Source organism: Coregonus lavaretus (genome assembly GCF_964263955.1).
Source record: "Coregonus lavaretus genome assembly, chromosome: 32".
Taxonomy (NCBI): domain Eukaryota; kingdom Metazoa; phylum Chordata; class Actinopteri; order Salmoniformes; family Salmonidae; genus Coregonus; species Coregonus lavaretus.
In genome coordinates this window covers 24,509,340-24,636,806 of record NC_140019.1, presented here as the reverse complement: position 1 = coordinate 24,636,806, position 127,467 = coordinate 24,509,340, and the positions used below count along the sequence as shown (strand labels likewise).

The following is a 127,467-nucleotide window of genomic DNA, read 5'->3' as shown; positions in this document are numbered from 1 at the left end:
AAAAGCTGAAATAAATAATTCTCTCTACTATTATTCTGACATTTTACATTCTTAAAATAAAGTGGTGATCCTTACTAGGATTAAATGTCAGGAATTGTGAAAAACTGAGTTTAAATGTATTTGGCTAAGGTGTATGTAAACTTCAGACTTCAACTGTATATCTGCTGCTCCAGGGGCTGACGGGTATTTCCATTACAGAGAGGAGAGGATGAAAAACAAGCGCTTAACGTGGAAACTCCCAACAAATTAAATGAATAACACCCAGCCAGCACAGGAAACTAGTCAGCAGGCAGCGCAACAAAGCATCCTCCTCCAAAGGAGAGAGAGTTGGAGGTCACAGCCCTGAGTAGGATGTCAAGGCCCTCATCTCTTCCACACACTCTTCTCACACCTCCCAGTATTCCCATTAAGTAGTGATGCCCGGTATTCTACAGTCCACCCAGCGCCACCATAAAATCATAGAAAAAAGGGTTCCCAAAGGCTTCTTCAATTGTCTCCATAGGAGAACCCTTTTTGTTTCCAGGTAGAACACTTTTTGGTTCCATGTAGAACTCTTTTGGGTTTCATGTAGAACCCTCTCGGGAAAGGGTTCTACCTGAAACCCAATAAGGTTCTACCTGGAACCAAAAGAGTTTTACCTGGAACCAAAAAGGGTTCTCCTATGGGGACAATTGAAGAAGCCTTTGGGAACCCTTTTAGGTTCTAGATAACACCTTTTTTTCTAAGAATGTAGTAGTCATTCCATAGACATAGAGGGAGTTCCCTAGAGGACTTAGTCATCGTATTAACACTCCTTGGGAGGTGTTCTGGATTTCAGTGGTGCGTACGCAGGATCACTTGTCATGTTAAAATAACTGAATCATAAAGTGGTTAGGGAAAGGGTGGAAATGTGGGATTCATAGGTTTTCTCAATAGGATCAGCAGTGATGTGTATCTACCCCTTATGAATTCCATCCATTATAGTAGGAATGTCCAAGAGTGTGACTCCTCTTGGTCTTGTTTGACCTCTAGAGATATGGAGGGAGTTTGTGTTTGGGAGGGTTGATAATAAAACACTGGAGTGCCATTCAGAAATGACTATGTGATGTCCTACACCATAAACAACTAGCTATCTGCTCTTATCCAAGACAATCAACTCTCACTGATAACACTGTGCCATTCCTCACTCTACTTGGTGCCATGGTGAACTTACATACCGAGTTTACTAGTTTTATTTATCAATATTTGGTTGCTATGACAACTGTGCTGAGTAGTGCTGATAGCTCAGTTGAAACATGGTGGGTTTGGCTACCATGCGGGTCACATCTATTGAACATACAGGTATGCATTCAAATCGCTTTGAATAAACCTGTCTACTAAAAGACAATATTTATTAATTAGTTTTGCAGGATATACTACTTATTTACTTTCATCCCTTCTTACTTTTAGACAGCTGAAGCAAGCACACAACTTTTCTTCAGGTAATGAACCTTTCCTAGTTAATATTTTTATTTCACCAGTAAAAGAAAAGGGGAAACAGCAGGTAAGACACAAAACATATGGAATAATGAAACCAGTATTAACACACACACATAGAGCAATGAAACCAGTATTAACACAAACATATGGAGCAATGAAACCAGTATTAACACAAACATATGGAGCAATTAAACCAGTATTAACACAAACATATGGAGCAATTAAACCAGTATTAACACAAACATATGGAGCAATGAAACCAGTATCAACACAAACATTGTGAAAATGAACTGTGAGATCTGAAGTGTTACTGGAAATGCAAAGCTGGCTGGAAATGTGTTACTTGCCATTGACCTCTCTCTTCCCTGTCCGCAGAGCAGAGGAAAAGGAAAGGTCTATCTCAGGAAGATAGATGAGCCATATCTCTATTACAGTTTTTACCAATTGTTTACACACTCAAACTGGCCCATGAGGCACAATGACCCAAACCTGTAACTCATTTAGTAGAACCATACATCAAATCTGCATTACTACAGCGCCGGAGAAGATGGCTGCCGTTTTACAGCCCTCTAACCATTTGTACTATTATGTGTGTTTTTCCGCGTTATTTGTAATTTATTTTGTACATAATGTTTCTGCCATCGTCTCTTATAACCAAAAAGAGCTTCTGGATATCAGGACAGCGATTACTCACCTCGTATTGGACGAAGATTTTTTCTTCAACGAGGCGGCCGCGAAGGATATCATACAGACACCCGACAAGGCCCAAATCCCCGTCATTCGCGTGAGGAAGAGACAGAGATATCGTGGACGTAGATCGGGGTGCCTTGTAAGGATCCGACGGCGAGCGAGTAAACTGCCTCTTCCATCAATCCTATTAGCCAATCTTCAATCATTGGATAACAAATTGGATGACCTAAGATTACGGTTATCCTACCAACGGGACATTAAAAACTGTAATATCTTATGTTTCACCGAGTCGTGGCTGAACGACGACATGGATAACATTCAGCTAGCGGGCTATACGCTACATCGGCAGGATAGAACGGCTGACTCCGGTAAGACAAGGGGTGGCGGTCTGTGTATATTTGTAAACAACAGCTGGTGCACAAAATCAAATACTAAGGAAGTCTCGAGGTTTTGCTCGCCTGAGGTAGAGTATCTTATGATAAGCTGTAGACCACACTACACCGTGGTGACTCCTTGCTGTCCCCAGTCCGCCTGGCCTTGCTGCTATTCCAGTTTCAACTGTTCTGCCTGCGGTTATGGAACCCCTACCTGTCCCAGACCTGCTGTTTTCAACTCTTAATGATCGGCTATGAAAAGCCAACTGAGATTTATTCCTGATTATTATTTGACCATGCTTGTCACTTATGAACATTTTTGAACATCTTGGCATGGTTCTGTTATAATCTCCACCCGGCACAGCCAGAAGAGGACTGGCCACCCCTCATAGCCTGGTTCCTCTCTAGGTTTCTTCCTAGGTTTTGGCCTTTCTAGGGAGTTTTTCCTAGCCACCGTGCTTCTACACCTGCATTACTAGCTGTTTGGGGTTTTAGGCTGGGTTTCTGTACAGCACTTCGAGATATTAGCTGATGTACGAAGGGCTATATAAAATAAAATTGATTGAAAAATTGATTTACCAAGAGAGTTTTCATCTATATTTTTCATAGCTGTCTATTTACCACCACAAACCAATGCTGGCATTAAGATTGCACTGAATGAGTTGTACAAGGCCATAAATCAACAGGAAAACGCTCATCCAGATGCAGCGCTCCTAGTGGCCGGGGACTTTAATGCAGGGGAACTTAAATCCGTTCTACCTCATTTCTACCAGCATGTTAAATGTGCAACCAGAGGAAAAAAAACTCTAGACCACCTTTACTCCACACACAGAGACGCATACAAAGCTCTCCCTCGCCCTCCATTTGGCAAATCTGACCATAACTCTATCCTCCCGATTCCTGCTTATAAGCAAAAACTAAAGCAGGAAGCACCAGTGACTCGGTTAATAAAAAAGTGGTCAGATGACGCAGATGCTAAGCTACAGGACTGTTTTGCTAGCACAGACTGGAACATGTTCCGGGATTCTTCAGACAGCATTGAGGAGTACACCACATCAGTCACTGGCTTCATCAATAAGTGCATTGATGATGTCGTCCCCACAGTGACCGTACGTACATACCCCAACCAGAAGCCATGGATTACAGGAAACATCCTCACTGAGCTAAAGGGTAGAGCTGCCGCTTTCAAGGAACGGGACTCTAACCTGGACGCTTATAAGAAATCCCGCTATGCCCTCCGACGAACCATCAAACAGGCAAAGAGTCAATACAGGACTAAGATTGAATCGTACTACACTGGCTCTGACGCTCATCGGATGTGGCAGGGCTTGAAAACTATTACAGACTACAAAGGGAAGCACAGCCGCGAGCTGCCCTGTGACACAAGCCTACCAGACGAGCTAAACCACTTCTATGCTCGCTTCGAGGCAAGCAACACTGAAGCATGCATGAGAGCACCAGCTGTTCCGGATGACTATGTGATCACGCTCTCCGTAGCCGATGTGAGTAAGACTTTTAAGCAGGTCAACATTCACAAGGCCGCAGGGCCAGACGGATTACCAGGACGTGTACTCCGAGCATGTGCTGACCAACTGGCAAGTGTCTTCACTAACATTTTCAACATGTCCCTGACTGAGTCTGTAATACCAACATGTTTCAAGCAGACCACCATAGTCCCTGTGCCCAAGGACTCTAAGATAACCTGCCTAAATGACTACCGACCTGTAGCACTGACGTCTGTAGCCATGAAGTGCTTTGAAAGGCTGGTCATGGCTCACATCAACAGCATTATCCCAGAAACCCTAGACCCACTCCAATTTGCATACCGCCCCAACAGATCCACAGATGATGCAATCTCTATTGCACTCCACACTGCCCTTTCCCACCTGGACAAGAGGAACACCTACGTGAGAATGCTATTCATTGACTACAGCTCAGCATTCAACACCATAGTGCCCTCTAAGCTCATCACTAAGCTAAGGATCCTGGGACTAAACACCTCCCTCTGCAACTGGATCCTGGACTTCCTGACGGGCCGCCCCCAGGTGGTAAGGGTAGGTAACAACACATCTGCCACACTGATCCTCAACACGGGGGCCCCTCAGGGGTGCGTGCTCAGTCCCCTCCTGTACTCTCTGTTCACCCATGACTGCATGGCCAGGCACGACTCCAACACCATCATTAAGTTTGCCGACGACACAACAGTGGTAGGCCTGATCACGGACAACGATGAGACAGCCTATAGGGAGGAGGTCAGGGACCTGGCCGTGTGGTGCCAGGACAACAACCTCTCCCTCAACGTGACCAAGACAAAGGAGATGATTGTGGACTACAGGAAAAAAAAGAGGACTGAGCACGCCCCCATTCTCATCGACGGGGCTGTAGTGGAACAGGTTGAGAGCTTCAAGTTCCTTGGTGTCCACATCACCAACGAACTATCATGGTCCAAACACACCAAGACAGTCGTGAAGAGGGCACGACAAAGCCTATTCCCCCTCAGGAGACTGAAAAGATTTGGCATGGGTCCTCAGATCCTCAAAAAATTCTACAGCTGCACCATCGAGAGCATCCTGACTGGTTGCATCACCGCCTGGTATGGCAACTGCTTGGCCTCCGACCGCAAGGCACTACAGAGGGTAGTGCGTACGGCCCAGTACATCACTGGGGCCAAGCTTCCTGCCATCCAGGACCTCTATACCAGGCGGTGTCAGAGGAAGGCCCTCAAAATTGTCAAAGACTCCAGCCACCTTAGTCATAGACTGTTCTCTCTGCTACTGCACGACAAGCGGTACCGGAGTGCCAAGTCTAGGTCCAAAAGACTTCTCAACAGCTTCTACCCCCAAGCCATAAGACTCCTGAACAGCTAATCATGGCTACCCGGACTATTTGCACTGCCCCCCCACCCCATCCTTTTTACGCTGCTGCTACTCTGTTAATTATTTATGCAGAGTCACTTTAACTCTACCCACATGTACATATTACTTCAACTACCTCAAATAGCCAGTGCCCCCGCACATTGACTCTGCACCGGTACCCCCTGTATATATAGCCTCCCTACTGTTATTTTATTTTACTTCTGCTCTTTTTTTCTCAACACTTTCTTTGTTGTTGTTTTATTTTTACTTTCTTTGTTAAAAATAAATGCACTGTTGGATAAGGGCTGTAAGTAAGCATTTCACTGTAGTGTCTGCACCTGTTGTTTTCGGCGCATGTGACCAATACAATTTGATTTGATTTGATTTGATACTGGCACATGTTTTGCTTTACACTCAGATTGCAATTCTATAACAAACATTTGGCAAAACACAACACACAATTCTCTACCTTTGGCACAACTAAAATCTCCTGTGTGCAAATGAAAAGCAACACTGTTCAACAAGATAAGCTCAATTACAAATTGATCACTTTCAAACTTCACATGTGCAAACACTAATTGCGTAAATTAATTGCGTAAATGCTCACTTTGCAATCAGACCTTTGGTATGGATAAAAAGGCCACAGGTGAGTACTCCTGTGTTTGGAGAACAATGGAAGCAAACTTGGCAGAGAGAGCTGGAGCTGGAGAAAGACCAAGACCAAGACCAAGACCAAGACCAAGAACAAGGAAAGTGATCTCTGATTAAATTCGGGCGACTGTGGTGGACCATGTGGTCAACCATGGTTTGACCTTGAGAGAGGCTGGGCAGAGAGTGCAGCCCAATCTGAGCCGCTTCACCGTAGCATCCATCATCCGGACGTTCCAAAATGAGAATAGGTATGTACTGCAGACATTGGACCTGTCTACTACTTTTACTACTTGACAGAAGTACAACAGAAAGCACAGTAAAGACTGTAGATTCCAATACATACTGTAAAGGGGAAACAAAGTAAATGTTTCATGTATTACTGTATGTATGAAATTGGGAGCTATACAACTTTGTAACATGTTTATCTGGTATACTGTATTACTGTAGAGTTTACTGTACTGTATGCTATTTTGTTTTTGTAGAACTGAAAGATGACCACCAAGTGGTGGTAGAACTGTTACAGGAGGGGGTTGCAGTTCCGGAGCGACCCACTAGGTGTCATCCTCCGACAACCTTAGGCACCTCGTCACTCACAGTCTGGACTAATCATTATCCTATTGGTGTCACCTGTGTCTACCTGTTCAGCTGTGTATTTATGCCCTCACTTCCCTGTGTTCCCTTGCTCTGTTTTCTCTGCTAGTTTCTCGATGCCAAACAGTACTAATCAGTGTCCGATCGTGAGACGTATGTACAGGTACTTGAGAAGTGTTGAAAAAGTGTTCTCCCTGTTTCATTGTTGTTTTCAGTCGTAGTTAGTATTTCGTATGTTTGCTGTCATCCTGTTTTTCAAGACAAATTTGCTCCTCCTTTATTTTATTGTGACAAGTCCGTTATGTGGTCCTCTGTAGCTTAATTGGTAGAGCATGGCGCTTGTAACGCCAGGGTAGTGGGTTCGATCCCCGGGACCACCCATACGTAAAAATGTATGCACACATGACTGTAAGTCGCTTTGGATAAAAGCGTCTGCTAAATGGCATATTATGATATATTTTGTATCCTGGTTTTGGGACCACCAGTAAAGATCCTTGTTTCACCATCTCTGCCTACTGTCTATCCTGCACCGCACCTGGATCACACCTCACACCAACCCTTACAAGAACGTGTCTATTTACAGACAAACAGGAGGCTGCCATTGTGCAAATGGTAGTTGAAAATAATGCCATAAGACTGTAGGAAATCCAACAAAATCCAACAACAGATTGAAAACCTTGCCATCTTCCATAACATCAGTGAGCTTATCAACCATAGCCCGCTTCCTTAAGAAACATCATCTCCGGATCTGAAGGATAAACAGTACGAATATGTGCAAGTACAGTGGGGGAAAAAAGTATTTAGTCAGCCACCAATTGTGCAAGTTATCCCACTTAAAAAGATGAGAGAGGCCTGTAATTTTCATCACAGGTACACGTCAACTATGACCGACAAAATGAGAAAAGAAAATCCAGAAAATCACATTGTAGGATTTTTAATGAATTTATTTGCAAATTATGGTGGAAAATAAGTATTTGGTCAATAACAAAAGTTTCTCAATACTTTTATATACCCTTTGTTGGCAATGACACAGGTCAAATGTTTTCTGTAAGTCTTCACAAGGTTTTCACACACTGTTGCTGGTATTTTGGCCCATTCCTCCATGCAGATCTCCTCTAGAGCAGTGATGTTTTGGGGCTGTCGCTGGGCAACACAGACTTTCAACTCCCTCCAAAGATTTTCTATGGGGTTGAGATCTGGAGACTGGCTAGGCCACTCCAGGACCTTGAAATGCTTCTTACGAAGCCACTCCTTCGTTGCCCGGGCGGTGTGTTTGGGATCATTGTCATGCTAAAAGACCCAGCCATGTTTCATCTTCAATGCCCTTGCTGATGGAAGGAGGTTTTCACTCAAAATCTCACAATACATGGCCCCATTCATTCTTTCCTTTGCATGGATCAGTCGTCCTGGTCCCTTTGCAGAAAAACAGCCCCAAAGCATGATGTTTCCACCCCCATGCTTCACAGTAGGTATGGTGTTCTTTGGATGCAACTCAGCATTCTTTCTCCTCCAAACACAACGAGTTGAGTTTTTACCAAAAAGTTATATTTTGGTTTCATCTGACCATTTGACATTCTCCCAATCCTCTTCTGGATCATCCAAATGCACTCTAGCAAACTTCAGACGGGCCTGGACATGTACTGGCTTAAGCAGGGGGACACGTCTGGCACTGCAGGATTTGAGTCCCTGGCGGCGTAGTGTGTTACTGATGGTAGGCTTTGTTACTTTGGTCCCAGCTCTCTGCAGGTCATTCACTAGGTCCCCCCATGTGGTTCTGGGATTTTTGCTCACCGTTCTTGTGATCATTTTGACCCCACGGGGTGAGATCTTGCGTTGAGCCCCAGATCGAGGGAGATTATCAGTGGTCTTGTAAGTCTTCCATTTCCTAATAATTGCTCCCACAGTTGATTTCTTCAAACCAAGCTGCTTACCTATTGCAGATTCAGTCTTCCCAGCCTGGTGCAGGTCTACAATTTTGTTTCTGGTGTCCTTTGACAGCTCTTTGGTCGTGGCCATAGTGGAGTTTGGAGTGTGACTGTTTGAGGTTGTGGACAGGTGTCTTTTATACTGATAACAAGTTCAAACAGGTGCCATTAATACAGGTAACTAGTGGAGGACAGAGGAGCCTCTTAAAGAAGAAGTTACAGGTCTGTGAGAGCCAGAAATCTTGCTTGTTTGTAGGTGACCAAATACTTATTTTCCACCATAATTTGTAAATAAATTCATAAAAAATCCTACAATGTGATTTTCTGGATTTTTTTTCTCAATTTGTCTGTCATAGTTGACGTGTACCTATGATGAAAATTACAGGCCTCTCTCATCTTTTTAAGTGGGAGAACTTGCACAATTGGTGGCTGACTAAATACTTTTTTCCCCCACTGTAAGTAATGTACTAGTATTACACTCTTGAAACATTAGTGACTCAATGATGTTGCCAGTGAACTTTACTATACAGCAATTACAGTATTTACTGTCATTTGAGAGAATCAAGGAGTTGGATGCAAGTCCCATCCCTCAGGAACTCACATTCATAGATGAGGCTGGATTAAATTTAGCGAAGACAAGGAGAGGAAGGAACATTATTGGTCAACACGCCGTCATTGAGGTACAGTACCTCAATGACGGCGGGGGGGGGGGGGCAATGACGGGGGGGGGGGCAGATACTGGTATGGCTCACTCAGCACTACATGCTCTGTAGAGAGAAAGCGTCCACAAGACACTGGCCGCATCCCAAATGGCACCCTGTTCACAATGTAGTGCACTACTTTTGACTAGGGCCAATAGGGCTTTAGCCAAAGTTATGCACTTTATAGGGAATCGGGTGCCATTTGGGACGCAGCCTGACGCAGCATTCCCTGATTTATCTCCTGGACATCTCTGGCCAACAAACAGCTGAGAGACAAGAGTCAGGGTCAGAGGCTTAAAGCACCCTGTCCTCCTCATTGACAATAATGTCATTAGAATTCTCGTTAAATTCTCCACATATCACTGAGAATGGCCCTCACGATGATCTGTTTCAACACACATATCACTGAGAATGGCCATCACGATGATCTGTTTCAACACACATATCACTGAGAATGGCCATCACGATGATCTGTTTCAACACCCATATCACTGAGAATGGCCATCACGATGATCTGTTTCAACACAAATATCACTGAGAATGGCCATCACGACGATCTGTTTCAACACACATATCACTGAGAATGGCCATCACGATGATCTGTTTCAACACCCATATCAAACAAAGGGAATCTAGAATGATAGTAATAGTCATTTTTTGTAGTTAAATAAGAATGACATTGACATCCATTTGAGATAATAGCAGTGATATATTTGTGTTGTCCAGGTTACATCGTCATCGACGAATGCAAGACACATCATCATGACAACAAACAGAGATGTTACGTGATGATTTGTTTGGACAAGATAGACAGCCAATCCACACGGGGGGTGACCACCACTGACCAGTGATGCCTCTGTCTGGAGCTTGCCATTGTCACTCTACCGCTACAGTATATTTGACCCTTACAGGGATCAACATCTGTGTACGGGTGTAAGCCATGAGCTGCCCTAAGAATAGCTTATTGTGAGGGAGAGCCTGGTACTGCCCTACTGGGGCTCTGTGCAGCTGCCTTCCACTGGGGAACACAAAGCAGACCCAGCCAGGAAGACTCATAGAGGGGTCAGGGAAAAGAAATAGAATGACTAGAAAGGATATTCTGTCAAGTCATTCTATTTCTATGGCCCAGGATATCATGACAACAGGATGAGGGCAGATCCAACCATAGAATAAGCATGACTAGAACGAATAATACCCATTTAAGTCAATGTTTTGTCCTTTCTAGGGCATTCTATTTCTATGAATCCAACTCTCTTATGAACTCTGTTATCCTATGTGTTTTTCTAGGTCTATGTATCATACTACAAAACTGCTCAGGAGAGATACTCCCAGTGTTTGGGACACAACCCTCTTGTAACCATGGCTGGGTAACCATGAGAACAATGACACAGGACACACATTGTGTAATGTGTCAAACTATTTGTTTGCTCTTGCAGATTAAGCCTCGATTAAGAAGCATGTTCAATCAAAGGAGATTCTCCATTTAAAGTGTTTTTTAGTCCAGGATAGGCTTAATCTGTTTCTGGGAAACCAGCCAAGAGGGTTTAGGAGAGGTCATGTAATTTCATTGTTAAAAGATGATGATTTAGGAACAGCAAACTCATTCTGTGTTAGGTCGGTTCTTCTATTTGTATGGCAAATGATTTATTACTAACTCTATTTAGTCTTGGTTCGTGTATCAAGCCCTATATGGCTTCTTGGCTGTGACGTCATCCTTTATTTCTGACATATGTTTCATAAACTCTGAACAGCTTGTCAAGTAATAAAAAGGTGATTAACACCACTCCTGGGAGATTGGATATGACATGGTGTTTGACTAGTGCCATATTGTACTGTTGGCATTTGTCTGAGATTGCCTCCCTGTTAAATGTAGAATCAATTACAGTACAGTATTTCTGAATAATAATGCTTTATAGGGCCTATTTGTTAGAACAATGTATATGTGCAATTGATGCTACATTTCTTAAGAGGTGGTGAATGGACATTTTGATCAACAGCAGGACACCAGGTTAATGCTTGAGGTCTAAGTTTCATCTCCATGCAAACCATCTGTTCCTTTTCAGTCCTGAAAAACCACACTGCTCATGCCTGTGATGGGGACACCCTGTCTATCAAGTGTCCCTCCAGAACCTCTGTATCCGTCCTGTCAGCGTTCTACGGACACCGTGTCCCAAGCAAGAACTTGTGTCCCCTTCAAACACAAACATGACCGAGGACAGCACTGAATGCGCTTTCTCTGTTGCTACCCAGGTAAAGTACAGCACTATACCATTATTTATGAAAGCAAAACAGGATCAGTTATCAGCAGTTGGCTCCACAAGTTGACAAGTCTTTGAAAATGTTGCTCTTCACCTAAATAATATGAATCACATACTGTCAGGAATAACTCCAACAGTGATTTAATAAATTGTGGGTTCGAACCTGGTTATCTGGTATGCCTCAAGACTGTGTTAGTCTGTTCTGGGAGCTAATGAAAGTCCTTAGGTCTCAGGCAAGGTTACTCCTGAGACCAAATGACTTGAATGTAAATGCTCATATTTTTCTCTCACTCAGATATTGTTGTCTTGTCCCTGCAGAAAGTAGAATGACATTTGTCTGTTTCTATTTAACTGTATAGAATACAATATTATTATCAAATTGTATTGAAATATATTATACAGTCACTTTGTCAGTGATGATACTGCTGTTTTAATCTTTCAGAGCACCACCATACTAGGTTGGTGTGTGAAAACTAGACACGGGCTGGTGTGTAAGAATGACACTGTCCTGGCTATCTACTCGGCTACATTTGGCCACCTGCTGCATGGGAGTCCCAACTGTCCTCAGGAATCTGCGCCACAGCCTGACATGGGTCTGAAACCATAGTCATTGGTCAGAAACAGGGAACTAGTGCCATCTAGTGGTCAAATACTAGGATTAAAATAATGTGCATTTATCAACACATAATGAAAAGTGTGTTACTAATATGTCGCTTACTACGAGTAACACACGAGTAGGCATGAAGTATATGGATATACCCTCGACCTATGCATGTTTTAAACCTTTACAACCTACTGTATATCAGAGTCAGACCAGGGTCAAATACCTATCTCAAATATTTTTGCTTGATTAAGCTTGGAGTTTGTACTTTTGGGACTACTCCATTGGCTCTTTTGTACCTGACTAAATCAAGCACAGCTCAAGCATTTGAACGTATTTAACATATTTGACCCACGTCTGATATGAGTATACATCTATCCTTCAGAGTGTCTGTCACCATCTTTCCTGAGGAAGGTGTCATGCAGGTGTCACGGCCGAGCCAACTGCTCAGTGCTGGCGGACACTCAAAGCTTTGGGGACCCATGTTTCCCTGGCACCAGGAAGCACCTAAGAGTGTCCTTCACATGCAGTGAGTGACCGGAGGTCTTTTGGGGTGCTGCTATAGGCCACCAAGTGCTAACAGTCAGTATTTGGATAATATGTGTGCAATGCTTGTTAGTGTGTGCGATGTTACCAGAGAGGTCTATTTTCTAGGTCACCTCAACATTGACTGCTTAGCAACTAGTTGCCCTCTCAAGAGGAAGCTTCTAACGGTGACTAATGCCTGTAATATGACCCAGGTTATCACTCAACCAACTAGAGTGCACACCTATAGTGTGCTTGTATTGATCATATCTTCACTAATGCTGCAGAGCTTTGCTCCAAAGCAATATCAGTTCCCATTAGCTGTAGTGATCATAACATTGTGGCCATAACATTGTGGCAATAACAAGGAAAGCCAAAGGTTGGGCCTAAAGTATTTTATAAGAGATCATACCAAACAAATTCTCAGGACTCTTTTGGTGAAGATGTAACAAATGTATGCTGGTCTGATGTGTATGAGGAAGTGAATCCAGATGCATCACTTGAAATATTTGTAAAATGATTCATGCCAATTGTTGACAAGCGTGCACCTGTTAAGAAATTAACTGTGAGAACTGTTAGAGCCCTCTGAGTTGACGATGAATTGAACAATTTTATGGTTCAATTAAATTATGCAAAAGAGGTGGCAAACAAGTCAGGCTGCTCAGCTGATTGGTTGACATAATGTACATTGAGAAATGTTGTGATTAAACTTAACAAAAATAAGAAAAAACGACCCTACCAAACCAAGATAAATTACATAAAGCACAATGGAAAAGGCTTTGGGGTACCTTAAATGATATCATGGGTAGAAAACCCAATTGATCTCCATCATTCATTGAAGTTGATGGGTAATTTATAACAAAACCTTTTGATATTGCCAATCATTTCAATGACTATTTCACTAGTAAAGTGGAAAAACTAAGAAGTGAAATGACAACTTTGAACAGTGAACCATCATATTTTTGTATAAAATATCTAATATTTAAGGAGTGCTGTTTTGAATTTCGTCAAGTTAGTGTAGGAGAGGTGGAAAAACTATTGTTATCCATCAATAATGATAAGCCACCAGGTATAGACAACATTGATGGGAAACTATTGAGAATGGTAGCAGACTGTATTGCCACTCCTATTTGCTATATCTTTAACCAAAGCCTAAAGGAGTGTGTGTGTCCACAGGTGTGGAAGGGCACTAAATTAAATCCACTGCCTAAAAATAGTAAAGATGATGCCGTAGCATCATCCAAGTGGGTGCTGCATTTTGATAGTAGTGAAGAGTAGCTAGCTAGCTAGTCCAGTGGCTAGTACGGAACTCTAACCTCATCTGACTGAGTCCTACTACAAAGCCACAGACGGCGTGGATGGCGAGACACCGTGATGACAACGTGCTGCCTGCTGCTCCCGGCTCTCCCTTTGACCACCTCCTCCCTCCGCTGACCTCACTCAAGCCATTAACTTTCTCAACCTTCAGTCTCTTGACCGTCGATCAACTCATGATGATTAATTATGTTTTTAAATTGCTCGTTTTTTTGTTGTTGTTGCTTTACAGCACTTTGAGATTTGTTTATGTAATGAATAGCACTAAATTAGTTCAATAAATTATTACAATTATTAAAGCACCCTTTGCTGTCTCTAACAGCCGCCCAATCAGTTTGCTGCTGTCACGCCCTGACTTATGGGACTCTTGTATGTTGAGTCAGGGTGTGGATATCTATGTTAGTATTTCTATGTTGCATTCTAGGTTGTGTATTTCTATGTTTGGCCGGGTGTGATTCCCAATCAGAGGCAGCTGTCGCTCGTTGTCTCTGATTGGGGATCATACTTAAGTAGCCTGTTGGCACTCATTAGTTGTGGGATCTTGTTCCGTGTATTGTATTGTATTGTATTGTATTGTATTGTATTGTATTGTATTGTATTGTATTGTATTGTATTGTATTGTATTGTATTGTATTGTATTGTATTGTATTGTATTGTATTGTATTGTATTGTATTGTATTGTATTGTATTGTATTGTGTTGTATTGTGTTGTATTGTATTGTATTGTATTTAGCCTGAGGATGGCACGTTACGTTGTTTTGTTTTGTTCGTGTGTTTATTTTGGATAATAAACATGTATGCATTTCACGCTGCGCCTTGGTCTGACCTGTCCTTCAACGAACGTGACAGCTGCCTGCTCTTCGTAAACTGATGGAGAGAATTGTGTTTGACCAAGTACAATGCTATTTTTCAGAGAACAAGTTAACTACTGACTTTTAGCATGCATATAGAGAAGGGCACTCAACTTGTACTGCACTGACTCAGATGACTGATGATTGGTTAAAATAAATGGATAGTAAGATTATAGTTGGAGCTGTATTGTTAGATTTTAGTGCAGCCTTTGATGTTATTGATCATAAATTGTTGTGTATAAAGGGTGTGACCATTGAGCAAGTTGAGGAAGCTAAACTCCTAGGTATAACATTGGATGATCAATTATCATGGTCAAGTCATATTGACAAAGTTGTTGTGAAGATGGGGAGGGGTATGTCTGTTATAAAAATATGTTCTGTGTTTTTAACATAAAGATCTACTAGTTGTTCAGGCTCTGATCTTGTCCCATCTTGATTACTGTCCAGTAATATGGTCAAGTGCAGCAAAGAAAGACCTAGCAAAGCTGCAGCTGGCTCAATATAGAGCAGCACGCCTTGCCCTTAACTGCACATACAGAACTAACATCAACAACATGCATGCCAGTCTTTCCTGGTTGAGGGTTGACCAGAGATGAATTGCTTCTCCTAGTTTTTATGAGAAATATTTCTGTAATGAAAATTCCAGATTGTCTGCATAATCTAAAACATTAAGCTCAGACACACATACATACCCCATGCCACCAGGGGTCTCTTCACAGTTGTCACGATCGTTTACGGACGAGAAGGACCAAGGCGCAGCGTGATAAGCGTACATGTTTATTAAAGTACTGAACACACGACAAAACAACAAACAAACGATACGTGAAGTCTTAAGGTTAACACAACAAACCTATACAGAACAAGATCCCACAACTAACTGGTGCCAACAGGCTGCCTAAGTATGGTCCCCAATCAGAGACAACGAGCTACAGCTGCCTCTGATTGGGAACCACCCTGGCCAACAGATCAAAACGATCTAGAAGCTAAACATAGAAAAACATAACATAGAAACTACACACCTGGCTCAACATTTAAGAGTCCCCAGAGCCAGGGCGTGACAGTACCCCCCCCCAAAGGTGCGGACTCCGACCGCACAACCTAAACATAACAGGGTAGGGGCCGGGTGGGCATTCCGCCTCGGAGGCGGATCCGGCTCCGGGCGTGACCACCACCTATCCTCCGCCTCCCTGTTGCGCCCCTGGTCTGGTCTGGACCTCGGCGCGCTGCTTCCCCTCTCCTTCCTCCCACGACGTACCAAGTCCTGTCTGGACCCTGGTGTGGGAGACCCCGAACCTGGAGAGGGGCTGACGTCTGGGTCTGGACTGGCACCGCTGACTGGAGCTGGACCCGACGACGGTGGATCGAACTGCACAGACTCCGGACTGGAGCCGCTGACCGGAGCTGGACTGGGCACCGGTGGAGCGGACTTCTCTGGCTCCGGAGTGGAGCGGCTGACCGGAGCTGGACTGGACCCCGGTGGAGAGGATTGCTCTGGCTCCGGAGTGGATCCGCTGACTGGAGTTGGACCGGACCCCGGTGGAGCGGATTGCTCTGGCTCCGGAGTGGAGCAGCTGCGATCCATTCCGGCCTGAATCTCCTCCCAAGTCCAGGATCCCTTCCCGTCCAGGATCTCCTCCCAGGTCCAGGCTGTCTGCTCCTGGACACGCTGCTTGGTCCTATTTTGGTGGGATCTTCTGTCACGATCGTTTACGGATTTAAGGTGCAGCGTGATAAGCGTACATGTTTATTAAAGTACTGAACACACGACAAAACAACAAACGATACGTGAAGTCTTAAGGTTAACACAACAAACCTATACGGAACAAGATCCCACAACTAACTGGTGCCAACAGGCTGCCTAAGTATGGTCCCCAATCAGAGACAACGAGCTACAGCTGCCTCTGATTGGGAACCACCCTGGCCAACATAGATCGAAACGATCTAGAAGCTAAACATAGAAAAACATAACATAGAAACTACACACCTGGCTCAACATTTAAGAGTCCCCAGAGCCAGGGCGTGACAACAGTCCCCAAGTCCAAAACGAATTCACGGCAAAGCACAGTATTACACAGAGCCATGATAGCATGGAACTCCCTTCCAGTGGGGATTTTTTGGGATGCATGCCAGCAAAGCCACTGCACAACACTAAACAATACATTAATTGCACTATAATGGTGACAAATGGTGCCCACAAACTGTTAGGGCCTACATAAAGCTGTCCCAACAACAGAGCTGTCTTTTCAGCACCATGGAGTGAATCCTTACCACTGCTACACCTGGCTATCAGCGGAGCCTTGTCTGGCAATGAAACAGTTAATTCAGCCTCATTTACTGCCTTTAAAAAAACAAAGCTGAAATGGCTGACTTGCTTAAACAAATGTGGTTTCTACTGACAATTGAGATGTACAAACTATGGCATAAGGGGACGACTAGCGGATAAGAGGCAATCTGTAATTTTGATTAAGACATTAATGAGCGAGCTAGGACGGACATAGTCAATATAACTATTTGTTCAGCACTTTTGAAATCTACAGCGACAGAATTCAGAACATGGGCTGTTCTTACAGTATTCTCCCTGTACACCAAGTCAGAACTGTAGGATAAATAAAGTGGGCATATAAGCAAACAATGAAAGCTCTTACAATATTCAATGATTACATTTCTCTAAAACAGGCTATAGGCTACATGTGCACCACCAAGTCTGAACAGTAGGCTAAGTTAGGAGGGGGAAAGGGACCAAATTATTAGGGTGAGGCACATGGGCTACTAACAGCTTATTACACAACATACACTTAGTATTACCTTCTTAGCTACAGTATACTTATCTCCCTGGCATATTACATAATTTATGCAGCTGCATACAATACATTTTTGGACTCACCTTGTTGTGCTGCGCTCAATTGAACAAGAAGGTGGCGCGGCGGTCCTTCGTGGACAAATTTTGTCATTGAACTTTGTCATCAAAGTCTGGCATTCTCTGGATATATGGCACTTTCAAGACAACTGGGAACTCCGAAGGTTGAATCATGACGTCAGTGATCTTCAGGTCGGAGCTCTAGAACGAGGCCCGATGTTCTGAGTTGGATGACCTATCAAAACGTATTTTCCCAGTCGGATCTCGTTTTTTTCAGAGTTCCCAGTTGTCTTGAACTCACTGAAGTCTGAGATTTCCCAGTTCCAAGTTCCCAGTTGTTTTGAACATGGCAGAAGTCATGCTGGATTTTCTGGCCCATCTTGTTAAATGTTTATCCTTTTAAGCTTGGAAAAGAGACCTTTAAACCCGGAATTGGACCACACACCCACTCCACTGAATAGCAGGGTAGTGATTGCTTTGCAATGCTTACAGTTAGGCACTGATTCCTTCCAAACCACTCATTGTTGAATTTGCGATTGTGTAATGTTTATGTCCAATGGCCAATGAGCGCCGATACTTTTTATCTATAATTTCTCTTCATAATTTATCTTTATATGACAATGATTGAAAATAATTTGCCAGTAGATTGTCTTATCTGTGGCCAATGACCTTGAGCCTTCATGGATGGGCACTTCTAATGTAACTTTATGGCAGCACCTAAGGGGCTTGAATTCTCAAGCTCTACCAGTAGATTTTGCGGTGACATAGTGTCTCCATGAGTGACAGAACACTGAGGCAATCACGCCGCAACTAGAGAACATTACCAGCCCCTACGCTCCATATTTTCCGCTGGCTGCATTTTGGAGCTGCCTTACTCAAGAAAGCAAAAAAGAGACCATGTTAGTATGAGGCTTTATTCATTCAATGATTTTCTTTTTACATTGTTTGCAAACTGATATGTGACACGTATTAATGCCAAAATAACATGCAAAACAGACAACAACAACAAAACAAACAGGTGGGTGTCACGGTTTCGGCCGAGGCTGCTCCTCCTCCTTGTTCGGGCAGGCTTCGGCGGTCGTCGTCTCCGGAGTACTAGCTGCCACCGTTCTTTGTTTTCTATGTTTGATTGGTTTGGTCTGTTTAGTACACCTGTTCATGTTTAGTGTTGATTATGTGTCCTATAAGTTCTCGTGGTTTCTGTCTTGTGTTGTGTGTAATTGTTTTCCTGTCGCTTGGTGCAGTGCTGTTTGCTAGACTCTCTTTGTTTTACCGTCGCACTATTGTTCGTGCGCAGTTAGGTTTGGGAGTACTTTACGCACTGTGGCGTATGTTTCGCCTCCGGGTTGTTTGACCCGTGTTATCATTTTTGATTTTCTAGTAAAGTCTGGATTAACTGAGCTCCTGTGTCCTGCTATTGATTCGCACCACATCCGCATCAGAGTTCGTGACAGTGGGGCTCAATGAATGACGGGTCGCCACTGCTCCCGTCCATCTCCAATTACTCAAGCAAACAGCAAAATTACCTTTTAAAAAAAAAGAACATCTCATGGAATGGCGGGGACTGTGAGGGACACACTTTAACACACAAACATACAGACACACTCTAACACACACATTATATTTTAGTTTTATTCTTTTTATTATTTTAGTTGTAGTGTTTGTATATCGTTGTATTTTAAATGTGTGTGACTGTCCTTGTCTATCAGTGTATCAGTGTTTTGATACTTGTCATGTTTTAGGTTTTGTGTGGACCCCAGGAAGAATGCTGCTTCAACATAAGCTAATGGGGATCCAAATAAACCAATGAACAGGGCCACTACCATGTGAGACACACAGCATGATGTCTATAACCCACAGTACAATCAATGAATCCATTAGCCATCCTTGAGCTGTGATGAGATTTTGAGTTCTGAAGAAAGAGTTGTTCATATCATCTTGCCTTCTGTTTTCGTGGTCTCACCAGATTCCCGAGACACTTTTTCAGTAGCAATTGATCAGAATTTATGCTCTTTTGCCTCACCAGTTAACCAATATCTCTTGGAAGATTTGGAACGGAGTGGATCAACATCAGACCCTTTCTTGATCTCAGACTTCACACATGGTAAGACAACTACAGATCAATAAATCCAAGTAAATGTAGCTTTAGCTCAACTATTAGCCGTGTTATTAGATCAGTGGACAATATGATTTGCAGCCGTTGGGCAGAAGGCACAGTAAGTCCCCTCTCATCTTCAGGACGCTGGTACACTGGCCCCGGCATCATCACGCCTCAAAACGTGCTTTATACCAACTCTCTGGAAATGGTTGACAAAATACTGGGTATGTCTATTGTTTGCTGTGTGCATGTAGGCTGGTTACTCATAAGCAGAGCTTTTTGTACTGTATATAGTATGCCTTGTCTTACTTTAATGATCAGCAGGCACCAATCGTTAGCCAGGTCCCAGATCTGTTTGTTCTGTATAGCTGTAGGAGTTGGCAAGACAGCACAAACAGATCTGGAACCAGGCCAACCAAATGTAACCCTCTTGATTGTATAGCTTTGTCTTCTCTCTATTCCACATTGAACAATATCATGCTAGTTCTTCTATCTATTCCTCATTGAACAAAATCATGCTAGTTCTTCTATCTTTTCCTCATTTAACAATATCATGCTAGTTCTTCTATCTATTCCTCATTTAACAATATCATGCTAGTTTCACCTTAGACTAGTGTATAATCCCTCCACCCACAGGTCTTCCAGAGAGAGTGGCCCTCTACTTTGTCTCAGGGATCTGCGCCGGTCTAGTCTTCCTGCTCTGTCTGTTCGGCCTGCGCTCCACCGTGGTGAGGGATGTCAACGACTTGGTGACAGAGTTGGGGGACAAGCTCAAGACCAGCCACAGTCGCCGCCGGGAAGTCATGGAGGACCAGTATGACGACGACACCTCTGATGCCTCCTCCTTCTGCCGCCTCACCCATTCCTACCGTGCGGCGGGGATCTTTAGTCCAGTGACATGATGGTGGAGATGGTGGAGAGGGAGGGGGAGGAGGAGATGCCCAAGTTCGGAGACATCTGGCCCCACAGGGACTTCAGCCCATACACCATCCATAAAATAATAGGGAATAGAATAGAATATACATAAGATAATAGTGAATAGAATAGAATAGAATATCCATAAAATACAGGCCCACAGGGAGTAGAGTAGAATAGGCTAACTAGAATAGCTCCAATCTAATTTGAATCCAATCTAATTTACATAAGATAAAGGCCTGCAGTGTCTGAATATCTACAGGGATTTATTGTATGGTATTCCATTCTAAAAGGCCTGCAATTCCTGAGAATCCACAGGGAAGCTGGTGGGAATAGACAGCAGCAACACATTAGTCTTGGACTGAAAATGAAGATTTAGTACCAATTATTTTCTTGTCATTTCATGTGATCTACCTTTCCTTAATATACGTAGTATACAGGGTTGGGGAGTAACTGATTACATGTAATTACATCTAATCTGATTACAAAAAAAAGAATCATATTACAGATACTTTTGAAAAACTAGATGATTACTTCTTGGATTACTTTTAAATTCAGAAAGATTTTTCTGTGATTTTTCTTCTCCATTATGAAACCTTTCTGTTTTCTCAATGACATTCAATTCAGCTTGGAAAAAAAGGAGCTAGTTTAAGTTTGTCCCACCTGAGCGAGTCTGACCACAAGTCAGAAACCACTATGATGACACACCAAATGCGTTTGATGGATCCTTTTTGTCTTCTAATTCTTCTTAAGGGGAAAGTAATTCAAAAGTAACTGAAAGTAATCACATTACATTACTGAGTTTGGGAAATCCAAAAGCTATGTTATTGATTACAATTTTGGATAGGTAACTAGTAACTGTAACGGATAACATTTAGAAAGTAACCTACCAAACCCTGGTAGTATATGATATGGTAACCTAACCTCATTATATTGAGATGAGTGGAGTGAGCCACACACACAATAACCTGACACCATGGTTTTAGTTGGTGAGTTCTTTCAATAAACATAACTTATTGCTTAGAAGTTTTGGGAAATCATACAACAATTTCAGTTGCACTGGGTCAATCAAATGTTTGTTTGATTTTGTACTATTAAATTACATCAACTGTGAAGAGGACTGGCCTCCCCTCAGAGCCTGGTTCCTCTCTAGGTGTCTTCCTAGGTTCCTGCCTTTCTAGGGAGTTTTTCCTAGCCACTGTGCTTCTATGTCTGCATTGCTTGCTGTTTGGGGTTTTAGGCTGGGTTTCTGTATAACCAAATCAAATCAAATTGTATTTGTCACATACACGTGTTTAGCAGATGTTATAGCGGGTGTAGCGGAATGCTTGTGCTTCTAGCTCCGACAGTGCAGAAATATCTAACAATTTCACAACATATACCCAATACACACAAAAAAGTAAGGAATGGGATTTAAGAATATATACATATATGGACAAGCAATGACAGAGCGGCATGGACTAAGATACAGAATAATATTATAGAACGAATGCAGTATATACAGTGGGGGAAAAAAGTATTTAGTCAGCCACCAATTGTGCAAGTTCTCCCACTTAAAAAGATGAGAGAGGCCTGTAATTTTCATCATAGGTACACGTCAACTATGACAGACAAATTGAGAATTTTTTTCTCCAGAAAATCACATTGTAGGATTTTTAATGAATTTATTTGCAAATTATGGTGGAAAATAAGGATTTGGTCACCTACAAACAAGCAAGATTTCTGGCTCTCACAGACAGAGGCTCCTCTGTTCTCCACTCGTTACCTGTATTAATGGCACCTGTTTGAACTTGTTATCAGTATAAAAGACACCTGTCCACAACCTCAAACAGTCACACTCCAAACTCCACTATGGCCAAGACCAAAGAGCTGTCAAAGGACACCAGAAACAAAATTGTAGACCTGCACCAGGCTGGGAAGACTGAATCTGCAATAGGTAAGCAGCTTGGTTTGAAGAAATCAACTGTGGGAGCAATTATTAAGAAATGGAAGACATACAAGACCACTGATAATCTCCCTTGATCTGGGGCTCCACGCAAGATCTCACCCCGTGGGGTCAAAATGTTCACAAGAACGGTGTGCAAAAATCCCAGAACCACACGGGGGGACCTAGTGAATGACCTGCAGAGAGCTGGGACCAAAGTAACAAAGCCTACCATCAGTAACACACTACGCCGCCAGGGACTCAAATCCTGCAGTGCCAGACGTGTCCCCCTGCTTAAGCCAGTACATGTCCAGGCCCGTCTGAAATTTGCTAGAGTGCATTTGGATGATCCAGAAGAGGATTGGGAGAATGTCATATGGTCAGATGAAACCAAAATATAACTTTTTGGTAAAAACTAAACTCGTCGTGTTTGGAGGACAAAGAATGCTGAGTTGCATCCAAAGAACACCATACCTACTGTGAAGCATGGGGGTGGAAACATCATGCTTTGGGGCTGTTTTTCTGCAAAGGGACCAGGACGACTGATCCGTGTAAAGGAAAGAATGAATGGGGCCATGTATCGTGAGATTTTGAGTGAAAACCTCCTTCCATCAGCAAGGGCATTGAAGATGAAATGTGGCTGGGTCTTTCAGCATGACAATGATCCCAAACACACCGCCCGGGCAACGAAGGAGTGGCTTCGTAAGAAGCATTTCAAGGTCCTGGAGTGGCCTAGCCAGTCTCCAGATCTCAACCCCATAGAAAATCTTTGGAGGGAGTTGAAAGTCCGTGTTGCCCATCGACAGCCCCAAAACATCACTGCTCTAGAGGAGATCTGCATGGAGGAATGGGCCAAAATACCAGCAACAGTGTGTGAAAACCTTGTGAAGACTTACAGAAAACGTTTGACCTGTGTCATTGCCAACAAAGGGTATGTAACAAAGTATTGAGAAACTTTTGTTATTGACCAAATACTTATTTTCCACCATAATTTGCAAATAAATTCATTAAAAATCCTACAATGTGATTTTCTGGAGAAAAAAAATCTCATTTTGTCTGTCATAGTTGTTGACGTGTAACTATGATGAAAATTACAGGCCTCTCTCATCTTTTTAAGTGGGAGAACTTGCACAATTGGTGGCTGACTAAATACTTTTTTCCCCCACTGTACATATGAGATGAGTAGTGCAAAATATGTAAACATTATTAAAGTGACTAGTGTTCTATTTCTTAAAGTGGCCAGTGATTTCAATAGGCAGCAGCAGCCTCTAATGTGCTATTGATGGCTATTTAACAGTCTGATGGCCTTGAGATAGAAGCTGTTTTTCATTCTCTCGGTCCCAGCTTTGATGCACCTGTACTGACCTCGCCTTCTGGATGATAGCGGGGTGAACAGGCAGTGGCTCGGGTGGTTGATGTCCTTGATGATCTTTTTGGCCTTCCTGTGACATCGGGTGCTGTATGTGTCTTGGAGGGCGGGTAGTTTGCCCCCGGTAATGCGTTCGGCAGACCACACCACCCTCTGGTTTTAGGTGATAAGCCATATTTCTTCAGCCTCCTGAGGTTGAAGAGGCTCTGTTGCGCCTTCTTCACCACACTGTCTGCGTGGGTGGACCATTTCAGTTTGTCGGTGATGTGTAGGCCAAGGAACTTAAAGCTTTCCACCTTCTCCACTGCGGTCCCGTCGATGTGGATAGGGGGGTGTACCCTCTGCTGTTTCCTGAAGTCCACGATCATCTCCTTTGTTTTGTTGACGTTGAGTGAGAGGTTATGTTCCTGGTACCACACTCCCATAGCCCTCACCTCCTCCCTGTAGGCGGTCTCGTCATTATTGGTAATCAAGCCTACTACTGTTGTGTTTTTCTGCAAACTTGATGATTGAGTTGGAGGCGTGCTTGGCCACGCAGTCATGGGTGAACAGGGAGTACAGGAGGGGGCTGAGCACGCACCCTTGTGGGGCCCCAGTGTTGAGGATCAGCGAAGTGGAGATGTTGTTTCCTACCTTCACCACCTGGGGGAGGCCCTTCAGGAAGTCCAGGACCCAGTTGCACAGGGCGGGGTTCAGACCCAGGGCCTCGAGCTTAATGATGAGCTTGGAGGGTACTATGGTGTTGAATGCTGAGCTATAGTCAATGAACAGCATTCTTACATAGGTATTCCTCTTGTCCAGATGGGATAGGGCAGTGTGCAGTGTGATGGCAATTGCATCGTCTGTGGATCTATTGGGGCGGTAAGCAAATTCAAGTGGGTCTAGGGTGACAGGTAAGGTAGAGGTGATATGATCCTTGACTAGTCTCTCAAAGCACTTCATGATGACAGAGGTGAGTGCTACAGGGCGATAGTCATTCATTTCAGTTACCTTTGCTTTCTTGGGTACAGGAACAATGGTGGCCCTCTTGAAGCATGTGGGAACAGCAGACTGGGAAAGGGAGAGATTGAATATGTCCATAAACACACCAGCCAGCTGGTCTGCGCATGCTCTGAGGATGCGGCTAGGGATTCCGTCTGGGCCGGCAGCCTTGAGGTTTTAATAGTCACAGTGGGCACAACATCACCTATACACTTCCTGATAAACTCAGTCACTGTTTCAGTGTATATGTCTAAACTATTTTCAGAAGCTACCCGGAACATATCCCAGTCTGCGTGATCAAAACAATCTTGAAGCGTGGATTCTGACTGGTCAGACCAGCGTTGAATAGTCCTTAGCACGGGTACTTCCTGTTTGAGTTGCTGCCTATAGGAAGGGAGAAGCAAAATGGAGTCGTGGTCAGATTTTCCGAAAGGAGTGCAGGGAAGGGCCTTATAACCATCCCGGAAGTTTGAATAGCAATGGTCGAGGATTTTAGCAGTGTGAGTACAACAGTCGATATGTTGATAGAACTTCGGCAGCCTAGTCCTCAAATTTGCTTTGTTAAAATCCCCGGCTACAATAAATGCAGCCTCAGGATATGTGGTTTCCAGTTTGCATAAGGTCCAGTGAAGTTCTTTGAGGGCCGTCGTGGTATCAGCTTGAGGGTGGATATACACGGCCATGACTATAACCAAAGAAAATTATCTTGGGAGATAATACGGTCGGCATTTGATTGTGAGATATTCTAGGTCGGGTGAACAGAAGGACTCGAGTTCCTGTATGTTACTACAATTACACCACGAGTCGTTAATCATGAATCACACACCTCCGCCCTTCTGCTTCCCGGAGAGATATTTATTCCTGTCTGCGCGATGAACTGAGAACCCATCTGGCTGGACCGATTCTGACAGAATATCCCAAGAGAGCCATGTTTCTGTGAAACATAATATGTTACAGGCCTTGATGTCTCTCTGTAAAGAAATCCTTGCCCGTAGTTTGTCGACTTTGTTAACTAAAGATTGAACATTAGCGAGTAGAATACTTGGAAGCGGTGGGTGGTGTGCACGCCTCCTAAGTCGGACCAGCAGGCCGCTCCGAGTGCCTCATCACCGCCGGTGATGTTTTGGGTCAGCCGCTGCAATCAGTTCAGTTGCCCTGGGGAGAGCAAACAAAGGATCTGCTTCGGGAAAGTCGTATTCCTGGTCGTAATGCTGGTGAGTTACTGCCGCTCTGATATCCAATAGTTTTTCCCGGCTGTATGTAATGATTTAAAACACTTTCTGAGCTAATAATGTAAAAAATAATACATAAAAAAACAAAATACTGCAAAGTTTCCTAAGAGCTAGTCGCGAGGCCGCCATCTTCGTCGGCACCAGGTTCAAGTTCTTTGTGACATCTGCTAATGTAAAAAGGGCTTTATAAATACATTTGATTTGATCTTCATGTAGCCTACACTAACCTGTCCATCAAGCATATAATCATAATTTGCATATCCCAACTCCCCCTGGAGAATGGGGTCACGGCCAGCCATTATCAACAGCCACCCTGAAGCAATTAGCATGAAGTGCCTTGCTCAAGGGCACATCAACAGATTTTTTTCACCTTCTCGGCTCTGGGATTCAAACTAGAAACCTTTTGATAACTTGCCCAACACTCTAACCGCTAGGCTACCTGCCGCATAGGTTCAACTGTGTCTCAACCACATTATTGATAATGTTAGTCCAGGTAAGATTAGAAGATGTAGTCCCTAATTAGGTACTGTATTAGCCTAATAAAAGTGAATAGGGGCTAAAGGGTTTTTGTGGGCTCATTCCTTATGGTATGATCAATTTGCAAACAATTCTATTCTATACCTTTTGTGGCGCAGTGGTCTAAGGCACTGCATCTCAGTGCTTGAGGCATCACTACAGACCCCCTGGTTCGATTCCAGGCTGTATCACAACCGGCTGGTTTGGCCGGTGTAGGCCGTCATTGTAAATAAGAATTTGTTATTAACTGACTTGCCTAGTTAAATAAAGGTAAAATAAAAATTGCACACATAGCCCAAAGGCCGGCAGATGGCGATATTGATCTGGTATTGATGGTTTCATTTGACCGTTGAAACGCATTGAATGCAGCCGGCAAACACTCTTATCCCCGTTGATGTAGCCTGTGTATGGGAATGAATATTTTTTTTCTTCCCATATGACCCCATCCTTACTGCTCTTAATATGCATGCGCAAATGATGCGCAGCGTAGAAGGTCCCATTACCGAAATCTGACGCTGGCTGTAACTACACGTCGCAAAAGACGGAGTTTTCGTAGCAGCTGGATGCTGTGACATTGAAGAGGAGGGAAGACAGCATTGAGGACAAGGTGCCACATGGAGGATTTACTAGCGATCTAATTACATTATTATCAAAGCTAGCTATGCTACCGGCATGTTTATGAACACAGCTAGCTAACTACCACGCCTATTTTGTGTGCGCGCGAACGTGAGTTGCGTCTGGATAACAAACTTCCAGGACCAGACTAACATTTTTCAAATGACAGCGATATCAACATAGCATGACTACTACTAGGCCCTAGCACGCCCCCTTAGGCAGCTGTCACCCGGAACTTTCCTTGTGTAAATCGTCTGGACGGACCGTGTATAGACCATTAGTTACCACCCTTAGCTAAATATATATTGGTGAGAATGGATTCCTCTTTGGGCTTCGGACGTGACGAGCAGTGCTTGGCAATATCCTTTTAAAAGTCTGCCATTTTTTTGTTTTTGCTTTTTTTTAACTAGGTAGCTAGCTGTTAGCATGCTAACATAGCTATAGGTTTTTAGTTCGCTAACTAGCCAGCTAAATTATTTTCCAACTGTTTAGGTTTGGTTGCATTTTATATTTTTAGTAATATTGTCTTGCAGGTCAAATATTTGTTTGTGTTTACTCTGAACATTTCAGCTGATTAGGGTTTTTCGTTTATCTCTGTCTGACACTGAAAGAATGATCCATGATTGTATTACTAGCAGAGTTGATTTAATACTAATGCGCTCCTGTTGTCTACCCAAGAAAGCCATTGGTCAACTGACCAAGACCATACGGAGAGCACACATTACACCGGTTTTAAGTCTCTGCGGTGGTTTTCTGTTAGTTTTAGAAGAGATTTTGAAAGTTTTAGAGTTTGTTTAGAAAATATTATTTTATTGGTATTTTAAATCACTTCACGATCGTGCACCCCAATACATGACAGACATGCTTTTAAGGAATGTACCCAGTAGGTCTCTCAGGTCCTCTGGCACCGGCCTTTTAACTATCCCAAAGCCTAGGACCAAGAGGCATGAAGCCTCTTAGCTTTGTTTTTCAATAGGTTGCTCTTAGTCTTTTAGTCATTCAGTTATTTTAGCTCATTTATATTTTGTAAATATAATTTTATTACATTTAAGTTTTATTTTTAAAAATATATATTTTTTTACCACGGATTAGTTTCTACAGTCCTTGTTATCTGCTTTTACAGTTTGAACTTCCATGGCTTATATATATATATTGTTTGTCTCATGGTCTTTTTATTGTTTTTATTCATTTTCCTGTTAAGTGCATTGCATTGCAGTCATGTTTCTTAAATGTGCTATATAAATAAAGTTTGATTTGTTAACCCAGCTAGCCTAGTTAGCTAGCTAGGAATATTCTGTCCATAGAATTAGAATACAAAATAGAATTTAACAGGATCTCTATGGCTCTGTCCAGCTGTGCATGCCATGGAATGGCAACAGCCTACGAACTCTTGCTTTTTGCTTCAGTTTCCAAAACAATGTAACCAAATAACCAGTTACTTGGCCCATACAGTCTATGGTCATGATTACTTACTGTTTGTAGGTTGTGCAACTGTACTAACTAGCTAAAACATGTTTTTATCTCAATAATACCACATAAGCCAATACACATATTCCATTGTTAATAACAAATAGCTCAATTTTAAGTATTTCACAACAGCTTTGAATAGACAACAGTCTGGAATAGCTAGTGTGGTTTAATATTTGTTGACCAAATCATAGCCAATATTCTGGTCACTAGGCCTATTTATAGTTTCGTCTTCAAGTTCTAGTCTGCCCTAGTCTGTGTCCCTGCCCTCTCATCATTGCTGCTGGTTCCTTAATAGTGATGTTCAAACTGTAAGAGGACAGGAGGTAAGGCTGTCAGGTCAGAAGGAGCCCAGGCTACTGTCACTGATTGAGTTCTCTGGAGAGTTTATGTAAGTACTAACATTAGAGAACTCAGTGTCTAAAAATTCATGTTAATTCATATCTGCCTTTCTCATGCATACTGGGTCATAATGATGAGTTGCACTCAAGTGGTCAGGTTTATTTCTGTCAAGCAGTGGTGTACAATTTGAGAGGAAACATTGCATTGCAAAACCTCTTCCTCTCTGACTGCTACTTCCAATACATTTTGCTTGTGTGGACCATCTCTACAAGACTATATGCAGAAAGACCATACCAATGGTTGTCATGGTGTTCTGTAGTCTACCTTGAATAACAATGTTCCACATTACGGTTTTAGCAGCATAATGTTTGAGGGTGAATGATGATTGACAGGTATGCCTCTAGAAAGACACAGTGCAGCACTACAGCATAAAGCAATAGACCAGTGCACTATGCCTGAATTGATCGGCAGTGCCCTGGCTGTGTCCTGATGGGAGTTCACTGTGAAATGCATGCAGGCCATTTATAAAAAATCTCAGAACGCCTAGTGATTTTCATGTCCAAATCTCATGTTGATGCAGTCAGCTGCCAAAGTGGCTTTTTCTGCAATCAGATGTTTTTATATGTTGTTTTAAATATGTTTTCATATCTGGGCGCGGACCCCCTGCAGGACCTCCCCACTTTGAGAAGCCCTGGTTACAGCGCCACTCTAGGCTTGATCAGACAGCCAGCACATGAGGAGATTCTCAGTCAGCAGCTCAAGCACATGGTTGCTTGTTTTATGTTTTTGTTTAGCGAGCGAGCGGTAAGACTCAGGACCATTACAGCTGGAGTGTGTGTGCAGTAGCGAGAGAGCGAGGTTAGTCCCAGTGCCAGCCATCACGCTGCCTATTATACCAGCGTCCCACCACCATGTCCTACACTAATGAGACTCACATGAGAGCGCACACAAACTCCGTGGTCGACTACCTAAATTCATTAAAACTGTGTACACACTGAGCCAAGGCACTTAACCCCCCACAGAAACAGTGTGGCAGCCCCCTGCTCCAACCTCTCCAACCTGTATATGTACAGTGCATTCGGAAAATATTCAGACCCCTTGACTTTTTCAGCATTTTGTTACGTTACAGCCTTATTCTAAAATTGATTAAATTGTTTTTTCCCCTTGTCAATCTACACACAATACCCCATAATGACAAAGCAAAAACTGCTTTTTATAAATTTGTGCAAATTTATAAAAAACGTAAATATCACATTTACATAAGTATTCAGACCCTTTACTCAGTACTTTGTTGAAGCACCTTTGGCAGAGATTACAGCCTCAAGTCTTCTTGGGTATGACGCTACAAGCTTGGCACACCTGTATTTGAGGAGTTTCTCCCATTATTCTCTGCAGATCCTCTCAAGCTCTGTCAGGTTGGATGGGGAGCGTCGCTGCACAGCTATTTTCAGGTCTCTCCAGAGATGTTCGATCGGGCTCTGGCTGGGCCACTCAAGGACATTGGCTGGGCCACTCAAGGACATTCAGAGACTCATCCCGAAGCCACTCCTGCGTTGTTTTGGCTGTGTGCTTAGGGTTGTTGTTCTGTTGGAAGGTGAACCTTTGCCCCAGTCTGAGGTACTGAGCGCTCTGGAGCAGGTTTTCATCAAGGAGCTCTCTGTACTTTGCTCCGTTCATCTTTCCCTTGATCCTGACTAGTCTATTAGTCCCTGCCGCTGAAAAACATCCCCACATTATGATGCTGCCACCACCATGCTTCACCGTAGGGATGGTGCCAGGTTTCCTCCAGACGTGACGCTTAGCATTCAGGCCAAAGAGTTCAATCTTGGTTTCATCAGACCAGAAAATCTTGTTTCTCATGGTCTGAGAGTCCTTTAGGTGCCTTGGCAAACTCCAAGCGGGCTGTCATGTGCCTTTTATTGAGGAGTGGCTTCCGTCTGGCCACTCTACCATAAGGGCCTGATTGGTGGAGTGCAGCAGAGATGGTTGTCCTTCTGGAAGATTCTCCCATCTCCACAGAGGAACTCTGGAGCTCTGTCAGAGTGACCATCAGGTTATTGGTCACCTCTATCCAAGGCCCTTCTCCCCCAATTGCTAATTTTGGCCGGGCGGCCAGCTCTAGGAAGAGTCTTGGTGGTTCCAAACTTCTTTCATTTTAAGAATGATGGAGGCCACTGTGTTCTTGGGGACCTTCAATCCTGTCTCGGAATTCTACGGACAATGCTTCGACCTCATGGCTTGATTTTTGCTCTGATATGCGCTGTCAGCTGTGGGACCTTATATAGACAGGTGTGTGCCTTTCCAAATCATGTCCAATCAATTGAATTTACCACAGGTGGACTCCAATCAAGTTGTAGAAACAGCTCAAGGATGATCAATGGAAACAGGATGCACCTGAGCTCAATTTCGAGTTTCATAGCAAAGGGTCTGAATACTTATGTAAATAAGGTATTTCTATATTTTTATATTTATATTTGAAAAGCCTGTTTTCGCTTTGTCATTATGGGATATTGTGTGTAGATTGATGAGATTTTTTTTTTAGAATAAGGCTGTAATGTAACAAAAGTCAAGGCGTCTGAATACTTTCCGAATGCACTGTATGTGTGTCTTTCGGAGGTTGCGATAAAGCGGAAGTCACATTTCGGTTGGCGAATAAAGTGAACTTAATCTAAGCCCTGCTCTAGTCTGAACAGTAGGCCTATGCTATGCTCTCATAGGCTTAGAGAGGTCCCAGGCCTTGTGTGTGGCTAGCCTAGTAGTCTACCAACTAGAAGGAAACGTGCTGTAACTGCTCATAATGTAGGGATTACCAGGAGAGGTGCCAGGAGGGGAGGATTTCAGGCATGGATACTTCCAATGGCAAATGGGTTTTCAATTATGTTAAACTGAAAATTATCGACAGGCATTTTGTTTATCGTTCATTATGGTAACGTTAAGTAGCCTATACTAGCCGATAAGTTTGAAATGAAATAAGTTATGGGTGATTGTTAATGGGACAATTGATGGCTACAACCATCAAACTAGTAGTAGTTTAAAGGATAATAAAACAAACAAACTGGTAGACATGAATGTTATGAACGTATTGTTCTATTTATCGTTATCGCATCAATTCAGGCAATTTATCGCAATATGGATTTCTGTTCATATCGCCCAGCTCTGTCACACATTGAATTGATAGTTTTTTGCTGGGATAATGGAGGGACAGAGGTTGCCATGGTATTAGTAGGCCTAGGTATACTTGTTGATGATAGATGACAAGGGACATTTTAGGGGTATTTTCTAAGAGAAGTTGGGTATACTATTTACAGAGCCATCTCCAGCTAGCCTATTTGGAACAGATTTTCCCAACCCGACACATTCAGACAAGCAGCAAGGGTTGCAGTACTCCACAGTAATCACATTTCCTGTTAAGAATTGAAAGGAAGTGTGGACATGTTCTGAAGCCCTGGCTGCTGCTGTGCAGTCATTGTTAGGGAGTGAAACATGACCTACATTAACCCTCATCACAGCTCAGACAGACGCTCCATTTGATTTGAATTAAAGCTCAGGCCTTGTAATCATTTCATATGAGGCTAAGCTCTCTTTTATTTGAATGTCTTGCATGGATTTCGGTTGGAATCGACTTCAGTTTGCTGATGCTTTGGCTGTTGCATTGTCATCATCAGGGAGAGAAACATGACCCTACATTAACCCACACATCACTGCTCTGAAGCTCTAATATAAAGATCTAATCATTTACATTCCATTGCACTTGCATTTGAATGCCTTGCATCATGAAACGGCAACTGTGTTTGGGCTAAGTTACATAAGTTCTGTTGACATTTCTTTTTTCCTCTTAAGTGTTTGGAGAAGTCTGTGAAATCGCTATGACAACACCTCTCTTGCTCTCTATACTGTATGAAGTTTTATGCAAATAAAACAAATTCAACTTCCTATCTGAAGACCAACCATTTAGGATGCTGTATCCAAAGATAATTTCCTCCTCTCCCTCCAGGTTAGGTGTTTTGGCTAACCCTGAAACTGTTATGTCCTGTCCGGTACCTCAGTTGTCAATACCCATCAACAGTCATTTTCAGATTGTGCGGGGTAAGTGACCACTAGGTCTAAATTCACCTTTTAAAATCCATGTAGGCCTACCATTAGTTTTTAATGTAACTAGGCTAAATGTTTGGGAAATGTTATTGAACTGCTACAGTTCAGACTAGTTATCAGAGATTTGATATAGAACGGTTCCTGTACCAACAGACAGTTGATTATGATACAGAGCCCCTCTAAAGCCTGCAGGCATTTAAACTTGACATTCCTTAACTCCCAACCATGGTAGCAGTATTAACTCAAGGTTATTGCTTGTCGTAGTGGAACAAGTCCAAGGTGCTTTCTTTACGCTGGCCGGACATTTGAAAGTCAACAGCTAGTAGCAAGAGCCAATTGAATCCTGTTGTCATGACATATTGACACCTCCCCACAGACCTTTGAGCCTCATTCATTTTCTCTTTTTAACCGCTTTATTTTAGAGGCTGAAGAAGCGCTGCTCATTGACTTGCCATTAAAAAGTAAGTAAGACTTTCTCCTCATACTTCCGTTTTTTAAATGGTCATCCACCTTGATAGGAATTGTTTCTAGTGGAGGTTTGCTATAAGCAGTTCAGCATCATTGATTATGTTGTTGTTTCCACCTTATTATGGGAGCTTATGTGCAAGACCAGTGTTGTGGCAACAATGGTTGTAACATAACTCTTCATCCAATTTGGTTACATTTTTAGAGCATGCCATGCCCTGAGCTCCATGCCTGGTTGTCTCTGCAGCTTTATTTAGTTGCAAAAGTTGGTCATGAGTTGCCTATGGCAACGGGGCAACCTGCACTCGTTTGAAATAGCTCACTGTTGGCAAAGCACTGTCTTCCTCATTTTGTGCGGAGTTCGTAGACATGCAAGTAGACATGGGTAGTGTCTCCATGGTTGTGGTGAGTAAATGGTATATTTGTATAGGCTAAGTTGTGGTGAATGTAACTACGTATCCTGTCATGTGCCCCTCCTGCCCTGTCACTCTATACCCAGCAATAATTGCCCCTTAGGAGTAAATAGTGTATTGAATGGAATGGTCTGTGGTGGCCATAAGGGGAGTCAATGGTGAATGTTTGTTTGAATGAATGTGTGTTTCTCCCTGCCCCTCCAGCTTGCATTAGGGTACGGGTCAGAGGGGAGAAAGCCCAGGAGCTGATTCTGGAGCTCCAGGATGATGAGCGCAGCCAGTCCTTCTTCTCCCAGGTGAAGAGAGCCAAGCAGCAAGGTGAGCCAGTCTCTCGCTCTCTCTCGCTCTCTTTCTCTCTTCTCTCTGTCTCTCTCGCTCTGCTCAACACTACCATACCCTTACTGACGTCCTTACTCACTAGTGCATGTATTATTCATTGACTCATCCAACATGTATTTATTTCCCCAGGGTGGCTTACTTCCACTCTTAGTGAGTTCCCCCTACGCCTTCTTCTCTCACGTCTCACCTATGTCTACCGGTTACATTCCTCAGCTATGTTTAAGTTCAGATGCACCTCTCAAGGTGGCAGTGGTGGAGTACCTACTAGTACGTCCAATCTCTGATGCTGTGTTACCAGAGCCACAGTTGATAGTCTCCTGTAGCCGTATCTTTTGATTTGATCTTTGACTGTGGTTGATGTGGAACAGTGTTGATGTGGATTGTGGCTTATCTAAATGGGATTACTCATATCAAATTAATGTTGGTGTCCACTGTCTTCATATAATTTGCCACAGCTAAAAGACTGGCAGGGCTCTATGCTGACCTTTTTTACAAGGAGCACGTGTGCGCGTATGTTGAAAAATGTAGGCGCACGCAAAGACATTTAGGAGCACAATTAAAAATGTTAATGGTATTAAAGCTAGAATCCTTCATTCTTCTAAGCACACTGGTGCTCCTAAATTAAAATTCCAGGTTGCACAGCAAAATATTTAGGCGCAAATGCGAGTAAAATGGTCGCACTGTAGAGCCCTGACTGTGGCCCATCACTACTCCGTTATAGATGCATTGTATATAGAATAATGTTTCACCCCCCCAAAAGTGCTAAAAATATAGAAAATCCATTACATTTCTTAATGATTATGACCTCATTTACAACACCCCTCCTGGAATATTGAAAGGAATAGGCTACCTATTTTAAATATAGGTCCCCAAGCAGTTTGGCTTGATCAGGGATAGAAACAGTTTTGAACTGTTACTGTCAATGTCAACTGTTGCCTTGGCACCCACTGGTTAATGATTGAGACAGTGTAACCTCATTACCACAGGCAGAAGCTACGTCCCAAATGGCACCCTATTTTCTATGGGCCCTGGTCAAAAGTAGTGCACTTTATAGGGAATAGGGTGCCATTTGCGACACAACCTCTTTCTCTCTAACAGCCCAGTTGTGCTGGGTGTTGCCTCATTTCCCTAACATTTTATCTCTAGTAGTATTTGCATTGTGAAAGGTCAATAGAAACAAGATGGAGGTGTATCAAACAATGGGTGTGATCCTTTGAAGGGAGTGTAGTAGTGCTATTGTCAATGTATTGCATTTCTCTTTAGATGTGCTAAAACCAACAGACTTACTGTACTATATGAGATCATTCTTGGCACTCGTATTAGGTTGCGATACACATTTGCAGGTTGAAACTTGTAGAGAAATGCTGTCTCATGTAACTCTGAGTAGCTTTGTCTCTTGATTGAGTGATTCAGCACTGCCAACTTTTCCACAGTCGAGTCCAAAAGCACGCAAATCAAAGCGATGGATCCCATCATGCCGGCTCCCCGCAAGGTCTCTGCCCCAGTCCCACCCATCCCTCCTCAGAGAGGGATCCACAAAGCTGCCAACTCTCACACCAAGCCCAGCAGTGTACCACCACCGCCTCCCAACCTCAACAACAGCTCTTCAGCCAACCAGACTGGCACAGGTATGGATACAAATGTTATGAAGTTAAAATTGATTTCATTTTAAATAGAGCTTTTCCAGATTCTCAAAGCGCTTGACATTGTATAGGGGAAACTTAACCTTATCCAGCACCAATGTCTAGCACCCCGCTGGGTGATGCTACTGCAGCCATTTTGCACCAGATAGTTCACCATACATCAGCACACATTACAGTGAAGAGGTCAGGAGTGAATCATAGACACTTGTTGCATATGACAGTTGAACGATACAGTGAATGTCACAAGGTTTCTCACATATGAATCTCTCCTCTATCTCAGCTGACAGACGGGACCCAGCTCTCTCTCTGGCCATAGACTTTGGCTTCGAGGACAACTTCAATCACTCCCTCAAAGTGGAGGAGAAGAAGAACCAGCAGAATGGCATCGGGCCCCCCCGGGAAGCTCCTCCAGTTCCCCCTCTGCCTCCTCGTAAAGGCTCCTACACTCCCTCCAATCCTCTCCCCCCCGCGCCCATCCCCATCTCCAAAGACAGAGCCTCGTCCGTACAGGCTAAAGATGCCGCCTTCATCACGCCTGCCAAAACAGAGTGAGTGTTACCAGTAGGACCGTCCCATAGTATGCTCATCCTATTGGAGATGTTTTTTTTTTCTTCTACAGAACTATCTGTATTTGGCTTCTATAGAGTACCAAAGTATGAGTCATAATACCCATAAAACCTAGCGATCAAACAGGGAAATAGTTCCAATCATTTTTCCGCCATTAATTTTTCCCATAGGGGATTTTAGAAACACTTAAAATAGGGGCTGTGTTTCATGTAGGCTTACCCTGGCATGACGTTTTGATAACCGTGTAAATCTCTCTAGGACAAGGTGACTTTTATCATTATATTCGCCTGTATTTACCCCCCAAAATGAAATGCTAATTAGCTGCTAAGGTGGCTATCATAAAGAACTACAAATGCCATGATGATCTGGATGAGACTGCCGAACCGACGCAAAGGTAAGGATCTCTGGATTAACTATCTGATGTTAGCTAAATGTAGTAATGAATACATTGGCAACATTTCTTTAAATGGACAATTCTGTGAACTGTCTTGTGCAAGTTTTAAATTGACACAATACCTGTTAGCAAAGGAGTCAGCTAGAGATGACGTGCAGGAGCTTGCAGGGATTTGTAGTTTTGCATGATGTCTACTTTGATGCTAATTAACATTTTCGAATCTGAGAGTAAATAGAGACTAATATATTGATAAAAGTCACCTTGTCCAAGAGATTTACATGATTATCAAAACGTCACGCCAGGGTAAGCCTACACGAAACACAGTGTTTCTAAAATCCCCTATGGGAAAAATGAATGGTGGAAAAACGATTTGAATGGAGGCGAAAGAAACACACACCTATTTAGGCGAGGTGCTGGCTAACGTAGAACACTTGGAAAAGAAAAGGAGAGAGCCGCACACTCTAGGAGCTCAGATGCAATAATTTAATAACCTAATAACCAACGTTTCGACAGACAAGCTGTCTTCATACCCTCCAATATCTGTCGAAACGTTGGTTATTAGGTTATTAAATTATTGCATCTGAGCTCCTAGAGTGTGCGGCTCTCCTTTTCTTTTTCAGGAAAAAAACGATTGGAACCATTTCCCTGTTTGACCGCTAGGTTTTATGGATATTATGACACCTCCACTGTGGGGCTCTATCGGTGTCAAAGGGCCTCTATTTATAATTTTGGTGGCCTAGATCTTGATTTGTAGCCTTTACACCACGCCCTACCTGGAAAAGAATGTAGTGGAATTACTGTGGGAATGACTCATCCTTACCTGATAATGCAGTCTTAGTGTTGACCGGCCCACCTCATGGAGCGACAGCCCCACCACCAACAGCATGCGGAGCGCCATGTTCTCCACTCAGGCCGGCCAGAGAGAGTACCTCATCAAACACCGCCTGGCCAAGAAGGAGGAGGAGTACGTAGACATCAAGGACTTCAGGTGAGTGTCCATGGCTTTGTGTGGATGGTGGGTGGGGCTATGTGTGACCGACTGGGTTCGAACCCGGGCCTCCTGTGTGTCACAAGCTAAAGACTAGGTAAGGTAACATCACACGAGTGGTTCATTGAACCAGCTCCATTACATATGCTCCCCTGCAGTAGCCAGTTGTGATTCTGGACAGAAACTTGAGGCGATCCATTGAAAGTGGGTTATAGCAGCAGTTATTCTACATTTTTCTGTAGTCTAGTTTTTCCATGGTCCATTTTCAAAATGTGCAGGGTCCTGCGTTGAACTAAAAGGTTCTAGGCCAACATTCACTTACTGAGCCGTAAGTCCCTATTCTTAGCTGTAACTGTTATCAAGCTACACTCTAGCACTAACCTCACAAATTTTTCTGTCCACGTAAGTATGTGAATGTCTATATAAGACTGTTTTGTGTGTTTCAGATTCTTTTCTGGAACGTGGAATGTGAATGGCCAGTCCCCAGACAGCAGTCTAGAGCCCTGGCTGTGTTGTGAGCCAGAACCTCCTGACGTCTACGCTCTGGGGTCAGTGACATCTGAGTGTCCAATGTCTTCTACACAGCATGTATGAAGGAATGAACCTGGGTCGTATTCATCAGTGCACACCGTAGCAAAATGTCTTGCAACGAAAAACAAAGGCAAGCGTTTCTTATTGGACAACTTCAGGTAGTCCCTCTCTGCTTCAGTCCGTTTTCTTCTGTTTGGTGCCTAGTGAATACAACCCAGAGTTGTGGAAGTAACATGGGCCCTGTGTAGCTCAGTTGGTAGAGCATGGCGCTTGCAACGCCAGGGTTGTGGGTTCGATTCCCACGGGGGGCCAGTATGAAAATGTATGCACTCACTAACTGTAAGTCGCTCTGGATAAGAGCGTCTGCTAAATGACTGAAATGTAATGTAAAATGTAACATACTTTTCTGAATTGGATCCTCTTAATGCCACATCATTAATGATGGATGGACGTTGCTAGTTCTAAACTAGAGATTTCATTACATACTCTAAAGAGCACTTTCCCAAACATTAGAACTACCGCGCTGACTTCCCTGTGCATTCTGGGTGCTGTAGTTTCCAGGAGCTGGACCTGAGCACAGAGGCCTTCTTCTATCTGGACTCCTCTAAGGAGCAGCTGTGGGTGGAGGCTGTGGAGAGAAGTCTGCACCCCAAAGCCAAGTACAAGAGGGTGAGTCAATGAGAGGACTCTTCTCATCTTCAGTGGAAAACACAAATGGTTTAATCAACTACAATATTACATTCTTGGAATTACATTAGAAAAATTGCAAACAATTACAGTAATCACACACTGAGAGCAGCCGATGGGCTTTTATCAACATCTTATGTCATACTCAAATAGACTGATAGAATTTGGATATGGATGCTTCTGTCCCCCCAGGTGCGCATCATCCGACTAGTGGGCATGATGCTGGTGGTGTTTGTCAACAAGGTGCACAAGAATCACATCAAAGATGTGGCGGCGGAGCACGTGGGAACTGGCATCATGGGAAAAATGGTATGAACGAGTCAAGTCAACTAAGAGGAAGTGTTTGTTCTCCTTTCGCTCTCATTAACTTTATAGCTTTATAACTTTATATCTTTATAACTTTATAGCTTTATAACTTTATATCTTTATAACTTTATATCTTTATAACTTTATAACTTTATAACATAACTTTATATCTTTATAACTTTATAACTTTATAACATTATAACATTATTTTATAACTTTATAACATAACTTTATAACATTATAACATTATTTTATAACATTATAACATAACTTTATAACTTTATGACATAACTTTATAACTTTATAACATAACGTTATAACTTTATAACTTTATGACATTTATAGATACAGTAGGTACACAGAGCATAGACTTAATGTAAATGCTGGGATATTTGAATACCACAATAATATACAGTGGGGAAAAAAAGTATTTAGTCAGCCACCAATTGTGCAAGTTCTCCCACTTAAAAAGATGAGAGAGGCCTGTCATTTCCATCATAGGTACACGTCAACTATGACAGACAAATTGAGGAAAAAAAATCCAGAAAATCACATTGTAGGATTTTTAATGAATTTATTTGCAAATTATGGTGGAAAATAAGTATTTGGTCACCTACAAACAAGCAAGATTTCTGGCTCTCACAGACCTGTAACTTCTTCTTTAAGAGGCTCCTCTGTCCTCCACTCGTTACCTGTATTAATGGCACCTGTTTGAACTTGTTATCAGTATAAAATACACCTGTCCACAACCTCAAACAGTCACACTCCAAACTCCACTATGGCCAAGACCAAAGAGCTGTCAAAGGACACCAGAAACAAAATTGTAGACCTGCACCAGGCTGGGAAGACTGAATCTGCAATAGGTAAGCAGCTTGGTTTGAAAAAATCAACTGTGGTAGCAATTATTAGGAAATGGAAGACATAGAAGACCACTGATAATCACCCTCGATCTGGGGCTCCACGCAAGATCTCACCCCGTGGGGTCAAAATGATCACAAGAACGGTGAGCAAAAATCCCAGAACCACATGGGGGGACCTAGTGAATGACCTGCAGAGAGCTGGGACCAAAGTAACAAAGCCTACCATCAGTAACACACTACGCCGCCAGGGACTCAAATCCTGCAGTGCCAGACGTGTCCCCCTGCTTAAGCCAGTACAAGTCCAGGCCCGTCTGAAGTTTGCTAGAGTGCATTTGGATGATCCAGAAGAGGATTGGGAGAATGTCATATGGTCAGATGAAACCAAAATAGGAACTTTTTGGTAAAAACTCAACTCGTCGTGTTTGGAGGTCAAAGAATGCTGAGTTGCAGCCAAAGAACACCATACCTACTGTGAAGCATGGGGCTGCTTTGGAGCTGTTTTTCTGCAAAGGGACCATGAAGACTGATCCGTGTAAAGGAAAGAATGAATGGGGCCATGTATCGTGTGATTTTGAGTGAAAACCTCCTTCCATCAGCAAGGGCATTGAAGATGAAACGTGGCTGGGTCTTTCAGCATGACAATGATCCCAAACACACCGCCCGGGCAACGAAGGAGTGGCTTCGTAAGAAGCATTTCAAGGTCCTGGAGTGGCCTAGCCAGTCTCCAGATCTCAACCCCATAGAAAATATTTGGAGGGAGTTGAAAGTCCGTGTTGCCCAGCGACAGCCCCAAAACATCACTGCTCTAGAGGAGATCTGCATGGAGGAATTGGCCAAAATACCAGCAACAGTGTGTGAAAACCTTGTGAAGACTTACAGAAAACGTTTGACCTGTGTCATTGCCAACAAAGAGTATATAACAAAGTATTGAGAAACTTTTGTTATTGACCAAATACTTATTTTCCACCATCATTTGCAAATAAATTCATAAAAAATCCTACAATGTGATTTTCTGGATTTTCTTTTCTCGTTTTGTCTGTCATAGTTGACGTGTACCTATGATGAAAATTACAGACCTCTCTCATCTTTTTAAGTGGGAGAACTTGCACAATTGGTGGCTGACTAAATACTTTTTTTCCCCACTGTACTGCAAAGTATTGTCACATACTGTAAAATGTCTAGTTTTTACATTTACATTCATATAACAAGTGTCCTTTAAACCTATATGGGCTGAGCAGCTGTTGCAAGACACTTTACTAAACAAACAAAGCAATCAGTCAGTCAGTCAACATACAATGTTTTATTTTCTCATTCTAGGGTAACAAGGGAGGTGTGGCGGTGCGCTTTGTGTTCCACAACACCAGCTTTTGCTTTGTCAACTCCCACCTGGCGGCCCACGTGGAGGACTTTGAGAGGAGGAACCAGGACTACAAAGACATCTGTGCCCGCATGAGCTTCCACCTGCTAGATCACCCTCCCCTCAACATCGTCAAACACGAGTCAGTCCCTCTCCAAGACCCATACTGTAGAGTCATAGGCCTTGTTCCAATGTCCACACTAGCATACCACTAAGTGCATTAGGAATGTATTATCAATAATACTATGTATTTCAGGATCAAGGGGCTTACAGTAGTCATTATTATTATACATTTCATTCTTTGCTGCTAATGTAATTGAATCCCAGAGAGAGAAATTATCAGGTAATAGTTAGGCACTTCAACAAATAATTGAAAAGTAAATAGTGGACTGTAAAATAGTGTAACCATGTCACTTTGTTTTTTCATACAGTGTTATGTGTAAACGTATGGTATTACTGTAAGACTGTTTACATGCTGTTGTGTTACAATACATACAGTTGAAGTCGGAAGTTTACATACACTTAGGTTGGAGTCATTAAAACTAGTTTTTCAAGCACTCCACACATTTCTTGTTAACAAACTATAGTTTTGGCAAGTCGGTTAGGACATCTACTTTGTGCATGACACAAGTAATTTTTCCAACAATTGTTTACAGACAGATTATTTCACTTATAATTCACTGTATCACAATTCCAGTGGGTCAGAAGTTTACATACACTAAGTTGACTGTGCCTTTTAAACAGCTTGGAAAATTCCATAAAATGATGTCATGGCTTTAGAAGCTTCTGATAGGCTAATTGACATCATTTGAGTCAATTGGAGGTATACCTGTGGATGTATTTCAAGGCCTACGTTCAAACTCAGTGCCTCTATGCTTGACATCATGGGAAAATCAAAATAAATCAACCAAGACCTCAGAAAAAGAATTGTAGGACTCCACAAGTCTGGTTCATCCTTGGGAGCAATTTCCAAACGCCTGAAGGTACCACGTTCATCTGTACAAACAATAGTATGCAAGTATAAACACCATGGGACCACGCAGCCGTCATACTGGTCAGGAAGGAGATGCGTTCTGTCTCCTAGAGATGAACGTACTTTGGTGCGAAAAGTGCAAATCAATCCCAGAACAACATCAAAGGACCTTGTGAAGATGCTGGAGGAAACGGGTACAAAAGTATCTATATCCACAGTAAAATGAGTCTTATATCGACTTAACCTGAAAGGCCGCTCAGCAAGGAAGAAGCCACTGCTCCAAAACCGCCATAAAAAAGCCAGACTACGATATGCAACTGCACATGGGGACAAAGATCGTACTTTTTGGAGAAATGTCCTCTGGTCTGATTAAACAAAAATATAACTTTGGCCATAATGACCATCGTTATGTTTGGAGGAAAAAGGGGACGCTTGCAAGCCGAAGAACACCATCCCAACCGTGAAGCACGGGGGTGGCAGCATCATGCTGTGGGGGTGCTATGCTGCAGGAGGGACTGGTGCACTTCACAAAATAGATGGCATCATGAGGAAGGAAAATTATGTGGATATATTGAAGCAACATCTCAAGACATCAGTCAGGAAGTTAAAGCTTGGTCGCAAATGGGTCTTCCAAATGGACAATGTCCCCAAGCATACTTCCAAAGTTGTGGCAAAATGGCTTAAGGACAACAAAGTCAAGGTATTGGAGTGGCCATCACAAAGCCCTGACTTCAATCCTATAGAAAATGTGTGGGCAGAACTGAAAAAGCGTGTACGAGCAAGGAGGCCTACAAACCTGACTCAGTTACACCAGCTCTGTCAGGAGGAATGGGCCAAAATTCACCCAACTTATTGTGGGAAGCTTGTGGAAGACTACCCGAAACGTTTGACCAGTTAAACAATTTAAAGGCAATGCTACCAAAAACGAATTGAGTGTATGTAATCTTCTGAAAGCTGAAATAAATAATTCTCTGTACTATTATTCTGACATTTCACATTCTTAAAATAAAGTGGTGATCCTAACTGACCTAAAACAGGGAATTTTTACTTGGATTAAATGTCAGGAATTGTGAAAAACTGAGTTTAAATGTATTTGGCTAAGGTGTATGTAAACTTCAGACTTCAACTCTAACTCTTCATCCATTCTGTGGTCCAGTGTAGTGATCTGGGTAGGAGATCTGAACTACCGGTTGTTTGTGTACGATGCAGCTGAGGTCAAACAGCTCATCTCCCACAACCAACTGAGGAAACTGCAGGAGTATGACCAGGTCAGAATACACACACATGCACACACGCACATCTGTTATCTAGTCCGTTATCAATGGTTTTTACACTTTCTTTTATAGAAACACATACTGGTTGAAGTCATGTTGTCATTTAAAGTTCTTCACTGTCACAAATCAGTGACATCAACAACAACAAAAATAATGACATTGAATAAAACAAAGCTGGATTTGGACAGTGGAGTTAGGACTTCTGTATCCTGCAATAACTTACCACCTAATTTCTTATTTTCTCTGGTTGTTTTAACAGTTCTAAATACAGGAGTTCCTCTGTCTGTCTCTGAATAACATGTGTTGTTGATATATTTCCCCTCCTGCCTCTGTGTGAAGCTGAATATCCAGAGACAGAACATGCGATCCTTCACAGACTTCATGGAGGGAGAGATCAATTTCATGCCCACATATAAGTACGACGCCAAGACGGACCGTTGGGACTCTAGGTAAAATATCACTGATCCTGATTCCTTTCTCACCAATCACATACTTATATAACACCCAGAGAGTTTGGAATTGTATGTGTAAGCTATTACCCCACACCCTTCACCCAAGAGAGTGCAAAGAAAATACCCTGTGTAGGCTAATCCTCATATGCCATAGCACCTTGATTATTCATGTTAAAATACCTAGTAAGATCAAACCTGAAAAGTCACATTTTCAACCATTCTGTCCCAGTAATAAAATGAGTCCTTACACAAATCTAGACTTTTTGAGGTAATGTTGAGGTAATATTGAATATGTGGGGCAGGACCCCTAACCAGCTTTGTTCCCCCCTGCCTAAATAACTTGAAAAGACCCAGGTTGTTGCTTTGGGGGCTTATGTGACTTACCTGGAAATCTAGGGTATTCAGGGAAACAATGGGTTGTGTGGCATGCAACTGAACATATGTAACGGAAACTAAAATGACTGTTCCTTATTGCAGGGGTTCCCAAACCTTTTCACTCAGGCCCCCCTTCCAGCATTGGAGAACATCCTGCACCCCCCTTTTACGCGTGTGCACCACGTCTATTTCTATTGGCACAAGTACTGTTCATGACACAAACTGTTCAACCACTCTTATTGGTGGAGAGAATTTTGCAGGTTTAAAGCATATGTCCTGCAATTCTACACATTTTGTCATGGTGCAAAGAAGACTTTGCAGTTTTAAAGCAAATTTTCTTGTAATGTTATACATGTTGCCATGTCTAATGTGTATTCATGTGATATTTGAGTGACTAAAGAATTACAACAATATCTATGGGCTAACAAACGTAAATAAAAAAAACGTTAGCTGACATGGGCTAGTTGATCTGGACATTTCTGACAAGTTATAAATAGCTCTAAGGTATGCAATGACAAACATGACAAGAGGAACTGATGATGCACTACCCAATTTCGAAATTGTACCTTGTGAAAACTGTGGGGCGCGCCCCCCCCTAGGGCCGACCCCTAGGGGGAGGCGCGCCCCACAGTTTGGGAACCACTGCCTTATTGGACTAGTCCACATTGTCCATCACAGTTTCAATCTGCTATCTTTCATTTGGTGCCGAATGAACAGCTGACCCCGTGTCTCCAACCCCTGTCTCTTTCTCTGGGGTTCTCCTGCAGTGGTAAGTGTCGTGTCCCGGCGTGGTGCGACCGGATCCTGTGGAGGGGCAGTAACGTGAAGCAGCTCTACTACAGGAGCCACATGGAACTGAAGACCAGCGACCACAAGCCTGTCAGCTCCCTCTTCAGTGTCGGGGTAAGGATCATGTTAACACTCACTACACTGCCTGTCAGCATTTGGAAGTCATCTGACTGATTGAGGTCGAGACAGTCAAGGGAGACCTGACATTCACAATTCACAAATAAGTCTAAGGAGTCCATTAAGTAAAATACACATACAGTGCATTCGGAAAGTATTCAGACCCCTTGACTTTTTCCACATTTATACTAAAATTGATTAAATTGTTTTTTCCCCTCATCAATCTACACACAATACCCCATAATGACAAAGCAAAAACAGGTTTTTAGACATTTTTGCAAATGTTGGAAAAATAAAAAACGGAAATATCTCATTTACATAAGTATTCAGACCCTTTACTCAGTACTTTGTTGAAGCACCTTTGGCAGCGATTACAGCCTTTAGTCTTCTTGGGTATGACGCTACAAGTTTGGCACACCAGTACTTTGCTCCATTCATCTTTCCCTCGATACTGACTAGTCTCCCAGTCCCTGCCGCTGAAAAACATCCCCATAGCATGATGTTACCACCATGCTTCACCATAGGTATGGTGCCAGGTTTCCTCCAGACGTGACGCTTGGCATTCAGGCCAAAGATTTCAATCTTGGTTTCATCAGACCAGAGAATGTTGTTTCTCATGGTCTGAGAGTCCTTTAGGTGCCTTTTGGCAAACTCCAAGCAGGCTGTCATGTGCCTTTCACTGAGGAGTGGCTTCCGTCTGGCCACTCTACCATAAGGGCCTGATTGGTGGAGTGCTGCAGATATGGTTGTCCTTCTGGAAGGTTCTCCCATCTTCACAGAGGAACTCTGGAGCTCTGTCAGAGTGACCATCGGGTTCTTGGTCATCTCCCTGACCAAGGCCCTTCTCCCTCGATTGCTCAGTTTGGCCGGGCGGCCAGCTCTAGGAAGAGTCTTGGTGGTTCCAAACTTCTTCCATTTAAGAGTGATGGAGGCCACTGTGTTCTTGGGGACCTTCAATGCTGCAGACATTTTTTGATACCCTTCCCCAGATCTGTGCTTCGACACAATCCTGTCTCGGAGCTCTACGGACAATTCCTTCAACCTCAAGGCTTGGTTTTTGCTCTGACATGCACTGTCAACTGTGGGACCTTATATAGACAGGTGTGTGCCTTTCCAAATCATGTCCAATCAATTGAATTTAACACAGGTGGACTCCAATTAAGTCGTAGAAACATCTCAAGGATGATCAATGTAAACAGGATGCACCTGAGCTCAATTTCGAGTCTCATAGCAAAGGGTCTGAATACTTATGCAAATAAGGTATTTCAGTTTTTTATTTTGTATTCATTTGCAAAATTTTCTAAAAACCTGTTTTCGCTTTGTCATTATGGGGTATTGTGTGTAGATTGATGAGGAAAACATTTATTTAATAAATTTTAGAATAAGGCTGCAATGTAACAAAATGTGGAAAAAGTCAAGGGGTCTGAATACTTTCCGAATGCACTGTACCTTTAACATACTATACAGCTCATTGAGGATCATAAAATAAAAGTAATTTTTTCTCGAATAGCGTGCTTGATTATGTTATATTGAATGAATCGGTGTTGGATCGAGAAATTCAAAATGTGTGTTTAACAGGTGAAGGTGGTGAACGAAGCTCGCCACAAGAAAGTGTTTGAGGAGATCGTGCGCATGATGGACAGGATGGAGAACGAATGTCTCCCGTCTCTGTCACTGACCCACAGAGAGGTGAGTAGACAGAACACACAGAGCCATGTTTCTTATCTTATTGATTTCCTGTCCAGAATTTCCTCCCCACTGATATTTTGTGTCAGATCAATAAGTCAGTTTTGTCAGTGATTGTCATTAAGTAAGGTACATAGTCATTTTGATACCAACACAGCAACTATTGAGTCAGGGACTTGTGATTTTAAAATTCGGACGAAAAATGTCAGCCGAAGAAAATCTTCCAAGATGCTTGAGTTACTGTGCAGGTGTCGAATGGTATGGTAATCTATTTGCATTTCAAACAATCTACTGCATAGATCAAACAATCATTATTGAACTCTGGCTTACTGTAACTATGTCTGTGAGTCTGTCCTCCTCAACCTCTATCTTTCTCTCCCCTCCTCTCTTTCTCTCCCCTCCTCTCTTTCTCTCCCCTCCTTTCTTTCTCTCTCCTCCTCTCTTTCTCTCCCCTCCTCTCTTTCTCTCCCCTCCTCTCTTTCTCTCCCTCTCCTCCTGTAGTTCACCTTTAAGGACGTCAAGTTCCGCCAACTGCAGCGGGAGAGTTTTGTGATCTCCAACGACGGGCAGGTCCCCTGTCACTTTGCCTTTATCCCCAAGCTCAACGACTCACAGTACTGCAAGAACTGGCTCCGCGCTGAGCCCAGCGAAGGCTTCCTAGAGCCCAGTAAGTCCCCTTCGCTTTCAGCCAGGCAGTCACGGGCCCTGCGTGGTGGGATACTTTCACAATGTATCCTTCGCTCCTTCCTTCGTGGGATTTCACTGATCTGAGGATCCAAAGATTCACTGTTCAATCAGTTGAATAATCTCCTGGAGGACGGAGAAGGAAGGTCCGGTCCTGAAACAACCGCTAACCCCTACTCCTTAAACACTTGTAGAGAATCAGAATGTTTTTTATAGGTATACAGTAATATGCTGAAAGTCCTACCAAGCCTTTCAGAGGGCATGGAGCTGCTACCATATTGCTTACAGTCCTACCTATCAAATACATTCCTTTAAGATTTACATAAGGTGCATAGGGGCTAGGGGTTGTTTCACAACTGGACTGAAGAATGCATTTGTATAGCATCTCTACTCTGTTGTAACCCATTGTAGCTATGTATGTACTGTTCCCTTATCATACCACCAGGGCTGTGTTCTTGAGGCAACAAAACCAAAGAAAACAGACTGAAACAAGGATTTATCCTACCTGGATTTGTTCTATAAGAAACGCTCATGTCCACTTTCCATTTCAAATAGTTGGCAAACCGTAATGAACATTTCCCCTCTTGGTCTCTCCCCACCAGATGAAACTTTAGAGATCTTCCTGGATGTGTACGTGAGCAAGGACTCAGTGACGCTGCTCAACTCAGGAGAGGACGCCATCGAGGACATCCTGGTGCTGCACCTGGACCGAGGCAAGGACTACTTCATCACCATCTCAGGCAACTACCTGCCCAGTTGCTTCGGTACCTCGCTGGAGACCCTGTGCCACATGAAGAAGCCCATCCGGGAGATCCCCATCACCAAGCTCATTGACCTGGTGAGTGGGACTAGCTAACGTGAAGTTACTGTAGGAGCCAGGGAGGGATACGTTCAAAGTAGGATAGGAGTGATGTATGTATTGTACCGTATTGAAGAGCCATTTAAATAGTCTTCATTGCAGGATTATTTGAACAGTCAATAAATATAGTGTTCATTGCAGGATTAGTTGAACAGTCAATGCAAGGTAAATTTTTTATATACTTCTTCAGTCATTGAAGGCCGCAATGGCAGATAGTTGTTTTTCTCAATGACACTTTTGGCTTGAGAGTCCGCTAAACTTGGTTTCCCTAACCCTAAACCCTCTAAATGGGTAAGAAATGAAAAGCAGCTGACACTGCAGTAGGCCTCAAAGACTGGTGTTGAAGAGCACATAGATTTGGTCTAGATCTTTGTCCATTGGTGCAGAGAGAATTTCTCAACCTGTGGCTGTGTTTAGAATCCCCAAGGGGATAAGGAAGTGGCACATGGTGTGTAGAAATGTCAGAAGGGTTTTCCTGAAACATTGGGAGCATTGACTAAGTCTAGGCTAGTCATATACTCTACTTTACAGTACAAAAAGGCTGTCCATGCATTTCTCCATATTGTTATTTTAGATTGTCTATCTATATCCACCTTGGCCTTAGTTAGATTAGTATGCTATGTTGATATGATCCATTGCAAATGATCTCTTGCTTCCACTGTCACTATTCTAAAGTCATTCTGTTTGACTCTGCACGGGTAGGTTTGGGTGGAATTATTCAATTTAAAGGTGCAATCTGTAACCTTTTGACCCCCTGAAATGCTCAAGAAATCAATACTGAAACATAAAAAGACAACTCATTAAGTCAATCAGTGTGCAGTACACTCGCAAAAAGACCCTCTCTCCCAATCCTGCCAGCACGGGACAATACTTTAAAAACCCCCAGAAATGACCTACAGATTGCACCTTTAACACAGCATATCATTATCTTACTTCCTGACTTCTTGGTGGTTATGCATTATCTCCTGTCTACAGTATCTCCTCTGTTCTCTCTTCTTTCTTTCTCCTCTCTCATTGCCTCTCATTGCCTTCATCATTCCTTTCCAACTCTTCACTGCTGTGCTGGGGGCTGCTGGGGGCGAAGGGAGAGGACAGCTACATGGAAAAGGTAAATTCTACATGGTGTGTCCACCATACAAATAGAATGGTTAGAATCATTCTATGGTGTCCCACTCTCCACTGTCCACTGTAAGGCTAGTCTGATGCCCCGCTGTTGGTCAGCGATATACAGTGGGGAAAAAAAAGTATTTAGTCAGCCACCAATTGTGCAAGTTCTCCCACTTAAAAAGATGAGAGAGGCCTGTAATTTTCATCATAGGTACACGTCAACTATGACAGACAAAAATTTCTTGCCAGAAAATCACATTGTAGAATTTTTTATGAATTTATTTGCAAATTATGGTGGAAAATAAGTATTTGGTCACCTACAAACAAGCAAGATTTCTGGCTCTCACAGACCTGTAACTTCTTCTTTAAGAGGCTCCTCTGTCCTCCACTCGTTACCTGTATTAATGGCACCTGTTTGAACTTGTTATCAGTATAAAAGACACCTGTCCACAACCTCAAACAGTCAGACTCCAAACTCCACTATGGCCAAGACCAAAGAGCTGTCAAAGGACACCAGAAACAAAATTGTAGACCTGCACCAGGCTGGGAAGACTGAATCTGCAATAGGTAAGCAGCTTGGTTTGAAGAAATCAACTGTGGGAGCAATTATTAGGAAATGGAAGACATATAAGACCACTGATAATCTCCCTCGATCTGGGGCTCCACGCAAGATCTCACCCCGTGGGGTCAAAATGATCACAAGAACGATGAGCAAAAATCCCAGAACCACACAGGGGGACCTAGTGAATGACCTGCAGAGAGCTGGGACCAAAGTAACAAAGCCTACCATCAGTAACGCACTACGCCGCCAGGGACTCAAATCCTGCAGTGCCAGACGTGTCCCCCTGCTTAAGCCAGTACATGTCCAGGCCCGTCTGAAGTTTGCTAGAGTGCATTTGGATGATCCAGAAGAGGATTGGGAGAATGTCATATGGTCAGATGAAACCAAAATATAACTTTTTGGTAAAAACTCAACTCGTCGTGTTTGGAGGACAAAGAATGCTGAGTTGCATCCAAAGAACACCATACCTACTGTGATGCATGGGGGTGGAAACATCATGCTTTGGGGCTGTTTTTCTGCAAAGGGACCAGGACGACTGATCCGTGTAAAGGAAGGAATGAATGGGGCCTTCCATCAGCAAGGGCATTGAAGATGAAACGTGGCTGGGTCTTTCAGCATGACAATGATCCCAAACACACCGCCCGGGCAACGAAGGAGTGGCTTCGTAAGAAGAATTTCAAGGTCCTGGAGTGGCCTAGCCAGTCTCCAGATCTCAACCCCATAGAAAATCTTTGGAGGGAGTTGAAAGTCCGTGTTGCCCAGCGACAGCCCCAAAACATCACTGCTCTAGAGGAGATCTGCATGGAGGAATGGGCCAAAATACCAGCAACAGTGTGTGAAAACCTTGTGAAGACTTACAGAAAACAGTTGACCTGTGTCATTGCCAACAAAGGGTATATAACAAAGTATTGAGAAACTTTTGTTATTGACCAAATACTTATTTTCCACCATAATTTGCAAATAAATTCATTAAAAATCCTACAATGTGATTTTCTGGATTTTTTTTCTCATTTTGTCTGTCATAGTTGACGTGTACTTATGATGAAAATTACAGGCCTCTCTCATCTTTTTAAGTGGGAGAACTTGCACAATTGGTGGCTGACTAAATACTTTTTTCCCCACTGTAGGCAACCCAGGTTCTAGTCAAGTAATGTTGCTTTTCAGATTTGACATAAAAACACCTTGAATTTACCAAATATACAGTACCTCGTGTTCTGAATTAGGGAAGCATATTGGTTCAGACAAAACCATGGTCAATTTTTGCATGCTGTTTTGGGATCCAATAATAAACTAAGGTCTTCAGTCACTGCAGGTCTCTAGACCCAGTGGTGTCCTGTCTCTCCATGTTACAGTAGTACTAGTTGTAGTACAGGTCTATAGACCCAGTGGTGTCCTGTCTCTCCATGTTACAGTAGTACCAGTTGTAGTACAGGTATATAGACCCAGTGGTGTCCTGTCTCTACATGTTACAGTAGTACTAGTTGTAGTACAGGTCTATAGACCCAGTGGTGTCTTGTCTCTACATGTTACAGTAGTACTAGTTGTAGTACAGGTCTATAGACCCAGTGGTGTCCTGTCTCTCCATGTTACAGTAGTACTAGTTGTAGTACAGGTCTATAGACCCAGTGGTGTCTTGTCTCTACATGTTACAGTAGTACTAGTTGTAGTACAGGTCTATAGACCCAGTGGTGTCCTGTCTCTCCATGTTACAGTAGTACTAGTTGTAGTACAGGTCTATAGACCCAGTGGTGTCCTGTCTCTCCATGTTACAGTAGTACTAGTTGTAGTACAGGTCTATAGACCCAGTGGTGTCCTGTCTGTCCTTGTTACAGCAGTACTAGTTGTAGTACAGGTCTATAGACCCAGTGGTGTCCTGTCTCTACATGTTACAGTAGTACTAGTTGTAGTACAGGTCTCTAGACCCAGTGGTGTCCTGTCTCTACATGTTACAGTAGTACCAGCTGTACTAGTCCTCAATCTGATAGCCCCATAAGAGTGTAATTAAATGTGCTTGAGTGCATATTATATTTTCTGTATTTCAAAACCCTTATGAAGGCCAGAAGCCCCAACTTGTTCGTTCTACTTTTAGCAATAAATAAGGTTTTTTGTTTAATTCCATTATCCTCCAAGTGTTCCTGAATCTCATTCTCCTCAACTCATGCACCTTGATTGGAAAGAGACAATTCATGGGTGGCTCTCCAGGAACAGGGTACGAGTTAACCTACAGGAGGGTGGCTCTCCAGGAACAGGGTTGGAGTTAACCTACAGGAGGGTAGCTCTCCAGGAACATGGTTGGAGTTAACCTACAGGAGGGTAGCTCTCCAGGAACATGGTTGGAGTTAACCTACAGGAGGGTAGCTCTCCAGGAACAGGGTTGGAGTTAACCTACAGGAGGGTAGCTCTCCAGGAACAGGGTAGGAGTTAACCTACAGGAGGGTAGCTCTCCAGAAACAGGGTAGGAGATAATCTACAGGAGGGTAGCTCTCCAGGAACAGGGTAGGAGTTAACCTACAGGAGGGTAGCTCTCCAGGAACAGGGTAGGAGTTAACCTACAGGAGGGTAGCTCTCCAGGAACAGGGTAGGAGTTAACCTACAGGAGGGTAGCTCTCCAGGAACAGGGTAGGAGTTAACCTACAGGAGGGTAGCTCTCTAGGAACAGGGTAGGAGTTAACCTACAGGAGGGTGGCTCTCCAGGAACAGGGTAGGAATTAACCTACAGGAAGGTAGCTCTCCAGGAACAGGGTAGGAGTTAACCTACAGGAGGGTGGCTCTCCAGGAACAGGGTAGGAATTAACCTACAGGAGGGTAGGTCTCCAGGAACAGGGTTGGAGTTAAAACCTACATCTGCACTCCAATACCCTTAAGGAACAACAGTAGCACTTTGAGAGGCTCTCTAGCTCTTGCAATGACTTAGGCCTAGCTCTTGATATTGTAATTGGCTCTGCAGGCTATCACTGTGACCCACTCCAGTCCTGTGAGTGTGTGTGTGTGTGTGTGTGCGATTGTGTGTCCGTGTGTGTGACCCCCACTGCCAGAGGTTATTTTTGGCCCCACTCTCCCTAGTTCTCAGGTATCCATTTGCAGCTAGACACAAAACAATGTGATCCGCTCCCAGTAGAATGGCTCTCCTCCAAGACGACCCGACATCCAACCCTCGAGATAATCCGGTCTAATATGTTCCCTATACCTAAAATGAAACACGCAATGAGCCATATTATGCAATAATCTTAGGAATGGAATCAACGTTGTGGTCAATGCGATACCTTTAAATTGTCTTGAATGTAATGGCACAAGATTAATCAAATCCTCCTTAGTAATTAAGCAGTTCATAAATTTATGAATTTTTGATTTTTCAGGACCCTGTCTTTCAAAGATAATTCGTAAAATCCAAATACTTCACAGATCTTAATTGTAAAGGGTGTAAACACTGTTTTCCATGCTTGTTCAATTAACCATTAACAATTAATGAACATGCACCTGTGGAACGGTCGTTAATACACTAACAGCTTATAGACGGTAGGCAATTAAGGTCACAGTTATGAAAACTTAGGACACTAAAGAGGCCTTTCTACTGACTCTGAAAAACACCAAAAGAAAGATGCCCAGGGTCCCTGCTCATCTGCGTGAACGTGCCTTAGGCATGCTGCAAGGAGGCATGAGGACTGCAGAAGTGGCCAGGGCAATAAATTGCAATGTCCGTACTGTGAGACGACTAAGACAGCGCTACAGGGAGACAGGACAGACAGCTGATCGTCCTCGCAGTGGCAGACCACGTGTAACAACACCTGCACAGGATCGGTACATCCGAACATCACACCTGCGGGACAGGTACAGGATGGCAACAACAACTGCCCGAGTTACACCAGGAAAGCACAATCCCTCCATCAGTGCTCAGACTGTCCGCAATAGGCTGAGAGAGGCTGGACTGAGGGCTGTAGGCCTGTTGTAAGGCAGGTCCTCACCAGACATCACCGGCAACAACGTCGCCTATGGGCACAAACCCACCGTCGCTGGACCAGACAGGACTGGCAAAAAGTGCTCTTCACTGACGAGTCGAGGTTTTGTCTCACCAGGGATGATGGTCGGATTCGCGTTTATCGTCGAAGGAATGAGCGTTACACCGAGGCCTGTACTCTGGAGTGGGATCGATTTGGAGGTGGAGGGTCCGTCATGGTCTGGGGCAGTGTGTCACAGCATCATCGGACTGAGCTTGTTGTCATTGCAGGCAATCTCAACACTGTGCGTTACAGGGAAGACATCCTCCTCCCTCATGTGGTACCCTTCCTGCAGGCTCATCCTGACATGACCCTCCAGCATGACAATGCCACCAGCCATACTGCTCGTTCTGTGCGTGATTTCCAGCAAGACAGGAATGTCAGTGTTCTGCCATGGCCAGTGAAGAACCCGGATCTCAATCCCATTGAGCACGTCTGGGACCTGTTGGATTGGAGGGTGAGGGCTAGGGACATTCCCCCCAGAAATGTCCGGGAACTTGCAGGTGCCTTGGTGGAAGAGTGGGGTAACATCTCACAGCAAGAACTGGCAAATCCGGTGCAGTCCATGAGGAGGAGATGCACTGCAGTACTTAATGCAGCTGGTGGCCACACCAGATACTGACTGTTACTTTTGATTTTGACCCCCCCCCTTTGTTCAGGGACACATTATTCAATTTCTGTTAGTCACATGTCTGTGGAACTTGTTCAGTTTATGTCTCAGTTGTTGAATCTTGTTATGTTCATACAAATATTTACAAATGTTAAGTTTGCTGAAAATAAACGCAGTTGACAGTGAGAGGACGTTTCTTTTTTTGCTGAGTTTATGTTTCTAACATGTTGTGGTGGTTCACTCAGTATAGTATCTATGTTTCTAACATGTTGTGGTGGTTCTCTCAGTATAGTATCTATGTTTCTAACATGTGGTGGTTCTCTCAGTATAGTATCTATGTTTCTAACATGTTGTGGTGGTTCTCTCAGTATAGTATCTATGTTTCTAACATGTTGTGGTGGTTCTCTCAGTATAGTATCTATGTTTCTAACATGTTGTGGTGGTTCTCTCAGTATAGTGTCTATGTTTCTAACATGTTGTGGTGGTTCTCTCAGTATAGTATCTATGTTTCTAACATGTTGTGGTTGTTCTCTCAGTATAGTATCTATGTTTCTAACATGCGGTGGTTCTCTCAGTATAGTATCTATGTTTCTAACATGTTGTGGTGGTTCTCTCAGTATAGTATCTATGTTTCTAACATGTGGTGGTGGTTCTCTCAGTATAGTATATATGTTTCTAACATGTTGTGGTGGTTCTCTCAGTATAGTATCTATGTTTCTAACATGTGGTGGTTCTCTCAGTATAGTATCTATGTTTCTAACATGTCGTGGTGGTTCTCTCAGTATAGTGTCTATGTTTCTAACATGTTGTGGTGGTTCTCTCAGTATAGTGTCTATGTTTCTAACATGTTGTGGTGGTTCTCTCAGTATAGTATCTATGTTTCTAACATGTTGTGGTTGTTCTCTCAGTATAGTGTCTATGTTTCTAACATGTTGTGGTGGTTCTCTCAGTATAGTATCTATGTTTCTAACATGTTGTGGTTGTTCTCTCAGTATAGTGTCTATGTTTCTAACATGTTGTGGTGGTTCTCTCAGTATAGTATCTATGATTCTAACATGTTGTGGTGGTTCTCTCAGTATAGTATCTATGTTTCTAACATGTTGTGGTTGTTCTCTCAGTATAATATCTATGTTTCTAACATGCGGTGGTTCTCTCAGTATAGTATCTATGTTTCTAACATGTTGTGGTGGTTCTCTCAGTATAGTATCTATGTTTCTAACATGTGGTGGTGGTTCTCTCAGTATAGTATTTATGTTTCTAACATGTGGTGGTTCTCTCAGTATAGTATCTATGTTTCTAACATGTTGTGGTGGTTCTCTCAGTATAGTGTCTATGTTTCTAACATGTTGTGGTGGTTCTCTCAGTATAGTATCTATGTTTCTAACATGTTGTGGTTGTTCTCTCAGTATAGTGTATATGTTTCTAACATGTTGTGGTGGTTCTCTCAGTATAGTATCTATGTTTCTAACATGTTGTGGTTGTTCTCTCAGTATAGTGTCTATGTTTCTAACATGTTGTGGTGGTTCTCTCAGTATAGTATATATGTTTCTAACATGTTGTGGTGGTTCTCTCAGTATAGTATCTATGTTTCTAACATGTTGTGGTGGTTCTCTCAGTATAGTATCTATGATTCTAACTTGTTGTGGTGGTTCTCTCAGTATAGTGTCTATGTTTCTAACATGTTGTGGTGGTTCTCTCAGTATAGTATCTATGTTTCTAACATGTGGTGGTTCTCTCAGTATAGTATCTATGTTTCTAACATGTTGTGGTGGTTCTCTCAGTATAGTATCTATGTTCCTAACATGTTGTGGTGGTTCTCTCAGTATAGTATCTATGTTTCTAACATGTTGTGGTGGTTCTCTCAGTATAGTATCTATGTTTCTAACATGTTGTGGTGGTTCTCTCAGTATAGTATCTATGTTTCTAACATGTGGTGGTTCTCTCAGTATAGTGTCTATGTTTCTAACATGTGGTGGTGGTTCTCTCAGTATAGTATCTATGTTTCTAACATGTTGTGGTGGTTCTCTCAGTATAGTATCTATGTTTCTAACATGTTGTGGTGGTTCTCTCAGTATAGTATCTATGTGTCTAACATGTTGTGGTGGTTCTCTCAGTATAGTATCTATGTTTCTAACATGTTGTGGTGGTTCTCTCAGTATAGTATTTATGTTTCTAACATGTTGTGGTGGTTCTCTCAGTATAGTATCTATGTTTCTAACATGTTGTGGTGGTTCTCTCAGTATAGTATCTATGTTTCTAACATGTTGTGGTTGTGTGTGTTACTTCAGGAGAAGTCCAGGGTGAGCTTCCTGATGGTGGACAGTGCTGGCACGGAGGACAAGCCCTTAAAGATCCCCAAGGAGGTGTGGCTGCTGGTGAACCACCTCTTTACCCAGTCCTGCCAGCAGGTGAGAGGATAGTTAGGGGAAATGTTCAAAGCACTATTATTTCTAGGTTGTACGGCATTAGAGTATGCTTTTAATCTCAATTATGAAGATTCTCAAATGCTGTTGCAATAAATTTGAATGATTTTCAGAATGAGGTATTTCTTCGAGGGGTAACCTTGGTTAACCTGGAATCCAAACGGATTATCACTCCATTTCACTATTGTTACTTCTGTTGGACAGAGCAAAACAGCGCAAAATTCAGTTTGCTTTCCAGGCTAACCCTTCTAGGCAGTATTCTAGACTTAGTCTCTCAGCCTGTAAATAGTATTTTACCCTACCCTTATTACAATGTCATTTCAAAATGATATTCTCCTGTAAACTCCTTGCCGCTCTTCCAGGAGGACCTGTTCCAGACACCGGGCCTGCAGGAGGAGCTGCAGAGTATCATCGACTGCCTGGACACCAGCATTCCTGACTCCATCCGTATCCTCACTCATATGTCCCCAGTCGTTCCTGACTCCATCCGTAATCCTCACTCATATGTCCCCAGTCGTTCCTGACTCCATCCGTAATCCTCACTCATATGTCCCCAGTCATTCCAAACCCCCTGGCACAGATCCACTAGTAGGCCCAGCCCTGTAACAGGACACTGTGACTGAGATGCCACACAGTTAGATGGGTCCCTGCGATAAAGCGGCTGCTATACACAGACTGCTGCCAAGGCATGTGCTGGTAGCATTAGGGTGAGCTACATCCACCACATGCGCTACATAGATTAGCAGTGTGGCTGAAGTATGATATCTGTGGTAGTTGGGGTTTACGGTGTGCAAACTTCCTGTCCATACGTATGCTCACGCATCAACACACACACAACCAGCTTGTTTGAGGGGATCAGTTTGAACTGATTGCTAATCTTCATCACATAATGAGTTGCTATTTAGGATTCAAGGTGATTTGTAGATCAGTGATTCTGCGCAGTATGACAGCAATGTAGTCAAGTTCAAACACGCACACCCACCCTCGGCCACAAATCTGTGTTCCCCCGACTGTGTTCCCCCGACTGTGTTCCTGACTGTTCCTTGACTGTGTGTGTCAGCTGGTTGTAACCACTCGGTGGCTGAGGCCCTGTTGATATTTCTGGAAGCTCTGCCTGAGCCAGTGGTGTGTTACGAGCTCTACCAGCGCAGCCTGGACTGCTCCCATGACAGCCGCCTCTGCAAACAGGTGCAGTGAATTGAATTACGATTTTAGGGTGGCCTAACGTTAAATATTTCCACATAAAAATCAATTTAAATGAATCTGGAAATGGATATGAGTAGGAGTCATTGACTTCTGTTGAATCGATAAAGTTCATGTGTATGATCATTGCATACCATAAGACATAGTTTGTCCTCTAGGCTCTACAAGGGTCTGGTTGGGGTTGTCATCTGTCTTTTCTCTGGGCTGTTTTGGCAGTTGATCTCGCAGCTGCCCCGGGCTCACCGCAACGTGTTCCGCTACTTGATGGCGTTCCTCAAGGAGCTGCTGAAATACGCCCACAACAACAACCTCACTGCCAGCCTCATAGGTCAGTTCCCCATGGCCACATGCTCTCTAACCTACATGTGCTTTTTCAGTAGGGTACACTGCAGCAAAGCGTAATGCAACGGAATGCAAATATCTGTGTTCTTATTGGATATAGTAGTATGTCCCCGCTTCACTCCATTTCAAAACATATCTTCCCTACTGAAAATTACCCTGATTTTAGGGTCAATACTATTCAGGAAATGAAATTCCCAAGCCTAGAATTGAAAAATGTCATTTATTTTCAGTAACGTTAATAAAACCATTTAACTGGAATTTCAATTCAGTGAATCCTGAATGAATTGAAATGAAACGGATCTAAACCCCTGTTTTGAAATGCCTCTGTTTTTCACATCTTCCTCTATCTCTCTCTCCTCCACTGTGCCCATGCCAGCTACCCTCTTTGCCAGCCTGCTCATCCGGCCCCCGCCCAACATGGTGGGCCGACAGACCCCGCAGGACCGACAGAGAGCCATCGACTTCATCCTGGGCTTCCTCATGGGAGGGGACGAGGAGTGAGGGTTCAGGGGTCAGACAGCCTGGACCTTTTGATGACAGACTGAGGAATGGGCTTTTGGTGGACACAAGGCGTATGTATGTGTGTGGGAGAACGAACAGTGCAATTATATGGGACCCTCTCTTTTATCAGACTCATATCAATGCCCCTGCCCCCAGCCTTTGTAGTGCTGTACTTCAGTCACTCACAACCGTCACCATTGACCAAGTCCCATAGTTTTCACCTCTGGCCATAGTGTGGCTGCAGGACCAGGAGTTTAGGTGTTGGCAGCTTGGAGTGAAAGTGAACAGTCAACTGACTGACGCCCCTCTCCCCAGGTGACCCCCATGCCCCATTCAACCCCCATGCCCCATTCAACCCCCACTGAGGGCTGTTCCGTGCCCCATTCAACCCCCACTGAAGGCTGTTCCGTGCCCCATTCAACCCCCCACTGAGGGCTGTTCCATGCCCCATTCAACCCAATGGAAGTATGAAATGTATGTATGAACCCGTAGATACTAAGATAATGATGATCCGTTAGTCCGTTACACTAACGATACACATAGAGGGTCGTCCAGAAGATTTGGATCGCATTCTACCTGGCGGATACTCCTCTGAGTGAACTATTACCTGACGGATACTCCTCTCAGAGTGAACTATTACCTGACGGATACTCCTCTCAGAGTAAACTATTACCTGACGGATACTCCTCTCAGAGTGAACTATTACCTGGCGGATACTCCTCTCAGAGTGAACTATTACCTGACGGATACTCCTCTCAGAGTGAACTATTACCTGACGGATACTCCTCTCACAGTGAACTATTCAAACCATGGGTACATAGTGATATTGGACGCAAGAGACTTCTGGTGAACACAGAGACACTGAATGAATTCCGATCAAGGAAGATTGACGTTCTTCTACAAGATAATGATGACAATCAGGAGCAGTTCTTTCTGGGATACATATTGGGAGATGTGTTAGAACTGTCAGTGGGCTGGAGTTTAAACTAATGTTATATATATTTTTTCCTTACATAACTTTGTACCATCTTTAGAGTTTATTTCATCTTCATACTTATTTTAAGAGACCACATTTTGGATATTGTTTGACCGCCCATGGTTGTTCAAACCCACCTTTTGCTTCTGGCATACTGAAACACGTGTTGTTCAATATCAGTGAAGGTGTGTTGTGATTGTGTGTACAGTGCCTTGCAAAAGTATTCATCCCCCTTGGCGTTTTTCCTATTTTGTTGCATTAAAACCTGTAATTTAAATGGATTTTTATTTGGATTTCATAATGGACATACAGAAAATAGTCCAAATTGGTGAAGTGAAATGAAAAAAATAACCAAGCAAGCTGCACCATGAAGACCAAGGAGCTCTCCAAACAGGTCAGGGATAAAGTTGTGGAGAAGTACAGATCAGGGTTGGGTTATAAAAAAATATCAGAAACTTTCAACATCCCACGGAGCACCATTAAATACATTATTAAAAAATTGAAAGAATATGGCACCACAACAAACCTGCGAAGAGAGGGCTGCCCACCAAAACTCATAGACCAGGCAAGGAGGGCATTAATCAGAGAGGCAACAAAGAGACCAAAGATAACCCTGAAGGAGCTGCAAAGCTCCACAGCGGAGATTGGAGTATCTGTCTATAGGACCACTTTAAGCCGTACACTCCACAGAGCTGGGCTTTACGGAAGAGTGGCCAGAAAAAAGCAAACACGTTTGGTGTTCGCCAAAAGGCATGTGGGAGACTCCCCAAACATATGGAAGAAGGTACTCTGGTCAGATGAGACTAAAATTGAGGTTTTTGGCCATCAAGGAAAACACTATGTCTGGCGCAAACCCAATACTTCTCATCACCCGAGAAAAAGAATGGGCAAAAATCCCAGTGGCTAGATGTGCCAAGCTTATAGAGACATACCCCAAGAGACTTGCAGCTGTAATTGCCGCAAAAGTCAATACTCTACAAAGTATTGACTTTGGTGGGGTGAATAGTTATGCACACAAGTTTTCTTTATTTTTTCTTATTTCTTGTTTGTTTCACAATAAAAAATGTTTTTGCATCTTCAAAGTGGTAGGCATGTTGTGTAAATCAAATGATACAAACCCCCCCAAAAAATCAATTTTAATTCCAGGTTTAAGGCAACAAAATAGGAAAAATGCCAAGGGGGGTGAATACTTTCGCAAGCCACTGTAACTTAATCTTGAGCCTTATCGTGAGTTTGGCTGATTTCTCCATTCAAGTACATTACAACTCTGAACCCAAGTCACACTAACTTCACAATAGAGTGATCAGTCAACACTCCTGCATTTATATGCTATTCTACGGGCCAGTTTCTCAGACCCAGATTCATCTTATTGGAGATTAACTTTCTCTATTGAGCATGCTTTTTTAGTTCAAGTGGTTCAATGTGGTTGTCTCACCCAGCTATCTTAAGATGAATGCACTAATTGTAAGTCGCTCTGGATAAGAGTGTCTGCTAAATGACTAAAATGAGTAGGCTTTTAATCTGAGTCCGTAAACCGTCCCTACAGTGTGTGTGTTACATAACAAGGACAAACCCACTACAGTATCGATGTCTTAACTGTTGTAAACAGTCCCTCTCCTGTCCCCATTGACCTCCTGTGGGTGTTTGACTCTGTTGTCACCTCTTACTATGGTGCTGCAAACTGTCTTCAATATGTATGTGCTGTTTGTTGGTCATGCAGGTGGTACCATCGTTTAAAGTTTCCTCATGCTTGTTTATAATTTCTTGCCTCGCTGTTTGCCTTCATACTGGTTAGAGCCTCATTGTATTGGGCCTGTGTGCTCAGGCAAGGGCCTTTGTTGTCACTGTCTCCGTCAGTCGATTCAGACAATATAATGCCCTGTTTTGCTGTCTGAGGTGCATCTAAAGTAGCACCCTATTCCCTATATAATGCACTACTTTTGACCAGAGAGCGCTGGTCAAAAGTAGTGCGTTATATAGGGAATAGGGTGCCATTTCGGATGCACCCTAATACTTTTTTTCAGTGACAAAGCATTTTTTACAGTGCAGGTTGAACAGGATTTAGTAGTTCATTACTCTCCGCTGAGACGAAACCGGTTTGCCACAGAGGAAATGTTTTTTTTCCCGCTGTCGTGGAACATGTTATGGTTAATGAAACGAGGAACTCCAATGCTGTGCCATTTCCCTTTGTTTTCCACACTGTCGTCTAGTAACGTTAGTAATAACGCGTCAAAACAGCTCCTGGCTGGCCTGTTGTGTGTCATGGTTGGTCTATGACACTCGTTTCCACTTTCCACTGGAAACGTTTCCCTGTCTTATGTCTCCAGTCAACTAATCTAGCCAGAAACGCCTGTTACTTAGTCAACAGACACGTAAGGACGAGCCTGGTTCCATACACTGTGCTGTAGCAAACCCCTCTATGGTGGTCATGCCACATGTAAGGTGTGACAGCATTGAAGATTTGCCAACACCATACACAGTATAGAACCAGGCTACTATAGGCCCAGGCTACTACAGAACCAGGCTATTATAGGTCCAGGCTACTACAGAACCAGGCTACTATAGGTCCAGGCTACTACAGAACCAGGCTACTACAGGTCCAGGCTACTACAGGTCCAGGCTACTACAGAAAATGCATTCAAAGTTTTAAACAGTGTTTTAACGTTACATAATCTCATCATTTACACACTGACAGGCTGTTAATCAAAGCACTTAACGGTTTGGTTGTCTCTCTGTCAGCTCTCACCCAGAGAGGAGTTTGAGTGGAGTTGGCCCAAGTCTTGTGTAACTTCCTGTGCCTCACTGCAATCATCCGTACAGTACATTCCTAAAATGGGCCAGACGCGCTCGTAGTATTCTTCAGAGTTCTTTGCTTAGCTTTGCCAAACCATGACTAGCCCTGGATTGATTGGTCCTTCCTGTTGTCTCGGACTCTAACCAAGGAGGAACAGTGAATCTGAGATTGTCATCTCATTCACAACACAAAGATTTTACATCAGAGAGAAGGCCAACCCCAGCTGAAGAGATATTGTCAGAATTTAATAGTCAAATTGGGAGATATTGTCCTAGCTGTCTCTTCATCTGTGGTCTGTCTGTGTTTTCAAGTGCTGTCTTTTCCTGCTCTGCTCTCCTTCATACCTTGGGTTTTGTAATGGTCTGTCTAGTAATAATGGTACATATGCAAAGGAAAACTTGCACACCTGTTTTTGGTACTTTTAATTTATTTAACGGAAATAAAATAATGTATGAAAAACACACTTTGTATCTAACCTCTTTATTGGTGTACCCAGATGTTCACAGGTGAAACCCTCAATAGGTCCAGCTGTTTGAGCACACAGCCCTTTGGGAATCTTTTATATCCTGTAAAAAACAATATGGTGACAGACTTACTATGGCTGACTTGTCTGCTCCATGTGAAATGTCCAGCTGCTGACGCTAACCCCTGTGGTTAGACCAGTCAGTGGGCCGTGAGAGATCCATCGCCTGGATGCAACATCCCCCCTCTTCTCCATGTATAAAGCCCTCAACCTGGACTCACTATCATCCGTTTGCCTGTGTTAGTTACTGTAGCCCCAGCCTGCAGTACCTGTCCCAGTCCCAGGACCAACCATGGCCATGCTGAGAGTGTCGTCCTACCGCCGGCAGTTTGAGGAGGAGTTGGAATGGAGGGTCCAACAGAGGTTGTGGAGGGCAGTACCGCTCCTCGGCAGTCAAGGCCAGGTCAGTGTGTGGATTGTTGGTAGCCCGCTCACCTCTACATGGATTAGAGGGCCTGGGTCCTGTTCAGTAGGGGGGAAAGGATTTAAAAACACTGAAACGTGGAGGTACTACCTTGTCCAATAATAAGACTTGTTTTCTGTTGCAAAATGTTTTGCTATGGTGAGCCCTACTGAACATGACCCTTAACATACGGACCACAGGAGATGATCTGTATGGAGATCACTGTGCACCGAGGATGGTTTACTACAGGGTTTCTCAACCTTTTTTTCTACCAGAGGCTGGCAAGCTTCTTGGGGGACCTCTTCCATTAAACTAGAATGTATCAGACAACCCTCTGAAGGACCGGGCAGCAATATCCCAGGGACCGTTGCTGGTCCAGTTGCCAGAGGTTGAGTGACACTGGTTTACTACATTTACATTTTACATTTATTTAGCAGACACTCTTATCCAGAGCGACTTACAAATTGGTGCATTCAACTTATGATAGCCAGTGGGACAACAACCTTTTTTTAAATTATTTTTTTATGGGGGGTGGGGGAAGAAGGATTACTTTATACTATTCCAGGTATTCCTTAAAGAGGTAGGGTTTCAAGTGTCTCCGGAAGGTGGTCAGTGACTCCGCTGTCCTGGCGTCGTGGGGGAGCTTGTTCCACCATTGGGGTGCCAGAGCAGCGAATAGCTTTGACTTGGCTGAGCGGGAACTGTGCTTCCGTAGAGGTAGGGGAGCTAGCAGGCCAGAGGTGGATGAACGTAGTGCCCTCGTTTGGGTGTAGGGTCTGATCAGAGCCTGAAGTTAAGGAGGTGCCGTTCCCCTCACAGCTCCGTAGGCAAGCACCATGGTCTTGTAGTAGATGCGAGCCTCAACTGGAAGCCAGTGGAGTGTGCGGAGGAGCGGGGTGACATGAGAGAACTTGGGAAGGTTGAACACCAGACGGGCTGCAGCGTTCTGGATAAGTTGTAGGGGTTTAATGGCACAGGCAGGGAGCCCAGCCAACAGCGAGTTGCAGTAATCCAGACGGGAGATGACAAGTGCCTGGATTAGGACCTGTGCCGCTTTCTGTGTAAGGTAGGGTTGTACTCTGCGAATGTTGTAGAGCATGAACCTGCAGGATCGGGTCACCGCTTTGATGTTCGCAGAGAATGACAGGGTGTTGTCCAGGGTCACGCCAAGGTTCTTTGCACTCTGGGAGGAGGACACAATGGAGTTGTCAACCGTGATGGCGAGATCATGGAGCGGGCAGTCCTTCCCCGGGAGGAAGAGCAGCTCCGTCTTGCCGAGGTTCAGCTTGAGGTGGTGATCCAACATCCACACTGATATGTCTGCCAGACATGCAGAGATGCGATTCGCCACCTGGTTATCAGAAGGGGGAAAGGAGAAAATTAATTGTGTGTTGTCTGCGTAGCAATGATAGGAGAGAACATGTGAGGATATGACAGAGCCAAGTGACTTGGTGTATAGAGAGAATAGGAGAGGGCCTAGAACTGAGCCCTGGGGGACACCAGGGGTGAGAGCACGTGGTGCGGAGACAGATTCTCGCCACACCACCTGGTAGGAGCGACCTGTCAGGCAGGACGCAATCCAAAAGTGAGCAGCACCGGAGATGCCCAACTCGGAGAGGGTGGAGAGGAGGATCTGATGGTTCACAGTTTTAAAGGCAGCGGATAGGTCTAGAAGGATAAGAGCAGAGGAGAGAGAGTTAGCTTTAGCAGTGCGGAGAGCCTCCGTGACACAGAGAAGAGCAGTCTCAGTTGGATAACCAGTCTTGAAACCTGACTGGTTTGGATCAAGAAGGTAATTCTGAGAGAGATAGCAGGAGAGTTGGCTAGAGACGGCATGCTCAAGAGTTTTGGAGAGAAAAGAAAGAAGGGATACTGGTCTGTAGTTGTTGACATCGGAGGGATCGAGTGTAGGTTTTTTGAGGAGAGAGAGGGGAGAAAGGAGTCAAAGCAAAGGGTAGGGCAGTGTGAGCAGGACCAGCGGTGTCATTTGACTTAATAAATGAGGATCAGATGTCGTCAACCTTCTTTTCAAAATGGTTGACGAAGTCATCCACAGAGAGAGAGGAGGGAGGGGGAGGAGGAGGAGGATTCAGCAGGGAGGAGAAGGTGGCCTAGGGTTAGAGGCAAAGGCTTGAAATTTAGAGTGGTAGAAAGTGGCTTTAGCAGCGGAAACAGAGGAAGAGAATGAAGAGAGGAGGGAGTGAAAAGATGACAGGTCCGCAGGGAGTCTAGTTTTCCTCGGCTGCCCGGAGCCCTCTTCTGTGAGCTCGCAATGAGTCGTCAAGCCACGGAACAGGAGGGGAGGACTGAGCCGGCCGGGAGGATAGGGGACATAGAGAGTCAAAAGATGCAGAAAGGGAGGAGAGGAGGGTTGAGGAGGCAGAATCAGGAGATCGGAGGGAGAAGGATTTAGCAGAGGGAAGAGATGATAGGATGGAAGAGGAGAGAGTAGCGGGAGAGAGAGAGCGAAGGTTGCGACGGCACATTACCATCTGAGTAGGGGCAGAGTGAGTAGTGTTGGAGGAGAGCGAGAGAGAAAAGGATACAAATTAATGGTCGGAGACTTGGAGGGGAGTTGCAGTGAGATTAGTAGAAGAACAGCATCTAGTAAAGATGAGGTCAAGCGTATTGCCTGCCTTGTGAGTAGGGGGGGACGGTGAGAGGGTGAGGTCAAAAGAGGAAAGGAGAGGAAAGAAGGAGGCAGAGAGAAATGAGTCAAAGGCAGACGTAGGGAGGTTAAAGTCCCCCAGAACTGTGAGGGGTGAGCCATCCTCAGGAAAGGAACTTATCAAGGCGTCAAGCTTATTGATGAACTCTCCAAGGGAACCTGGAGGGCGATAAATGACAAGGATGTTAAGCTTGAATGGGCTAGTGACTGTGACAGCATGCAATTCAAATGAGGAGATAGACAGATGGATCAGGGGAAAAAGAGAGAATGTCCACTTGGGAGAGATGAGGATTCCTGTGCCACCGCCGCGCTGACCAGATGCTCTTGGGGTATGCGAGAACACATAGTCAGACAAGGAAATAGCAGTAGGAGTAGCAGTGTTTTCTGTGGTAATCCATGTTTCCGTCAGCGCCAAGAAGTCGAGGGACTGGAGGGTATCATAGGCTGAGATTAACTCTGCCTTGTTGGCCGCAGAACGTCAGTTCCAGAGGCTGCCGGAGACCTGGAACTCCACGTGGGTCATGTGCGCAGGGACCACCAGATTAGAGTGGCAGCAGCCACGTGGTGTGAAGCGTTTGTATGGCCTGTGCAGAGAGGAGAGAACAGGGATAGACAGACACATAGTTGACAGGCTACAGAAAAAGGCTACAATAATACAAAGGAGATCAGAATGAAATGAACTAAACATCTGGGAAAGCGAGAGAGCGGGGCCTCCCTCACTTACGTTTCACTGAAACACTCAAATATAACTCTCCCAACTTCCACTTTAGAAATTATAATTGTTATAAACTACAGCGGTTCAATGTTTTCTAGGAATAGACTCTAACTTAGTTTATTCAGCTAGCTAACTTGGTACTTCCGTGAAAACCATCCAGGGCACCGAATCCTATGACGCCATAGCCAACTAGCATGCCAGCCTCCAATAACACGGTTTAGCACCAATACTCGGTTACAACAAACCACCAGTGTGTTAACACGCCAAGCAGATCATTCGTGTCCGTGTCTAACGTTGTGTAAAGTTTTGGGTTAGTTTTGACAGTTTGAGTGAGTACGTCGTCAATTTATTCAGCCAGTTAGTTAGCTAGAATAGTTAGCATACTAGCTAGCCATTGCTCTCTGCCAACGAACCAACCCCTCCTCCCACGACACGAAACACAGAGAGAGCCAAGCTAACGTTAACTAGTCACCCATGTCCTGAATTCCCTTGAACGACTCTGGTTACCAGTATGTAAAAACAAAACAAAAATAAATGTAGGTTATAACTTACCCTTAGTAGCTACTGTTAGCCAGTTAAGTGCAAAGCTAACCACTGAATCGATTCAGCCAGTTCGCGTCTGTCCCAACGGAGAGAAAGCGTCTCCAAATATTACAGCTAGGTCGTTCCAACTATTGTTTAGTTAGCTATCCAGGTAGCAACAAGCTAGCTACATTTCAAGTAATAGTAGCTACTAACTACTATTATTCTACAATGTAAAAAATAAAGAAAAACCCTTGAATGAGTAGGTGTGTCCAAACCTTTGACTGGTACTGTATATACACTAGATCAATGGTTCCCAACCATACTAGTGTCACGACTTCCGCCGAGGCTGCCCCCCCTCCTGGTTCGGGCATGCTTCGGCGTTCGTCGTCACCGGAGTCCTAGCTACTGCCGATTCCTTTCTCATCACTCCACTTGTCATGTCTTGTCAGTCACACACACCTGGTGCTCATTCCCCTAATTAGTATGTGTATAAGTGTTCCCTCTGTTCCCCTTGTCTTTGTGAGTGATTGTTTGTTGTGAGAGCGTGTAGCTCGGTTGAGCTACTATTCACTGTGTTTATGCCAATGTGGATGTTTTCCCTTGTAATAGTTTCGTTTTACGCTTTGGGCGTTTTAATTATGTAAACATAATAAACTCTGGACTTCGGTGTTTTACCTCCTGCGCCTGACTCCTTCATTCACACCTCGTCACAACTAGGAGGAGGCTAAGGGGTTAAATCTTCTGTTTGTATTGTGTTGTGCAAACTTGAGATTGGTTGAGACATACAGTACTTGTAAGGACAATGCTTTATGGTAATTTGTCAGTCGTGGCCAATTGTGATGAGTTTCAGAGTTCAACAAAGTTTGAGTTATGACAGATGTTTGTTTTCTTTCACTCAAGTATGTCTGAATAAGCTTATTTAATCAGAAGCAAATGTGCGGTAGCTTTGCACGATTTCCATATGCAGTATAGCGTGTCACTCAGTTGGCCATTGCATGTTTCGCATTAGTTACGCCTTGTCTGTCCCAAGGGAAAAGTTTGAAGGGTGATGACAAACGCCTTTTGCATTTGTGTCAAACAATGACATCATGTTACCTCTGGCGGTGTTAATTTGCACAGAGCTGATTTGGGAGGGGCAGCAATGCTATTAATTCAAGACACTTCAGAGATTGCGATCTTGTGGCCCTTGATGGCGCACTGCTTTGAGGAGGACAATGACTCTCTGGAGGCCCAGATCTGTGAGCTGGAGGAGAGGCTGGCTGGCCAACAGACCACCTCCACTTCTGACTTTATTGAAGTAAAGCAGTGCTTGGCCACTCCCTAAGCTATTCTCTTTGCTTTTCAGCTCGTTCAAGCACAGCATGACTACCTCTAGGAGCGCAACCATCAAATCATGCATATCATGACTCTTCTCCCAGTTCTTAATAAGCTTGTCCCTAAACTCATTACCCTTCCCCTCATCATGTTGGAATATGGCAATGATCAACTCTTCCAGTTTGGTCTGTCGTTCTGCATCACTGCACAGTCTGCTGCCGCCACTGCAGGAGATGACCTGGCTAGCCACACATTCAGAGACACAGCAGAGCTGACCGTCCGCATGGCCAGAGGGTATTTCTGGGATATTACAGCAGAGACATCCCTCATCTGAGACCCTACCTCACCAAAACTTTGCAAGGCTCACTAGGAGCTAGGAAACCTGTATGTTGTTTACGGTGGTTAGCTCCCACCATGACATATATAATGAGTGGACTTAAAGTAGTGTTTGTGTATATATGTGTGTGTGTGTGTGTGTGTGTGTGTGTGTGTGTGTGTGTGTGTGTGTGTGTGTGTGTGTGTGTGTGTGTGTGTGTGTGTGTGTGTGTGTGTGTGTGAATATGAGTTAGTATGTATCGGTGTGCGCATGTGTGTCTGTATGTATAGCCACTGGTGTAAATGGATGGATAGCCGCTGTCACAGACCATTCCCACTACTTACCAGTACCAGACTGATAAGCCACTGTGTGTCCAGGACCAGAGCCTGTGTGACGTGGAGGAGCTGAGGAGAGAGCTGGACTATCTGCAGGAGCAGTATGAGGAGACCGTCCAGCAGAGGACACTCATCCAACTGGAGCGGGAGGACGGTAATGACCTCACTTCCTGTTCCTCTGGTGGCCATTTTGGTGTTATTGTTTAGTAATTTTGATTTGGTATCTTTGTTTGTAATGTATTCTCTAACAATGAGTAGACTTTTAATGTGTGCTACTGTTATAGAACATGCATAAAGACATAGATCTAACTTGTGGTAGCTCAACTTTTATACCCATTTTTCACCTGCAGTGAAGGACGATCATCTTCAAAATATTTTTTTTTTGCAAACAGGCAAAGAAGGGTGGAAAGAAAGATTAATTATCTAAATATTCAAGGAGGGCCAATATCTCTTTGGGAGCATTAATGCAACTGTACTAAACTATAATAACCACTAGATGGCAGTATTGGCATGACTTGCCAACACTGTTTTATCCTCTCCTATTAAACCCCATTTCATCTCAGCATAGCCCAGCAGCTCCTCTGTAGCTCTATAGTGCTCTACCCACTCTGTTCAACTGATCATCAGTCGTACAATCTGGGCCGGCAGCCACAACGCAACCTGAGAACCCCAGTCTTAACAAACCCTACTATCCGATTCCCTCTAATTCCATCCCTGCCTGCCACATCACACGTCACAGCCCCTCTCCACTGCCAGCCCAGATGTTGGAGAAGCTGTTTCCATGTCTCCTTATTGAGTCATTCAGGCTTTAATTTATCCCATATAGATGTAATACAGATGGTAATGTAGTCGGTGCAGTAATGCGGCTGGCTGGCTGGCTCAGCCTCTGGCTCCGATTGGAAAGCAGCTGGAGTGTGGAGAGAGACTAGAGCCGGTGACGGACACAGGCAGGGAGGGGAGAGGAGAAAAGAGATTTGAATGTGATTGTGAACCAGTGTTGGAAGCAGCTCCTCGAGAGGAGGCTACAGTCTTTCTCAGCAGACAGGTGACAGACAGGCAGACAGGCAGGCAGGCAGGCAGACAGGCAGGCAGGCAGGCAGGCAGACAGGCAGGCAGGCAGGCAGGCATTGGAAGAGGCTAAACAAGGCATTGCTGGATATTTGAAGTCCAGCCTTGCCATTAGCTATTGATTAAGCCTGTTTGTAATTTCTGCTAAAGCTGCCCACATCTTGGACAACCTCCATGGTCGGTCTGTCTGTCTGTCAGCCAATTCTCTGAGTGTTCTATTGAGCTTGTATCTGGGGTTGAGGCTGTTTTAGTGGATGGTAGATGGATTCAGTGTTTGTATCTGGGGCTGAGGCTGTTTTAGTGTATGGTAGATGGATTCAGTGTTTGTATCTGGGGCTGAGGCTGTTTTAGTGGATGGTAGATGGATTCAGTGTTTGTATCTGGGGTTGAGGCTGTTTTAGTGGAGGGTGTATGGATACAGTGTTTGTATCTGGGGCTGAAGCTGTTTTAGTAGATGGTAGATGGATTCAGTGTTTGTATCTGGGGCTGAGGCTGTTTTAGTGGAGGGTGTATGGATACAGTGTTTGTATCTGGGGCTGAGGCTGTTTTAGTGGAGGGTAGATGGATTCAGTGTTTGTATCTGGGGCTGAGGCTTTTAGTGGATGGTGTATGGATACAGTGTTTGTATCTGGGGCTGAGGCTGTTTTAGTGGATGGTAGATGGATTCAGTGTTTGTATCTGGGGCTGAGGCTGTTTTAGTGGATGGATATAGTGTTTGGTTCAGTAGCAACAATGTGTTGAAGGCTCCCACAAAGGCTTCCCACAGTGGAAGAAGGCTGGAGGAGCTAGCTGATTCTCATCCAAATCCAAAGCAGAAGACGGTGCTATAAAGCACAGCTAGCCTGAAGCGATGGATGGAGAAGAAGAGAGGAGAGGAGAAGGGTGATCTAGGGGGATTTCTTTAGTCTTTACAGTCCATAGACTGTGAGCGCAAAACTCTCTCCAATTTACGGCCTCATGTTTGCCCAGAGATAACAGCAACAGACCACCTGCCTCTTGTGCGACATCCATCAGGGCCCCATGTGTTCCAGCAGCCACAGCAGAAAGGTTCCCACCCCTGGACCTTACTCGTTTTTCATGTAGATGTAAATGCTAGCACCAGGAGTAATTGAATTCATCACCAATTAATCAGGCACTTAAAAAGGGCTGGATGAGCTAAAAGCTAATTAGCCCTTTCCATCCCCCCCTATTCTCAGTATTGCGGTGTCTAGCTAGCTACCTGCTGGTTGAGGGAATAGAGTGTGTCATGGTACTACCCTAGCCCCTTCTACCTACCCCTTACCCCCTAGGGACTCATGTAGATATTAAAGGATTGGATTGGTGTAAGCCAGTGAAGGGGATCATATTTTTGTTTTTGCCTAGCACCAACACACCTGATTAAACTAAAGGCTTAATGACGAGTTGATTAGTTGAATCAAGCTTGGTAAATACTAGTGTAAGCAATATTGTGAAAATGCCATCTAGCCTATCAGAAGACAAGCTGAAGCTTTCAACATATTGTTAACACCTATCCAATCTCCTGAGATCTAAACAAGTGCATAGGGGGTAGGGACTAAGGGTTTATTTGGAACAACAAATAGTGTTTGTGGTTTTCTTATGAGCACTGTTGGTTTTCTATTGATCTGGCTCTCTGCTGCCCCCTGTAGGAAGTGGATGTAGTGACGGCAGACTGTCTGGCCCTGAGGGAGCAGGTGAAATTCTACCAGGAACAACTGGCTCACATAGAGGCACAGCATGAGACGGTAAGAGAGAAGGGACATCTCAGAGAGGGGACTGGCTGGATGGCCAACATCAATTACCCACAGTATTAGTACACAAAGTAGGAACAGTTTACTACTCAATGGCTCTCTTGGTCATTACTTACAAGTGGGACTGTGTTTGAACCCGGGTTTCCTGCATGCCAAAAGGCTGTTAGCCCACTGAGCTAAAGGCATTAGCTCAGGGAGCTAATGCGGGTATTCAAAGCTCAGGCAAGGTTTGCCGAACCACCTCCTTTACATAAGCAGAAAGGCTTTTCTGTTAAGCCAAGCCACTCAAACTTCAGAGGACAAGTGTTGGAGAGATGCCCAGTAGGGGTTGCCAGGGGCAACAGGGTTCAGATGACCTCGGCCATCTTGTTGACCAGGTTTTACCATGAACAGTAGTTATTTTACCAGGAACAATGGTGGTACTGAGGCTTGATTAGAGCACAACAAGGCAGGGTAAGAATAAGAAGAGGCTTTCCAAGGAGAGATCTCACAGATGATATAACCAGTTATTATATCATAGAACAGAGCCCTGATTCTCTATAACACTGCCTCACCCAAGCCTTTAACCCAGTCATTCCCTCACACAAAAACTCACATTTTAATTGTTAAATCCACAAATCACATAACTTGTAAAATAATTCACACACACACACGCACACACTATTGCAAAAATAATGCACACACATTTGCTAAATAATTCACACACATTTGCTAAATAACACACAGACACACACACACACACACACACCCCTCCCTCTGTTCTCCATCTCATCAGCAGCTGACAGACACATCCTGCTATCAGATCCTGGGAGAGCAGAGAGAGAGCGAGGCAGAGAGAGAGCGAGCGAGGCAGAGTGGCGGAGGGAGAGAGAGTGAGGCGGAGGGAGAGAGCGCGTGAGGCAGAGAGGTGGAGGGAGAGAGAGCGCGAGGCAGAGGGAGAGAGCACGAGGCAGAGCAGAGAGCGTGCGAGGCAGAGAGGCGGAGGGAGAGAGAGCGAGGCAGAGCAGAGAGCGAGGCAGAGCAGAGAGCGAGCGAGGTAGGCAGAGCAGAGAGAGAGAGAGAGAGGCGGAGGGAGAGAGAGCGAGGCAGAGCAGAGAGCGAGCGAGGCAGAGCAGAGAGCGAGCGAGGCAGAGCAGAGAGCGAGCGAGGCAGAGCAGAGAGCGAGCGAGGCAGAGCAGAGAGCGAGCGAGGCAGAGAGGCGGTGGGAGAGAGAGAGAGGCAGAGAGGCAGAGGGAGAGAGGCAGAGAGCGAGCGAGGCAGAGCAGAGCAGAGAGCGAGCGAGGCATTGAGGCGGCGGGAGAGAGAGAGAGGCAGAGAGGCGGCGGGAGAGAGAGAGGCAGAGCAGAGAGCGAGAGAGGCAGAGAGGCGGCGGGAGAGAGAGAGAGGCAGAGCAGAGAGCGAGCGAGGCAGAGAGGCGGAGGGAGAGGCAGAGCAGAGAGCGAGCGAGGCAGAGGGCGAGAGAGGGAGGGCGAGAGAGGGAGAGGGAGACTGAAAGGGAACAAAGAGAGAAAGCAGAGAGAGAGGGAGCAGTGAGAAAGGGAAAAGGAGAAGCAAGCGGCAGTTCCTTCTCTTCGTCACAGTTTTTTCCTCTGTGAAGACCGGCCACTCGGCCGCACGCTATGTTTAACACACTCCCTCAGGTACACGCTCGATAACTCGCTGCACCGGATTACTCACAGCACCCCTAGGTTTTATTAACTGCTATTATTATCAGACATTTCCAACACCTCATATTCCCCTGATGAATGGACTGCCTTATCATTACTCAAGGTTCAGGCTGCTGGGGTATTTCATTCTGCTGTGATGGATGCGTGGAGGTTGATAATGGTTTTAGGTATTGCGACCTGAAGACGTACATGGCTGGGTCTTAATGTTGTGTGTGTCTGCAGAGGGTTGAGAGTCTGGTCTAGCCTGCTGAGCATACAACACACATGAACGTGCTCACTGCACACATGCACACACACACCTCTCAGCCTAATGTCTGTGTCTAAATGTTGTGTGTGTGTGTGTGTGTGTGTGTCTGCAGACGGTTCAGAACATGGTGGTCCCTGTAGAGGGTCCAGCTGCAGCAGGGAGAGAAGTCCTGGAGTTTTACAACCCTGACATCACCCCAGTATCATGGATATCAAGGAGTACTATAGCCAGCTGGCTGAGAGCCTCCAGGTACGGATTCTGGAGAACACACACACGCATGCACGAACAGTGTCATTATGTAAACATACCTGCACACACACAGAACACACACACCCTTCAACATAACTCCAGATCCCCCCCCCCCCCCAATCCTGCTACACACCTCTCCCCCACTCCACCTCCCTCTCCCACCCCCTCTTTCTTCCACAAACCGCCTGGCCCGTCCAGGCATAACTCTGAGCCTTCACACATCTCAGAGGGATGGGCCAGCATGTTTTCTTTTCCTCCTGACATCACACTTGAGACGAACCTGAGAATCAGAGCTGCTGCCACACACCAGAACAGACCCACTTTGTCCCACTGTGTGTTTGTGTGTGTCAGAAAGAGAGTGTGTATGTGTTACAAGCTAGAGGTGCTCTGCTGGGGTCAACCTGGCTCTCCGGTGGGTCTGACCCTCCCCCAGGTTCCCGGGTCGGGATGTCCGTAATCAGACCTCTGGGCTGCTTCCTAGGTGGCATGGGGGTGTGTGTGGAGGCTTTGGCCCAAATTGACAGCAGCTCTTGCGGTAACCCAAACAATTACACTCTCCCTCCCACTTCATCCTATCTCCTCCCCTCCTCCTCCTTCCCTCGTTCATTGCCAGCTGGACAGCTTGCTGGCCTCCATTAGTGTCTCAGAAGGTGCAATTGTCTCCATCCCCAAATTATTGCCATTTGGGATTGAAGTGAGATTGCTGGCTGACTCTGGTACCTCGTTGCCACTCATTTGTTCCTCTCCATCAGGACTGCGTCCCAAATGGCACCCCATTCCCTTTATGGTGCATTACTTTTGACCAGGGCCTATAGGGTGACATTTGGGACGCACCCCAGGAATGCGGTTAGGATGAGGGGAGGGTTTAAGATTGGTCTCAGCAGGTATGAAGCTAAGGCATGGACTGATTATTCTCCCTGTCTGGGTGTACAAAGTACAGGACACTGATTATTCTCCCTGTCTGGGTGTACAAAGTACAGGACACTGATTATTCTCCCTGTCTGGGTGTACAAAGTACAGAACACTGATTATTCTCCCTGTCTGGGTGTACAAAGTACAGGACACTGATTATTCTCCCTGTCTGGGTGTACAAAGTACAGGACACTGATTATTCTCCCTGTCTGGGTGTACAAAGTACAGGACACTGATTATTCTCCCTGTCTGGGTGTACAAAGTACAGGACACTGATTATTCTCCCTGTCTGGGTGTACAAAGTACAGGACACTGATTATTCTCCCTGTCTGGGTGTACAAAGTACAGGACACTGATTATTCTCCCTGTCTGGGTGTACAAAGTACAGGACACTGATTATTCTCCCTGTCTGGGTGTACAAAGTACAGAACACTGATTATTCTCCCTGTCTGGGTGTACAAAGTACAGGACACTGATTATTCTCCCTGTCTGGGTGTACAAAGTACAGGACACTGATTATTGGAAGGGTATTTACATAAGGACTTCTTTGCACATGAATAACCCATGCATACTGCTTTTCTAAACAACAACTGGAAGACAATGGAAATATCAACTTGTGGTTGTTGTACTGCTTATGAATATGTACAGCCTAAAATAATGTGGCCCGCCTATTTATGAGACACAGTAATTTATGAGACACACTCATGGATTGTCATACAGTAAATGAATGGTAGTGACTATGTTGATATGTTTCCAGTGTGAGTGCAGGGAAACTGGTGCGGTTGTAGCTGGAAAGGAGCTGGAAAGGAGCTGGAAAGGAACTGGCGGTGGCCAGAGCTGCGGGGGTCACAGCCGCTGTCTTTCTTTATTTCTTTCTAGTTTATTTTTCTCCTGTAAACTTTCCTTCCATGAAATTCACTCTTTTCAGACGTCTAATCAGAAAAGCCCACCATTAGTTCAGCATCAAACATTAGCCACTAAATCAAGAGGAATGGTAGAAAATGAATGTCTTCTTCCCACAGACAGTAAAGTTTAGGGAGGGAAAGGCAGTTCACTCCTTATGAGTTCTCCCTGAGTGACAGTGAATGAATAAAGCGAGCGAGTTCCCCGCCGACAAAAGTGTTTACTCTTCGAGACTTCAACTGGGAGATGAGAGGAGTTCTGCACTGTCTCAAGGCGGATTTTTCTCTCTCTCTCTCTCTCTCTCTCTCTCTCTCTCTCTCTCTCTCTCTCTCTCACCCTTCCATTATTAAACATACGTTTTACAATTCTCTCTCTCTTTCTCCCTGTCTCTTTCTTCTTCATCATCAACTTCTGAAACTTCTCACATTCCTCCTCCGTGTCTCCGGAGACTTCAACCCCAGACTGTAGAATAGAAATAGACCGTCATCTGTCACATCTAGCACCTCCACCCCCTTCTCATAGAGAAACAGAAACACACAACAGAGAGGCTTCATTGAGAAAATTGTAGAATATCTCTGTACAGTCATTCAAGAATTAGTCTCGAACCACCCCAAAACTCAACGACTCACTCAGTATTTCACAAGTCATTGAATTACTCAATGACTAAGTTTACAGTATTTAAGGAAATTGTGGGATTTTCCATTATAGTCCATCAATCAAGAATTAAACCCTCCGCAAACCACTTAATAGAATCAGTCAATTACTTAAGTCTACAGTAACTTACTACACCGCTCGCCCCTCTGTAATCATCAGTGGTCGAACTGCAGCAGACACCTCCCCATTTATTATTTATTTAATTGTATTTATTTTACCCTTATTTTACCAGGTAAGTTGACTGAGAACACATTCTCATTTACAGCAATGACCTGGGGAATAGTTACAGGGGAGAGGAAGGGATGAATGAGCCAGCTGGAAGCTGGGGATGACAAACATGGCGGTTTGGTTCCCGTTACTGTGGTTGTGGTTATAGTCCCAGCTCTTTAAATAAACAGGCCCCCTCGGTAACCGCAGTCGCACTCTCATAACACCGTCTCCTCTTCCCTAATGTGCAGCACGCGAGCCCACGCTCTACCCAGCCTGGGCCTAGTCTGATGGACAGATCCCTCCATCCCTCTTTCTCCTTCCCCTCATCTCTCTCTCACCGGCTGTGATGGATGTCCCAGGTCTGGTTTCTCACCGAGACACAACTTGGCCAAACAAACCAGCTTGCGGTGAAGTCAGTCAGGCTCAGCTTAGAGATGTGTTTAATAGAGTAGAACATGCAGTGATGGGGATGACACACACCCCTGCCTGCACACACAGGGCATTCAGCCAGGGCTCACTTATCATACCAGACAGAGAGAGAAAGCAGAGGGAGAGAAAAGCAAGGTTGGGATCTCATCATCAGCCCTATGTTAGTTCTGGGACTGACTGGGGTTTCCTTCCAAATGGCACCCTATTTCCTATATAGTACACTACTTTTGACCAGAGCCCAGATCTAGTGCACTATAATAGGGAATAGGGTGCCATTCTGAACGCAGCCTGGAGCTCCTGTGATCTACCTGAAAGAGAAGCAGACGGCCTGGACCCTCATCATCCGTCTTTGACAGCTAATTGTTGAACTTCTCTGATTGCTGTAATTACTCACAGCAGGGCGCCGGGTGTGCGTGTATGTGCGCGTGCGTGCATGTGCGCGTGTGTGCGTGCATGCCTTGTTTGGAAGAGAGTGTTCAGTTTGAGGTTTTAATGTGCTGTTTGGAATGAAATTGGCAGATCCATTTTCTCTAGAGATGAACTACAATGAGTGTGCCAAGTCACGCATCTCGAACATGAATGTGGATCAATGAAGTTTATACCAATGCACATTATTACGATGTTACCTCCGACCATGAACCTGAATATCTGGTTTTGGGTGCTTGCGTGTGTGTGTAGATTGCAGAGCATGAGAAGGAGCTTGCAGAGCTGGAGAGGTGTGGTGAGGAGCTGGAAAGGTGTGGTGAGGAGCTGGAGAGGTGTGGTGAGGAGCTGGAGAGGTGTGGTGAGGAGCTGGAGAGGTGTGGTGAGGAGCTGGAGAGGTGTGGTGAGGAGATGGAGAGGTGTGGTGAGGAGCTGGAGAGGTGTGGTGAGGAGATGGAGAGGTGTGGTGAGGAGCTGGAGACGTGTGGTGAGGAGCTGGAGAGGTGTGGTGAGGAGATGGAGAGGTGTGGTGAGGAGCTGGAGAGGTGTGGTGAGGAGATGGAGAGGTGTGGTGAGGAGATGGAGAGGTGGTGAGGAGCTGGAAGATGAGATTGAGATGAAGAAAGAAGCATATGTGGAGGAGATCGCTGATCTGGAGGTAAGAGAGATCTAGGAACAGTTTACCCTACCATCATCCCTAACCACAGATCTAGGAACAGTTTACCCTACCCTCATTCCAAACCACAGATCTAGGAACAAGTTATTCTACCCTCATCCTAACCACAGATCTAGGAACAGTTTAAACTACCCTTAATCCTAACCACAGATCTAGGAACAGTTTAAACTACCCTTAATCCTAACCACAGATCTAGGAACAGTTTAAACTACCCTCAATCCTAACCACATATCTAGGAACAGTTTAAACTACCCTTAATCCTAACCACAGATCTAGGAACAGTTTAAACTACCCTTAATCCTAACCACAGATCTAGGAACAGTTTAAACTACCCTCAATCCTAACCACAGATCTAGGAACAAGTTATTCTACCCTCAAACCTAACCACAGATCTAGGAACAGTTTACCCTTCCCTATCCTCAAGTCTAAGAGTAGAAAGTTAGAAAATATCAGACCTTAGACTAGTGGTTAGGGTCAGCTTCTACCTCCATCCATCCATCCCATATATCCAATGGCTCTATTCCAATAACTTCTACCTCCATCCACCCATCCCATATACCCAATGGCTCTATTCTAATAACCACACTAGCATACCAATTAGAATGTGTCCAATACATAGATACATGGCTTTATAATAAGTGGTAGGATGGAAGTGGTTATTAGAACATGGCCCATTATCTCTCTGTTTCTTCTCAGTGTCGTATTGAGGAGATGAAGGAGCAGCAGCATGACCTGCAGGTCCAGATGAGGGAGCAGTGTGGGGACTACGAGGAGCTGCTGGGTCAGAAGATGGCCCGGGACATCGAGATCACTGTCTAAAGGGGAGACTTTTCACTGATACATTTCACCCACAGGGCCTCATGCACAGCAATAGTGTACAGTGTGATCATCAAGGCCTCTGTAGTAGTGAAAAAGATGGAGAGGCCCTGCAGCATTTACTAATGGGCTTGTTCAGGAAAGAAAATTAAGTACCCAAAACACATGACACTTGGAGAGACAATGACTATCCTTAATATAATATTCAATACAGAGGTTTCTGTAGTTTTACAATGACAATAGTATCTTCAGATGACGTGATGTTAGCCTAATATTTTTGATTTTCTTCACAATATTTGTGTAGCCCTACATTGTGAACATGTGAGTAGTATGTGTGACATAATGTCACCTGGGCATCCTCATATCCATAATATCCATATTAAGACATTCCTGAGAACAAAGGTCTGACATCCTAGGTCAAAAGGTCTGACATCCGAGGTCATCCGGGGTCACTGGAAACAGGCCCTACGACAGTCCCAGAAAACATGATGCAATTTCCTGTCCGGTATCCTTGAAGATGTTTTCGTGTTTCTGTCTTGCCGCCCTCCTGTTTTGTGTGTTTGTGTCTGCCTGTGTGTCTGTCTGTCTGTGTGTGTGTCTGTCTGTGTGTCTGCCTGTGTGTGTCTGTCTGTGTGTCTGCCTGTGCTTCTGTCTGTGTATGTGTCTGTGTGTGTGTCTGTGTGTGTGTCTGTGTGTGTGTGTGTCTGTGTGTGTGTCTGTCTGTGTATCTGTCTGTGTATCTGTCTGTGTGTCTACCTGTGTGTCTGCCTGTGTGTCTGTCTGTCTGTCTGTCTGTGTGTCTGTCTGTGTGTCTGTCTGTCTGTGTGTCTGCCTGTCTGTGTGTCTGTCTGTGTGTCTGCCTGTGTGTCTGCCTGTGTGTCTGCCTGTGCTTCTGTCTGTGTGTGTGTCTGTGTGTGTGTCTGTGTGTGTGTCTGTCTGTGTGTCTGTGTGTGTGTCTGTCTGTGTACAGTGGGGGAAAAAAGTATTTAGTCAGCCACCAATTGTGCAAGTTCTCCCACTTAAAAAGATGAGAGAGGCCTGTAATTTTAATCATAGATACACGTCAACTATGACAGACAAAATGAGGAAAAAAAATCCAGAAAATCACATTGTAGGATTTTTTATGAATTTATTTGCAAATTATGGTGGAAAATAAGTATTTGGTCAATAACAAAGGTTTCTCAATACTTTGTTATATACCCTTTGTTGGCAATGACACAGGTCAAACGTTTTCTGTAAGTCTTCACAAGGTTTTCACACACTGTTGCTGGTATTTTGGCCCATTCCTCCAAGGCAGATCTCCTCTAGAGCAGTGAGGTTTTGGGGCTGTCGCTGGGCAACACGGACTTTCAACTCCCTCCAAAGATTTTCTATGGGGTTGAGATCTGGAGACTGGCTAGGCCACTCCAGGACCTTGAAATGCTTCTTACGAAACCACTCCTTCGTTGCCCGGGCGGTGTGTTTGGGATCATTGTCATGCTGAAAGACCCAGCCACGTTTCATCTGCAATGCCCTTGCTGATGGAAGGAGGTTTTCACTCAAAATCTCACAATACATGGCCCCATTCATTATTTCCTTTACACGGATCAGTCGTCCTGGTCCCTTTGCAGAAAAACAGCCCCAAAGCATGATGTTTCCACCCCCATGCTTCACAGTAGGTATGGTGTTATTTGGATGCAACTCAGCATTCTTTGTCCTCCAAACACAACGAGTTTTATTTTGGTTTCATCTGACCATATGACATTCTCCCAATCCTCTTCTGGATCATCCAAATGCACTCTAGCAAACTTCAGACGGGCCTGGACATGTACTGGCTTAAGCAGGGGGACACGTCCGGTACTGCAGGATTTGAGTCCCTGGCGGCGTAGTGTGTTACTGATGGTAGGCTTTGTTACTTTGGTCCCCCCGTGTGGTTCTGGGATTTTTGCTCACCGTTCTTGTGATCATTTTGACCCCACGGGGTGAGATCTTGCGTGGAGCCCCAGATCGAGGGAGATTATCAGTGGTCTTGTATGTCTTCCATTTCCTAATAATTGCTCCCACAGTTGATTTCTTCAAACCAAGCTGCTTACCTATTGCAGATTCAGTCTTCCCAGCCTGGTGCAGGTCTACAATTTTGTTTCTGGTGTCCTTTGACAGCTCTTTGGTCTTGGCCATAGTGGAGTTTGGAGTCTGACTGTTTGAGGTTGTGGACAGGTGTCTTTTATACTGATAACAAGTTCAAACAGGTGCCATTAATACAGGTAACGAGTGGAGGACAGAGGAGCCTCTTAAAGAAGAAGTTACAGGTCTGTGAGAGCCAGAAATCTTGCTTGTTTGTAGGTGACCAAATACTTATTTTCCACCATAATTTGCAAATAAATTCATTAAAAATCCTACAATGTGATTTTCTGGATTTTTTTTCTCAATTTGTCTGTCATAGTTGACGTGTACCTATTATGAAAATTACAGGCCTCTCTCATCTTTTTAAGTGGGAGAACTTGCACAATGGGTGGCTGACTAAATACTTTTTCCCCCCACTGTATCTGTCTGTGTGTCTGCCTGTGTGTCTGCCTGTGTGTTTGTGTGTCTGCCTGTGTGTTTGTTTGTGTGTGTGTGTGTGTCTGCCTGTGCGTGTCTGTGTGTGTGTGTGTGTGTGTGTGTGCCTGTGTGTGCCTGTGTGTGCCTGTGTGTGTGTGTGTGTGTGTGTGCTCAACCATCTGCCATCCTGGTATGTAGAAGGATGCACTTTGCCCTTCCCGACCCTTTGGACAACCCTTCGCTCACCCCTCTGCCGCTTCGAACACATCCTCGTGGCTCGGGAAGAGGCAGCATCACACAATGCCTCATTAGAATGGACAGGGGGACCTCACACTGTCAGGACAATTGTCAAGCCACTTTATCATCCAGCCTGTTAATGTCAGCAGCCCCGCAACACAGTCAGCCTCACAACTGTAGCCTCCTTTAAACACTGGTCCCCCAACAGATTGTTCCAAAGACACACACACACACACAGACTCAAGGCACAGACACACCAACATTTTCATTAACACACACATACACGCACACACACACAAAAACTTAGTCATGGCGCAGGCAGACAGTCTGGGGGCGAAGTTGCCTAACTTTTTTACATGGCTGTTTTGTCATCCGTAACTAAAACCATGAATAAGAAATGAACATCTGAGATGTTTGCTTCTCTCCGTGCTACAGAACAGAGTCTAATTACATTAGTGTCACCTGTAAAATGTATAGAGTCTAATGACAGTAGTGTCACCTGTAAAATGTACACTGAGACATTTGGACCAGGGCCCAGATTCACAAAACCTTCTTAAGAAGAAATGTCTTCTTAACTGAGATTTTTTCCTTAAGTAAGACTTGATGAAGAAATTTAAGCAAAGTTGCTGGCACCCTATTGTATTGCGCTACTTCTATGTATTGCACTAATTTGACCAGGGCCCATAGGGCTCTAGTCAAAGTAGTGCACTATATAGGGAATAGGGTGCCATTTGGGACACAGCCTCTAATTAAATTTTATCTGATTGAATTCAAGTGCGGAGCAAAATCTTTCCTCAATTTCATTAGAAAGTAATGTCCGTAACTCCGATAGGTATGCTTCCATAATGGTTTATTTAGAAGTACACAAAGCAGACAATGTTTCTATGGAGGCTAGCCATGTTTCTATGGAGGCTAGCCATGTCAGGTCTGAAGTGTAGAACACTGGCTGTACTGTGTGTATGTATTCAGCAGACAATCTTCCAGTTGTCTTCCTCTTCCTCTCTTCTATTCCCAGGGGTTTGGTGGAAGAGGAGGATGAGAGGCTGTGCTACCTGTGAGAGGAACCGATGCAGACCAGACCAGGCCAAACAACCGGCTTTCGGCGATGGATGTCCCCCATACGGATTTGACGTGATGCCAAAACACAACAGACCTAAATCATCTATTAGAGATCCCATGAAGCTAACCGCCACTGCCAGACAATCATTTGAGCAGATGTAAATGTATCATGACAGATTAACAACTTCTGGAGGGCGAGCCAGGCCATTGATAACAGGTCACTGGCAGGTGACCCCTGTCCTATAAGAAAGATGGAATTGTCTAACATTGGGGAGTCTCTTCAGTGTCTGTGAAGAGACTCTGAAATGTCCCTAAGTGGTCTCTATCTGTTGTGGCTAGAGTGTCTGGAGGTAACTCACTGATATGACACACACACACACACACACACACACACACACACACAGACACACACACACAGACAGACAGACACACTCTCTAGACCACCTCAGTGTGTGGCTGCTCTGTAGAATCATTTACCTCCCAATACCCATCACCCCTCACTCCAACACCAGCTCTTATACCTTACCTATCCACTGTTCACAAGCCATTGGACAGCTCTCACTATCCAATAAGATAGCCTTAACCGGTCATGGCAGGTCACCTTTCATTTGCTTTACAGCTGTGGGTTTTACACAGAACTGGCAGTCACACTGTTCATGTATACTTGGGAACTGGTATATTAGCTTTGCAAATGGTTGGTGAAGTTGACATTCTGCAGCTCCTATGTACCTGGTTGGCTACAACAGGGAGCTTGTGTGCAGTCTCTGACTTATTTGCTCATTCTCTGCCCATGACCTGGAGGAACTTAGTCAAGTTTAAACCATAACAATAAAAAGAAATGTTGCTTCACATCAGCTTCCTGTCTGTTTCACTCTCCGTGAACACAGTGCCAACAGTGTCTGTGGAATGGGAGTGTGTTCGGTGTGTGTCATTTCCCACACTTAAGTGCCTCTCCTCGCCATCATAACTACATTTAACAGAGGAAGAGTTATGCCCAGTGATCCCTGGCCCATTTTTCTTCATGCTTAACCTCACATGTGAACGTTCTCTGCTCGGCCATAAAGATAAAAAACACAGCAAAAAATTGATCAGATAAGATTAGCCACAGCCACTGATCTCCTGGTGAATTTAATCACACACACACACACACACACACACACACACACACACACACACACACACACACACACACACACACAAGGAGAAGGTGTAGGAGAAGGCTGCAGCTGCCAGGGTGACTTGTTTAATTGTGTGGACATGAAACATGGCGAGCAGGGAGGAAGCCCGCCCCAGGGTCTGTGGGGCCTTTATTTTCTCAAGGCTGCAGTGCTCAATCTTGTCCTCTGCCTCCGAGGACCTGCAAGACTTATATCCCTCCAAGCCTCCTACCATCCCTGTGTGACGGCCAACCACCCATCTCCTCTACCACATGGGACTGTTGAAATGGAGTTGAAGAAGAGAATATGCGCTACAAGACATGTACTGTATGGCCTCTCTCTCCCTCGATCCTTCACACTAATTCTGTCTTTTGAGGGGAAATATTGAGAAATATTCTTACACAGTATAAATATAATACACGCACAAACACAACTTTTTAAATTTTCCAAATACAAGACAGCTTGGCAAGATGTTTATTAATTCCATTCTTATTCCATTCAAATTGGCTTCAGCAAGGTACACTAAGAACAAGCCTTTATTTGATCTACCAGACCAGAGGTATGACACTGGTAACTTTCCCAGGGGACATTATTATTTTGATTCAGCAGAAATTATCTTTAGTGGGCTGGGTCAATCCGGTCACTTTAGGGGTTATTTTCTGTCTCAATGATTGAATTACTGTAGTAACAATTGGATGATTAATTATCACTATGCTGGTGTATTATTTCTAACATCAATGCAAATCGGTATCCGTCTTTTTGAATTTAGCAGAGCTGGTATAAAATAATATAACCCAACGTAGCAGGCATAAAAGAAACACCTGAAACTAGATCCCCTACATACTGGTCTGAAACTAGATCCCCTACATACTGGTCTGAAACTAGATCCCCTACATACTGGTCTGAAACTAGATCCCCTACATACTGGTCTGAAACTAGATCCCCTACATACTGGTCTGAAACTAGATTCCCCACATACTGGTCTTGACGAGAAGAAGAAAAACTGTTGGGGGAGGATCTCTTCTGCACTGTTCAACCTATCCGGTAAATGTGGAGGAGGAGTTAAGATGGAGTGTCGCCTTGTTAACAGTTCAGTGCTATTCTGGAGTGGCTTCGGGACAAGTCTCTGAATGTCTTTGAGTGGCCCAGCCAGAGCCCGGACTTGAACCCGATCGACCATCTCTTGAGAGACCTGAAAATAGCTGTGCAGCAACGCTCCCCATCCAACCTGACAGAGCTTGAGAGGATCTGCAGAGAGGAATGGGAGAAACTGCCCAAATACAGGTGTGCCAAGCTTGTAGCGTCATACCCAAGAAGACTTGAGGCTGTAATCGCTGCCAAAGGTGCTTCAACAAAGTACTGAGTAAAGGGTCTGAATACTTATGTAAATGTCATATTTACATTTTTTAATTAGCAAACATTTCTAAAAACCTGTCTTTGCTTTGTCATTATGGGGTATTGTGTGTTAAAAAACAATTTAATCAATTTTAGAATAAGGCTGTAACTTAACAAAATGTGGAAAAAGTAAACGGGTCTGAATATTTCCGTATGCACTGTACACCCCCCGGAAGAATATGACACTTTAAAAACATTTTCTGACAAGCGACCACTTAGATATGGTGATTTTCACGTTTTCATAAATTCTTAGAATGTTTGGGAATTATGTATACTAAGCATTTGTGAAAATTCTATAGGAATATAGAGTGGGAAAGCGGCCCTGCGTTTGGACAATTAATAGACACTGCAGTAAATAAAACCGAATAAAAACATCTGTCTTGTCCAGGACCGGAGTCTACACAGACTGGTGCGCTATAGCCAATCAGAGCTATAGTAGACCTTTATACAAACAAGCCATTTGCCACACGGGCCTGCCATCATTCACTTTGAACTGGACTGTGTGTTTACAGGCAGTTGCAACAGCGTGACTTTAGATCATTAGAACGGATTCGCCAAAAGCCACAAAATACACCTGAATGGATTTCTGCAAATATTGTATGTAAACACCACGGGAGTCCTCTTACATTTTTGGGAACTTTACAGTCCTATTGATCAAACAACCATGAATAGGTAGGCTCTCTCTCCCTCAGTTATGCACATCAACAACAACAAGATCAACAACTAATGCTAGCCAGAGCAAGATGAGATCAAATCTAGTGAAGGAACATTAGATAAACCCTCTCAAACTTTTTCAGCTAGTTGGCCATCAAAATTGCACTGATAAACGATATGGAATTGTAGCCTCCTCATCCTTCTGCAGCTTGCCTGCCAATGCATGCTTGTCTCAACCAAGCACCCAAGCTAACTGGCTAAAGTTGGCTAGCTTGCTAGCTAGTTACTTCCAGACACAAATTTACCTCATATCAGTCTCATTCTGAAAGTCATAGACCCTTTAAGTCTACACGAACCCGGGTCTTACTGATCATTCCGTATCACACAAATTGATGTAATTATTTATTTACTAAATAATTAAAAATGATAACACAAGATACAAACATGTACACGGTATAGGTAGGGATTAGAAACGAAATACAATGAAAACGGGTCCCTAGCGGACTAACACAATATGGCACTTGTTACAAAAGATGGCGAGTTAAAGAGAGAGAGAGAGAGAGAGAGAGAGAGATGGACCTATGCTCACAGTAATCCTAATACCTTGCCCCGAACTGCCGCAAAAGAGGGTCTGGTTGTTGTCGGCCATTTGCCAAGCTGATGTGACAACTTTGATCCTCACCCACTCCTCCAATGGCATGACATGACATCCTCCTATCTAGCTAACGTTAGGCTCCGTGTTTTTTGATTGCTTCATAAATAGATAAGTTAACCTATTAGCTGTGCTATGATTGACTTGTAATCATTGCCCATGCTAGTTTGATTGTATTGACATTTCCAGGAATATTTTTTAGACTACCAAGAAATGTATTGGTGAATTATATTAATCATGTATTGAACTGCATCCATCTATTCCGCCAACAATGCCTTAATGTATGTCATGGAACATTGAGTCAAATATAACCTATTTTTAAAACCTTTTATAAAGGAATTTTATATTTTTTACTGATATTATGATTGTCTGTTTCCTATCTACAAAGTAGTTAAAATGCTGTCAGTTCCACTTTAAACTTTAGGTCACTGGTTACTTTGTGAGCTAAACATGAAATGTTTAGTTGTACATTTCGATTGGGAAATGCTTAATGGTTGTGTTTCTGTGTTCTTATGATTGGGACCTACTGGCTTATTATGTCAGAGTTTATGGACTGCTTATCCTTTAACATCATGCTGTGTGTGACTGCTGTCTTTCCATCGGTCCTATGCAGTGGTGAAGTCTAGTTCCCAAACGGCCCGGCCAGCAAAGGAATGTCACTTAGTGAAAAATCCTATGTTTTCCTAGAGATTTTTCAGATTTCCACTCTCAAAATCACACTTTTTTTAAATAGAAAAAAGGCTAACATTTGATGGTCTAAGTCCACAAAAATGCTTAAACCACATCAATCTGATTGGGTGGGCCTGTCAGGGCCTGGCTCCCCAGTGGGGGGCCTGTGTCCACGTAGGGCCATCCATGTATATGCCTCTGATGCAAACAACTCATGATGACAATTGCGCATCACAAATAGCCTACTAACCAACACTTCGGACTAAACTTTTTCAATACCTGGTTTGCATACTCATTGTTGCCTTAGTTAGCATTTACTGGTAGATATCATACATTGAAATGTCTTTACTACCCTACCGGCTACTGATGGCATTCTTCTGTAAGCTGCTCCATGCCAAAACCAGTTGAGAGCTTCATACTCTTGTTGTGACGTGACTTACTTTAATGTGTGACTGTTATTTATCGAATCACCTAACTATGTTTAATTGTCACTTGATTAAATTAATCGTGTAACAATTAACTCATTAGGAATTTGGGGCACCACGGAAGAAGTTGTTTAACAAGTTACCATCTCCCGAATTAAACTCTTAGAAGATATGTTATATATCGATAACAGTCACTTATCAAATAATTACATCTTATCAGTCTCATTCTGAACGTCGCATAATCCTTGAACCTGCAATAACCCTAACCTTATTGATGAATCAGAAATACACAAATTGTCTTAATTATTTATTTACTAACTAACTAACTAAATAATAACACAATACAAACACACACACACACATATAGGTTATTGATTACTAACGTAATACAATGAAAACAGGTCCCTAGTGGACTGGACTAACAATAGCCTGAATGCTTGGGTAGAAGGAGGGTCAGAGTGGAAGGCAGAGACAGAGATTCAAACTATCATAGTTATTTGGAAACTACGCTCACGGTAATCATAATACTTATGCACCCTAATAATCGCTAATAATCGGATTAGAAATTTACATTTTAGTCATTTAGCAGACGCTCTTATCCAGAGAGACTTACAGTTAGTGCATACCTTTTTTTTTTTTTTGTAATTTATTTTTTATACTGGCCCCCCGTGGGAATCGAACCCACAACCCTGGCGTTGCAAACGCCATGCTCTACCAACTGAGCTACACAGGAAATACAACATGTATTTAGGTGTAGCTGTCCTCGATACTTGAGTTGATGATCTAGGACTCTGGTTTGCCCACCAGAGATCCCAATGTCCTTGGTTGAGTTTCTGGTCATAGTGGTAGTTAATTCTGGATACTTCAGATGTACCAGCGGTTGTCTGAGAGGGATTGTCCTTTCCAACATGTCTTTAGTGAAAGTTCTCTAGATGACTATACATGCCAGCTGCAGACTGAAATGATAAGGCCTAGTGCATTGTCTTCTTCTTCACCTCGTGTAGAGGTTGAGAGTTTCAGAGTTTCTCCATTTCAAACGTGTGGACTAACATCTCACGTTTTCTGGTTTTTCTGGTCTAACCATTTTGTAACGTGTAGCTTCAGTTTCACGCTTCTTGGTCTTGTAGAAATTCAACCATTTGCAACATCCGGCTTATACCGTAGTTTGCTTGGTCTTCCTTTGGTAAAGGAGTTGTAGTTTTAAACCATTTTGTAACGTTTAGCTCACTCTTCACGTCTGCTGGTCTTGTAGCGTGTCAACCATTTTAAGCCGTGGGCTTCCCGGTCTAAGGTGAATTTCGTCACAAGGCTTTTTATGCACTCGGGGTAAAAGGGGCGTTCCATCATGTTTGTGCTCACTGACTGAGAACAAATCAATATGGAAAACAATAATCTAAAATCACATTGTTATCTTCACAAAAGTATTATTATACTTAATCATTCATTTTATACAACAATTAGATGCAAACCTCATAACTGGGAAGTGTACACCCCCAGAGATACAGTTATGTTGTTCCACCGTCTTTAATGACATCTCAACATAGTAACGAATTTGACATGATTGTTCTTTAAGTCTCCACCAACCATTTCCCACATTTTAAGTAGGAATATTGTTTCATTATCCACTTTTGGATGTTGGAGTCTTGGCGGGAAAAGTTCCTTTGTCTCACAGGGAAATTCCCTCTCCCAATACTGCATGGCACGGAAAATAAAGTTTCTGCAAGGAATTTAAGACCGGTCATATCTGACCCCCAGGAAAGGGGGTGTTCAAACCTTTGCCTAGCCGGCATCTTTGATCCTCAGCCCATGAGGGCAAGTCATGTCACTCTTGCTGCCTGCATATGATATTCCGCTGAAACTAGGCACATGTGACTATACAGTACCAGTCAAAAGTTTGGACACACCTACTCATTCCAGGGCTTTTCTTTATTTTTTATATTTTCTACATTGTAGAATAATAGTGAAGACATCATAACTATGAAATAACACATATGGAATCATGTAGTAACCAAAAAAGTGTTAAACAAATCAAAATATACTTTATATTTGAGATTCTTCAAAGTAGCCACCCTTTGCCTTGATGACAGCTTTGCACACTCTTGGCATTTTCTCAACCAGCTTCATGAAGTAGTCACCTGGAATGCATTTCAATTAACAGGTGTGCCTTGTTAAAAGTTAATTTGTGGAATTTCTTTCCTTCTTAATGTGTTTGAGCCAATCAGTTGTTTTGTGACAAGGTAGGGGTGGTATACAGAAGATAGCCCTATTTGGTGATAGACCAAGTCCATATTATGGCAAGAACAGCTCAAATAAACAAAGAGAAATGACAGTCCATCATTACTTTAAGACAATTCGGAAAATTTCAAGAACTTTGAATGTTTCTTCAAGTGCAGTCACAGAAACCATCAAGCGCTATGATGAAAATGGCTCTCATGAGGACCGCCACAGGAAAGGAATACCCAGAGTTACCTCTGCTGCAGAGGATAGGTTCATTAGAGTTAACTGCACCTCAGATTGCAGCCCAAATAAATGCTTCACAGAGTTCAAGTAAGAGACACATCTCAACATCAACTGTTCAGAGGAGACTGCGTGAATTAGGCCTTCATGGTTCAATTGCTGCAAAGAAACCACTACTAAAGGACACCAATAAGAAGAAGACACTTGCTTGGGCCAAGAAACACGAGCAATGGACATTAGACTGGTGGAAATCTGTCCTTTGGTCTGATGAGTCCAAAATTGAGATTTTTGGTTCCAACCGCCATGTCTTTGTGAGACACAGAGTAGGTGAATGGATGATCTCCGCATGTGTGGTTCCCACCGTGAAGCGTGGAGGTGTGATGGTGTGGGGGAGCTTTGCTGGTGACACTGTTGGTGATTTATTTAGAATTCAAGGCACACTAAACCAGCATTCTGCAGTGATATGCCATCCCATCTGGTTTGCACTTAGTGGGACTATCATTTGTTTTTCAACAGGACAATGACCTAAAACACACCTCCAGGCTGTGTAAGGGCTATTTGACCAAGGAGAGTGATGGAGTACTGCATCAGATGACCTGGCCTCCACAATCACCCGACCTCAACCCAATTGAGATGGTTTGGGATGAGTTGGACCACAGAGTGAAGGAAAAGCAGCCAACAAGTGCTCAGCAAATGTGGGAACTCCTTCAAGACTGTTGGAAAAGCATTCTTCATGAAGCTGGTTGAGAGAAGGCCAAGAGTGTGCAAAGCTGTCATCAAGGCAAAGGGTGGCTACTTTGAAGAATCTAAAATCTAAAATAAATTTAGATTTGTTTACACTTTTTTTGGTTACTACATGATTCCATATGTGTTATTTCATAGTTTTAATGTCTTCACTATTCTACAATGTAGAAAATAGTAAAAATAAAGAAAGAGTAGGTGTTCTAAAACTTTTGACTGGTACTGTATTTCACGGGATTTGCGATTCTGTAGGCTACTTTGTGAATGATTTCTCTATTGTACTACATAATTGATAAGTCGTGTACCTCCACTACACTACTTTGATACGCATCAGTGGTGATTAAGAAGTAAGTATACACAACGCCTACTGTAAAAAAGTGGGTGTACGGCCTGTACCTGCCTATACCCTCCACTACACCACTGGCCCTTTTGTGTTTTACAAAAAGTGCACTCTCGTACATGAGTGCGCTGGTATTACGGTTGCTGTCCTTTCAGAATCACGAACCTGTCACAATGAAGGCCTATAGGTTCGCCACTGCACAAACATGTCTATAAATACTGTTAAGATGTTCATGTTTCAAGAAAGGAGTGTATATATTTGGCCTGGCTAAGCTTTTTTATGCACTGACTGAGTGGAAGCTGATAATTATGAGTTTTCTACTCAGTCTTGGCTGGTCTCAGGAATAAATTATGAGTCCTCACCGAGTCAAGGCCGAATACAAATGTATCCGACACCAAGACATACCTAGACACTCAATATGTGGTCTCAAGACCGGACGCGAGACCAAGACCGGTCTCGAGTACTACAACACTGTTATGTTCTACTGCCTGTTACGTTGTACTGCCTGTTATGTTATACTGCCTGTTCTGTTGTACTACCTGTTATATTATACTACCTGTTATGTTATGTTATGTTGTAATAATAATAATAATATAATATGCCATTTAGCAGACGCTTTTATCCAAAGCGACTTACAGTCATGCGTGCATACATTTTTGTGTATTGGTGGTCCCGGGGATCGAACCCACTACCTTGGCGTTACAAGCGCCGTGCTCTACCAGCTGTACTACCTGTTATGTTGTACTGCCTGTTATGTTATACTGCCTGTTATGTTGTACTGCCTGTTATGTTATGTTGTACTGTCTGTGATGTTGTACTGTCTGTTACATTATGTTGTACTGCCTGTTATGTTGTACTGCCTGTTATGTTATGTTGTACTGTCTGTGATGTTGTACTGTCTGTTACATTATGTTGTACTGCCTGTTATGTTGTACTACCTGTTTTGTTATGTTTTACTACCTGTTATGCTGTACTATTATACCTGTTATGTTATACTGTCTGTTACGTTGTACTACTTGTTATGTTATGTTGTACTGCCTGTTATGTTATGTTGTACTGCCTGTTATGCTATGTTGTACTGCCTGTTATGCTATGATGTACTGCCTGTTATTTTGTACTTCCTGTTATGTTATGTTGTACTGCCTGGTATGTTGTACTGCCTGTTATGTTAAGTCGTACTGCCTGTTATGTTGTACTGCCTGTTATGTTATATTGTACTGCCTGTTATGTTGTACTGTCTGTTATCGTGTACTGTCTGTTATGTTATGTTGTACTGTCTGTTATGTTGTACTGCCTGTTATGTTGTACTGCTTGTTATGTTGTACTGCCTGTTATGTTTTGTCGTACTATCTTTTATCTTGTACTGTCTGTTATGTTATGTTGTACTGCCTGTTTTGTTATGTTATATTGAACTACCTGTTATGTTGTACTGCCTGTTATGTTATGTTGTACTGCCTATTATGTTCTGTTGTACTGTCTGTTCTGTTGTACTGTCTGTTATGTTATATTGTACTGCCTGTTATGTTATATTGTACTGTCTGTTATGTTATATTGTACTGCCTGTTATGTTATATTGTGCTGCCTGTTATGTTGTACTGCCTGTTATGTTATGATGTACTGCCTGTTACGTTGTACTGCCTGCCATGTTATGTTGTACTGCCTGTTATGTTGTACTGCCTATCATGTTGTACTGCCTGTTATGTTGCACTGCCTTCAATGTTAAGTTGTACTGCCTTTTATGTTGTACTGCCTGTTATGTTGTACTGCCTGTTACGTTGAACTGCCTGCCATGTTATGTTGTACTGCCTGTTATGTTGTACTGCCTACCATGTTGTACTGCCTGTTATATTCTACTACCTGTTATGTTGTACTGTCTGTTATGTTGTACTGCCTGTTATGTTATTCTACCTGTTATGTTGTACCGCCTGTTCTATTGTACCGCCTGTTACGTTATGTTGTACTGCCTGTTATATTATGCTGTACTGCCTGTTCTGTTGTATTGCCTGTTATCTTGCACTGTCTGTTATGTTATGTTGTACTGCTTGTTTTGTTATGTTGTACTGCCTGTTATGTTATGTTGTACTGCCTGTTCTGCTAGGTTGTACTGCCTGTTGTGTTATGATGTACTGCCTGTTGTGTTATGATGTACTGCCTGTTATTTTGTACTTCCTGTTATGTTATATTGTACTGCCTGTTACGTTGTACTGCCTGTTATGTTGTACTGCCTGTTATGTTATGTTGTACTGTCTGTTATCTTGTACTGTCTGTTATGTTATGTTGTACTGCCTGTTATGTTGTACTGCTTGTTATGTTGTACTGCTTGTTATGTTATGTTGTACTGCCTGTTATGTTATTCTATCTGTTATGTTATTTTGTACTGCCTGTTATAATAATATAATAATATAATATGCCATTTAGCAGACGCTTTTATCCAAAGCGACTTATAGTCATGCGTGCATACATTATTATTATTTTTTTTGTGTATGGGTGGTCCCGGGGATCGAACCCACTACCTTGGCGTTCCAAGCGCCGTACTCTACCAGCTGAGCTACAGAGGACGCCTGTTACGTTATGTTGTACTGCGTGTTATATTATGCTGTACTGCCTGTTCTGTTGTATTGCCTGTTATCTTGTACTGTCTGTTATGTTATGTTGTACTGCCTTTTATGTTGTACTGCTTGTTTTATTATGTTGTACTGCCTGTTATGTTATACTGCCTGTTATGTTATGTTGTACTGTCTGTTATCTTGTACTGTCTGTTATGTTATGTTGTACTGCCTGTTATGTTGTACTGCTTGTTATGTTGTACTGCTTGTTATGTTTTGTTGTACTGCCTGTTATGTTATTCTACCTGTTATGTTATTTTGTACTGCCTGTTATGTTGTACCGCCTGTTCTATTGTACCGCCTGTAACGTTATGTTGTACTGCGTGTTATATTATGCTGTACTGCCTGTTCTGTTGTATTGCCTGTTATCTTGTACTGTCTGTTATGTTATGTTGTACTGCCTTTTATGTTGTACTGCTTGTTTTATTATGTTGTACTGCCTGTTATGTTATGTTGTACTAACTGTTACGTTGTACTGCCTACCATGTTGTACTGCTTGTTATGTTGTACTGTCTGTTATGTTATGTTGTACTGCCTTTTATGTTGTACTGCTTGTTTTATTGTGTTGTACTGCCTGTTATGTTATGTTGTACTGCCTGTTACGTTGTACTGCCTGCCATGTTATGTTGTACTGCCTGTTATGTTGTACTGCCTACCATGTTGTACTGCCTGTTATGTTCTACTACCTGTTATCTTGTACTGTCTGTTATGTTGTACTACCTGTTATGTTGTACTGCATGTTATGTTGTACTGCCTGTTCTGTTGTACTGCCTGTTATGTTATTCTACCTGTTATGTTGTACTGCATGCTATGTTGTACTGCATGTTATGTTGTACCACCTGTTCTATTGTACCGCCTGTTACGTTATGTTGTACTGCCTGTTATATTATGCTGTACTGCCTGTTCTGTTGTATTGCCTGTTATCTTGCACTGTCTGTTATGTTATGTTGTACTGCCTTTTATGTTGTATTGCTTGTTTTGTTATGTTGTACTGCCTGTTATGTTATGTTGTACTGCCTGTTATGTTACGTTGTACTGCCTGTTCTGCTAGGTTGTACTGCCTGTTGTGTTATGATGTACTGCCTGTTGTGTTATGATGTACTGCCTGTTATGTTGTACTTCCTGTTATGTTATATTGTACTGCCTGTTACGTTGTACTGCCTGTTATGTTGTACTGCCTGTTATGTTATGTTGTACTGTCTGTTATCTTTTACTGTCTGTTATGTTATGTTGTACTGCCTGTTATGTTGTACTGCTTGTTATGTTATGTTGTACTGCCTGTTATGTTATTCTACCTGTTATGTTATTTTGTACTGCCTGTTATGTTGTACCGCCTGTTTTATTGTACCGCATGTTACGTTATGTTGTACTGCGTGTTATATTATGCTGTACTGCCTGTTCTGTTGTATTGCCTGTTATCTTGTACTGTCTGTTATGTTATGTTGTACTGCCTTTTATGTTGTACTGCTTGTTTTGTTATGTTGTACTGCCTGTTATGTTACGTTGTACTGCCTGTTATGCTAGGTTGTACTGCCTGTTGTGTTATGATGTACTGCCTGTTATGTTGTACTTCCTGTTATGTTATATTGTACTGCCTGTTACGTTGTACTGCCTGTTATGTTGTACTGCCTGTTATGTTATGTTGTACTGTCTGTTATCTTGTACTGTCTGTTATGTTATGTTGTACTGCTTGTTATGTTATTTTGTACTGCCTGTTATGTTGTACTGCCTGTTATGTTGTACTACCTGTTATGCTATGTTGTACTGCCTGTTATGCTATGATGTACTGCCTGTTATGTTTTACTGCCTGTTATGTTATGTTGTACTGCCTGTTACATTGTACTGCCTGTTATGTTTTGTCGTACTATCTTTTATCTTGTACTGTCTGTTGTGTTATGTTGTACTGCCTGTTATGTTGTACTGCTTGTTATGTTATGTTGTACTGCCTGTTATGCTATGATGCACTGCCGGTTATGTTGCACTTCCTGTTATGTTATGTTGTACTGCCTGTTATGTTATGTTATGTCATACTCCCTGTTACGTTGAACTGCCCATCATGTTATGTTGTACTGCCTGTTACGTTGTACTGCCTGTTACGTTGTACTGCTTGTTATGTTATGTTGTACTGCCTGTTTTGTTATGTTATATTGAACTGCCTGTTATGTTGTACTGCCTGTTATGTTCTGTTGTACTGTCTGTTCTGTTGTACTGTCTGTTATGTTATGTTGTGCTGCCTTTTATGTTGTACTGCCTGTTATGTTAGGTTGTACTGCCTGTTATGTTGTACTACCGGTTATGTCATTTTGTACTGCCTGTTATGTTATATTGTACTGCCTGTTATGTTGTACTGCCTATTATGTTAGGTTGTACTGTCTGTTATGTTGTATTGCCTGTTATGTTATGTTGTACTGACTGTTATGTTGTACTGCTTGTTAAGTTGTACTGCCTGTTATGTTGTACTGCCTGTTATGTTATATTGTACTGCCTGTTATGTTGTACTGCCTGGTATGTTGTACTGCCTGTTATGTTATATTGTACTGCCTGTTATGTTGTACTGCCTGTTATGTTGTATTGCCTGTTATGTTGTACTGCTTGTTACATTGTACTGCCTGTTATGTTATGTTGTACTGCCTGTTCTGTTGTACTGCCTGTTATGTTGTACTGCCTGTTATGTTATTTTGTACTGCCTGTGATGTTGTACTGCCTTTTATGTTGTACTGTCTGTTATGTTGTACTGCCTGTTATGTTGTACTGCCTGCCATGTTATGTTGTACTGCCTGTTATGTTGTACTGCCTATCATGTTGTACTGCCTGTTATGTTGCACTGCCTTCTATGTTATGTTGTACTGCCTGTTATGTTATGTTGTACTGCCTGTTCTGTTGTACTGCCTGTTATTTGTACTTTCTGTTATGTTATTTTGTACTGCCTGTAATGTTGTACTGCCTTTTATGTTGTACTGTCTGTTATGTTGTACTGCCTGTTACGTTGTACTGCCTGCCATGTTATGTTGTACTGCCTGTTATGTTTTACTGCCTATCATGTTGTACTGCCTGTTATGTTGCACTACCTTCTATGTTATGTTGTACTGCCTGTTATGTTATGTTGTACTGCCTGTTCTGTTGTATTGCTTGTTGTGTTGTATTGCCTATTGTGTTATGTTGTACTGCCTTTTATGTTGTTTCACATGCGCTAATAGGCACAGATTCAGTTAAGACATTGAACTGAGTGATGATTTCTTTTTCTATAACTCTATGCAGGCAGGCAACTCAGATCCATCCAGGCAGAGGTGTGGTGTTAATGCTACACAACGCTGAGAGAAACCTGTTACAACTGCATGGTGAGTCAGTTATATAATAGTGACTATGCTGAATGAGCACCCCCCCCCCCCCAGTTTTCCTTTGTGCCTTACCATAGGGCCTTGACAGCTAAGATCAATGGCTGCTGTTAACCCCAAAATGTTTGTCTGTGACATTGAAGGGGCTTAAGGTAGCTAGGGAAGTCCTTGATAGCTGGACAATTTGACTATAAGGGAGGGTGGTGTGGTGTAGGGGTGGGGGGCACTCATTAAAGCTGTGTCACGGGTCAGTGGTCAGTGATTTAGTTGGCCTTTGTCTTTTAATCCTGTTGCCTTTGAGTTTCAAGGAGGGGGATGTGAGAAAAAGACCACAACTACATCAACAAACCACCCTGTACTTTGGCTCTTTTACCCAAAGGACAGGGTGGGTTATTGAAAGTGCGTGAGATATAGAAATTCAATATTGAATGTTAATATGACCAAATGACTTAGTCATGCTGACAAACTGTTTAGCCATTTTTCACAGTACATATTGTGCCCATAACATGGCATTAACTTCACATGGTGAAGGAATGCCTGACCATGGAGATTGACGGATCCTTTGCCTATGAATTATGACATTTGAGACCAACAGGATGAGCTGGATCAGTCAACATATCTCTCCTACATGCAGCTGAGGAATTTGATTAGAACCTGAGGTAATGGTAACCAGGTCAGCTTGTATGCTTCAATTCAACTCTCGCCTACTCATAGGTAGCCCCAAAATAACCTTATCCCAACCAGATCACCAGGGCAAATAAACACTGTCTTCAATGGGAAGAAAAGTCATTTTTAAAATGTTCTTCAACCCTGGGTGGAAGCTGGGGACAGAGCTGGTGTTTATACAGCAAATACATAGAGGAAAAGGTTGGTTAAATCAAGGAAGAAAATAAAGACTGTACAAATATAGAAAGCCCAGAGGGCTATTGAGAAAGTATTTCCTTAACAAGAGGGGAACCAATAATAAATGATGGGGCCTCTTTCCGCTGGGGGGCACGACTGGCAGGCCCCAGGGGAGAACGATGTGGGCATCCCTCTCTCTTTATAGGGGTCATCTTAACAGCACATAGTCCCAGAGTCCCTAAGAAAATACCATAACTCCAGCAATGTCTCTATAAGGGAATGTGCCCCCATGCCCCCCTTCCCCAAACTCTTTCACACCCCTTTGCCCTGACCACATTGTGATGGCAGTGGTGTATTCATGTGACCTAGGGGTCACCATCCTGTCGTCTATGTGTTTTTTGGCCCCTCGTATCTTCAGTCCCCATTTGGTGTGTATAACTGAGAATGTTGACAGCCATGGCCCCTCATTTACAGTACACTACCACTCATCAGTGTTCTGTGTTTGAATCTCATGTATTTTGCTGTTTTGAGACCCTGGTTACTTTCCCATTAATAGTAGGTCCTTTTATAGATCACGTCGTTTATTTTCTATGGATATGATCCTAGTGATGATAATGTTGCCTCTGACCTATTGATAAAAAGTGTCATTTCTGTAAATTTTTCGCTTGATTTTCCAACACCTCTACAAAGAGAGTCTCTCGATCAAAGCTGGTAAAAGGTTGCCCTTTTTTTCTCAAGTGTTCAATTAATCAACTTCAGAAGGGCTTAATGGATGGAGGCGGATAACAGTCTTGACTACGGGGAAGACTTGTAAACGGGCAGGATTTGTACTGCGCTTTAGCTGTGGCTTTCATTTGCATTACAGCGTGTTTGCATCGTTTTCAGCATAGTGACATTATTGTCAGTCCAGGGCTTACACAGATCCATCCATTATCCTTATTGGACTCTTGGCAGATGGCCTGAAAGGATAATGGCTAGAGCTGGGATGATAAACCAAAAAGAAAATGATTGACACCGACCATACTGATCACATATCGCAGGCATTTTGCGGATATCGTTCATAACGATAAGTAGCCTATATTAGAGAAATGTGAAGTTTGAAATGAAATAAGATTGCTAATATGGGTGATTGTCAATGGGACAATTGATGGCTACCACCGCCAAACTAGTATTATTAGTTTAAAAGATAATTAAAAAGAACGTCGGTGCACATTGTTATAAACTTATCATTCTATTTATCGTTATCGCATCAATTCAGGCAATTAATCGCGATATGGATTTTAGTTTATATCGCCCAGCTCTAATCATGGCTTCCCTGGAGTTGAACATTGAGTACCCCATGTTAAACCTTACCTTCGTTCTAAATGTCCTTGTACCATGCCCTTGCAGTGGATATCCAAGCTTAGGCTAGGATGCTGTGGTTTGCCTGTATTGCCGATGGAATGAAGGAGGTTCATTGTTTTAAAGAATGCGTTTCAACATATCTTTCTGATTTACACTCATTGACATTTATTTCAGTTCATTGTCAATTTCTCTTCATCCGCCTCATAAGACATGGAGCCAGAACACCAGAAGTCCAGACTATCATCATTTAGGCTTGAACACAAAAAATAACACATGTCATAGTTTATGTAACTAGGTAGCCATAGCCTGGAGGTATGGCTGGTTGTTAGTATTTGGAACAAACTACGAAATCATTTTCTTGGAGCGCCAGTCATTCATCTTGTCCCAGACACCTAGGTCTGGTTCCTTTCAGCATTGACAGAACAAGCAGGTAACTTGTATTTCCCATGTGTTTTGACTTGAATCCCATGTAGCTTTGCGATCACATTATACATGTTGGTGCCCATCTAGTCCCAAATGGAACTGCCAGTTACCTGACGTAAAACATCTAAGCCGAAAATACGCAAACCGTGCAGACAAAACCAATGTGTCTTTGATTATCTGGATTAAAGCTTTGGTCCTACATAAAGGGGGTCAACATATGGAGCACATTGAGACTACTCTATGGTGGGAAGAAGGTTATCCACCAATTCATCTCTAAAATATTTTTCCTCCATCACCTACAACGGGTGCAAGGCTCACGTGCTCTACATAGACTCAATCCCTGTTGTATTCAGACTTTTTAAGGAGTCTCTCCCTTTGGAACTTGTTTCCTGAAGACCCCTCATCAGTGACCATTAAATGCTTGGTGGAGTGTTTAGCCACTAGTGAACCTCAGCAAAGGCACCGGGGCAATATTGCCTGAGCCTCAACTTGGTGGAGATTCCACCCAAGGAGTTGTCTACTATGTTTTACAGCTCCGTTTGAAGACAAAACACTTTTCAACCTCATTTTCATGATCTCCAGCACAATACCAGTGTCTACAAATGTGATAATGGCAATTTTTTACATTTTGTAGAAAATAATATAAAGTTATAAAGTTCTACCCGATGACATCATCAAAAGTGAAATGATTTTAAAAACAGTGATTTTCAAACACTATGAGATTCACGATGATGTGGGAAGCAAGAAAATACCATCCCTCTTGCTAGAAGCTCTGTGCAGGTTTTGAAAATCACCCTTTTTTTTAATTTATTTTTTTATCCTACCCTGTGATGTCACAGAGAAGCATGCTTTAGGACCTTTCTTCTTATCTTTTTAACCACAGATAATAGAAACGCGCAGTTTTCATATACACTACAGTTCAAACGTTTGGGGTCACTTAGAAATGTCAAGCAATTTTTTTGTCCATTAAAATAACATCAAATTGATCAGAAATACAGTGTAGACATTGTTAATGTTGTAAATGGCTTTTGTAGCTGGAAACGGCTGATTTTTTATGGAATATCTACATAGGCGTACAGAGGCCCATTATCAGCAACCATCAGTCCTGTGTTCCAATAGCACGTTGTGTTTGCTAATCCAAGTTTATCATTTTAAAAGGCTAATTGATCATTAGAAAACCCTTTTGCAATTATGTTAGCACAGCTGAAAACTGTCGCGCTGATTATAGAAGCAATAAAACTGGCCTTCTTGAGACTAGTTGAGTATCTGGAGCATCAGCAATTGTGGGTTCGATTCCAGGCTCAAAATGTCCAGAAACAAAGAACTTTCTTCTGAAACTCATCAGTCTATTATTTTTCTGAGAAATGAAGGCTATTCCATGCGAGAAATTGCCAAGAAACTGAAGATCTCGTACAACGCTGTGTACTACTCCCTTCACAGAACAGCGCAAACTGTCTCTAACCAGAATAGAAAGAGGAGTGGGAGGCCCCGGTGCACAACTGAGCTAGAGGACAAATACTTTAGAGTGTCTAGTTTGAGAAACAGACGCCTCACAGGTCCTCAACTGGCAGCTTCATTAAATAGTACCCGCAAAACACCAGTCTCAACGTCAACAGTGAAGAGGCGACTCCAGGATGCTATTTCTGATGAATTTGATGTTATTTTAATGGACAAAAACATAGCTTTTTTTTTTTTTTAATATGACATTTCTAAGTGACCCCGAACTTTTCAAGGGTAGTGTATGTAGACACTGGTATTGTGCTGGAGATAATGAATATGAGGTATAAAAGGTTGAAATTGCCCATTAACCCCCCCCCCCCCCCAACAACATCTGCTGCCAATTTGGCAGGCTATCATTCCTGCAGTCACTGCTGTTTAATATTCACAGGGGCTAGCTAGAAGAATCTCCCTGGGCAGGGGGGATGGGGAGCAGGGTGTCCGAGACAACCAGCTCCCCCCTCCTCCCCTTCTTGATCACCAGGTCCAGAGTCTAGACACAGTGAAAAATGAGGAGTTAAAAAAGAGTGGAGCCAGAGCAGAGGCGGGGTTAACCTGGCTAATTTGCTGGGATAATATAGGCATTCCCAGAAGGCCTTTGGGGAGCGTAGGTGGAGAACGAACACAGACCTGACTGGTTGCAACCGCACAGGAAGTTTACAACACAGCTAGCTTGGCAAATGAAAATGTATTTAATCATCAAACAAGCAGAGAGGAGCTGGTGGCCAGGCCCAACTCAGCAGCCAGCCAGGGATGAAGACAAATGTGCAGAGAAACAGGGCGGAGAAGCAGTGCCAAATGTGCACCACGAATTAAGGAGCATATTTCGGAGAGTTTAAACCCCTTGACTTTATGGGTCTACACCAAACACGACATGTCAAGGTGCACATTTGATTATACTCTTGCCAAGCCCCTTTGGCGGAATGGGAATGCTACTGAGTGCTTTTTAAATGTTTTTAATCGGTTTCATGTGCGTATCCAAAAATAAATGTTGTTTTACCATTGAAAGGACAGTAAAGATTAATGCATTGCACCTTTATAGGAAATTACTTGCGTGTGGGAGACTCAATCCTTTCTTTAATGGCAACAGTAAAAATTCCATGTGTACATAAACACTTGCCATATGTATTGCTGATTAATTTAAGCCAGAGAGCATTAACTCTGTTAATTGATAATTAGTCCAATTGCATGGACTTTAATATAAAGTGACCTTGTAAAGAACTGTTGAATGTCTAAGGATATACAGTGCATTGGGAAAGTATTCAGACCCCTTGACTTTTTCCACATTTTGTTACATTACAGTCTTATTCTAAAATTTATAAAATTGTTTTTTTGCCTCATCAATCTAATAATACACAATACCCCATAATGACAATGCAAAAACAGGTTTTTATAAAAAATAAAAATAAATGGAAATATCACATTTACATAAGTATTCAGACCCTTTACTCAGTACTTTGTTGAAGCACCTTTGGCAGCAATTACAGCCTTGAGTCTTCTTGGGTATCACGCTACAAGCTTGGCACACCAATAGTTTCTCCCATTCTTCTCTGCAGATCCTCTCAAGCTCTATCAGGTTGGATGGGGAGCGTTGCTGCACAGCTATTTTCAGGTCTCTCCAGAGATGTTCGATCGGGTTCAAGTCCGGGCTCTGGCTGGGCCACTCAAGGACATTCAGAGACTTGTCTGTCCTGTTGGAAGGTGAACCTTCACCCCAGTTTGTGGTCCCGAGCGCTCTGGAGCAGGTTTTCATCAAGGATCTTTCTGTACTTTGCTCCGTTCATCTTTGCCTCGATCCTGACTAGTCTCCCAGTCCCTGCCGCTGGAAAACATCCCCACAGCATGATGCTTCCACCACCATGCTTCACCGTAGGGATGGTGCCAGGTTTCCTCCAGACGTGACACTTGGCATTCAGGCCAAAGAGTTAAATCTTGGTTTCATCAGACCAGTGAATCTTGTTTCTCATGGTCTGAGAGTCTTTAGGTGCCTTTTGGCAAACTCCAAGCGTCATGTGCTGTCATGTGCCTTTTACTGAGGAGTGGCTTCTGTCTGGCCACTCTACCATAAAGGCCTGATTGTTGGAGTGCTGCAGAGATGGTTGTCCTTCTGGAAGGTTCTCCCATATCCACAGAGGAACTTTAGAGCTCTGTCAGAGTGACTTTCGGGTTCTTAGTCATCTCCCTGACCAAGGCCCTTCTCCCCGATTGCTCAGTTTGGCCTGGTGGCCAGCTCTAGGAAGAGTCTTGGTGGTTCCAAACTTCTTCCATTTAAGAATGATGGAGGACATCAATTTAATTTACTACAGGTGGACTCCAATCAAGTTGTAGACACATCTCAAGGATGATCAATGGAAACAGGATGCACCTGAGCTCAATTTCGAGTCTCATAGCAAAGGGTCTGAATATTTATGTAAATACGGTTTTTCTGTTTTTTATTTTTAATAAATATGTAAAAAAAATCGGAAAACCTGTTTTCGCTTTGTCATTATGGGGTATTGTGTGTAGATTGCTGAGGGAAATGTTTTATTTAATCAATTTTAGAATAAGGCTGTAAAGTAACAAAATGTGGAAAAAGTCAAGGGGTCAGAATACTTTCTGAAGACAAAGCATTCCTAACCTAAAAATGTAAAAGAAGAATATCCATTTCAGTTCCCTCGAAACATGTTTAACTGTTTATGCTTGTGTCTATGAGAAAGCGTATTCTTCGGCATACATTCTATTCATATTGTCTTGCAGGTAATACAATCTGTAATGAAAGCAGGGAAGATTTTGACCTTCGAAATGCAAACAAATAAGGAGCTAAAAATACGGAATTCATATCACATTTGTACAGTGGGACCAGTTCCACAATAATGGGAATGTTTGTATTTCTGTGAGTTCAGCAGCTATCACAATAATGAATGCAAAAAATGAATTATTCTGGATTGATTGTGACGCGTGACTTCTCTTCGCTCCTCTCTCACCACCGCACTCACCCAGTAGACTGCACAGAGGAGAGATGGTATTTCTGTGGTTGACACCCAAGCTTGTCTGATATCCCTGAAAGGATGATGTGGATCGTGCGACACCTCCCTTGCTCTTATCCAAAGGGACAGCCCTTGCCATGGCAACTGCATAAACATCAGGCTCCCTATCCTGTCTGGGTCTACAGGGAGTATACAAGGACACAATGTATTATACAGTGGGGAAAAAAAGTATTTAGTCAGCCACCAATTGTGCAAGTTCTCCCACTTAAAAAGATGAGAGAGGCCTGTAATTTTCATCATAGGTACACGTCAACAATGACAGACAAATTGAGAATTTTTTTTCCAGAAAATCACATTGTAGGATTTTTAATGAATTTATTTGCAAATTATGGTGGAAAATAAGTATTTGGTCACCTACAAACAAGCAAGATTTCTGTCTCTCACAGACCTGTAACTTCTTCTTTAATAGGCTCCTCTGTCCTCCACTCGTTACCTGTATTAATGGCACCTGTTTGAACTTGTTATCAGTATAAAAGACACCTGTCCACAACCTCAAACAATCACACTCCAAACTCCACTATGGCCAAGTCCAAAGAGCTGTCAAAGGACACCAGAAACAAAATTGTAGACCTGCACCAGGCTGGGAAGACTGAATCTGCAATAGGTAAGCAGCTTGGTTTGAAGAAATCAACTGTGGGAGCAATTATTAGGAAATGGAAGACATACAAGACCACTGATAATCTCCCTCGATCTGGGGCTCCACGCAAGATCTCACCCCGTGGGGTCAAAATGATCACAAGAACGGTGAGCAAAAATCCCAGAACCACACGGGGGGGACCTAGTGAATGACCTGCAGAGAGCTGGGACCAAAGTAACAAAGCCTACCATCAGTAACACACTACGCCGCCAGGGACTCAAATCCTGCAGTGCCAGACGTGTCCCCCTGCTTAAGCCAGTACATGTCCAGGCCCATCTGAAGTTTGCTAGAGTGCATTTGGATGATCCAGAAGAGGATTGAGAGAATGTCATATGGTCAGATGAAACCAAAATATAACTTTTTGGTAAAAACTCAACTCGTCGTGTTTGGAGGACAAAGAATGCTGAGTTGCATCCAAAGAACACCATACCTAGTGTGAAGAATGGGGGTGGAAACATCATGCTTTGGGGCTGTTTTTCTGCAAAGGGACCAGGACGACTGATCCGTGTAAAGGAAAGAATGAATGGGGCCATGTATCGTGAGATTTTGAGTGAAAACATCCTTCCATCAGCAAGGGCATTGAAGATGAAACGTGGCTGGGTCTTTCAGCATGACAATGATCCCAAACTCACCGCCCGGGCAACGAAGGAGTGGCTTCGTAAGAAGCATTTCAAGGTCCTGGAGTGGCCTAGCCAGTCTCCAGATCTCAACCCCATAGAAAATCTTTGGAGGGAGTTGAAAGTCCGTGTTGCCCAGCGACAGCCCCAAAACATCACTGCTCTAGAGGAGATCTGCATGGAGGAATGGGCCAAAATACCAGCAACAGTGTGTGAAAACCTTGTGAAGACTTACAGAAAACGTTTGACCTGTGTCATTGCCAACAAAGGGTATATAACAAAGTGTTGAGAAACTTTTGTTATTGACCAAATACTTATTTTCCAACATAATTTGCAAATAAATTCATTAAAAATCCTACAATGTGATTTTCTGGATTTTTTTCTCTCTCATTTTGTCTGTCATAGTTGACGTGTACCTATGATGAAAATTGCAGGCCTCTCTCATCTTTTTAAGTGGGAGAACTTGCACAATTGGTGGCTGACTAAATACTTTTTCCCCCCACTGTAGATAGGAAGGAAGAAACCCTGCCTGCCTGTGTGCAGACCCAGTGTTCTGCATGGAAAGCTGATGTAGCCACATGAGCACACACACATGTATTGTTGCTGCACATTGTTGCACAACCAACAAAACATGAACATAATATAAGGCAATGTGGGATGTAAAACAAGCAGATGCATTGTTTGTGTTTCATTCATGGAATTCAACATCACAACCAAAAACAACTGAGTTATCTTTTCCACCAATGTAGGCTGCTTTAATTCAATTATCTGGAATTGAGAGCATGACACTTTTCTTCACATTGTGTAATAGAGGTGGTTCGTTGATGATTGACCTTGCCTGAGACCTGAAGACTTGCATTAGCTCCCCTAGCAAATGCCCATATTAAAACTCAGTGGGCTAACACAGTCTTGTGGCTTGCAGATGACCTGGGTTCAAACCCAGTCGATCCAACCTGGACTCAGGGGTAGACATAACATAGCAAATGTAAATCCGGGACACTCCAATTAGTATGATATGTTATGTTTTGAATGGTATGTATTCATTTGTGGATGTCCATCATCGATTTTGAATGCTATGTTACGGATTGCAATTCGTATAATATATTACAAATTCCAATTTGTTGTGGCTAACGTTAGCTAGGTGACTAACGCTAATGTTAGCTAGGTGGCTAACATTAGCTAGGCTAGGTGTTAGGGTAAGGGGTTAAGGTTAGGGTTAAGAGTTAGGTTATAGGGTTAAGGGAAGGGTTAGCTAACATGCTAAGTAGTTGCAAAGTTACTTTAAAAGTAGTAAGTAGTTGCAAAGCTGCTAATTAGCTAAAATGCTAAAGTTGTCCATGATGAGATTCGAACACACAGCCTTTGGGTTGCTAGATGTTCATGTTATACGCCCACCCACCCTACTTTTGATTTTGCCTTAAGTAACCTTCTGTCTTATGTAACCATACCAAACATAACATATCATACTAATTTGAGTGTGTCCGATTTACATTTACTATGTTATGTCTAGTCTATGAGACCAGGCTGGTTGATCACACTTGTGTGAGGACCAGGACATAGGACTATAGCCTGTCACGTTTAACAATGTTCCCTTCCCAGTTAGGTGCTGTAGAACAGGTGTGAAGATGGGGTCTGGGGATATATTATGGGACCAGACTTAGACAAGACCTCCACACATTGGAACATGTTTCACATTCCCTCTGCATTCCTCCCATTACATGGAAGACCAATGTCTTAACGAGGATAGAAGCTGTAAACACCACAGCTATGAGAAACAGGCTACACATTCAGATGTAGGATCTTAATTTGATCGCCCTGTTGCAGGAGATTTTCCTGATTTTCCCTTAAAAAATGTATCCCCTGCAAAAATGTCCATTAATTGTAATCCACATAATAATTCACATTTCCTTTTGCTGCAGGATTCTTTTCCTGCTGTAGCAAACTGGCTTAAATTAAGATCCTACATATGTATGGATACTGCATGAAATGGAGGGTGTTTTTCCCCACAGAACCATATAATTTGTCTGCATTTTTACCAATTCTCTACTTAGGCTCTGGATTGTGATTCAGTTTGGATTCCAGGCTACTGGCCATATAGCTCTGCTTTAGGTATATTTAACCATAGTGTGAACTTTATTATTTATTATGATCCCCATTAGCTGACGCCTTAGCGTGTGGGATACCTGACGAGACCACGTCGGCGAGTGGATAAACCGCCTCTACCCTCCGTTCTATTCGCTAACTTGCAATCACTGGAGAATAAACTGGACAAGCTCCATTCGAGATTATCCTGTCAACGTGATTTAAAGAACTGTAAAATCCTATGTTTCTCTGAGTCATGGCTGAACAAGGACATGGAAAATATAAATCTAGCTGTTTTTTTTCTATACTACGGCAGGACGGAACGGCAGCGTCGGGTAAACTTAAGGGGGGTGGTGTGTGTCTCTTTGTTAACAACAGCTGGTGCGCGATCTCTAATATTAAGGAAGTCTCGAGGTTCTGCTCTCTTGAGTTAGAATACCTCATGATAAGCTGTAGACCATACTATTTATATTTTTCGTAGCTGTCTATTTACCACCACAAACCAGTGCTGGCACTAAGACCGCACTCAACGAGCTGTATAGGGCCATAAGCAAACAAAAAAATGCTCACCCAGAGGTGACACTCCTAGTGGCCTATGATTTTAATGCAGGAAAACTGAAATCCATCTTACCTCTTACCAGCGTGTCACCTGTGCAACTAGAGATGAAAAAACTCTAGATCACCTTTACTCCACACACAGAGACTCATACAAAGCTCTCCCTCACCCTCCTTTTGGCAAATCTGACCATAACTCTATCCTTCTGATTCCTGCTTACAAGCAAAAACACAAACAGGAAGTACCAGTTACACACTCAATACGGAAGTGGTCCGATGAAGCGGATGCTAAGATACAGGACTATTTTGCTAGCACGTACTGGAATATGTTCTGGGATTCATCTGATGGCATTGAGGAGTTTACCACATCAGTCATCGGCTTCATTAATAAGTGCATCGACAATGTCATCCCCACAGTGACCGTACCGTACATACCCCAACCAGAAGCTATGGATTACAGGCAACATCCGCACTGAGCTAAAGGCTAGAACTGCCTCTTTCAAGGAGCAGGACACTAATCCGGATATGAGAAATCCCTCTACGCCCTCCGACGAACCATCAAACAGGCAAAGCGTCAATACAGGACTAAGATCGAATCCTACTACACTGGCTCTGATGCTCATCGGATGTGGCAGGGAATGCAAACTATCACGGATTACAAAGGATTACAAACCTGAGCTGCCCAGTGATGCGAGCCTTCCAGACAAGCGAAATGCCTTCTATGCTTACATCGAGGCAAGCAACACTTAACCATGCATGAGAGCATCAGCTGTTCCGGACAACTGTGTGATCATGCACTCTGTAGCCGATGTGAGTAAGACCTTTAAACAGGTTAACATTCACAAGGACAGACAGATTACCAGGACGTGTACTCAGAGCATGCGCTGACCAGCTGGCAAGAGTCTTCACTGACATTTTCAACCTCTCTCTGACCCAGTCTGTAATACCTACATGTTTTAAGCAGACCACCATAGTCCCTGTGCCCAAGTACCCCAAGGTAAGCTGTCTAAATGACTATTGCCCTGTAGCACTCACATCTATGGCCATGAAATGCTTTGAAAGGCTGGACGTGGCTAGGGCTGTTAAGGTGTCCGTATTACCGCCACACCGGTTGTCACGAGTCAAGTCAAATTCGACGTGACCGTTTAGTCACAGTAACTAGGCTTCTCCAAAACTGTGCTCTGATGCCGCTGATGGTCATCAGTAGCCTACCAAACTTGCTAACTGCCATTTGCTAATGGCCTGGTACTCAGCGCTCTATTGTCCCTCTAATCACTCTGACATAAATGCAATTGAAAATCAAATCAACCACTTCATGAAAGCCCATGAGCTCATGTTGCACAACATTTCTATAGGCTATGCAATTGCTTGAGAATACAGTTTTGATGGCCTCTATTAAAAAGTGGAGGATCGCATCAGCTTTCTATAGGCTAGGCCTACTATATTTATTTCTCAACTTTCCTAATATGAATCATATTGCTTCGCTTTACAACAGGAGTAGCCTACCTGGGTGGCATGAAAATGAACCGCGGGAAAAGTGTCCTCCATTCGCTATTTAAGTGCATAGGATGACATGTATTTTTTCCCCTGCCCCTGTTTTGACTGGTGCATGATAATGGTCCATTCTAAATCAAAACTAATTTCACACATATATTATTTAGTATATTCAAAGACAAGATTAAATTGAGAATAGTCTGATGGGTAACAATATTATCACTTGTGAATGATGCCGAGCGTGTGCAGTCTTAAAGCCTTGTTCACATTACCGATAAGCACTCCGTTATGTTGCGCCGGATGCCATGCATTTCAATGGGGACGTCCACAATGGAGTGGAAACACAACGCCCCCTTGCGGTGGAAGGCTCCGTTGCGAGACGGACGCCGCATACTTTGAAATGTTTCAAACTTTGCGTCGTCTTCAGTCCAGCCAGAATCTGTCGAAGAACAGGAAGTTACCAAACCACAGAAGATGAAAATATGTGGTCTTCGGTGATGGCTTTATGGGATAGCTAGCAACTTGTAAACAATTACCCATTCCTATAAGTGAGTATTATTTTAATAGTAATGTTAAATAATACACATTGGCTGTTAAGCCAAATATACTGTATTATATGACTGTTGCCTCCCGTTTAAGTTTATTGTGATGGTATGAAGTTTGTAATTGATGACTTTTTTCAAAGAATTATTAGAGTTGCATCATGCAGCCAAGAATGTATTAAAAGTCTAAACATATAGCCTAACGTTTGTGTCACAACTAAAGTTGCATAAATAACTCTCAATTAAGCATATAGGAGGACCTGTTTCTTTGTTAACCACTCAACTACATGTGCGCACTCCCTCAGAAATCGTTTGGGGAAAATATATTTTCTATTTTATTCCGCCATGTTCAATTGTATTTTTCATACTATTAAATCATATAAAATAATGCCACAGAATTCTAAGCAAATCTTGTGTGATAAATGAACTAGTATAGCCTACAGCCATATGGCGTAGCCAGATCAGGGCCTAACATAAGGACAACTCAGAGTATGCTATTCTGTTCTTCTGAAATAGGCTACATTTTCTTCATATCATGTTTCTTTAGACCTGTCTGAAATAAATAATGGCTTTATTGTGATGGTGTAGGCTATATTAAATGGATTCATTAGACTTTTTAAAATGTAGATGTTCCAAAGGTCTGCATCAGCCAGGAGATGCTAAAGGTGTTTGTTAATTAACGGCAATTACCGTGAGACAGGCAGCTATTTGCATGACAATCACCGGCTGACAAGATTTCATGACCGCCACAGCCCTAGTCATGGCTCACATCAACACCATCATCCCAGACACCCTGGACCTACTCCAATTCGCATACTGCCCCAACAGATCCACACATAATGCAATCTCTATTGCACTCCACACTGCCTTTCCCACATGGACAAAAGGAACAATTATGTGAAAATGCTGTTGATTGACTACAGCTCAGTGTTCAACACCATAGTGCCCTCCAAGCTCATCACTAAGCTAAGGACCCTGGGACTGAACATCTCCCTCTGCAACTGGATCCTGGACATCTTGACGGGCCACCCCCCAGGTGGTGAGGGTAGGCAACAATGCATCCGTCATGCTGACCCTCAACATGGGGGCCCCTCAGGGGTGCGTGCTTAGTCCTCTCCTGTACTCGTGGTCCTCTGTGGTCCTCTGTAGCTCAGCTGGTAGAGCACGGCGCTTGTAACGCCAAGGTAGTGGGTTCGATCCCCGGGACCACCCAAAAAAAATAAAAATGTATGCACGCATGACTGTAAGTCGCTTTGGATAAAAGCGTCTGCTAAATGGCATATTATTATTATTATTATACTCCCTGTTCACCCACGACTGCCTGGCCGTGCACAACTCCAACACCATCATTAAGTTTGCCGATGACACGACGGTGGTATGACATGACGATGAGGCAGCCTATAGGGAGGAGGTCAGACACTTGGCAGTGTGGTGCCAGGACAACAACCTCTCCCTCAATGTCAGCAAGACAAAGGAGCTGATCGTGGATTACAGGAAACTGAGGGCCGAGCATGCCCTCATTCACATTGATGGGGCTGTAGTGGAGCGTGTCGAGAGCTTCATGTTCCTGTGTCCACATCACTAAGGACCTATCATGGTCCACACACACTAAAACAGTGGTGAAGAGGGCACAACACGCCTCTTCCCCCTCAGGAGGCTGAGAAGATTTGGCATGGGTCCTCAGATCCTCAAAAAGTTCTACAGCTGCACCATTGAGAGCATCTTAACTGGCTGCCCTAAAGATTGTCAAAGACTCCAGCCACCCAAGTCATAGACTGTTCTCTCTGCTACCGCACGGCAAGCGGTACAGGAACGCCAAGTCTGGGACCAGGCTCCTGAACAGGTTCTACCCCCAAGCCATAAGACTGCTAAACAGTTAATCAAATGGCAACCAGGACCCCCTTTTTTTATACTTTGTTTGCACTGACTCTATGCACACTCACTTGACTCTACCCACACACTCACACATACTACACTGACACCAGTGGCTGTCGGTGCCGTTTAAGATGAGGGAGGACGATTATTTTTTTATGAGCATGGCCTTATTTCTATTACAGCATATTGGATGACTGTCATTCATATTCCATTCATCCAGCTCAATGTAAAATAGATAGGTTTAGGCTACTACATGATATTCACATTTTTCCTATACCCATCATGAGGTTGCTGCAACCTAGCCTATGAATGAAAGTTTACAACGTAGGTTCACAGGTCGAGAGAGAAATTTGAGTGACAGACTGGGTGACATACATTGACACATTCAATATCGCCTTGTACACTCTTGCCTGCATCTAGCTGATCTAGGGTGTAATCCTTAGTCCAACAGTTGCAAACGAGAGTTTCTATTGGACAAATTCAGGTATGTTTATCCCCGTTTCGTTCCATTTGCTTCCGTTTTAAGAAACATTTTCCAACAGAATTGGAAGAATGAATACACCCCTGATCACACGCAAACACAGTTCACTTTCATAGCAGCCACATACAAACAGCATGGTCACTTTGCATGTTGTATAATTCCTTCTCGCATCTACATGCTCTCCTCCTCTCACCTTTTCCCTTCACTTGTGGACTTCAGTGCACAACACATTGTCTGTCTGTGACCAGGTGAAGAAACCTTTCCAAGCTAAACCTTCCTATCATAACCGCTAACCACTACACACAGCCTACATTGTTGTCACCATATTAGCTAACATCATTGTCAACATAGCTACTAGAACTAACACATTAGTAAACCCACTTGCTACAATCATGTAGGACAGTGTACTGTCAGCAAACAGTTTAGCAGTTACACTGGCAGGCCCCGGTGGCAATAAATTAATAAAACCAAAAGCTTACCTTGACTTGGAAGAGTTCCAGTATTGGATATCCTTAGCCAGCTAGCTAACGTCCTCAGGAAGTTGTCATAATTAATGTGTAAGTCTATGGAAGGGGTTGAGAACCATGAGCCTCCTAGATTTTTATTGAAGTCAATGTACCCAGAGGATGGAAACTAGCTGCTCCCCGGCTATCCAATGGTGCTACCCTACAGAGTGCTGTTGAGGCTACTGTAGACCTTCATTGCAAAACAGTGTGTTTTAATCAATTATTTGGTGACGTGAATTTATTTAGTATAGTTTTATCTAAAAAGGATAACTTTTTTTATGTACAAAAAATATATACATGAAATTCACTGAGGAGGATGGTCCTCCCCTTCCATCTCTGAGGAGCCTCCACTGACACACACACTACATACTCTCACACACACAGAACATACATACACATGCATATTGACACCACACATACTCATACGTAGACACTCTTTCACACTCTTCACATACGCTGCTGCTACTCTGTTTATTATCTATCCTGATTGCTTAGTCACTTTTACCCCTACCTACATGTACATATTACCTCAATTACCTCAACTACCTCGTACCCCTGCACATTGACTCAGTATCGGTACTCCTTGTATATAGCCTCGTTATTGTTATTTTATTGTATTACTAATTCCTTGTTATTTTGTAGCAAATCTTTGCATTGTTGGGAAAGAGCTCGTAAGTAAGCATTTCACGGTAAAGTCTGCTCCTGATGTTTTCAGCGCATGTGACCAATAAAAATGGATTTGATTTGAATTAGTCTTCCTGAGGTCCACAAAATGAGTCTGGGAATGAACCTTAGTTGTGGTCATGAATAGCAGCAGATCTCTATCTTAGGCTTTCTGTTGTGGCCGCCTTAAGCTTGCTTGTTTACCCGACGGTAAATGAAGTGTAACGAATGGACTAACAACATGTCAGATACCCCAGTCAGGCATAGAGCAGCATTGTTGTCCAGCAGATGTTGACCAAGACTAATTCACAGGGCGTTTGGGTTTGTTTGTGTTTCTGTCCTTGTTGCCTTTTGAATTGTGTTGTTGGCACATGGCAAAGTCCATGGAGAGTAGCCAGCGAGACTAGAGCCACTGTGTTGTGAGGTCCTGACTGCTTACAGCTTACTGGGACCACAGAGCTACTGTAGGCTAATCACATTAACAAAACACACACACACCATTTTTCAAGCTCTAGTTTACTCATTGTGGTAGTCAATGTAACAAATCCTTCTACTATATACAGAGATCATATGAAGGGAAAGTATCCACTAAGCTGTGGACTGTATGTGTGACTGGATCTTTCTGAGTTTTGTTTATGTCAGGGTTTGAGCCAGAGCCAAACATGCTTGGGGATTTTCAAAGTGTCTGGCCTGGTTTTTACGGCATGTCCTCCTTGGAATGAGATTACATTTACAATAGTTCAGGCTGTTAGTGTACCAGACTTCATGTTTACACAACAAAATGTCACGCCCTGGCTCTAGGGACTCTTTTATGTTGAGCCAGGGTGTGTAGTGTCCATGTTTTGTGTTCTATGTTCACGATCTAGTTTATGTGTTTCTATGTTGGCCGGGGTGGTTCTCAATCAGAGGCAACGTGAATCAGCTGTTGCTTGTTGTCTCTGATTGGGAACCATACTTAGGCAGCCTGTTGTGCACTTGTCTTTTGTGGGATCTTGTTCCGGAGAGGTTTGTGTTTTGTTACCTTAGGACTTCACGTATCGTTTTGTTGTTTTGTTGTATTGTAATAGTACTCATTAAAAGATGTACGCATATCACGCTGCGCCTTGGTCCACTTCTTACGACGATCGTGACAGAAGATCCCACCAATACTGGACCAAGCAGCGTGTCCAGGAGCACACGCAGGAGGTAACGTTAGTGGATGTCCTCCTCGGTTGGGGGCAGATTACAGAGGAGGAGGCCGTCCGTTACCGGAGGGCGATGAAAGGGGAGACCCAGGCAGTAGAGGAGAAGCGGCGCCAACCGGGTCGTCGTCGGACAGGCGAGAGGCACCCCCAATAATTTTTTTTGGGGGGGCAATTGGCATGGACGACGGGGCTGCTGGAGGCAGATAAAGGGCGAGTTCGTGGACATGGAGAGAAGGCCACCAGGTTACGGGGGCCATTGGTCATTAGAGGGAAGGAATGTGTAGAGGCACGGCGAGAGGTACTGAAGTGTGTTACCGGTCCGGCCCGTTCCTGATCCCCGTATAAGGCCAGTGGTGTGTGTTCCCAGTGCGGTCCGGCCTGTTCCTGTCCCTCGCACCAAGCCCGTGATGCACGTCGCCAGCCCGGCCCGGCATGTTCCTGCCCCTCGCACCAAGCCAATGGTGCGCGTCGCCAGCCCGGCCCGGCCTGTTCCTGCCCCTCGCACCAAGCCAATGGTGCGCGTCGCCAGCCCGGCCCGGCCTGTTCCTGCCCCTCGCACCAAGCAAATGGTGCGCGTCGCCAGCCCGGCCTGGCCTGTTCCTGCTCCCCGCACCAAGCCTATGGTGCGCGTCGCCAGCCCGGCCCGGCCTGTTCCTGCTCCCCACACCAAGCCAATGGTGCGCTTCGTCAGCCCGGTCCGGCCCGTCCCTGCTCCCCGCACCAAGCCAATGGTGCGCGTCGCCAGCCCGGCCCGGCCCGTTCCTGCTCCCCGCACCAAGCCAGGGGTGCGCGTCGTCAGCCCGGTCCGGCCCATTCCTGCTCCCCGCACCAAGCCTGTGGTGCGCGTCGTCAGTCCGGCACAGCCCGTGCCCGTTTCACCGGTGCCTGGTCAGCTGCTCCACACCGGAGCCTAAGCAATCCGCTCCACCGATGTCCAGTCCAGCTCCAGCCAGCGGGGCCAGACCAGACCAGGGGCGCTACGGGGGGGTTGTTAGAGGGTGGTGGTCACGCCCGGAGCCGGATCCGCCTCCGACGAGGAATGCCCACCCGGCCCCTCCCCTGTTGGGTTTATGTTGGCGCGGTCGCAGTCCGCGCCTTTGGGGGGGGGGGGGGGTACTGTCACGCCCTGGCTCTAGGGACTCTTTTATGTTGAGCCAGGGTGTGTAGTGTCTATGTTTTGTGTTCTATGTTCACGATCTAGTTTATGTGTTTCTATGTTGGCCGGGGTGGTTCTCAATGAGAGGCAATGTGAATCAGCTGTTGCTTGTTGTCTCTGATTGGGAACCATACTTAGGCAGCCTGTTGTGCACTTGTCTTTTGTGGGATCTTGTTCCGGAGAGGTTTGTGTTTTGTTACCTTAGGACTTCACGTATCGTTTTGTTGTATTGTAATAGTACTCATTAAAAGATGTACGCATATCACGCTGCGCCTTGGTCCACTTCTTACGACGATCGTGGCACAAAATAGCTGTTGAGGAGATGCCCCCCATGTGGATAAATGTTCCTGGGCAAAGAGAGAAAAGTGAGTTGGCAGTTAATGTTCAAAACCTTGGGAATTTTCTCACCATACACTGTGAGGCTATTGAGTTGAAGTGCTTTGACTGGATACAACTGCAGTGTGATGAACATTATTCATATCTTAGTAAGTGTGTGACTTACTGTAGCCAAGTTTACAGCTGCAAGTAGTTAACTCCAGAATATTAGGCTTGTCAAAATTGACTTCCCAAAATGTCATAGCTGAACACAAACAGATAGAAACATTAAATACTTCTGATATTTCTCGGTAATGACAATGAAACGACTTACAATACAATTCTAGATTATGTTTGTGATCATGTTGTGGTTTTCTCCACAGTTTACGTGATAGTTAACACACACATGACCTTTGGAAAACAGGTCCAGCTAACCTGCCAAATAGCCCCTCTGCAGTGCTACCCTGATCTCTGTGTGTGTACATTTTGATAATCCCTCTGTGTCATTCTGAGCTGTGATTGGCTAGGTTTGGGCTGGTCCATTGCCTGACAGCACGCCTGTCCTGTGGCCTTGGCAGCAGCTGCCTGCCCCCGCGGTGGACTGATCCATTCTCCAGGAACCCTTGAAACTCTGAGAACTCAGGGGCTTGGCTCACCTCACCAGCCAGGCTAACTTGGTTTTGTTGAAACCATGCTGCTGAGAATGGGACTATTATCCCAGGATGTACCTCCATGGTGTGTGGGGAGTCAAGTGCAACTGTTGGTTCAGGAATGTTTTTTAGTTTTTTTTGGGTGGGGTGGTTGCGGTGAGGAGGGGGATTATTTAAGATACTCTTTGAAGAGGTAGGGTTTCAGGGGCTTTTGGAAGATGGGCAGGGACTCTGCTGTTCTAGCTTCAGGGGGAAGCTGGTTCCACCATTAGGGTGCCAGGACAGAGAAGAGCTTGGACTGGGATGAGCGGGAGCTGCCCGACCATAGGGGTGGGAAGGCCAGAGGTGGCTCGGGTTCGGGTGTAGGGTTTGAGCATAGCCTGAAGGAAGGGAGGGGCAGTTCCTCTTGCTGCTCCGTAGGTAAGCACCATGGTCTTGTGGTGGATGAGATCTACGACTGGAAGCCAGTGGAGTGTGAAGAGGAGAGGGCCTAGAACCTAGCCCTGGGGGACACCAGTAGTGAGAGTACGTGGTGCAGACACAGCTCCTCTCCACGTCACCTGGTAGGAGCAGCCTGCCAGGTAGGATGCAATCCAAGAGTGTGCAGAGCCTGAGATGCCCAGCCCTGAGAGGGTGGAGAGGAGGATCTGATGGTTCACAGTGTCGAAGGCAGCGGATAGATCTAGGAGGATGAGAACAGAGGAGAGAGAGTCAGCTTTGGCGGTGCTGAGAGCCTCCGTGACACAGAGAAGAGCAGTGTCGGTTGAGTGACCCGTCTTGAAGCCTGACTGGTTAGGGTCAAGAAGATTGTTCTAAGATAGATAATGAAAGAGTTGCCTATGCTAGCCCTTAGCAAGCAAAGCATGTCTTCTCTGTAGTCTGCTGGGTATATTCCTCCTGTCTGTGTCTACTAACCCTGCTCTCAGAATGCTAACCATTCTGAGGAAAGGAAGGTCTTCAGGGTTTGGGTTTGATAAACAATTCAGAGAAAATAATTAGCAGGTAAGACACCACTTTGATTTACCGCAGGGACTCCAACTTCATATATAATAATAATAATAATAATATGCCATTTAGCAGACGCTTTTATCCAAAGCGACTTACAGTCATGCGTGCATACATTTTTGTGTATGGGTGGTCCCGGGGATCGAACCCACTACCTTGGCGTTACAAGCGCCGTGCTCTACCAGCTGAGCTACAGAGGACCACATATATCACCTACGAACCCAGTCACAGCCTGCCTGATATTACCATACCATATGAATTTTTAATGAATTAAAGACCTAAAGGGAGAAATTAGAAAATGCTGATTTACTCCACTGGGATTGTGAGGGCAAGGACAATTCTCTTATATTTGCATATGGCTCATATTTGGACTCTTGTATACAGTGTTCTGTAGTACACACATAGCGGCTGTCTAATACCCTTTCCATACTAGTGAGCCAAGCCAAACTGTATTGTGCTGGCCTGGTTACGCATCCACCATATTTGCTGGAACTGGACAATGTTAAGAGAAAATATCTGAGCCAGCGCAGTACGGTTCAGCTTGGCCTGATTAGAGTGGTTGTTAGCCATTTCCAAGGCAATCAGTGGCTCAGACCAGACCACTGAGACATCTGGCCGATAAACGATGCGCCTGCCACTGCTGCTGCCTGACTGATGTTGATGCGTGCAGCATTGGCTTCACACTGAGGTGTAGATGGGTCTACAGTCTTCTCTCCTTAGTGGGGGAAAGGTGCCAGGAAAGCTTGGCTGGGCATGTATGCTGCCTGTATGCTGCTCAGCTGGCTGTGCTGACAGATAAGAGAGGGTAGAAGAGAAAGAGAGAGAGCGAGAGCGGTTTCTGGGCCCACTCCATGTTTTAACTTTCTCCTTCTCTCTCTCGTTCTCACTCAGTTAGATTGAAATTCAATTCAAACTGCTTTATTGGCATGACACTCTGTCCCCGTCTCTCTCCCCCTCTCTCTCTCTGCTCTTAGTTAACTCTCTCCACCTCTCGCTCCCCCTCTCTCCCCCTCTCGCTCCCCCTCTCGCTCCCCCTCTCTCTCCCCCTCTCTCTCTCTCCCCCTCTCGCTCCCCCTCTCTTTCCCCCTCTCTCTCCCCCTCTCCCCCTCTCGCTCCCCCTCTCTCTCCCCCTCTCGCTCCCCCTTTCGATCCCCCTTTCTCTCTCTCTCCCTCTCTCTCTCCCCCTCTCGCTCCCCCTCTCTCTCTCCCCCTCTCTCTCTCTACTCTTAGCTCTCTCGCTCTCCCTCTCGCCCCCCCCTCGCTCCCCCTCTCTCTCCCCCTCTCACTGTCTCTGCTCTTAGTTCACTCTCTCCACCTCTCGCTCCCCCTCTCTCTTCCCCTCGCACTCCCCTTCTCGCTCCCCCTCTCTCTCCCCCTCTTGCTCCCCCCTCTCTCTCCCCTCTCGCTCCCCTCTCTTTCTCTCCCCCTCTCTCTCTCTGCTCTTAGCTCCCTCACTCCCCCTCTCTCTCCCCCTCTCTCTCTGCTCTTAGCTCACTCTCTCCACCTCTCGCTCCCCCTCTCTCTTCCCCTCGCACTCCCCTTCTCGCTCCCCCTCTCTCTCCCCCTCTTGCTCCCCCCTCTCTCTCTCCCCTCTCGCTCCCCTCTCTTTCTCTCCCCCTCTCTCTCTCTGCTCTTAGCTCCCTCTCTCCACCTCTCTCTCCCCCTCTCGCTCCCACTCTCTCTCCCCCTCTTGCTCCCCCCTCTCTCTCTCCCCTCTCGCTCCCCTCTCTTTCTCTCCCCCTCTCTCTCTCTGCTCTTAGCTCACTCTCTCCCCCTCTCTCTCTCTCCCCCTCTCCCTCTCTCCCCCTCTCGCTCCCTCTCTCTTTCCCCCTATCTCTCCCCCTCTCCCCCTCTCGCTCCCCCTCTCTCTCCCCCTCTCGCTCCCCCTTTCGATCCCCCTTTCTCTCTCTCTCCCTCTCTCTCTCTCCCCCTCTCGCTCCCCCCTCTCTCTCTCCCCCTCTCACTCTCTCTGCTCTTAGCTCACTCTCTCCACCTCTCGCTCCCCCTTCTCCTCGCACTCCCCTTCTCGCTCCCCCTCTCTCTCCCCCTCTTGCTCCCCCCTCTCTCTCTCCCCTCTCGCTCCCCCTCTCTTTCTCTCCCCCTCTCTCTCTCTGCTCTTAGCTCCCTCTCTCCCCCTCTCGCTCCCCCCTCACTCCCCCTCTCTCTCCCCCCTCTCTCTCTGCTCTTAGCTCACTCTCTCCCCCTCTCGCTCCCTCCCCCTCTCTCCCCCTCTCTTTTCTCCCCTCACTCCCCCTCTCTCTCCCCCTCTCGCTCCCCCTCTCTCTCCCCCTCTCACTCCCCCTCTCTCTCTCCCCCTCTCTCTCTCTGCTCTTAGCTCCCTCTCTCTCTCTCTCTCTCTCTCTCTCTCTCTCTCTCTCTCTCTCTCTCTCTCTCTCTCTCTCTCTCTCTCTCTCTCTCTCTCTCTCTCTCTCTCTCTCTCTCTCTCCCTTTTCTATTTTTACCAATGACCTGCCACTGGCATTAAACAAAGCATGTGTGTCCATGTATGCTGATGATTCAACCATATACGCATCAGCAACCACAGCTAATGAAGTCACCAAAACCCTTAACAAAGAGTTGCAGTCTGTTTTGGAATGGGTGGCCACTAATAAACTGGTCCTGAACATCTTTAAAACTAAGAGCATTGTATTTGGTACAAATCACTCCCTAAGTTCTAGACCTCAGCTGAATCTGGTAATGAATGGTGTGGCTGTTGAACAAGTTGAGGAGACTAAATTACTTGGCGTTACCTTAGATTGTAAGCTATCATGGTCAAAACATATATATTCAATGTTTGTAAAGATGGGGAGAGGTCTGTCCATAATAAAGAGATGCTCTGCTTTTTTGACACCACACTCCAAAAAGCAAGTTCTACAGGCTTTAGTTTTGTCTAATCTTGATTATTGTCCAGTCGTATGGTCCAGTGCTGCAAGGAACGACCTAGTTAAACTGCAGTTGTCCCAAAACAGAGCGGCATGTCTTGCTCTTCATTGTAATCAGAGGGCTGATATAAATAGTATGCATGCCAGTCTCTCTTGACTAAGAGTTGAGGAGAGACTGACTGCATCACTTCTTCTTTTTATAAGAAACATGAATGTGTTGAAAATCCCAAATTGTTTGCATAGTCAACATACACACAGCTCTGACACACATACTTACCCCACCAGACATGCCACCAGGGGTCTTTTCACAGTCCCCAAATCCAGAACAAATTCAAGAAAGCGTACAGTATTATATAGAGTCATTATTGCATGGAACTCCGTTCCATCTCATATTGCTCAAGTAAACAGCAAACTTGGTTTATAAAAACAGACAAAGCAACACCTCACGGCACAACGCCTCTCCCCTATTTGACCTAAATAGTTTGTGTGTATGTATTGATATGTAGGCTACGTGTGCTTAAAAAAAAAGTATGTAGTTCTGTTCTTGTCTATTAATGTTCTGTATTATGTCATGTTTCATGTTTTGTGTAGACCCCAGGAAGAGTAGCTGCTGCTTTTGCAACAGCTAATGGGGATCCTAATCAAATACCCTCTCTCTCTCTCTCTCTCTCTCTCTCTCTCCCCTTCTCTCTCTCTCCCCCTCTCTCCCCTTCTCTCTCTCTATCTCCCCCTCTCTCCCCCTCTCTTAACCCCCCCCCCCCCCCCCCCCCTCTCTCTCTCTCTCTCTCTCTCCCTCTCTCTCCTTCTTGTGCTGTTGTTCGCTCTATTTCTTCTCTCTGCAGCTGGTTTGTGAAGCCTGAGAGTTGACCTGCATTAAGACATCAGGAATGGCCTTGCAGTTAACAGGGTCTGGTCTTAGTACACATCTTCAAAATATTGTTAAAGAGGAACGCTTTGGCAGTGATTTAGGGAAATCTGCTATTACAGTTTTAATAGGGTTCATCTAATCCATGCTGGCAGATTAGAGCTGTCTGGACATCGCCAAAATACTTCCTGCTTCACTCAGTAATGTCTCTATCCCCAAGCTAATGCATTTATGAGCCATATAGTATTCACTAAGGCAACCTGTTTCTGTCTCATCGGATGAAAGAAGCTCCAGAGCCAAGAGTTTTTGAGTAGCTACTACTACACTACTTTCCAAGTAACCTAATGCACTCAAGCAGCTTGAGGTAATGTTGTTATTGTGGGGGAGCACTATCGAGATTTAAAAGCTCAACTTCTCCTCTCCTGGGCTCAAGGAGCCTGTTCAGGGATTGTGTTTTAAGATCATTGTGTTGACATCTATTAGGCCACTACCTGGCCTCTCTCCCTCCCTTGTGCTTTGTAAACTCCCTCACGCTTATGGGAAAATGGCTTTCTTTTGGAATGGTTTAGCCATTGGCCACCTGACAGTGATTTGCTGCCCATATAACTCCATTAGATCTGCCCTTGCAGTGAATTTGCACTGTTGGCAGGAAAAAAGGACAAAAAAAACATAAAAGCGCGAACAGAGACAGTTCACTGCCTCGTCATGCCCTGACAACTTCGCTTCCTAATTTTGGTCAAACAAGCTCCCTAAATATTGCAAACTCCAGTGGGCTCGAAAAACAACGTCCATTCAAACCCTTTTTAGGAGGAGAAAGGAGAAGAATTTCCCACTTGAGAGATAAGGGGAATAACTGGAGGGTAGCGACTCATGTCTCCTCTCTCTCTCTCTCTCTCTCTCTCTCTCTCTCTGTTTCCTGTCTGTCTCTCACTCTCTCTCTCTCTCTCTGTTTCCTGTCTGTCTGTAGCGTCCAGGTAGTTAACGTCCCCGTCATGGGCCTTCGAGATGTGGCCTTTGTTGGTTCGTGCATGGGTTGCCTCTGGGGTGTATAAATAGGCCTGCTTCATGGAACTCAAGGACAAACGGACACCTCAAATGTTGTTCTTGTCTCACTAAAAACAAACTTTTTAAAACCAGGAAGTGTTAATCTTACAAGACTCCCAACAACAACAGAAAACACCTCTATAAAAAGTTATTTTAAACATGACAGCACAGCACAGCACAAGGGCCTTGCTCCATTTTACAATGTCACTGGATCCCCTAGGGGACTCGTGTTTACTGCCAGAAATGTAAGCGCAAAGATTGCAGCACTGTGTGCATCGTCCCCCAACAACCTCTCTGGACACCACTCTTCCACGCTATTCTGACCACAGCCGACAGACAAACAGAAAGCGACAGGCACCAACAGTCGCGGGAATGAATTGTCCATTTTCCCAAATGCCCCCAAAATGTGCTTTTAGACAAGGCCTGGTGAAGTTGACTTTCTCTGTCACCTCGCATCACAAATGTGTAACAATATAATGAAGGGAAAGGTATGACCCTGAATACATTAGCCTATGGGCCAGTGCACTTGCTTTGTTCCCAGTCTGCGATGTAGGGTTAATGTTGCTGAGCTGTACAGTGTGCGGTTTAATCCTGGAGGACAGTTTTGGCTCAGTGACGAGGGAAATGAGTTCAAAACCACCCGACACCCCCCCACGGCATTCTCACCCTACCATTTTAGAAGTGCTCTCTGACTTCAAAGGAACTTGACAAATCAAATCAAATTGTATTCATCACATGCTTTGTAAACAACAGGTGTAGACTAACAGTGAAATGCTTACTTACGGGCATTTCCCAACAATGCAGAGAAATAATAGGAAAGTAAAACACGTAGTAACAAATACACAATGAGTAACGGTAATTTGGCTATACACACGGGGTACCAGTACCGAGTTGATGTGCAGGGGTACGAGGTAATTGAGGTAGATATGTACACTACCGTTCAAAAGTTTGGGGTCACTTAGAAATGTCCTTGTTTTCGAAAGAAAAGCAATTTTTTTGTCCATTAAAATAACATCAAATTGATCAGAAATACAGTGTAGACATTGTTAATGTTGTAAATGGCTATTGTAGCTGGAAACAACTGATTTTTAATGGAATATCTACATAGGCGTACAGAGGCCCATTATCAGCAACCATCAGTCCTGTGTTCCAATGGCACGTTGTGTTTGCTAATCCAAGTTTATCATTTTAAAAGGCTAATTGATCATTAGAAAACCCTTTTGCAATTATGTTAGCACAGCTGGAAACTGTTGTGCTGATTAAAGGACCAATAAAACTGGCCTTCTTGAGACTAGTTGAGTATCTGGAGCATCAGCAATGGTGGGTTCAATTACAGGCTCAAAATGTCCAGAAACAAATAACTTTCTTCTGAAACTCGTCAGTCTATTCTTGTTCTGAGAAATGAAGGCTATTCCATGTGAGAAATTGCCAAGAAACTGAAGATCTCGTACAACGCTGTGTACTACTCCCTTCGCAGAACAGCGCAAACTGGCTCTAAACAGAATAGAAAGAGGAGCGGGAGGCCCCGGTGCACAACTGAGCAAGAGGACAAATACTTTAGAGTGTCTAGTTTGAGAAACAGGCGCCTCACAGGTCCTCAACTGGCAGCTTTATTAAAGAGTAAATATGCCATTTAGCAGACGCTTTTATCCAAAGCGACTTACAGTCATGTGCGCATACATTTTTACGTATGGGTGGTCCCGGGGATCGAACCCACTACCCTGGCATTACAAGTGCCATGCTCTACCAATTGAGCTACAGAGGACCACGCAAAACACCTCGCAAAACACCAGTCTCAGCGATTCCGGGATGCTGACCTTCTAGGCAGAGTTGCAAAGAAAAGCCATATCTCAGACTGCCCATCTTAATCTTTTATTTTTATTGGCCAGTCTGAGATATGGCTTTTTCTTTGCAACTCTGCCTAGAAGGTCAGCATCCCGGAGTCGCCTCTTCACTGTTGACGTTGAGATTGGTGTTTTGTGGGTACTATTTAATGAAGCTGCCAGTTGAGGACCTGTGAAGCAATTTATTGCTTCTTTAATCAGCACAACAGTTTTCAGCTGTGCTAACAAAGGTTTTTCTAATGATCAATTAGCCTTTTAAAATGCTAAACTTGGATTAGCAAACACAACGTGCCATTGGATCACAGAACTGATGGTTGCTGATAATGGGCCTCTGTACGCCTATGTAGATATTCCATAGAAAATCAGCCGTTTCCAGCTACAATAGTCATTTACAACAATAACAATGTCTACACTGTATTTCTGATCAATTTGATGTTATTTTAATGGACAAAAAAAATGCTTTTCTTTCGAAAACAAGGACATTTCTAAGTGACCCCAAACTTTTGAACGGTAGTGTACATATAACTAGGAATAAAGTGACTAGGCAACAGGATAGTTAATAAACAGTAACAGCAGCATATGTAATGAGTCAAAAAATGTAGTGCAAAAACTGGCTCTTCCTACCTCCCACACATTCCATTGGAGGGAATCTCCACCTTAAAGGTAGACTCCGCAGTATAAAGTCATCATGCACTGCAAGGCGACTTCCTGCTTAAATAAATCATCAAATCTGCCAAGACTGCCACTATTGGCTATTCCCAAAACAAGGACTCCTTATGAAGACAAAATTGTGTCAGTCTTGGCAGATTTGACTTCTGTTCTTGTTGATGTCTGTAATCAGGAAGTTGCCCCGCTTTATATTATTTTATATCGTTGAGTCTACCTTTAACAACAGAAGGAGCCAGAAGTCATCCTCTCTCCTCTGCCAGTCAAATCCTCCACACCCCCTCCCCTCCCCACTCCGCTCCCTTGCTGTCCAGTGTTGAGCTGGCCTTGTTTTTATGACCATTCCAGTGATCCGTGGCCTGCTGCAGAGGCTGCTGCTGTTAACACAGCTGAGGTGCATTAGAGAGCCTGTTGTTCCTGCCTCTTACCTGGCACCAGGCTCTCTGTTTGTAATCTACAGTGTTTTCCCTTCAACTCGGAACAGATGCAGACACAACCCCCCACACCACCCCTCACCACATCCAAGTGGCACCTCTCACAGGCCGTTGTGTAATTCATTTCCCGTGGTGTTGTGTTCTCTTTAGTTCCCACTTAATTTTTTTCCCTTTGAACCGGAGCCTGTCCAGCAGTGAGCAGTCTGACCAGATCCACTTGATCACAAATTAGTGAGATCTTAGATCCAGTGAACAAGAGCGTTGGACTGGATATAATACATGATTTGGTCTGTCAGTGGTTCTGAGGGCTTTGTT

The 127,467-nt window shown here is 43.9% G+C and overlaps 1 protein-coding gene and 2 pseudogenes across 6 annotated transcripts; all 3 read left to right on the top strand.

Annotated features, from left to right (window-relative positions):
- Positions 1–6,004: 6,004 nt before the first annotated feature.
- Positions 6,005–20,776, top strand: LOC311107229 (protein eva-1 homolog C-like; annotated as a pseudogene). The gene is made up of 7 exons: positions 6,005–6,023; positions 11,309–11,495; positions 11,948–12,096; positions 12,490–12,633; positions 19,678–19,755; positions 19,890–19,973; positions 20,386–20,776. The product of its transcript is annotated as a protein eva-1 homolog C-like (transcript).
- Positions 20,777–27,277: 6,501 nt separating this feature from the next.
- On the top strand, positions 27,278–63,922 carry LOC311107791 (inositol polyphosphate 5-phosphatase OCRL-like). 4 transcript variants are annotated; one of them, XM_084150339.1, is made up of 23 exons: positions 27,278–27,293; positions 33,105–33,196; positions 33,625–33,663; positions 34,285–34,398; positions 35,853–36,047; positions 36,343–36,610; positions 37,856–38,011; positions 38,458–38,559; positions 39,097–39,211; positions 39,422–39,538; positions 41,713–41,894; positions 43,882–43,993; positions 44,339–44,448; positions 45,594–45,729; positions 47,311–47,421; positions 47,920–48,085; positions 48,705–48,940; positions 50,046–50,069; positions 57,524–57,643; positions 58,021–58,105; positions 58,719–58,846; positions 59,078–59,189; positions 59,580–63,922. In XM_084150339.1, the coding sequence occupies exons 2-23, from the start codon at positions 33,136–33,138 to the stop codon at positions 59,702–59,704; spliced, it is 2,814 nt and encodes a 937-aa protein (XP_084006465.1). In that variant the 5' UTR covers positions 27,278–27,293; positions 33,105–33,135; the 3' UTR covers positions 59,705–63,922. The 4 variants fall into 4 exon arrangements, with proteins under 4 accessions (XP_084006465.1, XP_084006464.1, XP_084006462.1 ...); XM_084150338.1 differs by lacking the exon at positions 27,278–27,293 and adding an exon at positions 28,722–29,159; XM_084150336.1 differs by lacking the exon at positions 27,278–27,293 and having other exon boundaries at positions 31,568–33,196.
- Positions 63,923–69,497: 5,575 nt separating this feature from the next.
- LOC311107228 lies at positions 69,498–80,278 on the top strand (annotated as a pseudogene). The gene is made up of 9 exons: positions 69,498–69,605; positions 70,316–70,427; positions 72,356–72,420; positions 72,988–73,083; positions 75,116–75,252; positions 76,922–77,021; positions 79,039–79,081; positions 79,371–79,441; positions 80,156–80,278. The product of its transcript is annotated as an uncharacterized misc_RNA (transcript).
- The last annotated feature ends 47,189 nt before the right edge of the window (positions 80,279–127,467 follow it).

Excerpts from the sequence above, each read along its gene's own strand:
- LOC311107791 (XM_084150336.1), top strand. The coding sequence starts at position 33,067 with ATGCTGTATCCAAAGATAATTTCCTCCTCTCCCTCCAGGTTAGGTGTT. Across the intron at positions 48,941-50,045 it reads TCACCAAGCTCATTGACCTG|GGAGAGGACAGCTACATGGA; the intron begins GTGAGTGGGACT and ends CTGGGGGCGAAG. Across the intron at positions 57,644-58,020 it reads TTACCCAGTCCTGCCAGCAG|GAGGACCTGTTCCAGACACC; the intron begins GTGAGAGGATAG and ends CCGCTCTTCCAG.